A 144179-nucleotide genomic window follows, 5' to 3' on the forward strand; every position below is an offset into this window, starting at 1 on the left:
CCTAAATTTTTTTTCCTCCAAATATCCTAAATCATCTCTCTCAAGTTCAAAGCTCCACAGATCTGTAGGGCAGAGGCAAAATGCTGCCAGTCTCTTTGCTAAAGCATAGCAAGAATCACCTTTCCTTCAGTTCCTCAAAACTTCCTCATCTCCATCTGAGACTACTTCACTATCAGCATTTTGGCCAAAACCATTCAACAGGTCTCTAGGAAGCTCCAAACTTTTCTACATCTTCCTGACTTGTTCTGAGCCCTCTACACTGCTCCAGCCTCTTCCTGTCACCCAGTTCCAAAGTAAGTTCCACATTTTTGGGTATCTTAATAGCAGAACCCCATTCCTGGTACCAATTTACTGTATTAGTTTGTTCTCACACTGCTAATAAAGAGATACCCAAGACTGAGTAATTTATAAAGTAAAAAGGTTTAATTGACTTACAGTTCAGCACGGCTGGAGAGGCCTCAGGCAACTTACAATCATGGTGGAAGGCGAAGCAAACATGTCCTTCACGTGGTGGGAGCAAGAAGTGCCAAGCAAGAGGGAGGAAAAGAACCTTATAAAACCATCAGATCTTGTGAGAACTCACTCAGTATCATGAGAACAGCATGAGGGTAGCAGCCCCCATGATTAAATTACCTCTCACTGGGTCCCTCCCACAACACGTGGGGATTATGGGAGCTACAATTCAAGATGAGATTTGGGTGGAGGCACAGCCAAACCATCTCAGCTACTATAACAAGAATACCATAAACTTGATGGCTTAAACAATATAAATTTGTTCTTCATAGTTCTGGAGACGGAGATGTCTGAGATCAAGTCCCAGCATGGTCTGCTTCTGGTAAGACCCCTCTTCCTAGTTTGCAGATGGTTGCCTTGTTCCTGTATCCTTACACGGTAGAGAGAGAGAAAGTAAGTTCTCTTTTTACAAAAGCACTCACCCCATCATGGGAGCTCCATCCTTATGACTTCATTTAACTCTAATTACCTCCTAAAACACACCTCCAAATACAGTTACTGGATAGAGTTGTCCAGGTTCTTGGCCTGTTAAACAAAGAATTGAACAAAACACACAAAGTAAAAAAAGAACAAAGCAACAAAAAACAAAGCAAAAAAAGACAAAGCAACAGAAGAATGGGGTAACAAAAGCACAGATTTATTGAAGACAATTCACAGAGTAGGAGTGGGTGGCTCCAGAGCAAGCAAGTGGCTCAAAAGCCTCTTCAATTAGAGTTTTTATTACGCTAAAAAGAACCCAGCAACACCCTTCAGTGCCTCTCAGAAGCCTACAATTGGTCACACTCCATGATGGACTTGCCTGAGACCAATCAGTGGAGATCTGGCACAATCAGAGGCTGAAGTGCCTTGCTATCATGGGAGCAAGGATGTGGCCTACATGCCGCACCTGAGGCTCTCTTGCCATATACAAAATGGCTGCACCTACTGTTCTCCTACCCATGCCTCAACCCTCGTTCACCCCAGTTCCCTATATTCTCCTACCTCAATAACATCCCATTGAAGACTTAGGCTTCAACACATGAATTTTAGGGGGATGGAAACATTCAGCCCATAGCATGATCTGAATCAGTTAGAAATCAGTACTGCCTTTAATCCCTGACAAGAGTAACTGCTATTACTCAAATTTAACAAGATGTTTGGAATTCCTAATATATCTCTTAACGTTCACTCCTAAACTATATCAAGTATATCCCATTTTTAAAACCACACTGATTGGCTGATTAGTTCATCCATTCATTCATTTATTCACTGAACAACTATTTATTGAGTGGTGAAAACCAAAATGGTGGAGTCAAGACCTCACTTTAAATCAAGGTTCTACCATACACCAGTTATGTGATCTGAGGCAGGACTCTCTAGCTAAAGGAACAGGGTCTTTGGAATCAGGCAGACGTCAGTTTTTAATTAATTGCATGGCCTTGAATAAATTACTTATCTGACCCCCAGTTTCTCAATCTGGAAAAAACACAGGATTATTAAGAGGAGATTCACTACAAGCAGAGTACCTAGCACTCAGCTGAACAGAGTGCACACATTAAATTGCACCAATTATTAATATATAACCTTTCAGGGAGAAAAGATCTCTTGTGTCAAGGTAGATGTAAAGAGATTCTCTGGGAAAGGCAGAAACAAGGCAACCAGAATTCCACGATCCACCCCACACCCTGGTTCACAGTGCACTTCTGCTGCAGGGAGCCATTCCATTTTCAAGGCCCAGAGAGGTATTCCTACATCACCCCATGGTTCAGGCTGGAGTGAACAAACACTGGGAAGCTGAATTATAAGGAAATTGCCCAAAACTTCTCCTGACCCACCTGGATTTTCATATCTTTTCAACTTTAAAGAAAATATCACATATTTATTCCCTCTAAGCAGGTTCATAGGGTGTTTATGGATCATGCAATCCCACATGAGGTATAAAGTAGGCCTTGCAATCCGCAGAGAACATTCACATGGATTCAACTGATTATGATGATGATCACTCATATCACAGATATCAAAATGATTGGTGCTTCTTACTTGAAGAGAGCCAGGTGTCTGAAAAGCCAGCCACAGATACTTATATATAGAAAGATAGAATTAGACGTTTTAAGTCTTTTTTTCCTTTGTTACTAGTCTCTACTTTAGAAAGCATTTAATTGATCAAAAAGAAGGCTTAATTTCTCTTTCACTTTAGAAATATGTACTGTATTGTTGTGTGTATGTACATTAGACATCAGTAGCTTCTTCTTAGTATTCAATATTTTCTGGGTGCTCTATAAGGGATGCTTTTCATTCCATTGTTTTCTTCTGGACCTCAAGTATAGAGGGTTTATGACTTTCATCACTAATTAACTGTCCATTGTCTCCTTTTCCAACACCCTTTTGTTGCCCTCTACCCACAGGCTCCCATTCTAATACGATGAATATAAATTATTTTATTTAGATGTAGTCTTATAAAGCATAGCCATGTATTTTAATGTAAATTAATGGAATTAAAAAAATTTTAATGTAAATTAATTCCTTCACTTATTTTTATTATCTTCTATGATGCATGATAGAGTTAGTTTTACATGATATAAATTACATGATAGAGCTTTCTGTAGTCCTTATTAGGTTATTTTTAGATAGTTTGCATCCTTATATTTTCTATCTAGGAACATAGTTTTTGGTTGCTATTGTGGTGAGAATCCCATTTTTAATTATATTTTCAATTTGTTATTACTGGCCATCTTAATTAGCTACTACCATAATAATACTAAGCAGTAAAAAATCTCAAGCTCAGCGACTCAGTAAAACAAACATTTTGGTTTTATTCTTGGTTATGCTTCAACTTATATATCACTCATTTTATTTCTTAGCTATTGCCACAGTAATGCAGTATAACAAACCAGTCTAAAATCCAGTGGCTTACAAAGCTAAGCATGTCTATTTTCCTCAAGGGTCTACAGGAGGGTTAGGGCTCTGCAGGACTTGGCTAAAATCACCTGGGCTTGGCTCTAAGCTACAATTATATGCAGGTTTGCTCTACATATCTCTTCATTCTCCTTGGAACACTGGCTACCCAAGGAATATTCTTCTCTTGATAACTAGCAGGAATGCAAGAGGACAAAACCAAACCATTCAAGCAGGTTTAAAGCTTCTGTTCTCATTCAGTCCACTAGCAGGCCATTGGTCAAAGCAAGTCAGATAGCCAAGGTCAATATCACTTTGGAAGGAAGTATACTCTGCGTAAAGTAGAGCCTGGAGGATAGCACTGCCAAGCTATATAATAGAGGGTGTGGATGTATAATCCTGTTATATAATCTCTAGTGAGATAGATAAATTCTATTGATTTGTGTAAGTTGAGTTGTGTTTTGTTTTTAATTCTTGATGAACTCTCTTAACCACTTCAATAATTGTTGAAACTTTTGGGGTTTTAAGGCAGATCATTATGTAGTTTGTATATAATGAAAGTTTAATGTCCCCCTTTTTGATGCTTATATCTATTATTTCTTACTTCTTTTCTTAACAGCATTGCCCAAGACCTACTTTGCTGAAGATTAGTGGTGATAGTGGGCAACTTTGTCTCGTTTCACATCTTGAAGGAAATAAGTCTGATGCTTCATCATTAAGTACAATGTCTACTGTAGGTTCTTTGTATCTTATCAAGTTAAGGAAGTCCTTTTTTATTCTTGGTTTTTGAAAAGTTGTAATAATTAAATTTTGTCAATATTTTCAATGCATTAATTGAGATAATTATGCAATTTTTTTCTTAGTTGTTAATGTGTTGAGTAATGTTAATAGAATTTATGTTGCTATTTAATTTCTACTTGCTTTATTAAGTTTTCAATACTGAAAGATTCAGTTATTATAATTTAAAGGATTTTTTCATCTGTGTTCACTAGTAAAATTAACCTGTATTTTTTTTGTTATTTTTATTGTTTTATCTCATTGTACAAGTTTATAATAGCTTGATAAAATGAGCTAGATAGCTTTTACTCTTGCTTTTATTCTGAAATGACTTTTACAAAATAGAACTACATCTTCCTTAAAAGTTTGATCAAAATTACCTGCAAAATCATCTGGGACAGAATCTTTTTTGGAAGTTGAGATTTTTTATTGCTGTTTCAATGTCTTTACTGTCTTTGCTCTTTTCACATTTGCTCTTTGTTTTCTCCTCCTCCTCCTTCTTGCCTTTCTCTTTCTCCTTCGTTTGCTATAAACTCACATCAGCTTTACTTATGTTGTAAAGACCAATTATTCTTTTATTCTAAATGGCTAATAAAACTTCCTAGAAAATTATTATGGCTAAGTCATGACTTTGCTGATTTTAATGAACATATAGTTATTCATAATCCTCTTACCATTTTTAATTTCTACCATGGCTAGTTGTTTCTCCCTTTTCACTCTGTATTTTGTTAGTTTATCTGTTTTTAAATTGGTTTTACCAGAGGTCTACCTTATTAAACTTTGCAAAGAACTAGCATTCAGTTGAATTAATCTTCTCTATTTTTATTTTTCTCCTCATTTTATTTATTTTGGCCCATATTTTTATTATTTTCTTTATGTTTGCACGGCTACTTTATAACTTCTTGTGCTGAATGATTTGCTTATTTATTTTTAACTTTATTTCCTGATAAATATGCTTAAATGAAATAATGTATTTAAATGTAGACGAAGCTTTAATTTGAAGCCAGCAAACTTAGAAATGATTAGGAGTATTTTCATTGAATTTTACACATTTTGTCCTTTTCCTTATATTTTCATTGCTAAATTCAGGAGTTATTAGTATTGTTAAATAATTTTGTATACTATGTGGTTTTATCTATTCTTCATTTCTTTGAGATGTAAGCTTGTTAAGTAGGGAAATGAGGGCATAAGAACATACAGAGCAGTTAAAGGTGGTAGAAAAATGGATTGTAGTTCCCTGTACAGTGATGAATCATTGGAACTTGGAAATTAGACTGAGCTGGAAAGAGTGAAGCCAGTGGTCTGGAAATAGGATACTTGTAATCAAGATTATGGAGTGGTTGCAGTTATCAGTAATAAAAAGATTTAGGGAATTCTCAGCATTCCCTTCTCATTTGAGGAGAAGAGATCATGGTTCTGGAAGGCCAGGTATCATAAACATCATCCACGTGCATATTGAAATCACCTAAGACTCATGACAGGTATTGATGTGGTTTGGCTGTGTCCCCACCCAAATCTCATCCTGAATTCCCACCTGTTATGGGAGGGACCCAGTGGAAGGTAATTGAATTATGTGGGCAGGACTTCCCTGTGCTATTCTCGTGATAGTGAATAAGTTTCATTAGATCTGATGGTTTCATAAGGGGGAGTTGCCCTGCGCAAGCTCTCTCTTCTCTTGTCTGCCACCATGTGAGACGTGCCTTTCATCTTCCACCATGATTGTGAGGCCTCCACAGCCATGTGGAACTGTAAGTCCATTAAATCTCTTTCTTTTGTAAATTGCCCAGTCTCAGGTTTGTCTTTATCAGCAGCATGAAAACAGACTAATACAGGTATGGTGCGGAAGAGAATGACAGGAGCCAGGAGCTAGATGTTCAGGGAATGACAGGGTTAGTAGACAACTGCAGCAAGAAGAAATAAAGGGTTGGCCTGAGAATGAAAACTGGAAGTATCTGGGGTAGAGGACAGAGACTCAACAAGAAGCAACAAAGAAATGCTAAGAAGGCATCTGCCATATCTCCGAGTTCAGGTGTAAGAGGGGCATGAGAGAGAAAAGAATCACCACTGAAGGAGACTGTGGGAAAGTTGTGTCCTCAGGGGAAATCCAGGTTTTAGTTAGAGCCTGAAAGTAAAGGAAAAGTACAGCACAAAGGTTAATGATCAGAGGGATTTGCTGATTACTGATGGGGACATCTGGAGGGCCCAGTGGAAGCGTTCAGGACTTAGGAAAGGGTGGAGATTGGTCAAAGAAGGGGATATAAGAAATGTAAGGTATGGGAAATAAGAAAGGACCTGAGAGTCCTATACTTTTTTTGTTTTTGTTTTTGTTTTTAAATACTCTTCTGCCCAGACTGGAGTGAAGTGGCGTGATCTCGGTTCACTGCAACCTCCATCCCTGGGGTTCAAGCAACTTTCCTGCCTGAGCCTCCCAAGTAGCTGAGATTACAGGCACCCACCACCCCACTGGCTAATCTTTGTACTTTTAGTCGAGATGGGGTTTCACCATGTTGGCCAGTCTGGTCTCAAACTCCTGACCTCAGGTGATCCACCCACCTTTGCCTCCCAAAGTGCTGGGATTACAGGTGTAAGCCACCAAGCCTGACCTAGACTTCTTTTAGTGACCAATGTAAGCAAGATAAAGAACAGATGAGATTAGTCCCCATGTTCTTAAGGCAGACAGGGGCGATAGGAACAGTAGGGGAAGCCTTGGAAAAGGGAAGGGAGCCTTACAAAGGCAGGAAAGTCCATAAAAAGCAGACAAATTCAAGGGCTCTCTCAGATGACTAATAGTATCTTTTTTTGTGAATATTTATTATACTAATTTTCCATTTTGTTCCATTTGCTTCAATAGTTCTGTTTCAGGGGTCACATGCTGTTTAGCTGTTGTTGTCTAAATAAGAGTTGTTCCTATCAGAAGGGCTAAAGCTCATATCTCTCCTGGTGAATTTAGGAAAGGCGCCCCAGGCAATGAGTTCCCAGGCACATCACAATTCCATTTGTGGTCTCACTCCAAGCAGAAATTTTTGAAATCCTGGATTCAGCTTTATACACTTAAATAGCAGTAGTGGCGGCATTGGGAAGACCCTCGCTTTAGGCTGTAATCCACCCGCTCTGGGGGACTCAGGAGGAAGAAGCAGAGGAATGGCTTCCGGGCTTTCTCTGGTCAAAGGGCCTTTGCTCTCATTATTACCCTTGTCTGGAATGTCCTCTCTTCCTTCATCCTTCTCCTCTCTCTTAATTCCAGCACAAGGGTCACTTTATGAGGGAAACTCTCCCACACTCCCCAGTCTCGGCCTCCTTGGTTTATGATCTCCGAGAACCTGTTCCTTTCCTTTAGAACATTTATCTCAATTTGTAATCACATACTCATTATTATGATTATTTTATTTATGACTGTGTTCCCACAAGCCTGTAAACTTCATGAGATCAGAAATGGTGTCTTTTTATATTTGTCACAGTATCTCCAGTATTCTGTGCAGTGCCTTACTTGTAGTACTCATTTAATTAATAAATAAATGAAAGAATTATTTAAAAGAATAGCAGGTGATGCTAAGGACAGTTTCCATTAGAGGCAAACATTTTTTATAAAAGTAGGAGAGCAGATTAAAGAATAGCTTATTAGAATTACCACTGTCTATGTCAGGTAGCATTCTAGGACAAAGTACCTCACACATTTTTTTCAATTGCTATTTATAGTTTTTACTTCTCTGAAATTTCTAACCTGATACTTGAAGGGTGGGAAAGGGCAAACCAATAAAAACTTAAAAGCTGTCCTATATATATTTCTTTTTCTTCTTTCAAACTTTCATGTGGAAAAATTACAGGGTTTTGATTCACCAAAAATATTTTGGAAACTGCTGAATTAACTTCATTGCTTTGATTGATTGCAGATGGTGACACAGACAAAAGTAAGGCATAGTATTTCAAGGTCAAGTACTACTGCGTTCCAATTAAATGGTGAAGAGAGAGGAACATCCTTTTTGAATTCTCTGAAGTATCAAGTCTCATCTACTTTGAACAGTTTTCACTATGAGACTGCCTTGCTGAGAAAATGCTTGCAAAAACCAAGGTGAATGGTTGATGGTGAGACAGTAATAAAAGCATGCAATACATTGACTGGTTTGTAGTGTTTAATGACTGATTTTACTAATCCAGTTCCTCAACCGTGTCAGTGGTATTCTTTGCTTTCTTTGATTTTACCTACACATCCCTACCCCCATCTCCTTCTGCTCTTCTAATCTGACATTCTGGAATGTCATCTTTATTAGCTTGTTGATAATGTTGTACTGCTAACTAAATGGCACTTTTACCCATTTCTGTCAGGGTCCAATCAGCATGGTTAGGGTGATATTTAGGGATTATAGTGATATGTTAGCAGTGAATAATTTTAACATATGAATTGTTTATTCCTCTGGTTATGAGGTCCTGAATAAACAGATGACAGTAGCCTTGGTTGATTTTACATTTCTTTTGGCTGAGATCATTAGTATACTGAAGTGTTAAAATGTCACTTCTGACATTTTTCTTTGCAATTAAAGTTGGTTCATCTTACATTTGTAGTTTTTTATTTGTAAATAAAACAATTAGAAAGTAAGCCCTCTTGTTCATTCAGTTTCCGCATCAGGGAACTCTCATGTTAATGTTATAAATACTCAATTATTGTAGTAGCACCTTCAGCAAAATCAACTGCCATATCAAATTGATATATATCATACAATATACATATTTACATAAATCATTGAAGCTATTATTCTGTTTTTCATAAGTTATTGGGGTACAGGTGGTATTTGGTTACATGAGTAAGTTATTTAGTGGATATTTGTGAGATCCTGATGCACCCATCACCCAAGCAGTATACACTGCACCATATTTGTAGTCTTTTAATCCTCACCTCCGCTTCCACTTCCACTTCCACTCTTCCCCGCAAGTCCCCAAAGTCCATTGTATCATTCTTATGCCTTTGTGTCCTCATAGCTTAGCTCCCACATATCAGTGAGAACATAAGATATCTGGTTTTCCATTCCTGAGTTATTTCACTTAGAATAATAGTCTCCAATCTCATCCAGGTCATTGCAAATGCTGTTAATTCATTCCTTTTTATAGCTGAGTAGTATTCCATCATGTTGTATATTTACCACAGATTCTTTATCCACTCATTGATTGATGGGCATTTGGGTTGGTTCCATGATTTTGCTGTTGTGAATTGTGCTGCTATAAACATGAGTGTGCAAGTATCTTTTTTGAATAATGACTTCTTTTCCTATAGATAGATACCCAGGAGTGGGATTGCTGGATCAAATGGTAGTTCTACTTTTAGTTCTGTAAGGAATGTCCACACTGTTTTCCATAGTGGCTGTACTAGTTTACATTCCCACCAGCAGTGTAGAAGTGTTCCCTGATCACCATATCCCACCAACATCTACTGTTTTTTGATTTTTTGATCATGGCCATTCTTGCAGGAGTAAGGTGGTATCGCATTGTGGTTTTGATTGGCATTTCCCTGATCATTAGTGATATTGAGCATTTTTTCATATGTTCATTGGCCATTTATATACCTTCTTTTGAGCATTATCTATTCATGTCCTTAGCCCGCTTTTTCATGGGATTGTTTTTTTCTTACTGATTTGTTTGAGTTCCTTGTAGATTCTGGATATTAGTCCTTTATCAGATGTATAGATTGTGAAGATTTTCTCCCACTCTGTGGGTTGTCTGTTTAATCTTCTGACTGTTCCTTTGGCCATGCAAAACTCTTTAGTTTAAGTAGGTTCCAGCTATTTATCTTTGTTTTTATTGCATTTGCTTTTGGGGTTTTGGTCATAAAATCCTTGCCTAAGCCAATGTCTAAAACGGTTTTTCCAATGTTGTCTTCTACAGTTTTTATAGTTTCAGGTCTTAGGTTTAAGTCCTTAATCCATCTTGAGTTGATTTTTGTGTAAGGTGAGATATTAGAATGCAGTTTCATTCTCCTACATGTGGCTAGCCAATTATCCCAGCACCATTTGTTGAAAAGGGTATCCTTTCCCCACTTTACGTTTTTGTTTGTTTGTCAAAGAGCCATTGGCTCTAAGTATTTGGGTTGATTTCTGGGTTCTCTATTCTGTTCCATTGGTCTATGTGCCTATTTTTGTTCCAGTAGCATGCTGTTTTGATGACTATGGCCTTATAGTATAGTTTGAGATCAGGTAGCGAGATATCTCCAGATTTGTTCTTTTTGCTTAGTCTTGCTTTGGCTATGAGGGCTCTTTTCTTGTTCCACACGAATTTTAGAATTGCTTTTTCTAACTCTGTGAATAATGATGATGGTATTTTGATGGGGATTGCATTGAATTTGTAGATTGCTTTTGGCAGTATGATCATTTTCACAATATTGATTCTACCCATCCATGAGCATGGAATGTGTTTCCATTTGTTTGTGTCATTTGTGATTTCTTTCAGCAGTGTTTTGTAGTTTTCCTTGTAGGTGTCTTTCAACTCCTTTGTTAGGTATATTCCTAAGTTTTATTTATTTATTTTTTTTGTTTTTTTTTGTTGTTGTTGTTTTTTTGCAGCGATTGTAAAAGGGATTGAGTTCTTGATTTGATTCTCTGCTTGGTCGCTGTTGGTGTATAGAAGAGCTACTGATTTGGGTACATTAATCTTGTATCTGGAAACTTTGCTGAATTGTTTTATTAGTTCTAGGAGCTTTCTGGAGGAGTTCTTAGGGTTTTCAAGGTAAATGATCATATCATCAGCAAACAGGGACAGTTTGACTTCCTCTTTACCGACTTGTATGCCTTTATTTATTTATTTATTTATTTATTTATTTACTTTTCTTATCTAATTCCCCTGGTTAGGACTTTCAGTAGTATGTTGAAGAAGAGTGGTGACAGTGGGCATCCTTGTCTTATTCCCGTTTTCTGAGGGAATTTTTTCAGCTTTTCCCCATTCAGTATTATATTGGCTCTAGGTTTGACATAGATAGCTTTTATTACATTAAGCTATGTCCTTTGCATGCCAGTTTTGCTGAGGATTTTAATCATAAAGGGATGCTGGGTTTTGTCAAATGTTTTTTTTTTGCATCTATTGAGATGATCATGTGAATTTTGTTTTTAATTCTGTTTATGTGATGTATCACATTTATTGACTTGTGTATTTTAAATGAAAGCTCTAGATAGTTTAATTTATAAGACACCAAAATCCTTTCAAATCATCCCATGACCTTTGGAAAGAAGTTAATCCATTTCTTGACATTCTTCAAGTCAGCAGTATATATATACATACACATGTTATACATATGTCTATGCACAAATACACATATATATTAGACCTGCAGTATACGTATGATAAAAAGGTTATTAAAGTCTTTGGAGATGGATAATGCAACACAGGCAAAGAATAAAATACAAATTAAAAAGTACAAAGTACGACTGAAAACATATATCAAAAAGCACATACATGAGGAAAATATTCACTTCAAATATAATCGACAAAGAGTTAATTTATAAATATTTTATATTAATTCATGATAAAAATACTAGAAAGCTAATAAAAAATATAGTGGGGGAGAGGACAAAGTCCTTGATCAGACAATTCACAGAAATGAAATATAAATGATTGATATATACATGAAAGATAATATTTAGCTTCACTAATAATCAAATAAATGCAAATTATAGTACCAAGTGAACATTTTCCTAGCAAGAATAAAAATGTGTAATCTTTTCAAAATGTAAGTTCAGATCAAAATGGTCTACTAAGTTTAAACTTGAAGTTACCCCCTTTGCTTTGAACACACAGCAATATCAGATTAAGTCTAAAAAGAGCAAAGCAGAAAGACATATCAGGGTTCAAAAATAAACTCATGAAAATCCAGAAACAATTTAGAATATTTTAAAGTCATAACATATTTCTATAAGATTTATGCTAATATAACTTCAAAGAGATAAACAATTTCTCAATAAAATTAAAGGGTTCAAAATCAATATAAGAAGAAATTTTTAAAAATCCCTGGAAAGTTAATTATTAAACACATTTACTGATCAATCAAAGGTTTCTCTCTAATAAAGACTCACTTATATATGTAAACTTATATGAGTGAAGAATTGGCGAGCCATTTAATAAATGGTGCTTGCTATTGGTTATCTATGTGGAAAAATGACATCCTTACCTTATTTCATACATAGAAGTCAGTTCCAGCTGGAATAAAGGTCTCAATAGCTAAAGAAAATATTAGATATTTTTATTAAAATATGGAATATGTCTTCATATACTTGTGATAGCAGATGATTTTTAAAAATTATGAACCAAAAGCATAAATTATTAAAAAAATATGAATTTGAATATTAAAATTGAAATGTCCTAGGCCCAGTCCATTGGCTTATACCTGTAATTAATCCCAGCACTTTGATAGACCAAGGTAGGAGGATCACTTGAACCCAGGAGTTTGAGACCAGCCTGGGCAGCAGAGTGAGACCTTGCCCTATAAAAGTTTCAAAAATTAGCCAGGCAGGGTGGCATGTACCTGAGATCCCAGCTATTTGGTAGACGGAGGAGGAAGGATCACTTGAGCCTAGGAGGTTGAGGCTGTAGTGAGCCATGATCATACTATTGAACTCCAGCTTGGGCAACAGACCAAAATGCTTTCTCAAAAAAAAAAAAAATTAAAACGTCCTATATCAAAAATGTTATAATCAAATCAAAGGACAAATCACAGATGTAAGTTAAACAAAATATTTATAATTGATCAATATATTACGTCTGAAATATGGAAAGTATTCTTTTATTACAGACTTCTATTACTAGCAATATGTCAAACTAGAGACTCTGAAAACCTGCTGCCAAAAACATATGAGAGTGTTTGATAAAATACATACTTTCATGTAAAAAATAAACCTGTGAGATAGTAATAAACTGTCCTCCTGCCAGAATCAAAACAATAGCAGAACTTCAGAGAGATAAGCAGGCTCTATATCTTCTGGATCTACTGTTCTCCTAGAGCAAAGCATTCTGGGACAAAGCCTTAGATGCAGCAGTGCCAGAAGCCATATTAAAAACTGTCCTGGAGATAGTTGGTACAAGAGATGCTGTATCATCAGGGAAGTGGTAAACTAAAACACAAACTAAAAGAAAATTTTCCCTCTGATCTTTGGCTCTAGGTACAGATTCCGAAGAGTTTTCATGCAATTACAGGAACCCTGGCTGGTCTCAAAAGGGTGTGATGCCTGAACCAATAATACACTTTGCATAATGTTAAATATACAAATTCTATAAATAGAATTTAAAGCCAATCCAAGTCTGTAGTGAGCTTCAGTACATAGAAAAGCAAATGCATTTTATCTCTAGAGGAAATGTCATTCAACTTATGCCTCAAAATTTCTATAACAACCAACTTTCAAAACATATTGTCTTCTGGTATTAAAATGATCAGTTATAATATACAAAATAATTGTATATTATTTTGTGCTTAATAAATTTAACAAAATACAGGATAGAAATGAAAAATATGAGCAAGGAGAGGTTATAAAAATAAGCAGAACAGTTTGCAAAGAAATCTAGAAATATCCTAGAAATAAAAAAATCAATTCAAATTAGAAACATTTAAAGGGTTAAGCATAACTGAAGAGAAATTTAGTGAGCTGTATCATCATATAATTTCATTAAAAATAATTCAGAATATACCACAAAGAAATAAGAGAACGAAGATATTAAAGAAAAGTTTATTAATATGGAAGAGGGAGATATAAGAATTCAAGAAGGAAATAAAAGAGATGAAGGAGAGAAAATATTGGAAAGCAAAATGGTAGAAATTTTATTCATAATCAATGAAAGCTATGAATCCTTAGATTAAGAAGCCCTTTGAATTTCAAACAGGGTTATAAATAAAAAATACCATCAGTAAATATTATAGTAAAACTACATTACATTAGAAACAAATAATATCACTCAAAAGAAGACAGAAAAGCAATTTCTTTAAAACAATCACCAATTAGATTGATGGCTAATTTCTCTAGCAAAGATGAAAGCTAGTAGGCAGTGGTATGATATTTTTAAAGTCTTGAAATAAAATAGAATTGAAAACCCAGAATTCAATGCTTAGAAACTCTATATTTTAGTAATGAAATAAATACAAAGATTTTTCAAATACACAAAGAAAACAGTTATCTGTGTGTAAACTATAGACTAAAGTGATTTCTTCTGACTCAGAAGAAATTTGTGAGAACTAAGGGAATAAAAAAGTTAAACATGTGGGTAAATCTAAACAAACAAAATAACATGTAGCAAATAATAATAGTATTTTATTATGGCATTATAATTAAGCAAAAATATTATATCATAATTATATATAAACCAGGAAGAACCATTATTGCAACTAAAATATTTTAAAGATCTTATATTGCTTAAAATAAGGATAAATAGATTAACTTTAGTCTTTGTGAAGTATGCATATCAACAGTTCTGTGAGAATAAAAAGAAGAGAAAAAAGGGCATGCCTTTTAAATGAGTGGGAGTTGGTGAAACAAGAAAAAAAAACAAAAAGAGAAAAATATTGTCAATCTATTAAAATAAAGAAAATGAAAGAGAGACAGAAGAAGAAGAGATAGAAGAAGGAAAAAGAGGTGAAGGTGAAAGAAAGGGAAAGGAAGAGGGTAAGGATAAAGACAACTTTAAATATCTTCATAGTTAAATATTTACTTGTCAACACATTTCTCAGTGGTTTACCCATTTGTTTTTAAAACAATCCTAAGAAATAGGTGTTATTAATTATCCTCATTTACAGTTTACAATTGAGAATCTAAACTATAATACAAACATCACATATCAACTTGAAAAAATTTTGCTAAAGTATTTGAAGGAAACATAATGGCTTAAATGCATGATTTTTTTGTGGTAAAAACACATAACACAAAATTTATCATCTCAGCCTCTTTTAGGTGTACAATTCAGTAGTGTTAAGCATATTCATATTATTGTGAAAGAGACCTCCAGAACTTTTCATCTTGTAAAACTGAAACTCTCTACCTGTTAAACAACTCCCCTTTCACCTCCTCCTTTCAGTCCTGATTATTCTACTTTCTGCTTCTATGACTTTAACTGCTTTAGATATCACATATAAGTGAAATCATACAGTGTTTGTCTTTTTGTGACTGATGTACTTCACTAAGCATAATGCCCTCAAGGTTCATCCATCTTGTGGCATGTAACAGGATTTTCTAATCTTTTTAAGGCTAAATAATATTCCATTCTTTGTATAGACCACATTTTGTTGATCCATTCATCTGTGGATGGACATTTGAGTTGCTTCCACCTCTTGACTATTGTGAACATGAGCGTGCAAATATTTCTTTAAGCTCCTGTTTTCAGTTCTTTTGGACATATACCCAGAAATGGGATTTCTGTATCATATGATAGTTCTATTTTTAATTTTTTGAGAAATAGTCATACTGATTTACATAGTAATTGCACTATTTTACAATTCCATCAACAGCGTGTAAAGATTTCAATTTCTCCATGTTCTTGTCAACACTTGTTATTATCTATATTTTTTTTAGTAGCCATCCTAATGGGTATAAGATGATATATCATTGTGGTTTTGATTTACATTACTCTGATTATTAGTGATATTGAACATCTTGTAATATGTTTGTTAGCATTTGTATATCATTTGTGAAGAAAGCCTATTCAAGTCTTTTGCCTACTTTTTAATCAGGTGGTTTAATTTTTTGTTTTTGAGTTATGAGAGTTTTGTATATATTTTTGATATTAACCTCTTATCAGATATATGACTTGCAAACATTGCACCCCATTCTGTAGGTTGCTTTTTGACTCTGTTGATTGTGCCCTTTGATACACAGAAGTGTTTAAGATTGATGTGGCCTTATTTGCCAATTTTTACTTTTATTGCTTGTGTTTTTGGTGTCTCATCCAAGAAATAATTGTCAAGTCACATGCTTGGTTTTTTTCCAAAAGGCAGAGTGTTGAGGATCTAAGACATTAGAGAAAGAAAAACAGAGAAAACCCAGATGAAGTAGTACAAAGAAAACTAAAAAGACAACAGAAACAATTAAACAGAAAACAAAATATTATGTGGAAGATTAACAAATACAAAAATGTATCATTTGAAAAGACTAATAAAATGTAGAAGCCTCTTATTTACATTCTAGCAAGTGTGACTAAGGAAAAGAGAAAGAGAAAAGAAATTAACAACACTAATAATTGAAAAGTAACATAACAAATACATTAAAAACCCTAGATCATAATGATTTAAGGAAAAGAGTGTTTCACATTGTAACTCTATTTGATCTAACTGAGAACCAAATCCCTGAGAAATAGTTAACTGATTCAAAGTAGAGTGACCAATGGTTAAAAGCAACTATTTTTAAACTTGTTTTGAATCCCAGCCCTGCCACTTACTATCTTTGTGTAAATTACTTAATCTGCCTCTACCTCGTTTACTTATGTCTAAATGGAGATAATAGTAGTACCTTCCTCAAAGGGTTGTTGAGTTATTAAATTAAATTCGTGAACATATTTTACCTCTCTTGCACATAGTATGTGATAAACAAATGTTTGCTGCATCTATGACTAGAGCAGTAATGTGGAAGAACTATAGTGGAGCAATATTCTTTCCACTGTTTCTGCTGTTGCACTTTCTGAGCTTTTCAACGCTTATTAACATGTTCTATCTAGTAAGGCAGAATGAAAGGGAGAGCAGATGAAATAAAAATTAAAAGTTACATTTCAGCAATCCTTGTTAGAGTTTGGAGAAGGAAGTGGAACTTAGCAACTCAAGTCAAAAAAATATTTTAAAAATTTATGCCTCTATTTTGCCTATTCATTGACAGTTGGCTATACTCAGGCCAAATTCATACAGCAACCGTAAGCAGTTCTTCAGTTTAAATCAATTGGTTTAAATGAAGTTCCAGTTTAAAAACTCAAAATCAAGTCACTAAATCATATTAAGTTCTTTTGGTGTAACCCATCTTATATTTTATTTTAATAACCATTTAATTGTGTCATTTTCCTGCAAGTAAGGCTTTTAAGAGTGTTATTGTGTTTTGTCCAATGTTATATTGCTATCTCTAGCATAAAGCATGACACACACTAGCCTCTAATCATTATTTGATCAATGAATAAAATAAGTAGCAACTTATTTCCTTGTAGCATCTTCATGAATCTCCAGGAACTTACTTGATGTACTTATTTTGATTATGTTTCTGCTTTGCTTCTAATTTTTATCTATATCTCACATCTACCATTTTATCTCTGCCCATGGAACTTGGACTGGGAGACAAGATATCATACAAGTTGCTCACGCCTGTAATCCTAGCATTTTGGGAGGCCGAGGCGGGCGGATCACGAGGTCAGGAGATCAAGACCATCCTACACGGGTGAAACCCCGGCTCTACTAAAAATACAAAAATTAGTCAAGGTGGGTAGCAGGCGCCTGTAGTCCTAGCTACTAGGGAGGCTGAGGCAGGAGAATGGCGTAAACCCAGGAGGCGGAGCTTGCAGTGAGCCAAGATAGAGCCACTGCACTCCAGCCTGGGTGACAGAGCAAGACTCCATCTCAAAAAAAAAAAAAAAAAAAAAAAAAAAGAAACACCAGCTTTGAATTCTGACTTTGCTGACTTTGGCACTTACCTTCTGCATCATTTTGGGTAACTCAGTTACCCTTTGAAGTTCCTTTTCGTCATCTATAAAATTAGTATGGAACTTTAGAAAAAAGACTGAGCTGGATTTCAATCCCAGTCCCAATACATCCTAGCCTGGGTAAAGTCAATAATGTAATCTTGAATTAACGTCAGTTTCAGGTATATACTAGAGGTGTCTTTATGTAAAACTTATACAATCCTATGAGACAGCTATTACTATTATTTCCATTTTACAGATGAAGAAGCTAAAGCCAAGATACCTTCAGGTTGCTGCCCAAAGATCTATTCTGTCCTGTCAGACTTTCTTAAAGGTTAGAATCTGAACTTTGCCCCATAAACCGTTGGCTTGATTTCAGGGATACATCTTGCTACAGCAGAGTGGACAAAAAGACAATGGTATTCTAGTTCTTGTACTGAGAAAATAGATGGTGGAGCGAGGAGAATTCTGGTCCTTGTGAGTTGACCCACCTTCATGGGCATGATATTTGCCTTGTCTCTGGGGCTAAGTTCTTTGTGAAGTCCTTACATTAACTTCTGAAATTTCCCAATTTTCCCATGTAATTATGAGCATTCATAAAATCCATATGATGTCATTATGTGGGATAATTTGAAATGATGGCATATTGAGGGACAGTTTACCTATCACAGTAGCTGAAACTATATACAGTCCCACATAAACTACTTGGAAATATCTCCAGGCAGTTGCTTCAGGATTCCAACTGTACTTCAAGCCATACCTCATAGACCAGCTTAAACTTATGGTGCTAACTTTCAATTTCAATTAAGATGTGGAAAGTCACAAGAGACCATTATCCCCACCCTAACAAAAACAAGTCAGATAAGTAATATTACCATAATTTTGTGAAACTTATCAGAGAGCTGAGAAAGGAATGGGTTCTTTGTAGGAGAGAAGAGATATTTCAATGGTTTGGTAGTGCAAGGACCAAACCTGTCACAGATTGAGAGAAAAAGAAATCAGGAAAATTTTAAACAAAGTTTTCATGGTCATATATGTATTGACATGATGGACTGGAATCCCAAGGTGCAAGAATCACAGAGTGAATTCGCACTCATCTTTCAATATTTTCCTGTGGTGCCTTCACATAGTGCACAACGGCAGCATATCAAAGGCTGGGGGCAAGGGAAAAGGACTGAGAAAATAACCTCCAAGGTGCATGAACCCTTCATCAAGTGACAGACAGTAGTCTGAAAAGGGCTGGGATCAGGGCAGCAGAGCTTACAGGACGACTCTCCCAAAACACTCAGAGCTTTTACAGATTGTTTCCCAGTAGCCCATCAAAGGATGAGGGTAGGGCAGGAAAGCCAAGACAGATCTCTCAGGGGTACAAAAGGCTTCACTAAGTACATGGTAGTGGCCCAGTGAAGACAAGGTCAGGGCAGGAAAACTGCGATAGATCCCATCTTCATGCCCAGAGGGCACCAGGCCTTCACCAGATGGAACACAGCAAAGAGCAGATAGATATAGGGAGATCTCTTGAAGTGCAGAAAGTAAGTGGACGAGGGGAGGGCAGAGGTGCAAAGAAAGCTTCCTAGAAACTGCAAAGCTATCTGCTGGATTATAAAGCAGAAAGAGATATCGTGCAGGTAAGAATGATGATAGCTAGGGTTGGGCACAGTGGCTCACGCCTGCAATCCCAGCACTTTGGGAGGCCGAGGCATTGGCCTGAGCTTGAGCTCAGAAATTTGAGACTAGCCTGGGCAACATGGTGAAACCCTGCCTCTACCCCAAAAGACACAAAAACTAGCCAGGGATGGTGGCACATGCCTGTAGTCCCAGCTACCTGGGAGGCTGAGATGGGAGAGTCACTTGAGCCTGGGAGGTGGAAGTTGCAGTGAGCCAACATGGTGTCACTGCACTCCAGCCTGGGCAACAGAGTGAGACCCCGTATCAAAATAAATAAATAAATAAATAAAAATTAAAAGAATGATGATCGCTAGGCTAAGTATAGAGAGATCTTTAGAGTCTTGCTGGTGCACAGATCTCAAGACCTGCAGATCTTATCTTCAAGACTTTTAAACCCGGAGATAATCTGAATCTAATTAAAGCCATAACAAAACCCAGACCAACTGAATTAATGATTAAATTGTCTCAACCTCTCACCATCACAGCCTGATAATGGAAGGAATACTATTTTCTAGCAATAAATAGCATGCACTTCAGTGTCCAGAGTACGTTTTCACACAAAGTCTGGGATACAATGAAAAATTATGAGACATAAAGCAGGACAATGTTACCCAATGGAAAAAACATTCAACAGACATAAACCACAGTTGACCCAGATGTTGCAGTGAACAGATAGGAGCTTTAACATAGCTACAATGAATATGTGAAAAGGTCTACTAGAAAAGATAGGCAACATGTGGAAATACACTGAGAATTTCACCAGAAAAAAATGGAATCTATAAAAAGATAGCCAAATGGAAATTCTAGCACTGAAAATGTACAATACTGGAATCGAAGAATTCACTGAATGTGCTTAGCAGAGACTGGACACAGCAAAAAAAAAAAAAAAAAAAAAAAAAAAAAAAAAAAAAAAAAAATTGATTAGTAAACTTAAAATGGGTCAATGGAAATGTTTTAAATTAAAACTAAAAGAGAAAAAAATAGGGAAAACAACTTGAAATTTTCATCTGAGTTTTCTGGGGCCATATCAAGTTGTCTAACCTTGTATAATTGGTGACCAAGAAGGAAAGAAGAGAATGGATGGTTTAGAATATTTGAAGAGAAAAGGCTTAAGAATTTCCAAAATTGAAACAAATCAACCTGGAGATTCATAAAGCTCAGCCAAATTCAAAACAGTAAAAATACAAGCAAAATCACATTTAGACACTCCTCATACTTCTGATAATGATAGGCAAGGAGAAAAATCTTAAAAGCATCCAGAGAAGAAAAATACATTACATTTAGGGGAATAAGAATAAGAATTGTGGCTAGTTTTTCGTTAAATACAATGAAGGCCAGACAACAACAGAATGAAATTTTTAAATTGCTTAACAAAAATCTGTTAACTTACAATTCTATACCCAGTAAAAAGTAAGCTGAGTCTGTCTCTAGCAGTCCTACACTAAAATAAAGGCTTTAGGCAGTAGGTGAATGATAGCAGATGGATGAGTGGATCTGCAGGAAGGAATGAAGAACATTGTAAAGTGTAAATATGTGGCTAAATATAAAAGATCATTTTTATTATCTACATTATGTGTGTGTGTGTGTGTGCAGTTAATTGCTTTTTAAAACTATTAACTCTTTTAAGAAAAAAGAATATATTTTTAGGTTGATAACATATGTAGATGTAGAATAAATAACCAAATAGAACAAAGGTCCAGAGGTGGAGGTAAATGAAATTATACCATTATAAAATTCTTACGTTGTTCAAAAAACAGGACATTCTTAGAAGGTAAACTGTGACATACATGCATATTTAGTATATAAAATACTGGTAAAAAATACAAAGAGATATAGCTAGAAAGTCAATAGAGAAGATAAATGGAATGAAACATGTTTAATTGATCAACAGTAAAGCAGAAAAATAAAGAAGAGACAAATAGAAACAAATAACAAATTGCTAGTCTTAAACTCAATCATAGCAATAATTACATTACATAAAACAACCCCCACCATCCATTTAAAAGACAGAAATTAGACTGCATATGAAAAGCCCAACTCAACCATATACTGTCTAAAAGTAGTGCACTTTAATTATGTAGACTTAGACATGATGAAAATAAAATGACGGGAAGTGACATACTATGCAAACAAAAAACATATATAGCTATATCATATATATACATATTATGTATATGTATAGCTACATTTATATCTGACAAAATGAAATTCAAATCAAGATGTATTATCAGATATTATATTTGATTACTTCTTAAATGGAAACACTTCATGATTATAGAAAGTTAATTCCCTTAAGAATGTTTTCTCCAATTGTTCTCTAACAATTTTAAATATGTGTGCACCTAAGAAGAGATCAAATATTTGATTTGAAAATAACAAAAATAAAGGAAGATACATGTGAAACCATAATCATAGGAGAGGGTTTTGACACTCAGTTTCAAAAATTGATAGAACAGATAGACAATAAATATGGATATAGCATATTGGAACAACACTATTAACTAACATGACTAATTGACTTTTACAGAGTACTACATACAGTAACCACAGAATACAGTTCTTTTCAAGAGCACAGAACATTCACCAAGATAGACCACATGTTAGGCCATTCAACAAGTCACAATATATACCAAAATGTATTGTGAAAGTAGGAAAAGAGAAAACTACCATTCAATCCAGCAATCCCACTACTGGGTATATACCCAAAGAAAAATAAATCATTCCATCAAAAAGATACCTCCACTAGTATGTTTATAGCAGCACTATTCACAATAGCAAAGAGATGAAATCAACCTAACAGTCCATCAATAGATGAGTGCATAAAGAATTGTGGTGTTTATAATAGTATTCCATCGTGTATGTGTGTGTATGTGTGTGTATAACCCCTTTATATATACATACACCATGAAATACTATTTAGCCATAAGAAAGAATGAAATCATGTCTTTTGCAACAACATGGATGGAACTGGAGGCCATTATCTTAAGTGAAACAAGCCAGACACAGAAAGGCAAATACCACATGTTCTCACTCATAAGTGGGAGCTAAGTAGAGTGTAAACATGGAAAATGATTTTTAAAAACAAATAACTAGAAAATTTTGGAAACAAAATAAAAATGCTACTTGCCATGACACGGATGAATCTCAAAACCATTAAGATGCTAGACAAAAAAGAATACAAACTATGATTTCATTTACATTATGCCCAAGAGCAGGCAAAAGTAATCTTTGCTGATAAAATCAGAAAGTGGTAGTGGCAGTTGTGCAATGCAGTGACTGCAAAGGAACATGCTGGAATTTTCTTGGGTGATATAAAATAGCCTGTGTTTTTATTTACTGGTAGTTTTGTGGGGCTATATAGTTACCAAAACTGATCAACCTGTAAGTTTAAGGTTTGCGCATTTTATATATTACTTATGCTGCAACAGTACATGAATAAACAAATAGATAACAAAAAATTGTGGCTATTGACTCATCTTGGAACAAGTTCACCTTTAGGGTGTAATTCCTAAGCAGTATTTCTCCCATTCAGTAATACAGACCACCTACACAGAAATAACCCAAGGGCTGTGCTACATATCAGATTCCAGTGCCTTGCTCACATCATATCAATCAAAATAAAATGCACTCATGCTAAATATATTAAAATGTGTAAACATACACAGATATATTTATGTATATCTATATGTAGGGAGATGTAAATATTGGAGGAATTTGAAACATTTTCATGGTTAAATGATAATATATATTTAATTAATATTAAATATTAATCATTAAATTTTAGTAATGAAAATGGGAGAAAAACAAGCTTATCTGGCTTGTATATCCAACCTATCATTTACTAATGAAGCTTTTGAAAGAAATCCTACTGCATGCAGAAAGGTAAGACATGAGGGAAGAAAGAATATAATGTATCTGGCCATATTCTTATATGCGTGTTTGTAAGTTAGCTTTCATTTAAATATCGTGGATATAATTTAAATAGCAAATGGTTCTTGAAGGCACTACTGTTTCTGTCTCCCTAGTTTATCACTTGATTATTATTTAACAGGGTTTCCCCAGGGACTAAAATAAATAGTTTCAATCTGCCACGCTAAACTAGAAATCATGTCATATTTTCTAGCTCAGATAAAATGGTCACCATTCTTATGCTGTGTGTGTTATGTTACCCAAGCCTGGTTTCTTTCTCCCATTGTACCATGTAGTTCTAGCATTCACTTCCTCTCCGAATGCTGTATGATTGTTGTTTTGTGTGTATCTTTCATAAGAATAGAGGCGTTCTCTAGGCCCTAATATTTTGGTGGAAAGATCACCCTCCATATCAAAATCAGTACTCCATTGGTTGGCAATGGCCAATACATGCTATTATTAAGTACCTGGTTGGAGTCACCCTTTCAGTGCAAACCATCAGGGCATTGGGAGAATGCTGGGTCTGCTCCGTCATGGAAATTACTTCTTCCAGTTCTACTTTACTGCATTCAATAGTTCAATTTAAATCACTGCCAAAACTATATTGAGCAGGCTTCTCATCAGAGAGCAAAATCCTTGAGGGCAAGGATTCTTTCTTCAAAACCATTTTAATTGCAGGTCTAGTACATGTTAGGTGCTTAGTAAATCATTGTTGATTTAATGTACAAATTTATAGAGCTAAAATCTATCCTGTTTCATATTTCATATTTGCCTCTCCATCTTTGGACAGAGGTTTCCTACAGTTACTAATCCATTCTATTTTCCTCACTTGTCACCATATGTCTTCCCATCTTGATTTCAGAACATTATGAAAGAAGTAAGCTCTTTCCTGTCCCCCAGACCTGTCATACCGTGTGGGAGCTGTGCAATCCAGGAACACGAAATTGCTTGTAGTTCATATGCATACACCAGAACGCGTCCTGTCTCCTTGCGTTTTGCTCATGCCCTCTCCTCTGGCTGGAATACCCTCTCCCCATCAACATCAATCCTCTGATAAACTTATACTCTCTTTAGGCATCCTCTTTACCAGAAAGTCTTCCCTGATCTCTTGGCCCCAGCAGTGTAAGCTGTTCCTCTCCTGGGAACCTGCAACATCACCTGCCCATTCTTAACTGTTCTTATTACATTATATTCATCTGTGCCATATTACACATTATGTAGCTGCCTCTTTCATTAGACTATGAGCGTATTAAGCATGAAGAATGTACCGTATTTATATCTCTATATCCCCCAAATACACAGTAGATGTTTAAGTCATGTGGTTTGAGAGAATGACTCCTGCCAAATGCTGAGTTCACACATGGTACCCACAGCATTTCACGCACGGCCGGCCCTGTAATGTTAGGAAGTAAATGAGATCATATCTCCTTTTAAGTGGTGACTCACTAATTTTCAAATAATAAATGCTAAAAACTATGGGGCAGAATTGCAATAAAATAAAGTCACCAAACTACTTTTTCTGAACCTTTCTACTTACCTGGAGGACACTTGCCTATCTCTGGTCCTCTGGAGTCTCTCCCATTCTCTATACAAAGGAACAAGAGCTGGGACTCAGATGGCGATTATGAAAAAAAAAAGGAAGGAATGGCTGTGAACAATTTTCAAATGAGCAACGAGCAACAGCACTGCTTATGCATGAGGATGGAGAAGAGTCAAGAAGGAGTCATGCATGGTTGCAAAGCATTGAGCCTGAAAACTTACTGAGGAGACTGACCGACAGTAACCTGCCAGTGGCATTGGCCCATGGAGACAAAGAGATGTTATTTCAAGCTGAGGCCAGAGGAGCAGCATGAACATCAGAGAATGACTTAGCTCTGAAGGAACTGCCCAGAAAACACTAAGGACTGTGAACCAAAGTTGGTCCCCTTCCCTCTCTTTCATGTGCTGCCTGGCTTTCTCTCCTCTCCATCTCCAAAGCTTTCATCTAGCTGACCAGTACTCACCCTTTGAGGGTCAACCAAATATTTGTATAGAACTTTAAAGTTCACAAAGCCATTACACACAGGTCTCATCAACCCTGTGAGATAGATATGCACTCTTATTTTAAAGGAATACTCAAAGAACCTGAATAGTAGCAAGGGGCAGAATCAGGGATTGAGCATGAGGTATTCTGATTTTGTATTTATTCAATTTCTACTATTCAACATTATATCACATTCTCTAAGAGAAAGAAGTATAAGCAATGGCCTTTTGACCTCAGGGATCTATCATCTTATTGGGGAAACAAACATAAAACATATCAATTGATGAGAGAAAAAGTGTGTGCATTCAAAGATTATATATTAATAAGCATATAGCAATATGTTAACATATAAAATTATGTAACAACTGCCACATTAAATCCAATATTCCATCTGGGAGAAGAATCCTTTAAATATTTATGCAGGCTCAGTGGCCAAAGGCACAGAACACTAGAATTGGAGCATTTGTAGAGATTTTATAGGACCACTAGACTTTATTTATTTGATTATATAGAAACTGTGTCTTGAGAAACTGAATTTCTTTACTTATAAAAATGTAAGTAATATTTTCTTATCTGATGCCAAATAGAATAAAGCATACACATAAAAAAAGAAAAGCTCCATAAAGTCAGCATGGTTGTTAAAAAAAAAAAAAAGGAAAACTATGGACATTTTTAAAATAATATATCTGTTTTAGGCATTTTAAACTGAAATGGGAAGATGGAGCTCCTGGCGCACATAGTAGAAATATAACTTTAATATATAAGCTTTACATTTATTGACTTTTTTATATTAAAAATTCACTCTTTGATAATGGCAGAAGAAAATAAAAATTGATTTCAAAAAGGAGTCATTTAGTTCTCCAGGACGAAATCACTTTGACCCTAATTTAAAATAATTTACACAACATAAATCCTCTCTAAAGATCATGTTATACTTTTGAAGGTTGGTCTTTTTCAAGCGGGAGACAATTAGAATTTTTAGAGACTAGTGTTTGTGGCAAAATTTTAAAAAGGCAGTTTTGGGATTCTTTTCAAATCAGCACTCCATCCCCACCCCAGTACCTCAGTTCTCAATGAGGCTGCGTAAAAACAGATTTCAGTCTTCATGTTAAATGCATTTGACCAAATTCCACGGTTTTCACAAACAAAATCATTTTTTTCTTATTCTTCCCTCAATAAAAATGAAAAACAGCTTTGAATTACTCTTCCTAGGTTACTCAGGCAAAATCTTCCTTCATTTTTTTGCCACCCAGGAGATGAGTTATTTATTTCATTTAATATAAGATTTTTAATTAGAAGAGCTCTACTACAAACAAGAACAAAGAAGGTAGGGAAGGTTCTGTTGAAAAAAAAAAAAGGCTTGATTTAGAGAGGGAGCAGACAATTCATTTGATTTTATTTGTTAAAGTAAGCTATTCTTTTGTTCTTCCAGAGATGCTGTAACACAGAGACTGGGAAATGCACAAATGTCTGGAGACCTATTTCTAAGAGGAGAAGAGTGAGTCATTAAAGACACCCAGTTATGTGTGGGAGTCATCACTGAGGGTCAAATTATCAGGCCAAAAACAACTGGGCATAGCTCAGTTTCTGGAGCTGTTTCATGTCAGGGTTAACTCCCACTTCAAAGAAACCCGACAGACAGGAAATGAAAGTTCAGAACTTCATCTTTTGAATCTGTTTGCAAAATGGCTCACGTAGTTTGCTGTCTGCTATCTTTGAAAGGCAAACTTCAAGGCTTATCATCACTATTTGCCTTTTATCGAGAGCCAATAATATGCCCTGAAGATATGCATGTACATATAAATTATTATTCCACACTTTTGGGGTTGGGGTGATAACATTGCTCTCCTTTGAGGAGATTATGGCTGGAAAACTTGAGGGATTCCCACACATCTGCAATAAGAAAACCATGTCCAAATCAAGTAGTTGCAAAAGTGACTCACAAGATGAGATCACTTTCCAAGAAGGATACAACACCAGGATTTGGATGCAAGTTTCATGGAAGGGAGCAAATGAAGAGCATTTGAAAGAAAAAGGAAAACAAGACCCCCTCACATACACACACTCCTTGTTTGGTCAAATAGAAATAAGCAGATTGCCCCAACTGAATCATCTCTGCCTTCCTGGTAAAGAAATCTTCATTGCACAAAGAAAATGAAAATCTCTTTGAGAAGCTTCAGACTTTGCTTCTGGACTTTTTCTGATCCTGAGACCTATTAAGGTCTGTGATTAATTTGTTCTCTCCTCTGTGCTGCCACAGATCACGTTAGTAACTGGTGACCCAGATTTAACTAGGCTTTGAGCATGAAAATAAATACAGGGGTCACCATCATTGTAAATGAATCGGTTTCATCTAGTTCCATCCTAAACTAACTGGTTTAGAAGTTTCTAAGAGGTATCACAGAGCTTAGTAAAACAAAACAAACACACAAAACAGCTCTGCTTTCTATTTTGTGGAGCAGAGACTCTTATTTTTAGAGGCCTCAATCCTGGGACACTTCTTTCTCCACCTAGGATGGCCTGGCTTCGTTCGCATCCTCCATCTCCTTTCTGGGCTCTAACAGCCACTCCACCAAGGTGGGGAAAACATGGTCAAGAAGATTCTAGCACTAACAAAGTCCCAGGCAAGCTCCTTCAGGAAACCACTCTGACTCATCCAAAGACTCTTGCTGTTATTATTATTTACAACTGAATTAAAACTTTCTTTCCTTAACACATTCTCTCCTTTGCATTGCATATTGTACAATATCAATGAATTTTTCATCTATTTTTTGAATAGTTAATACATGTACATGGTTCAATCATAAACACATACTATAAAGTCTATCGTAAAACTTCTCGATCCTGCCCAAGACTCACAATTCTGCCTAGTTTCTATCCCTGTATGAAGAGAGGTAAAACAAACATGGCCTAATATAAGGATATTTCCCTATAAGGATTTCCTGAGGTTTGTAAAAGTTTGTTTATTGGGCACTTTTGTTTTACTTCTCTTCATTAGAAACACAGATGACTGAAAACCTTGCAAATTTAATTTTTGAAAATCTTTTTAAAAGAGAAAAAAATCATTGAAAATACAGGGGGGAAAGACAAATAAAGTTTCCAGCTGTTCATAGTCTTATTATTAATTAACATTTATAAACCAAAATTAACGTTAAGTATTTCCTTTTTAAATATGTAATACTGTTTTCGAATATGTCTCATGCTTTTGTGTCTTCAGGCATCTGTTTCCAGCTGTTCATATTTCTATTATTAATTGAATATATTTACAGCAAAGCTCATTTTGTGCCCTTTTGTAATCACTGCCAGTATTGTGTGTGCTCATGCTAATGGCTTCACCTAGAAAAATGCCCTCTTTTCTCACCATCCTCTTATCCTGCCATCACCATCACCACTCCCATGCCCCATTACAACATAAATTGTGTGACATATTTTTAAATGACATCAACATTATAGCTGATGCCTAGGAGGAGGAGAAATGTGTCTTATGTCTACAGTGTATGTGATTGATCTTGGCATATGTTTTTGTGGAGGAAACTTAAAGTTTTGCATAATGTAAACCTCAGCAGTGAAGAAAAGTTGTAAAAACCTCCAAAATGACTTAGCAAATACAGAAAGAGACAGAGAGAATTATCTTTAAAGAAAAAGCTGCTAAACACCAGAGTCAAAACAGTCACTAAAGGATAAATGTGCTCCCAGGAGAAACAAAGATCTCCTCAACATGAATCATATAATGAAAAACTAATAATTCCAAAGAAAGGAAAAGTAGAATCCATACAAAATCAGAATAATTAAAATACATATGACTAAGGAAGTCAGAAAAGAAGAAATGGTGAGTTAAGGTTATACAATTTCGAATTCCTACTCTCATTTGTAATAGTCTAATGCATTTATAAAGAGAGGCTTATTTTTCTTGGCTATTATATCAGCTCTGTCACATTTCTTTCTTTCGATTTCCTATGGTTTTCTTTATCTTATAGAATTTAAACTGAATAAGAGCCCAAGAACATTTTCTCTTTTCCACAATAGTTTAAAATCATTTTTAAAGAACAGTTTTCTAGAATCACAAATGCTTGGAAGGCGCCTCTAAAAAGAAGCTCAAGCAACTCAAGTACTTTAGCATAAAAAAAAATGTCAAATGTATAAGAGCATAAGCTAATCTTTTACCAGGGAGGAAAATATGACATACAGGATAAAGAATACAACCAGACAAAAGCAAAAAACTAAAGTGAAGTCAGATTGGAAGTTAATATTTCCCTTTTCTTTATTTGTCAGATCAAGTCAATTCTCTGTCTGATTCCAGAAATTTAATAAAATTCAGAACAACTAAGAATAGTTTCCTTTGGGAGAGAAAGGCTTCTAGCAAGAACATAGCTAGCAAAGGACATATTATTTAATTCCAAGGTTTGGCACTTCCAATATACACACAATATACACAGTTCTAACCACATAATGCTAATGATAAGGAAGGAGTTCAATCACTCTATTTCCTAACAGTGGCACTATCAGTTATTTATTGATTCCTGGTGAAATAGCCTACAATATTTTCCTTTCACACCATTGGAAAGAACTTTAATTACATGGAAATCTGTGATAATGTATTAAGGATCTCATGTCGCTACTCTACAGAGCACTTAGAATGGAGTAACATTACTCCATACGTGGCAATTAGAGTGCAACTAATTAGTGTCACTTACTGTGAGAAGCAACTGATTAATTATGTTTAGACATTGCTGCTGAGAGAAAACTCAGAGTCTCCAGCTTCTAAATTGCACGCTCTGCCATTCAGCTAATAGAACACCTCTGCTAGCTTGATAGTTATTAGATATTTAATGCAGCCTCATTCTCTGGCTTATACAGGCACCCCTGAAGTTCTGCACTAATGCTACATTCACGAAACTACTGTATATCAAAATTACAGTGTACTTTTCCCTCTGTCACATTAGGAACATAATTAGTGAGGCAGCTGTGCAGCTACAAACTTCTAGGCTCAACGCAGTGGGCAGTAATGTATTTCATTGTCAAAGAAACAATATCCTGGCACCTCCAGCACTTGGGCAACTTTCTTCAATTTGGAAAATGATAATTGCTCAAGGATTCAAAGGAAAAGAGGGGGGTACCTTTGTCACCCTCTGCAAGCTATTGTGTGCAGAAGGCATTTTTAAAAGGACCCAACACGACATACCAAATTTAGCCAAATTCTTATTTATCCTCAATTCTCCAGTCCTTCTTTCCTGAGATTAATCTGATGATTACACCCCCTCTGTCGTCATCTCCATGTTTATGCCACATCAGGGTGGGAAGTGAGGCCAGATGGTTATTTGAAAGTGTGTCAGCCTGCTTTGCAGCTGTTCTGAAATTCGCTCCTAAGACTGCTAGGGAGAGAACCTATACTCCATGTCTGCTCCATTCAGGGTCAGCAGAGGGAGAATCCAAGGCAAGCATTTACTCCTTCTTACAAATCTACCAGTTCCTGCCCAGGAAGCATGGGTGCGTCCCAGAGGTGTTATGGAAAACAACCTATAATGATGAACAGAGCCTGGCCCGCTGGACTTATGGAGAGTGGGGCCTCCTTGACCTGAATTTCTGGGTTGGTAGCTAGTCAACTAGTATAAACTCTCTCTTTTAATCCTCTCTCTTTTCATTCTTCCTTTTTCTCCCTCCACCACTGCCCAATTCCAGGCTTTTATTAGCTTCCATCTGTACTACCCAATTTTTTAGGTCAGTCATCTCATACTTTAATATATTAATGAATAAGCTGTGCATTTTGTTAAAAGGCAGATTCCAATTCAGTAGGTTTTATGTTTGACTCAAGATTCTGTATTTCTACTGAGCATTCAGGTCCCCTCTATGCTGCTGTTGACCAACCACATTTTGAGTAGCAGATATGTAAGTGATCGCCTTGTGCTCAGTTTCTCCCCTTCTAAAACACCCTTTCATATTGCATTTAGACTAACTTCTCTAAAGTGACATGTCATGAAGTGCGCCCCTAGGACTTCATGTCATGATAGGAATCATCTGGATCTCCTATCAGACCTGATTCATCATTACTTCTCATGCTAAGGTCCCCCTATCTGCATTTTTAACAATCACCCCTCTGGTTCTTATGGGAATTACTATTGTAAAGCTAAGTTGAAAAATCAGGTTGATTTTTCTACCTCAAACATTTTTAATATTCTCTTACTGACTTTTAAATAAAATTCCAAATTGGTTACCCTGGGATTTAACTTCCTGCATTATCCTTTCCTCATGCCTTCCTCTATGGTTTCACATATCGAAGAGAGAAAACAGACATAATCAAGATGATAATGACAAGTGCTGCCATTACTAAAGCCCTATTTATATCTCACTTAACCTATTGAAATCTCACTATTCATGTGTAATAAACATAATTGAATTCATTTTATATATTAACCCTTTGAAGTAAGTAATAATTTTTGCATTTTATAGATGGCAAATATGAACATCGGAGATGGAGCTAGGTTTATAAGTGTGATGAACTCAAAAGTTCATGTGATTTTTAGTCTTCCACGTTGCCAAGCCTTGAATGTCACTCCAATTTGCTTTATAAATGTTCCATTTTCAAATAATTGTTTACACAGCAATTGATTGTCATGGGGCCTCTCCATTTTCTTCTGTTACCAAAAATATATGATTATTTCTAGTGCATGAGCTGAACATTGAAATTATGTGCTAGACAAAAGTCCCAAAGTTTTTTGCTGTGCTGATGAAATGAAATGTTTCTACTTCACTTTTTTACTTTTTAAAGTTCTATTAAATTTTAGTCACACTATTCTGTATCTCCGAATAGCTCTCCAAGACTAGTTGCAATAAATCATTCTACAAAAATATGCAGTCCATATATTCATCATAAAAATTTAAAACCATCTGTACATTGTCTAACACAGAATGTATTTATTTGTACATTTCATGTACATTCTGTTGTCTGAGAATATCAACTAATCATAAAGAGCTGTTGATGAACTAGAAGTAGTATTTAGTGTTGTTTACAAAATACATTACTGGAAAAATGTAAAAACTATTAAGGGAGACATGAGACTGAATTTGGCCATCTTTTACATTAACACCTTGTAAATGGAGTGTATAAATCAATCATCAAATAGCATGTATTAAGAATCCACAAGCATATGGTGCTATCTGAGGCACTGCATAAATAAAACAGACACATCTCCATGATCGCCATTCCTAAAATGGAAACTGTGATATGGTAGAGACTGCACAAGAATGGTTGTGTATCTCTTAATGTAATTGTTCCATTTATCATGTGAAAGATTAAGAAAACCATTAATTTACGTGTGATGGGGGATTGGGAGATTCAAATAAATTATTTTCTACTTCTGAAGTACTCTTGGAAAATACGAATGACCTAATATTAATTGAATATCATCAGCATCAAGCTAAGGATTTTGAATAGTCAGTTAGTGCTCTGTTCTGATTTTCAGCATAGATTAAGCAAAGCAAATCAGTCAATAAGAACATCTTAATTGACTTATTTAACATCACATGAGTAAAACCAAAGCATTTTTTTTAAAATCAAGAGGACATTGTTCTCTCAAGCATTTTAATGAAAAGTATGATCAAAGAAGACAGAGCCCGTATGTGAATGTCTGTACAGCAAAAATTATAAGTAACATATAACATCATATACCACATGGGGAACAGATGTAAATTAAAAGTAACAACAGCAAGAAGAAGAAGAATGACAATAACCAGAAGGGCAGTTAGTATACTACTGTTATGATTTCTGGTTTAAATTATTTTCCATTCTTTTATTAGCCACGTGGTATAGCACAATAAGTGCTTAGAGGTAATATGCTCATTTCCTAAATATTATGCTGCTCCTTACAGCTCTAATATTCCATATTTTTCCATAGGATCCTCCAATCTATCACTGTAGGGGGGAAAAAAAAAACGGTGGGTTTAAGCTGCTTTAAACTTTCCAGGTAAATTTTTTTTTAGACACTAGACCAATGCTTTAGACTCAAAAGTTTTCTTATTCAGAAACATACAGAATGGTCTTGTGTGGCTTTTTGCTCTATAATAGAGTGTATTTTCCCTAGGAATTGAAAAAATGATTAGCTTCAAAATGTTCAATTATTACACTCAAAAGTTCAAATATGTTGGTTGAAATGGCATTAAATATTATGGATTCAAGCCCCTTAAGAATCTCTGACATCCAAGAATAAGCTATGGGAACAGGTTACCTAGGCATGCACAGTTACCTTCTTTGGAGAATACCTACTCCCTCTCCTTTGGTTCCAGATCTAGCTATTTTTGTAACTCATTCCTGATCATTAGGAATGTGTCTATCGTGTCACTGGCAGAGGTGACCTAGCCCTGTCATTTCTTCTTATTCAAAGTGGTGGATTTCCTCTGGACAAAGCTATTAAATTTCATAAACCAATGAAAAATATTGATGTATTCAAAACAATATTACCAATTTCTGTTACTCTAACCGTGTGTGCTCTGTTGAAGCCAGGTACTCCCTCTCCTCTGCCCCCTAAACACCCAATTTATAGAAGGACATTTATCAATTCACCTCTAAATCTTCAATTTTTATCTTCCCTCTCTTCCTCACTTCCTTCCTGTCTTGCTTCTTTCCTTTCTCCTTTGTATCAGTTCATATTTCCTTTAGGTTCTAAATACCTTAAGACATCTTTCTGTGAAAACTGTCCACCACTAATAATTTAATAGCTAATTTTAATCATCTCCTTATTGTGCATGGACCCACTAGAAATCTCTCATATTAAAGAGCAGATTCCTAACAAATTGACTTTTCATCCTGAAGGCTATGTGTCGTCAAAACTTATTTTAGGTCTCAGGCATCATTCTTAAGAGAGAGATCATTCAGAGATTTGCCATTTAAGAAAATAAAAATAGAATCAGGAAGTCATGCTAACATGGGATCCTTTGTCATTCTTTCCACTTGCCAAAAATGTATGTGTATATATCCATGAATATAATAAGTTGAACGGTCTACATGACACTAGACATGAAGTGAACAGTAAATCTAAGATATAGTAACCACTGTGGCCATGTAACAGTGTCTAAAAGGAAGTATAATGCTATACACACATTTACGTGGTCATTGGTCAGTGTCGACACAATTGGAAGTTATTCTTTCCATACAAAATTAATTGAATATTGTTGTAGCAGCTTGCAAAGCACACAACCATGGCTGACAGAGAGACAGAGATAATGAAGGTCGCAGGACACAGAAGTTAGCAAGAAAGGCCATTCCTGTTGCACGAGTAACTTGCAGCAGTCATCTTGCAGTATGAATAACCTTAGGAGTGGCATTGATAAAGTCTGAAAAATTTGCAATAAGAAATAAGGGCCTTGATACAAAGCAGTGACTCTCCTGTTATACAACAGGGTAGGACACAAATAAATAGATATGTGATTGGGAAAATAGAAGACAAAAAAATTGCACTGAACCAGCAAAGCGACTACAACTTTATATCACAAACCTACTATATAAGTATTTATAGGGTTTTTTTTTTCATTTATTCTTCTAATGGGAGCATGGACTCTAGCAGAGAATGGCTTTGATTTAAATCATCCCTTCACCACTTCTAGATCTATGACCTTGTGCAAGTTACTTAACTTCTTTGAGCCTCAGTTTCCTCATCTTTAAAATGGAGATAATACACAATAGCTATAAAATCCAGAAGCAGATGCTACTATACTATCATAGTCTATTTTTTTACATTTTGAACCCCTGATTTAGTTCTCCTGGGGTTTCCTAAAAGCACATAGTTATTTAGTGGAAAAGCAGAAATATAAATCATCTGAGGCAACACATCACAGAGGCATGTACAGAGATTGATAGGAATGCTGAATTAATGCAGCGTGTTCATTGCAATTTTGCACAGCACATTGGACATGTCATACACTGTAATGCAAGATCTGGAAACAATTTATAATATAGTGTCCATTGTCTGTGTGTCCCAACTTTAAGGCCACCCTCTCTGTATCATAGGCTCAGGTATCAAAAGTGCTTAGACACCTATGCCATTGTAAGCACCATGTAAATGTTAGATGTTATTATTGTTATTTACATAGCAAGGTGAACATAGATTTATCTTTTATTATGGTTTTAATAATTGTTGTGTAATCCTTTTTATTTCTACATAAAGTCTTATATTAAAAGATTCCTGCAAAATTTCTTACATGGGGATGTTTGGACTGTTGTAGCTACCTGGAATTTGCAGTCATCATTCTAGGACCCAGAAGGGGAAGGTCTTATGAGCTGTCTAGCTTATAGAATGAAACTTTGATCAAGCATATTTTTCTCCGTATATACAACATGTGCCATTATATAAAACACTACTTTCCATTAAGATTATAACAAATGCAAAGCTCTGTTCCTTTCAGCAGTACTCTTTACAAGAAGGCTTTAATTGTTTATTCAAGGGAAGCATCTCTTAAGCCCCAAACCAGAGGATCAGAGTTATTACCCATCATTTGTGGACTCTGTATATTAATGGTAAATAGTGTTATTAAAGAACCTGGTTGTGTGCAGCTTAATCCATGAGTCTAGGATTGCTCTAAGTCACATTTTCAGCAGGTTCCTGAAGCAATAAAATAGGTAAAGAATGACCAGACCTCTAACAAGTGTCCTTTATAACTGCAAAAGCAACTTCTCCCAGAATCGCTGAAGGTAAAGAGGGCTAACTGGAAGGCAGCATGGACAAAAGTGTGGTTGAATGGCAGGGCAATCTGGCATATGTAAGGCTCCACTTTAACTAAACGACCTGTAATCATCAGGGTGGGTAGTTTGTGGTGGATTTTATAGTGACTGGAGAATAATTTTTTGCTTACTTTACTTTGTGTCTCCAGAGACCTGTCAGAAAATAGAGAGGAAAATATTAAGGCTAGATAGATCTAGAGACGCTTTCCTTCCAAAGCATGATCTGTGGATTATCTCCTTAGCCCTTCTAAGGAAATATCTGTCTATGTTCAAAATGGTTTGAAAACCCTGCAATCTAAACATCCTTCCTGAAGATTTACACAGCATATTGATTTAGCAAACGGTCTGGGAAAATGTGTTGTGAGGATTTTGTTTTGTTGTGCATAAATTTTGTTTCATGCAGCAGTTTCCAAACATATTTGACAATGGAACTTTTTTGTTTATTTAACAGAGAGTTTTATTCACTTGTCAATGTGTCATGGAACAGGTTTAGGAAATGCTGCTCTGGAAATGAACTTCCAGCATTCTCTTTAATCATTTATGGAGCACCAGTGTTCACAGTGGGAGGAATTAATTGAAGAAAATCTGCTTATCTGCCTACTCTTCAGTTCAGCCATGACTCCAGGCTCCTTGACCACCTCAAATCTTCTGTCCTTTCAACTACTATCCATGGTGCCTGGCTCTCCTGGAAATGTGCCTGGGCCCCAATACTTTTTGCTCAATGCTTTTGGGATTAGGAACTTGGCTTCAGACTACTTTTTGAGATATATTCTGACTGATGAGAAATCTGCTATCAGTCCAGTTGTCAACCCTTTAGAGGCCACCTGTCTTTTCTCTCTGGTAGCTTTCAAAATACTTTTTTGTGTTTGATTTCTGCAATTTCAAAGTGATATATCTGAGTATAGATCTTATTCATTCTATTCTGCTCTCAAGATACTATTTCATTGATATGCGAATGTTGAACCAGCTTTGCATCCCAGGGATGAAGCCCACTTGATCATGGTGGATAAGCTTTTGTGCTGCTGAACTGGGTTTGCCAGTATTTCATTGAGGATTTTGCATCAATGTTCATCAGAGATATTGGTCTAAAATTCTCTTTTGTTGTGTCTCTGCTAGGCTTTGGTATCAGGATGATGTTGGCCCATAAAAATGAGTTAGGAGGATTCTTTTCTATTGATTGGAATAGTTTCAGAAGGAATGGTACCAGTTCCTCCTTGTACCCTCTGGTAGAATTAGCCATGAATCCATCTGGTCCTGGACATTTATTGGTTGGTAGGCTACACTATTGCCTCAATTTCAGAGCCTGCTATTGGTCTATTAAACATAATCCAGCATATATAAACAGAACTAAAGACAAGAACCATGATTATCTCAATAGATGCAGAAAAGGCTTTTGACAAAATTCAACAGCCCTTTCATAAAACGCCAATAAATTCGCATTACGAACCTACCAAAATAATAAGAGCTATTTATGACAAACCCACAGCCAATATCATACTGAATGGGCAAAACTGGAAAAATTCCTTTGAAAACTGGCAATAAGACAGGGATGCCTCTCACCACCTCCTATTCAACATATGTTGGAAGTTCTATTAGGGCAATCAGGCAAGAGAAAGAAATCAAGGGTATCTAGTTAGAAAGAAGAAGTCAACCTGTCCTCTTTGCAGATGACATGATTGTATATTTAGAAAATCCCATTGTCTTCAGCCCAAAATCTCCTTAAGCTGATAAGCAGCTTCAGCAAAGTCTCAGGATACAAAATTAATAAAATCACAAGCATTCATATACACCAGTAACAGACAAACAGAGAGCCAAATCATGAATGAACTTCCATTCACAATTGTTTCAAAGAGAATCAACACTTAGAACTAACCATAAGGGATGTAAAGGACCTCTTCAAGGAGAACTACAAACCGCTCCAAAGTGAAATAAAAGAGGACACAAACAAATGGAAGAATATACCATGCTCATGGATAGGAAGAATCAATATCGTGAAAATGGCCATACTGCCCAAGGTAATTATAGATTCAATGCCATCCCCATCAAGTTACCAATGAGTTTCTTCACAGAATTGAAAAAACTGCTTTTAAAGTTCATATGGAACCAAAAAGAGCCCGCGATCTCCAAGACAATCCTAAGTCCTAAGAAAAAAATCCAATCCTAAGAACAAAGTTGAGGCATCACGCTTACCTGACTTCAAACTATACTACAAGGCTACAGTAACCAAAAACAGCATGGCAATTGGTACCAAAAACAGATGTAGACCAATGGAACAGAACATATTCTCAGAATAATACCACACATCTACAGGCATCTGATCTTTGACAAACCTGAGAGAAACAAGCACAAGAAATGGGAAAGGATTCCTATTTAATAAATGGTGCTGGAAATTGGCTAGCCACAAGTAGAAAGCTGAAACTGGATCCTTTTCCTTACTCCTTATACAAAATACCAATTCAAGATGGATTAGAGACTTAAATGTTACACCTAATACCATAAAACCCTAGAGGAAAACCTAGTACCATTCAGGACATAGGCATGGGCAAAGACTTCATGTCTAAAACACCAAAAGCAAAGGCAGCAAAAGCCAAAATTGACAAGTGGGATCTCATTAAACTAAAGAGCTTCTGCACAGCCAAAGAAACTACCATCAGAGTGAACAGGCAACCTACAGAATGGGAGAAAATTTTGCAATCTACTCATCTGACAAAGGGCTAATATCCAGAACCTACAAAGAACTCAAACAAATTTTGCCAAGAAAAAAACAAACAGCCCCATCAAAAGTGGGCAAAGGATAAGGAACAGATATTTCTCAAAAGAATACATTCATACAGCCAACAGACACATGAAAAAATGCTCATCATCACTGGCCATCAGAGAAATGCAAATCAAAAACCACAGTGAGATACCATCTCACACCAGTTAGAATGACATCATTCAAAGTCAGGAAACAACAGGTGCTGGAGAGGATGTGGAGAACAGGAACACTTTTACACCGTTGGTGGGATTGTAAACTAGTCTTCAACCATTATGGAAAACAGTATGGCGACATTTCTCAAGGATCTAGAACTAGATGTACCATATGACCCAGCCATCCCATTACTGGGTATACCCAAAGGATTATAAATCATGCTGCTATGAAGACACATGCACACGATGTTTATTGCGGCACTATTTACAATAGCAAAGACTTGAATCAACCCAAATGTCCATCAGTGACAGACTGGATGAAGAAAATGTGCACATATACACCATGGAATACTCTGCAGCCATAAAAAGGATGAGTTTGTGTCCTTTGTAGGACATGGATGCAGCTGGAAACCATCATTCTTAGCAAACTATCACAAGAACAGAAAACCAAACACCGCATGTTCTCACTCATAGGTGGGAACTGAACAATGAGATCACTTGGACTCGGGAAGGGGAACATCACACTGGGGCCTATCATGGGGAGGGGGTGGGGGGAGGGATTGCATTGGGAGTTATTATACCTGATGTAAATGACGAGTTGATGGGTGCTGACGAGTTGATGGGTGCAGCACAGCAACATGGCACAAGTATACATATGTAAAAACCTGCACGTTATGCACATGTACCCTAGAACTTAAAGTATAATAATAATTAAAAAAAAATACTATTTCAGTCTGATAACTTGCGTGTGTATGTGTGTTTCCAAATTCTGCAAATTCTTAACCATGATCTCTTGGATAGTTTCTTCTTCACAATTTCCTTTATTCTCTACTTCTGAAATTTTATTAGAACTATACTAGAGGCTTTCCATCTAAACACCATTTCTCCAACTTTCTGAGTTTCTGAGTTTTTATCTTGTTACCTGTCTGTGCTTCACTTTGGTTGAATTTTAAGTATTATCTAATTTCTTATGATTAGATCTAGAATTATTCTATTTATTGAGCTCTTTAATGCAATGGCTGTATTTTTTATTTGAAAGATTACTAGCTGGTGTTTATCATTTTCATTTGACCTTAATTTATAGCTATCTGCCAGTACTTTATAATTTCTTATGGATATTTTCCTTTCTTTTCCTGCTTAAGGCTTAGTAACAGACCTTCAAGTCATTTTAAGATGCTATGTTATTTGCATTTTGTCCAGTGAATGTAACTTTGTTTTATTGATTTTATTGCTTCTCTTTAATGTTAAGGTTTCTGTATGTACACGGAAGATTTACTTTCAGTTTTCTCCTGGGTAGAAATTACTTGCCAACCCCTTCCTCCAAAATCTGCCCCTGTGCCCACTGGTGGGCTTTCTATCCGTGGCGACCCTGGGGACATTGCAGAGGCAGCTGCTGGATCAGCAGGTGCTGCTTGTTTGGCAGCTTCTGACCTCCCCAGCAGCTTTCAAAAGCCACAGGCACAACCAGCAGTCACAGCTTTCTCCTATCTCTTTTCAAGGGTGGAAAACTCCTAGACCAGCCCCAGGTTTCCTACCATGAACTTGGATCCAGGATCCCAACCTGCATATGGTGATTTTTGCCCTTGTCACCCCGTAGGAATTCAACTTCCTAGGGTCCAGCAGTCCGTGGCTTAAGCCTCTATCCAGGTTGTTTCTGTTCTGTTTCTGGTTCACAGTGAGTTTAAAGTACAGCTATATCTCTTTGGTTTGGCATTTAATATTTTATTTATCATTGTTATATATGTGGATTGGGATGGTGAGATTTTATTTTATTTTATTTTATTTTATTTTATTTTATTTTATTTTTGAGACGGAGTCTTTGCTCTGTCACCCAGGCTGGAGTGCAGTGGCGCGATCTAGGCTCACTACAAGCTCCGCCTCCCGGGTTCACGCCATTCTCCTGCCTCAGCCTCCCGAGTAGCTGGGACTACAGGCGCCCGCCACCTCGCCCGGCTAGTTTTTTTGTATTTTTAGTAGAGACGGGGTTTCACCGTGTTGGCCAGGATGGTCTTGATCTCCTGACCTTGTGATCCACCCGTCTCGGCCTCCCAAAGTGCTGGGATTACAGGCTTGAGCCACCGCGCCCGGCCAGGGATGGTGAGATTTTAAAGCATAAGTTTATAGCACCAGCACAACCAGAAATCTTTGAAGAATTCTTTAAGCTCAATTTAAGTAAATGAAAACCTATTGTTAAAAAATAGTGTTATCTGACAATCCATGTGTTGTAAGTAATTTGTATGAACCTGTGGTCATTGCTGCTGTTAGATTTCCAATGAACGTTGGAAGGTCTCTAAGAATAAAAAATGTTCCTTTGGAACAATCCAGGGAAAATCAAAGTGGTTGGTCAATATTTCTTTATTCAGGGTCTGGGTGTGGCATAGGCTGCACATATCTACATTATTCTTAATATTAGAATCTATTCTATGTTACCAGATTTAATTTTTAATCTGTTTTAATGCAAAGTGTTTCTAATGTGTTATCTGAATATTTCCCAGCTAATATAAAACTTACCTTCTATAATAACACTGTAACTCCTCATGAAATAGAATCAATTATGAACAGAAAAATCAAATTGAAATATTGTAATGTGCTTGAATTCCTTGGGTAGCTGTTCTAGTGGTCATTTAATCAGCATGAAATGATATGAAGAGATGATCTTCTACCATATGAAGGCAGAGGGATAACATGACCTGAAGCCAAGAACCAAAAGCTTATAGTCTTCTAAGCTTGGAGATGAGTGGCAAAAGAGTTCATCTATGGCTACATAATTAAGGGAGTATGATTATCCTTAGAGAGGAATCCCCAGAGAATACTCAAAGGGTTCTGTAATTCATTAACTGAAAAAGCCCGACAAAGGTGGCTAAAGGAGTTTTTGGCTCCTTGATAACTGCTGGAGCTTTGTCGGCTTATGTGTAATGTATATGCCATTGTTCTTGCATAGTGAGCAATTGGTTTCTCGATGCCATCTGGCATTTTTTGGCTAAACACAGATGCAACACCATAAGGTGAAATACCAGTTTTAAGTTAATAAAAATTTATATTTGTCATAATATACTAGCCAAGAACCAGAAGCCAGTAACTACCTAAAAATATGTCTCAATGTTGTTTTTATTGTGCTTGTGTTGTATTTTCTTTTTGATAGCAGTAGGCAATGAAATAGTTCAGCAACAATTGGATTTTGAGGTGGGAAAAGATGATAGAATTTTAGTGAGCCTTTGTTTTTTGAATTGGCACACTGTTTTGAATAGGGTCAATGCATGGATGCAGTAGTCTAAGAAACGTGTTTGGAAACTTTTAGTTTACTTTTCGATTAGATAGCCAAGAACAGATTATTGGCATGAGATGTGCAATGATGAGCAACATGTCCATACAAACCATCATGTGTGGTATTCAGTCAAACACACTAAAGCCTTTCTGGGAGGTAAACTCTTAGTTGACAGCATGATCAAGCCATTCAAAAAAATATGGCATCATTATTGTAAGCTTAGAGAAACAGGGACTAATTTTCATTTTGCAGAGTCAATTGAAATTCTTTACTTACGGAATTTAGATTATTCCTTTCTTGGGGAAGATAATGAATATATGAAATCATATATTGAAAATCAATTTTAAATATACGTGGCCATATGACATTTATTTTTCCCTTGAAGTAATGACAATATATTGATCGGTGGTAGACAGTAGGAGATGAAGCTGCCTGGGTGTCTGATTCACTGGGAAGTTGTGTTCCTAGTCACACCTTTCCAGGCGGCTGTTGTGTCTACAGCAGTGGCACAGCCCTCCAGAAGTGTGGAAATGCTTAGACGCATATTTTAAAATTAAAAGCTGAAGTTTCTCACAAAGGTTTTATTACAGCAAAAGGTAAATTTATAATATTGAAGTGATTGGAGCTAGATGAAACAACAGTTGTAATCTTTAGTTCCCAAAAGAATAACTTAAAAAATTTATTTTGAAAACTCCTTATATATATCATACTCTATATAAATATATTTTCAATTTTTAAATTGATACATAATAACTGTATGTGTTTATGGGATACCTATAATATTTTTACACCAGCATACAATATAAGTAGAATACAAATCAGGGTAAGTAGAATATCCATCACCTCAAACATTTATCATTTCTTGGTGTTGGGAATATTCCAAATTTTGTTTTCTATTTTGAAATACACAATACATTATTTTTAACTATAGTCACTCTACTGTGCAATCAAAACCTAGAACATACTCTTTCTATCTAACTGTATTTTTGTACTTGTTAACCAATCTTTCTTCACCACTGTCCTTCCCAGCCTCTGGTAACCATCATTCTACTCTCCACCTTATTGAGATCAACTGTTTGAGCTCCCAAAAGAGTGAGAACATGTGATATTTGTCTTTCTGTGCCTAACTTATTTCACTTAACATAATATCCTCCAGTTCCATCCACGTTGTTGTGAATGACAAGATTTTATTCTGTTTTCCGGCTGAATAGTATTCTATTGTGTATAGATACCACATTTTCTTTATCTGTTCATCTGTTAATAAACTTAGTTTGATTCCAATCTTAGCTATTGTGAATAGTTCTGTAATAAACGTGGAAGCGCAGATATGTCCTCAATAATTATCTTGAAGATAACTTATGCAGGTGTAAATAAACTCATTTTTCAATATTCCTCTAAAAGACCATGGGACATACCTGATTATTCAAATTTCCTCCCTTTCTTCAGGTCATCAAATTCTTTGATATCAGGTTCACAGTCTTCTAGTGTGACACCTAAGTTCCATCAAGATTCTAGGAGATTTTAGCAACTATGTAGTGACCACATCTTCTCTCCAACTTCATCATCCCCTGACTTCTTTATTTCTAGACCAGCTTTGTCCAATGTGGTAGCCATGAGTCACATATGATATAGAGCATTAGATACAAAGCTGTCTCTAATTGAGATGTGCTATGTGTGAAACACAGCCTAATTGCAAAGACAGTATGAAATATGAATGCAAAATGCCTCATTATTGTTATATATTATTACTTAATGATTGTATGTTAAAATGATAATATTTTGGATGCATTGGGTTAAATAAAATATATTAATAAATTTCATCGGTTTCTTCCTACTTTTTAAATGTGACTACTAGAAAATTTAATATTAGATATGTGGCTCACACTATATTTCTGATGGTGCTGCTATTCTAGAGAGTTTCACTTCCATTGTTCTCTATAGGTCACCCTCTGGATCTTGTCATATAGTTTAGGGTAATGGTTTCTCTAGAGAAATGTCAAATTCCTGTGATTTATGTTGTGGCTAAGAACTACTATATGATTAAGAATGTGTGTGTGTGTGTGAGAGAGAGAGTGTGTGTGTGTGTGTGTGTGTGTATCACCTAATTATGCAAATTGAAACTTCTACAGATTCAAAGCACCAACATGGGCTGGATGTTCATTGCTTTCTGACAATCCTGTAACTGATGTTTGATCAGCAAACTTTTTCATTCCTCTCAATAACAACGAACTCTCTTTAGTCTTAAAATTCCTACTCTCTTTACCCCAGCTCTCAGCAAATAGACTTGCCTCGTATTTATTGCAAAGATTGAGTTCATAAGGTATAAACTCTCTCAACACCTTTACACCTCACCAGTAAAATTTTCTGAGTCCTCATTCACATCTTTCTCCCTATTTCCAGTTTCAGAGTGAAACATTTTCCTTCTGTTCAACGTCTTCCTTTCCACCTGAACCCATGATCCTATCTGCTTTCAATTTTCTCTGCAACCCTACTTATTAATTATCAGACTTGTACTTCAGTGCCTTATACAAGCTCTTTTCTGTAAGTCTGTAAAAATGGTCAGATCTTCTTTATCCTAGGCACGATAATGAATCGACACACACACACCGAAAGCCTTATGCTTTTGACTGTTCTTTCTCTTCCTAGTCTAAAAAAAAAAAAGTTGATGCTCGCTTTCCCTTAATTCTAAATTTTTAAATTTACTCCTCAACCCATTTAAATATGATTTCTGTACCTACCCAAAAAAACTATTCATACTAAAATTAGCAATGATCTCCTAATTGACAAATTAGTGGTCAATTTTCAGATCTATGTTCCTTCCTACCAAAACTAACTGACAGAGTTGATCACTCCCTCCAGCAACAGTACATTTATTTATTTGTTTATTTTTTCTATCACTCTCAGGAATTTATTTTCCTTTCTATCTCATGGGTATCTTTGCCTCTGCTACTGCCATAAATATTGGTGCTCTGTCGATTTTTCTTCTCAGTCTGTATATTTCCTTTTTCCATGTACTCTTATTTTGTGGTCTCATGACAACAAAAAAGGCTCAAGAACAAAGGCAGAATTTCACAACACTGAGTACATAATTAAGTAACTTTGAATAATTAAAAAATTTTAATGCCCAGGCCCCAGCACAATAAAAATTAAATTAGAACTGCTATATTTTTTTAAAGCTTCCCAGATGAATCTATTAAGCAACTGAGTTTAGAACCATTGACTTTTGTTATAATCTATATGCTAAAGTCAAACAATAGCACAAAGGCATTTGATTATTTTGCAAGTCATTTAGTTACATGTAAGGTATTTGGTAGACCAGGTCAGGAAACAGAAATGGATATGGGATCTATATGCTTAAAAAGTACAACTGGACTATTTAAAATCTTTACTGTATTATTTTGATAAGACATAAGAAGGGAGATTGTTTTTATAAGACCTATTTTTATAAGACCTAATTTCTTATAAGACCTAAGAAATGTTTTTAATGTCTCACAAGTTCTCTACAAATATACATATATTTATATAAAGATATACATATATTTATATTTATACACACACTGTCTCGCTTTCTTCTCTCACCCTGGTCTCTTTTGCCTAGACACAGTTCCTCCCCCAATATACTATCCCAGACTCTCTGGCTTTGTAAATTTTTCCATCTCTTATTATTATCATTTGTATAATAAAGTCCTAAGAGTTAAAGCAAATAAAGAGCATTCTCCTTACATACTGGGAAAGGGAAGGATTGAGACTTTCACTTTTAACTGTAATGTATGCTTATATCTTTCTCTCCCACAAAAGTTATTTCAATGAAACTTTGGGTTCCTTGAGGGAAGGGATTATTTAAAATTGGGTTTTTTCCTTCCACGTGGTGTAGTATGCTTGTCTATAGGAGTGACTTAAATTACATATGAATAAATAAATAAGTCACATTGTGCTTTCCCTATCAACTATAGTTACGCTCATTTCATTTATTTTTTCTTTTATGGATTCATTAATTCCTTCTATTTCTCACCAAGCATTTATTGAACATCCCTTGCATGCTAACAGCCAGAGATGAAGAGATTAAGAAACATATCCTTTGTTTCAATGAATACACAATCTTATACAGAATTTTTAAGTATTTGGATTACTGTTAGGCACATAGTAGGAATAATAAAAGTATTTGTTAAGTTAAAATAAAGTAGTGCATACGATGTAAGCATTACTATAATTCAGAAGAAGGAGAATGAGAGCAATAATGAAGCTAGTTTGGGCCTGATTGGAGTGTGTAAGGACTGTAAAGTTTCCAGGTTGGAAGGGGCTGTTTCTAGACAGAAAAATTGTTCTGGAGCTCAGAGCTTCAGGATAGAGGGTTGGATTTAAGATGAAAATCCAGGAATCTTCAGGGTTTAAGTCATGGTTAAATCTTTGATAAAATCCAAAAGTGTAAAGAAGAATAGGATCAAGGGAAAAGCCCTGGGGAGATTAACAAGTCAGTGCAAAGAGAGGTCTTCCAAAGGAGAGAAAAAAAGACTAGCCAAAGACTGCCGGAAAGGTGAAGAAGAGCTTTTCAGGACTGGCTCCTTCTCATTGCTGAAGGCTTAGGTCAAATGTCCCCTCTTCAATTAGGTCTTGCCTTATCACATCATCAAAAATAATACACACACCTCCCAAATCATGTTGTACCCCATTCCCGACTTTCAATATGAAGGGAGGGAAGGAGGGGAAGAGAGACAAAAGAAGGGAGAAAAGGAAATCAAATGAAGCAGCCACTACTTGACAGCAGCTTTTTTTGACAGGTTGTATTCTCAATCCTCGTGTGACCAAATCTTTCAATTTGCTGAAAGAAGCCAGAAATTCAGATATTTACCATATTTTATTATTTCAAAAAGATATTATTTTTCATATTTTAACAACTCTGAAATCAGAGTGTGCCTTATAAATGGTGACATCTTAGATTAAATGAAATTAAGGATGCAAAATTTTCTGTTTTAAAATCACAAAACATTACTTGGTTCAAGCAATACACTCTTGTTGTCTTGATTAATAATTTCCCAACTGAGACCTTTAACCTGGGCATTTTCTCACAACACCTTCCTTATATAAGCTCCATCCTACACTGTTTTTCTATTATATTCTACTCAACAATTAAAATGCTAAAAGATGAATACTGTGAAGAATGGCCCAGTCATTATCTGTAGTTTACTTAAGAAAAGTATTAAGTAGAAGACAAAACAACATCTCATTATTCTTAATTTTTGGACAGCACACAGTGTGTGTCAAATGCTATATATTGCACATATACAGATGCCTAGTCTTTGATTTTAGTTTTAACTATAAGAAACAAAAAAGACAAAAAGAAATTAAAAGAAAACAAGAAGGAAGGGAAAATATCATCAAGGTGCCTTTGTCTGGCATTCACATCTTTGACTGGTGAATACAGTCCTAGTTTATTCTCAGTCTATTTTCCTTTGAGGATTATGTAAACTGTCCCTTTATAGGCTTTACCAGATGTTAAGAAATTACATAAATGAAACTATATATAAATAAATTCCTCTATGCTAGGAAAGTGAGTAATTGGGAGAAGTTGAAGTGTATTTTAGCTATTCCAAGATTTAAGGGGAAGAATCCAAAACCTACATAATGTTCATTCTACTTAGGACAAAGAAGCCCAAGAAATGCAATTTTCTATAAGGGGAAAGAACTGTTGCTTCTTCTTTGTCTCTCTCTCCTTTTCATCTTGAGGTCTATTTTATTATTATTATTATTATTATTATTATTATTATTATTATTATACTTTATGTTCTAGGCAGGAAATACTATTGAGTTCTAGCCGATGTGTTGTGCTTAGAAAAGAAATGCAAATACCTGTTATTACCTTCTTAAACACAGGCAACAGCTTCATAGTTCTACTTATATGAAAGAATAAACTGTTCTAACTGCCATTTTGATCTCGTGATGTGTTTAATAAAAAACACAGAGCAGTAAATGGCTGTGTTTGGTTCGTGTGTTGACATAAATCAATTTATAAACTCTAGATTGCATTTAATGTGTATTTCACATTTTGCAAATAGCGCTGCGAGAACACTTCAAACATTACAGCTTTTATTTCACACATTAATGTCAACAATGAGCTTTGATGTTTTATGATGTTAAATCACCTCTAAGGCCTTAATTTATCAGAGCGCCATCTAGAAACTCATTTATTATAAAGTTGCAGAAACATATCTGAGAATGATTTATTGACCAGCAACTTCTACTTTCTAAATTTAAAATGTGGAAGAATATAAAAAGTAAAGATTAAAATGTTCTATTTAGTATACACATTTTAAACATAAATATATTTCTTTAGAAACCAGAATTTTAAGGAATGATATTTTAAGTTTTAAGAAAGTGCAACTGGTAAAATGGTTACATTTTAAGCAATATTTTTAATGTAAATATGAAGGATGACATAGGATTAAGTATTTCAGTTCATGAATTTAAGTATACTCTTCAAACATGGTGTCTATAGACCATGAAAGAAGAATTTCAGGGATAATGGAAACTCTATTGTTGTACAGCAAAGAGAAAATTAGACAAGACTAGGACTTTAGTTAACAGAATTGAAACATAGAGCCTATGTTTAATATCGCATGGAGTTTAAATTCTAGAATTTGGAGTGTGTGATATGTCTAAATTCAAAGCTTACCTTTGTTATTCAGTTGATATGTAACCTTCAATAGTCCTTACCTGTCTCAGAGTCATTTTTCTCATCTAGAAAAGGAAGGAAATACTATTTAATTCACAGAGTTATTGTGAAATTGAATAAAATAACAGCTATGATCTGTTAGTACCTGGTTATCACATAGTAACTCATCAACAGTTATGGTTCAGTTATTAATTCAACAAATAAGTACGTAGCATTTGCTTTGTGGAAGATAAACAGAAGGTAGTCTTTTATTTTGAGAGGCTCAGGGTCTGGAAGAGGAAAAGATATAAATACATAATTAGAATAAAATGTACAGAAGTATGGACAAAGTATAAAGGCCACAGAGGACTCCACTTGACCCTCAAACTTCAAAGCTACTTGAGGCAGCCGGGGTCAATACCAGGGTCTTAAAGGCAACTGAGAGTCCGTCTCAGGAGAATCTGTAGATACTCATGGGGATCCAAGGGAGTTAGAAGAGGAAATTGCCAATGAGACAATATGTGTGAGGTCTTAAACTCATGGGCCTTATATAAAAGTGAGTGGTTCAAAAAGATGGAAGCCACCCCAGGTTAATCACTCCAAGATCCTATTATTAAATGGTATGTTTCTTAAACAAAGTGGTAGTACAGGAATTATTGTTTCATTTGTGTCAAGTCAGCAGGTATTTATTGAGTACCTATTATGTGCTAGGCTAGGATCTCAGAATACAATGGTAGACAAAATGCATAATTCCTGCCCTTGGGAACCTTAAAATATAGTGAGACAGATCAACATTAATTTGATTTGAACCATTTTAATATATTCAAAGGAGAAACAATTGACACCATGAGGATTTGACCTAATTAGATTGATTTGACCTAGTTGGAATCCTGTAGAAGGGGCAGTGGAACTGAGATCTAAAAGATGAGTCATGTTTAACTCAGGATGAAGGGGAAGGAAGAGACTTCCACACAGAGAGACTAGGGTAAAAAGGCCCTATCAAAGAAAGAGCTGAGACTTTAAGAATCAGCTGCAGTGGAAATTGTAACAATACATGTGGAAATAAACAAAGACCAACCAAATGAGAACAATCCAAGGCTATTTGTTCCAAGATTGCTGTAGCAAGGGAGACAGCCACCATCACTTGCATCTTGGCAGAGACTCAAGGGCAGGAAGAGGTGTGGGAAAACATTAGAGTGGAAAAAAAAAAAAAAAAAAGAAGAAGAAGGCTTGAAGTATGCCCTGATTGGAGAATGTTGGTTTGGAGAAGCTGTAGGTGGACATGGAACATTTTATGTGATTGCTTAAGACTTTCTCTAGCTGTAAGTGTGGACAAAAATGAGGGAAGCCGTCAGTTATGAATGAAGTTATGCCCAAGTTATGTCAAGTTATGCATCAAGTTATGCCCATTTTTGGCCTATTGTTACAAGGGTTATTACTGGCTTCCTGGAATGGTAACTACAGATAGAAATTGGACCTCCTACAATTCTGACTGATAGTTGGGCTGGTTACTATAGATAATGGGTTGATTTCCTAGGCTGTGTGCTGCAATTTGTGGGTCAGAGTCTTATTGTTACATATGCTTTGGCCATTATCTGTTTGTGTATTCAGTCTCTCATACCTATTCCTTGTCAAAAAAATAAGCCAAATCAAAATGAATTTCATATCAATAGAGATCTATGAATCAGCAGAAGTACAGGAAGGAATAATTAATCAACTTTAAGGAAAGAATAATTTAATCAACTACTTCTATGTTGATAAGGTGAAACAAAAACATAAGAACGTATGGTACTTTGTACCTGGGGAGAAAAAAATTTCATTTTTTTCTTCTGTCTACTTTGTTTTTCATGAATTAGTTTATTAATGAAAAATTGAGGGAAAACTATTTTTAAAATAACACCATATATTAGGTACTAAAAGCAACTTATAACTGCTGCATCCTGCCTTAAATTTAATTCAATCATGAAATTCTTTTCTATACAGGATTTTTTTTTGTTCTACACAGTGATGATTGCTGGAATATTTTGCACATAATTTTAAAGCGTACAGCTTTCTTCCACACTCATCCCCCAAACCTACCAGCACACAGATTTTCAACTTGTTGCTGAGTTCTGTTTTAACATTTCTGGAATGAAAAAAAAAATTCAACACAGGATAATTTTAGACATTTCTTTTGGATGGATTTATTCTTTGAAGTATCCGTTTCCCTGGGGCTAGACTTTTTTAGACATCCCTTTTTTAGCCTTCCCTCTGCACTTTCTCATGAAGGTTTTTCCATATGGTTCCCAGGTTGGGCCTGGGGTCTCTAATCTCTCAGCTGTGGAGTTACATCCATGAGAAACTACCTATCCTATACATGTCTTTTTTCAGTACATTCTTTTCTAAGAAAAGTTCAAGAAATTTCATAAACAGAATCATTTGCCTTTTTTTTTTTTTTTTTTACTTTTTTAAGAATTGAATGACTATGTTTGAATGATTGTGTTCTTAACAAAGACATTCCTTGGATCTTAGCCAGCTAAAATCTCAATTCCATCTAAAAGTATTGAAATGATTAGCAGGGAAAAATCATTATGACGATAAAATCTTTCAATTTTAAAACTCATTCAAACATATCATTAAAGATAAAAATAAAATTTCTAACATTCATTATGAGTTTTGTCTTGTTGGGTGGTAAGTGGAGAAATAGTTTCCCGAGCCTGAACTACTATTTGAGGTACACAATTTATAACCATGTTCTTGCTGCTTCTGTATAGTATATGGGAAGAATAAATTCCACACCAACTCTAGGTTGGCACAAACAGAATTAGGTTTGAGCTCCCCAAGGAACAAATTCTCAATGCTAGGGAGATGAATTAACTCATGCACTATCCTTTCCTTGACTCTAGAAAATGATTCTTTATTTTCTCCCATTGGAAATATTTGATCCTTAAAGAAAAATGGCGTATTCGTCTGTTCTCACACTGCTAATAAAGACATACCCAAGACTGAGTAATTTATAAAGGAAAGAGTTTTAATTGATTCACAGTTCTACAGGGCTGGGGAGGCCTCACAATCATGGCAGAAGGTGAATGAGAAGCAAAGTCACGTCTTACATGGCAGCAGGCAAGACAGTGTGTTCAGGGGAACTCCCATTTATAAAACCATCAGATCTTGTGAGACTTATTCACTACCATGAGAACAGTATGAAGGAAACCACCACTATCATTCAATTATCTTCATCTGGTCCTGCCCTTGACATGTGGGTATTATTACAATTCGAGGTGAGATTTGGGTGGGATACAGCCAAACCATATCAAATGGTGGTGTTCTTTCTGCAGCAATCTACAAAATTTACTGAAGGGCCACAATTAGGGATCAAATATAAGCTCTACCATGTAAATTTTGTAAGAATATTCTCCAGACACAATTGACTCTTCATGAACCAACTTTTCTCCTTCCTCACGCTGTCCTTCATCCTTGCACGTAAAATATTTATAAACCCATATGTATCTGCACACTGTGTTCTTCTAATATATTTTTAAAAATGTCCCTCTTCAAGTCAAAGGCCAGATCTCTTCCATGTGAATGAGGCCCCACTCCCTCTATATTCTCAAGGACCTCAGTCCATTGCTGATTTCTTATAGCTTGTGCTTCTTCAACTTTTCCCACTCTAGAGGATCCTTCCCATGAGATTTCAACAAGAATTAGTGTTCCCATGTTTACTTTTTAAAAATCAATCCTGGTCCTACATCATTCTGTTACTAACCCTATTCTACCTCACAACTACATTTTTAACAGGCACTTCTTCATGCACTCAAAAAAGAAAAATTCATTGAGTCTCTGCTATGTACCAGGTACTATTTAAGACACTCAGTGAAAAAAGCTAAAAGAAATCCCTGCCATAGAAAGAAAAATAAAAAGAAAAGAAAATGAAAAAATGGACGAAGGTGAGTAGAGGACAGTGGTTGATGGAGAATTTAAAGTGCAGTTTAAATAAACTGATAAAATAAGGGCTCGCTGAAAGGAAAATTTCTCATTCCTTTCTATTTTCCTTTGAATTTTCTGTTTCCTTATGTTTTCCTGAATTGCCAGGACCAAGGGTTAAATTGTACATATTCCCCACTTTATGACACAATATAATTGGTGGTCTTTGCTTCTATTGCTCTTGGTTTATTTCATTTTGTTTTTTTTCTTTTTGTTCCTGATCCTCTATTCCTCCCAAAATAGACTCACTATGGTGTTTTTGGGATGGATCCTTGGATGTGTATGTGTGTATGTAAGAGAAAGAGAGAGAGATAGGGAGGAATGGGATAAGGGAGACTATATCTATAATAATTGCTTTGTGTACTTGTTTTAAATTATCATCCATGATTTTCTGCTATGGAGCGCTTTCTGTTTATAAAATTTGTTGTAAGATGTTGCATACAATATATAAACATATGTATAATTTAAATAATAATGATATATTAAACATCCATGAACCCACCTTTAGATTTAAGACACAGAGAATTAGCAGGAATTAGAAGTGCATGTACTCCTTCTCAAATTCATGCCATTTTCTCCTCAACAGAGGGAACCACTATTCTGAAGTTAATATTAATAATTTCCTAATTTTCTTTGCAGACCTGAGTAAACCTGTGAATATACAAAATATATTGTTTAGTCTTGCCTGCTTTTGAAATTTATATAAATGGACACAAAGCATATATATTCTTGTGTCACATTTTACCCCAAGGTTAAAAAATGATAATATCCTATATTGTCTTCATGAAGCTTTATATTATTAGATTCTACTAATAATCTATGTCTATAACCTATCTTCAATTAAGTTTTATATACAGTGAAAGATAAGGGTAGACATTTATTATTTTCTCAGATGGAAATCCAGATATTCTAGCACCTTTGTGGAAAGCATTCCAGTCAGAAGATATTAAGGAGAGATATAACAACATGAATTGACCTTAAAAATTTATGAGTAACTTAAAAAAGAACCAGGATCATACTTTTAGGTCTTAGCATATGACAGAATAAGTTCTCTGAATAAATTTACCAATGGAAAAAAATATGCTGGATAAAATATCTTTTAAAATGTTTTACGTTAAATGCTTTGCTGAATTAGCAGGCAGAGAAAACTTCAGACACCAAAAATAAAGTAAAAGCAGACCCATGTAAGATAATTAAATACCAAAGATTGCTCTTGCCCTAAGGGTTTCAGCTGAGCTCAGGAAATCTTAAGCTTCTACATTGCTAGCTGGAAAGGTAAAAGGACTAAAGTGATAAGGATGATGACCCTTTCAGGGTTTGGATTCTAACTGGCAGCCGCCACATAAAACTGGGGCCCAAAAGAACAATTTACTCAGTATCAGAAATAAACCAACTGTCCATAAGATATAGTGAGGAAAATTACAATTTTAGACTTAAATACTGTCAAGAGGATAATAAAAATTCTCCTTTAGAATTCATAGCCAGAAGGCAGCCTTCAAATGAGTTTATGACCTACCTGTGTGGTCTGTGAAAGCTTAGAATTAAAATTTAGTTTAGAGTCATTTCAGTTTGGTTTAAAGCCAAGTTGCTGAAGCAAAAGTGAATTATATTTAGAGGAAACAAAATTTCTAATGTTTAAGAAGTGCTACAAAAATGAACAGTTTACACCCCAAAATGACAAAACACACAAGGAAATAAGTCACCGAGAGTGACAGACAATAGAAAAGAGCAAAGGGTATCTGACTCTCAAATATTAAATATAGAAATTATAAGACACAAATGTATGTAATATGCTGAAAAATCAAGGGAAAAGTTTGCAAATATGAGCAATAACAAAGGCTCTAAAATTAAAAGGTCAACAAAATATGGAAGTAAGTTATTATACAGAATTTTCAGCCATTTATAGAGATAATTTTGCTGAGATTATTTCTTTACTGATTGAGTAAGCAGACTATTTGTCCAAACGGAAGAGTGTGACATTTCTTATATGAACACATAGTTCCTTTGTAGAAATAGTTAATGATTTGGGCACTTTTGCAAATACTCACTGTAATTTTGTGTTAGGCATCTGCTTGTTGGAGTTTATAAAAAATGTACCCCCTTTGTCTAGGACAGGATCCACTACAAGAAGTGTCTATCATAGCTCAATTTAATAATGATTGATTGGACACCTACTATGTTCTGGCAGTATGAATTTGTCTAGACAACAATGAAAGACAATAAAAGGTTACTAAAAGTCCTATCTCAAATATCTAAATTTTAAAAAATTGCTGTATTGGCACCTAAATTACCTTAAAAATTGCCTATAGTGGCCAGGTGCGGTGGCTCACACCTGTAATCCCAGCACTTTGGGAGGTCAAGGAGGGTGGATCACCTGAGGTCAGGAGTTCGAGACCAGCCTGACCAACATGGAGAAACCTCATCTCTATTAAAGATACAAAATTAGCCAGGCGTGGTGGCACATGCCTATAATCCCAGCTACTCAGGAGGCTGAGGCAGGAGAGTTGCTTGAACCCAGGAGGTTGCAGTGAGCAGAGATCACACCATTGCACTCCAGCCTGGGCAACAAGAGCAAAACTTTCCAAAAAAAATTGCCTATAGTTTCTACATTGTTCATAGGCATAGATCATATATAACATCTAATATTAGAATATACAATATTAATAAAGTTTCAATGGTTATAAAGATAGTTATATTTGTATCTTGTCAATAAAAATATTCAATAGTTTTGTTAGATTATTATACTACAGTTTTCCAAAGGTTTATTATTTTTAGTTAAGAATGCTAAAATCTGCTAAAAGGTACATATCAGATTGAAACATACAATTTTATCCAAAGCTTAGTATGTGATTCCTAAAACATTCTTAAAAAGAGAGCTTTATGTTAACCTCTTTCTCCCTAAACTGATAAGCATTTTTTAATGGTTGTTTGAGTAGTACATATTGTATATGTTCATATTTAATATAATTAGAGATATCCAAAGCATTATTATATACCAACTTGTATTCAAAGAATTCTTAAAATTTACAATACTCAACTAGGTAGAAGCAATAATTGGATATGGCAAGTAGAATGGCAATGAAATAAATATATCCAAGAATTTTATAGATGAATGGGATATTAGAAATCAGAGTTAACATTTTTTCTCATCTAAATAATAACCCAAGTCGGAATCTCTAGGCATGTAGCCTTAGGAAACTACTTTTGTTTTGTTGTTATTGTTAGCGTTTTGCTTGGTTGGATCTTTAATTTCCTCAGAAGTTTCTGATAAATTTCCAGGTTACAATTATTGACTTATTTTACAGAAAGAAATAAAGGCTGAGAGAAGAGGAGAGAGGCAAGGCAAATTCAGAGTTATTGAGCACCTACATTGAACTAACTGCGGTCAGTCTTACAGTTCTCTTTACATACCATTTTTCAACCATGTGACGTAAATTCTTTTTGCCTTTGCTTTCTTTTTCACTTTCCTTTTTCTTTTGAAAATGACACTAAATTTGTAATATAATGCATGCTGTTTTTAAGATTTTAATCTTTCAAAATAATGTAATTAGAATAGTATTGATTATCTTGCATTCCCCACCCTGAATAAACACTTAACATTTCAACAAACCACCTTTTGGCCATCTATTCATGTATATAGTCACATATAGATAAATTTATAGAATTATTTTTACGTCAGATCAAACCATAAATGCAATTCTCTAACATAAAATTTTTAGTCAAAAATGTGTCAGATATGTCAAAAATCGATTATTGAATTGAATATATGTGCCATGTATGACTATGCCAGTCCAGCTGAATGGAAATTTCAAATTTTTTTATTTTATTTTATTTTATTTTATTTTATTTTATTTTATTTTATTTTGTTTTTGAGATGGAGTCTCACTCTGTCACCCAGGCTGGAGTGTAGTGGTGCTATCTCCGCTCACTGCAAGCTCCGCCTCCCGGGTTCACACTATTCTCCTGCCTCAGCCTCCCAAGTAGCTGGGACTACAGACACCCACCACCACGCCCAGCTAATTTTTTTCTGTTGTTGTTGTTGTTGTTTGTATTTTTAGTAGAGTCAGGGTTTAAACTTTTTTAAGTCTAAAAAAATATATATGATTACCACCCTTTGTGCATACTCTATAATGAAAGGTCAAGGGTCAACTTTTTTAAGTCTAAAAAAATATATATGATTACCACCCTTTGTGCATACTCTATAATGAAAGGTCAAGGGTCAACCTTCATCTTAAGATCTAGAGATCTGACATATTTTTGACTGAAAAAATTATGTTAGAGAACTGCATTTATGGTTTGATCTGATGTAAAAATAATTCATAAATTTATCTATACTTGACTATATACATGAATAGATGGCCAAAAGGTGGTTTGTTGAAATTTCTATTGCCCAAATTATGGGAAGTTCAATGCCTCTCCAAAGATTTCTATGTATTGATAGGAAGTATTTATTTTCATCATTAGAGTGGGTTGAGTCCCTGTTCCCAGTGACTTGGTTTAATGATCATGTTCATCATTCTGTTTGTATCGTCTCGCTTTTGTTTGGTCAGGACTCAAGTCTTCCTGAATATCCTCCCCCAAACTCCTCCATATGAAAGACATTTGTGTAAGACTGAAGATGTGGGGAGATGATGGGAATTGTATTACAGCAAGGCAAACAAGTCTACTTTTTATATTATGTGTCCATTTTGCTAGAAAATTCTTGGTCATTTCTTAAATTCCGGTTCCAGCTTTCTATCATGCTCCTCTTTCAATTCTTCTGTGCCTGCCCTCTCATCCCCAAATTACTGCTTGATTCCCAATATGTGACAGATGGCTTTCCCCTTGTGACTGTGGTCTTCCTTCTCTCCCACCCCACCAACTCGAATGGGTTATTATGATATTCTCTATCCAATTGTTCCCTTTCTTAAAGGATAGAAGATTACTTTCAAACTTAGTATGATTATGTCCTTTGGATTAATAAATTTTCACACTGATATCCATTTTTTTAGCCCTTGTATGCTTAACTTCTTAGGGAGTTAATTTTTTAAAGTCAGATTGCTGTATAAATGGAAACTCAAATTTTATATTTGGCCATATGTTATCAAACTACTATTCTGAAAATTTGAACTAATATTTATATTTTTTACAGTTCTTTTTCAGATGAGCTTTGAAGTACTCTCTATTGGGAAGAACAACTTCCTCCCCTAAGCCATAAAGCCAGTGACCCACAGTGACCTACTAGATTGAACATTCAAGATCAAGTTTTTCTCTTGCCATTGCATCTATAAACACCGTTGATAGATACACCCATCTTAAATGTTTGTAAGGATTAACTGCAACATTATACAAAAGTAGGAAGTCCTCAGTAAATACTAAATCTAATGCTAGATTAAAATTTATACATTTTCAATATCACTGCTACAATTTTTGTGTCTGCACAAGGGTATTCTTATTTCTCTACTTTGGCCTTGTAACACTTTAGCATTCTCATACCACTTATCACATTGGAATAAAACAAATTTAGACACACAGATAAAATATATCACATATCCTATGAGCTTGTTATGACCTTTTCCTGAAATCTGAACATTTCCTTAAAACCTTGAAAACTGAAGAAATTATTCCAGTCCCCTACTCATTGGTTCTGTACCAGTTCTGTGCAAAATTATCCTTCCTTCCTGCTTTTAGAAAATTAATGAAAACAGCATCACTTAGTGGAAAGATCCCAGTCTTTATAAAGTACACAAGGTTCAAATTGTAAGTCTTCTACTAATTAGCTGTATAATCATGTGAAAATAACTTAAACTCTCAGTTTCAGATTCAGTTTCTCCATTTACAAAATAAGGTAACAGTATTTATCTCCAAGTTTTTTTGTGACGTTTAAATTGAACAGGCCAGACAATAATCTGTCAGAACAGATGTGAATGCCCTTGACATTCAATACATAACAATTTCCTCTTTTACCTTAGTTTTTATGTTTACTATTAACAGTGCTTTTTAAAATTTTTTAATTTAACAATGATTAAGTCCATGAAATGTGGAATAAAAATATTTCTGGGAGACAATATGATAGAATGATAGGGTAGAAATATTATATATTTGTAGTCAAATATGCCTAGATTTGATTATTGACTCTGCCATTTCTTAGCCCTGTGACTTCGGATAAATTATTTAATCCCTTAGATGTCTGTTTCTGGTGTAGCCAATAATACCTTCCTCCTAAGTTTGTTGTCAGAATTTAATTTCAAAATGGCTTGGAGAAAGTTGTGCATAGTCGCCTGCTTACTCCCAGTATTAGCACCCCTACCTACCTGGATGATGTAGGTTTCCCCTCTGTTGTGTTTAAAATGGTTGCCAATTAAACCCTAGAAATAGAAAATTCATCTAGTCTATTAAAATATCAAGTCTGTAAAATATTTACTTCTAATCTTTATTTGATTACATACTTATCTCAGGAACAGAAAACTGAAATCCCACAAAGGGTTTATTTTAAAGTAAAGACATTCATGCACAATTACAGAAAAATCAATGAAGGAGAAACTACATAGTGACATTAACTTTTTATTTCAGGGCCCCGTCCTCTAACATATTTATCAAGATACTGTGTAATCCTTTATATATCTACTTGACATACTGATGGAGTCAAAACAACTGATTAGGAACCTGATTAAACACAGGGAAAAAGAGAGTATGAAATATATGAAAAGCAAGTTGGTGGTATGAAAATGTTTCTCATTCGTTTACTTGTTGAAGTAAAGCAAAATTTTTCCAGCAGTGCCACATACAGATGCCTGTTCATTTAGGGGTCATATTCTTATGGGACCAACAGAATTTTGCTTTTTGTTTTTGTAATAGGAGGTATAACCTATTAAATGAGTAACACTAAAAATGATTATTATATAGAGAGCATTCATTCATTGTTGAGCTGTTTTAAGAGGGTGTGTGTGTGTTTGTGTGTGTGTGTGTGTGTGTGTGTGTGTGTGTGTGTCAGTTTCATCTTTCTCCTGAACATCAACTATCAGATACCATCCACTGTGAGAAATAATCATGTCTTCATTCTTCCCTTATCCTTTGGGACTCTATCTTGAATCCCCAAAGAGCCTGTAAAGAGTGCCTGCTGTCTGGATGAATGGCGAGCAGGTGTGCAAGTGTTACTCTCATGGGCACTTTATCCTCCAGCTGAAAAGGGCTCAATCTGTTCTTGTGTCACTGGTACAAACCCATAAAATTTGAGAGTGGTGGTTCTACATGTTCATGGAAAATGATTTAAACCACGCAATTGTGTTTAAAATGACGACCATGGCCTGGATCTCAAAATTGGTGTACTTTCAGGAGGTCTTCACAAAGTTGATAGTCATTAATATCAGAGATGGGTTTATGTTGACAACTTCCTCCCTTGCAATAACAACAAATTAGGGCCTCAGTTAAAACACATAAGTGACCCTGGAAACAAGAGCATTAGAGCAGATGACAGGAAGAGCTACTATTTGTTTCCAAGCAGTAGTCAAAGAAAAACTCTGCCAGGAATTTTCAGAAATGAGAAATGTTTTGCTTAATCTCAGACCACCTACTGAAACAATGCATTTTTTAAAAATTTCCAAATTGTGGAATTAATTTATTTTTGCTTATTTTTTATTTTTCTTTTAATGAAGAATCTAGACTTCCAGAAACCAGAAAAAAGGTGATTAGAGATACAAAATTTGCCAAATATAACTTAATAGCACTGTTACTTCGAGTGGATTTATGTTTCATCAGATATACTCAGTAGGTTGTTTGACTTCAAAATGTATGTTTCTCATTTATGATATGAGGAAGCTAATTTGAACTACATAAATCCCTCCTTCTTTTAGGAATTTTTAGTGTGAGACAAAATGGAGCTTTTGAGTAAAGCTAAATGTTACATAGAGTAGACCAGTACAGTGAGGTAGAAAATAAAAATCTGTACTAGAAAACTGGGAAACAACCAAAATATATTCTTGTCATTTCAGTCTGATGACAATAACATTTGGCAAAAAAACATTTTGAATAAAGAGTTGTGATGCTCGACAGGGTCCTAAGACAATTATAAATTCATTGAGGCCTATTTAAGCATAAAAAACAATTTATTAAAAAGATTTGAAAGATACCCAGAATCATGTGGAAGTCTGGAGAACTAAACCCCAAATCAAACAGAAGCTGGGTAGTTAGAATCTCAGCCAAATCAAGGCACACACCTAGGCCAGGAGGACAACAAGGTTGTGGCTGCAGAGCCCTAGATGCCAGCTCACATCCCTGGAGCAGCAGATGCTGATTCTTAGACATCACCCTTGTAGCTCTGGACACTCCTGTCACCCAGTCCCTAGAAACCGAAGGCCTCTGTCACCACCACTGCTACTGAAGGAATTCTTCATGGTCTTTGCACAGGAGTATGTAGCTCCTTTAGGCCCTATAATAGGAGACAATTAACTCCTCTCTCCCCACAAAAAGCCAACAAATTTTTATGTCAGTCCATCCTAGCATGATATTAAGATCATTCTTTTGCTCATAATTTAAATTTAAAAAATTATTCCTTTGTAACAAAATATAGTCATTGCTCATACAAATCCAAACATTCCATCACTCTCTTAACAAATGGAGCACCTCAATTTCTCATTAAGGGGTGCACTAAATTCCATCTTCAGAATTTGGGGATGATATATATTCCTCTTCAATATAGTCAATCACTATTCAGTCAAGATACTGATGCAGTATCATATTCAATATCTTACTAGCTATAAAAAATTATAAATCTAATGACCACTCTTGGATAAATTGTGAGATTTATATATATATATATATGTATATGTGTGTGTGTGTATATATATGTGTATATGTATATATACACCATGGACTACTACTCAGCCATAAAAAGGAGCAAAATAATGGCATTTGCAGCAACTTGGATGGAATTGGAGACCATTATTCTAAATGAAGTAGCTCAGGAATGGAAAAACAAACATCGTATGTTCTCATTCATAAATGGGAACGAAGCTATGAGGATACAAAGGCGTAAGAATAATACAATGGACTTCAGGAACTCAGGGGAAAGGGTGGGAGGGAGGTGAGGGATAAAAGACTACACATTGAGTACAGTGTACACTGTTCAGGTGATGGCTGTACCAGAATCTCAGAAATCACCACTAAAGAACTTATTCATGTAACCAAACACCACCTGTTCCCCAAAAACCTATTGAAATAAATAAATAAATAAATAAATGAAAGTTAATGACCACTCTAATATATACCCTATATACAATAATGGTATAGAGAAAAAAAATTGTAAAGATATGTGTATGCACACACACACTATATATACACACACACTATACACACACTAATATGTTGTATATGTAAACTTAGGTACACACACATAAAAGCACATGAGCATATAAATACATCTACGTATGTCTAGCTACATATATAATGCATATATACATATAAATACACACACGCATATATAAAAGCATATAAGAAGTGACTACAATAATCATTTCCACAGTTTCTTGTGGGTCTTAGCTACATATTTGACTTCCCTTTTCTACTTTATATTTCAGGTTCCTTTAACCTTGACATGCATTTCAGTTGGATGAAGAGCTAACCCTCTTATATTCTTCAACTATTAGTATCAGACATAACAATAAAAGGAATTATCTCAGAGATTACCTGTGTTCCATCCATAATCCTCCCAGCCCTCCTTAAATAGTAGCAATCCCAACTCCTCTTGATAATAAGGATCAATGACCCTAAACAACATCATAAATCTGGTTTTGTCTATTCATTCAATGGTGTGAAAAAAATCCCCAAATGATAAGTTGGCAGTTTTCTAATTCAATATAATCATTATTGTGTCATTTGGTGAAATATAAAAAAACAGAGCCAAGAACCTTGGGAATAGAAAGCAAAAACATCTTGTGAGTGGGTTGTTTGGTATCACAGTGAGAAATTCCTTATGTCTACCTTTTCATTCTCAGATTCTTAAATTATGCCTACAGATGAAATAGTACTATTATATTGGTCCTCGGTTTAGAACATTTACCATTTCCTGAAGGACAGCATCGCAACCTTACAAGGCATTGTTTCCAGATGGTGGGCTAAATAAATCTTTTACAAAGCACTCAACCATTTTGCAAGGCCAGCTACTTATGGGAAATGGAGTCTTCATAAGAATAGTAAATTTATGGGCATTAGCTCTAGGCCTTGATTCTTTACTTGTACAGTGAGAAGACATGTGGTGAGGGATGTGATGATGGCATATAAAGCATTCGTGAAATTTACTGATAATGATGCTGGAAGAAGTACGATGGGAAAAACAAACTCATGTTTAGAATAAACACCTTCCAATGAGAACAAATTGGAATAGGTACTTCCACCCATGAAAAAATCAGTTCATTATAATAAACCAACCATTAGGTAACTAGTTGTCCTGAGATAACGGGAACTCAGGATAGGTTGTTGTTACTTGAAAACTTAAAGGTCAGTGACAGCAGTAGTTGAGTCAACCTTGGTGAAAGCAACTCTATTTTGTTGAGTTCTTGAAAACCATGTATACATGAGAATATGACCCTTTTCATCAAGTCACTCTGCTACTAAGAGACATAATAATAGATGGGCTTCTTTGCATTTTGCAGAAAATGTGTATTACATGGAGGTATAAATGAATAGCACTTTACCTTTGACCTAAAAGCTTGCCCCTTTTGATTGGGTCCAGAGCAAAAGGAGCTCCATTCAGTCCAGACCACAGTGCATGCAGTTTCGCCACTCATCTGCCACATTGCCTTGAACCTATCAGGCACATACTGGCAATGACTACAAAATGAGGCACAAAGGTATCTACAGAACTTGTCGACATGTGTGGGCTTTTTGGTGGGCATTCTTGTGTGATGCATTCTAAGACTATTCCATGAGTTTTATTTCCCTATCTGTTTCTCAAAATTCATTCATTACAGACTTAAGATTTTTGTATGTCCTTGATTTGGACCATCATCTCTCCTTCCACTCTAAGAGAAAAATAAGATATTTCTATTGGCTTTTAAAATGCTGGGCAAATATCATTTCTTCACTATGGACACACTTTAATGGGGCTCCAATGCATCCACAGACCATTTTAAGCTGCAGTGCCAGAATATCATGAAAATGTATTTGTAAAATAAGTGAAATTATTTTTTCTTAATTAATTAACTTTATCAGTCATCTCATCATGGAAAATGTATCAGGAACCATAGTGTTTGAATATGGGTTGGCAAAACAGCAGATATAGGAAAGCAAGAAGTGTAAGCAACTGGTTTATGCAACTGATTTACTTCTAAAAAACAGTTTAGATCTAGTCTCATTTTTTTTTTCACTTCCGCTTGTTGCTGGAGTACTGCTTGCAATGACTTTATGTAGATTAGAGAGCATCTAGTTCATATTGGGCACCTTGGATTGCATGGTCACCTAGTTTTCAATGTCTCCCAAGTTAAAGAGTTTTAAAAGTAAATAGTCGCCAAAAAAATTAAGGCTGTGCTCTGAAATCATGGGACTCTCCACCCCCATTCTTCTACTGGCTCACTTTCTTTTTCTTTTTCTTTTTTTTTTTCTTAACTTGCTCCAATGCTCACACTTGAGCACATTGACTTTTATTCTGCTAAAAACACTCTGAGAAACCTTGAAATCACTGTGTCAAGTCAGTTGCAGAACTGCATTCATTCAGCTTGAACCAACTGGAACACTTTCTCATTCTATGAACCCAATCAACACTGGCAGCCTTTCAAGCCATGGATCAAAATGTTATATTTAACACTTTGATGTAATATATCTTGACTCTAAAACGCAAAGAAATTACCAATTGCTATGTCTCTGTCTTAGTAAGGTAAGACACAGAAACAACTTCCTAGTTTTGATGGGGATGTCCTTATACACTTCGGTGATATAGACTAACGGTTGGAAAACTGTAGCCTGCAGGTCAAATCTAGCCTGCCACCTGCTTTTTAACAGCCTGCGAGCACTACTTGAAGGACTCACTGTTAAGCTGAGAGGTGACAATATGCTAGCAGCCCTCACTCTCAGCGCCTCCTCGGCCTCAGCATCCACTCTGGCGGCTCTTGAAGAGCCCTTCAGCCTGCCACTGCACTGTAGGGCTGGCCGAAGCCGAAGCCGGCTCCCTCTGCTTGCAGGGAGGTGTGGAGGGAGAGGCCCCGGCAGGAACCGGGGCTGCCTGGGTGCTCACAGGCCAGCCCGCGAGTTCCAGCGTCGCAGGCGTGGGCTTGGCGGGCCGCACTCAGAGCGGCCTGCTAATGCCGCAGGCCCGGGGCAGTGAGGGACTTAGCACCCAGGCCAGCAGCTGCAGAGGGTGTGCTGATCCCGAGCAGTGCTGGCCCGTGTGTGCTGCGCACGAATTCTCGAGGGGCCTAGCTGCCTCCCAGGGGGACAAGGCTCGGGACCTGCAGCCCGCCATGTCCGAGCCCCTCCTCTGCCGTGGGCTCCCATGCCACCACCTGCTCTGTGGCACCTGGTCCCATCAACAGCCCAAGGACTGAGGAGCGCAGGCTCTGCTACAGACTGGCGGGCAACTCTGCCTGCAGTCCCTGCGCGGCATCCACTAGGTGAAGCCAGCTGGGCTCCTGAGTCTAGTGGGGACTTGGAGAACCTTTATGTCTAGCTAAGGGATCGTAAAGGCACCAATCAACACTCTGCATCTAGCTCAGGGTTTGTAAATACACCAATCAGTACTCTGTGTCTAGCTCAAGGTCTGTAAATACACCAATCAGTACTCTGTATCTAGCTAACCTAGTGGGGACTTGGAGAACTTTCCTGTCTGGCACTCTGTGTCTAGCTCAGGGATTGTAAATGCACCAATCAGCACTCTGTCAAAATGGACCAATCAGCTCTCTGTAAAATGGACCAATCAGCAGGATGTGGGTGGGGCCAAATGAGGGAATAAAAGCAGGCTGGCAGACCCAGCCAGCCACCAAGGGTTGGGGTTCCTTTCTACACTGTGGAGGGTTTGTTCTTTTGTTCTTTACAATAAATCTTGCTGCTGCGCACTCTTCGGGTCCATACGGCCTTTATGAGTTGTAACACTCACTGCAAAGGTCTGCAGCTTCACACCTGAAGCTAGCAAGACTAGGAACCCACAGGGAAGAACGAACAACTCCAGTCGCGCCGCCTTTAAGAGCTGCAACACTCACTGTGAAGGTCTGTGGCTTCACTCCTGAAGTCAGTGAGACCACGAACCCACCAGAAGGAAGAAACTGCGGACACATCTGAACATCTGAAGGAACAAACTCTGGACTACCATCTTTAAGAGCTATAACACTCACTGGAAGGGTCCATGGCTTCATTCTTGAAGTCAGTGAGACTAAGAATCCACCAATTCTGGACACAAAGCTATGGGTACCTATGTAATGTCTTTGATATTGACTTTTCACCTCAAAGCCTAAAATACGTACCGTCTGGCCCTGATCTATACCCCAAGAAACATCACTGGGTAAATAATCTGTATTTTCCTCCTACTCTCTGGCATATATATATGTGTATATATATAACTAAGGCATTTAGAATTTTTCTCTGAAAATCCTATCAGTATAGATAATCTATGATGATATTCTGTAGTATAGGAGAGAAAGATACTGAAGAGTAAATTATGCTACAGAGCTGATATAACCTTGAGCAAGATGATAAAAGTATACTGCTGTCTCTGCCAAGTAAAAGCATGCTAATTTAGGAAAAAAAAAAAAGGTTGGCCATCTCAGCTGTATGTCATTTGCCAGAGATATATTGATTTTCTCAAAAATCATGACCTGATTAGCCTTTTGGTAACCCATTGTTATTCTCCTGATTAAATTTGTGTTTCGTATCATATAAACTCAAGAGTTAAAAGAGGATACTGTAGAGATTGACACACTTGCATCTTTTTTTTTTTTTTTTTTTTGAGACGGAGTCTCACTCTGTTGCCCAGGCTGGAGTGCACTGGCATGATCTCAGCTGACTGTAAGCTCCGCCTCCTGGGTTCACACCATTCTCCTGCCTCAGCCTCCTGAGTAGCTGGGACTACAGGCTCCCGCCACCACACCCGGCTAATTTTGTGTGTATGTGTGTGTGTATTTTTAGTAGAGACGGGGTTTCACCATGTTAGCCAGGATGGTCTGGATCTCTTGACCTCATGATCTGCCCACCTCAGCCTCCCAAAGTGCTGGGATTACAGAGGTGAGCCACCATGCCCAGCTGACACCCTTGTATCTTTTCAGCTGTCTTTGATAGTAGCTTTAAGCTTCATAATTCCATCAGGGATACAATATTGGTTTTTTACTTCCTCTTTTGCTAAGGCAGAGAAGCTCAAAGGACTTCCACTTGGTCCTTCTTTTCAATGAAGTTCTTACCACACACACAGTCAAATGAGACTTACAGATACTGGAAATATCATTGCCAGACATACCTTCAAGAATTCAATGAAGAACCATAGTATTGGTTCAGAGTGAAACTGGGTATGATGAACTGTGTAGTGTATATTTTGCTCAGTTCAAAATTCTATTTAATTTTCTGAATATCCTAAATCCTAGTTTGGTGGTGACTAGCTCACCCCTTTACTTCAGGAACTTTATGCATTTGAACTAAGTCAGGCATGAAAACTGGTTAAGTGTAAAACATTCTTTTTTTTTTTTAATACTTTAAGTTCTAGGGTACATGTGCACAACGTGCAGGTTTGTTACATATGTATACATGTGCCATGTTGGTGTGCTGCACCCATTAAATCGTCATTTACATTAGGACATTAGGTATATATCCTAATGCTATCCCTCCCCACTCCACCCACCCCACGACAGGCCCCGGTGTGTGATGTTCCCCTTCCTGTGTCCAAGTGTTTTCATTGTTCAACTCCCATCTGTGAGTGAGAACATGTGGTGTTTGGTTTCTTTTCCTTGCAATAGTTCACTGAGAATGATGGTTTCCAGCTTCATCCATGTCCCTACAAAGGACATGAACTCAACCTTTTTTATGGCTGCATAGTATTCTGTGGTGTATATGTGCCACATTTTCTTAATCCAATCCATCACTGATGGACATTTGGGTTGGTTGCAAGTCTTTGCTATTGTGAATAGTGCCTCAAAAAAAAAAAAAAAAAATACGTGTGCATGTGTCTTTATAGCAGCATGATTTATAATCCTTTGGGTATATACCCAGTAACGGGATGGCTGGGTCATATGGTATTTCTAGTTCTAGATCCTTGAGGAATTTCCACACTGCCTTCCACAGTGGTTGAACTAGTTTACAGTCCTATGAACAGTGTAAAAGTGTTCCCATTTCTCCACATCCTCTCCAACACCTGTTGTGTCCTGACTTTTTAAAGATTGCCATTCTAACTGGTGTGAGATGGTGTCTCCTTGTGGTTTTGATTTGCATTTCTCTGATGGCCAGTGATGATGAGCATTTTTTCATGTGTCTGTTGGCTGCATAAATGTCTTATTTTGAGAAGTGTCTGTTCATATCCTTTGCCCACTTTTTGATGGGGTTGTTTGTTTTTTTTTCTTGTAAATTTGATTGAGTTCTTTGTAGATTCTGGATATTAGCCATTTGTCAGATGAGTACATTGCAAAAATTTTCTCCCATTCTGTAGGTTGCCTGTTCACTCTGATGGTAGTTTCATTTGCTGTGCAGAAACTCTTTAGTTTAATTAGATTCCATTTGTCAATTTTGGTTTTTGTTGCCATTGCTTTTGGTGTTTTAGACAGGAAGTCCTTGCCCATGCCTATGTCCTGAATGGTATTGCCTAGGTTTTCTTCTAGGGTTTTTATGGTTTTAGGTCTAACATTTAAGTCTTTAATCCATTTTGAATTAATTTTTGTATAAGGTGTAAGGAAGGGATCGAGTTTCAGCTTTCTACATATGGCTAGCCAGTTTTCCCAGCACCATTTATTAAATAGGGAATCCTTTCCCCATTTCTTGTTTCTCTCAGGTTTGTCAAAGATCAGATGACTGTAGATGTGTGGTATTATTTCTGAGGGCTCTGTTCTGTTCCATTGGTCTATATCTTTGTTTTGGTACCAGTATCATGCTGTTTTGGTTACTGTAGCCTTGTAGTAGAGTTTGAAGTCAGGTAGCATGATGCCTCCAGCTTTGTTCATCTTGCTTAGGATTGTCTTGGCAATGTGGGCTCTTTTTTGGTTTCATATGAACTTTAAAGTAGTTTTATCCAATTCAGTGAAGAAAGTCATTGGTAGCTTGATGGGGATAGCATTGAATTTTCACGATACTGATTCTTCTTATCCACGAGCATGGAATGTTCTTCCATTTGTTTGTATCCTCTTTTATTTCGTTGAGCAGTGGTTTGTAGTTCTCCTTGAAGAGGTTCTTCACATCCCTTGTATGTTGGATTCCTTGGTATTTATTCTCTTTGAAGCAATTGTGAATGGGAGTTCACTCATGATTTGGCTGTCTGTTACTGGTGTATAAGAATGCTTGTGATTTTTGCACATTGATTTTGTATCCTGAGAGTTTGCTGAAGTTGCTTATCAGCTGAAGGAGATTTGGGGCTGAGACGATGGGGTTTTCTAAATATACAATCATGTCATCTGCAACCAGGGACAATTTGACTTCCTCTTTTCCTAATTGAATCCCCTTTATTTCTTTCTCCTGCCTGACTGCCATGGCCAGAACTTCCAACAATATGTTGAATAGGAATGGTGAGAGACGGCATCCCTGTCTTGTGCCAGTTTTCAAAGGGAATGCTTCCAGTTTTTCCCATTCAGTATGATATTGGCTTGGATTTGTCATAAATAGCTCTTATGATTTTGAGATACATTCCATCAATACCAAATTTATTGAGAGTTTTTAACATGAAGGGCTGTTGAATTTTGTCAAAGGTCTTTTCTGCATCTATTGAGATAATCATGTGGTTTTTGTCTTTGGTTCTGTTTATATGACTGGATTATGTTTATTGATTTGCATAAGTTGAACCAGCCTTGCATCCCAGGGATGAAGCCCACTTGATCATGGTGGATAAGCTTTTTGATGTGCTGCTGGATTCAGTTTGCCAGTATTTTATTGAGGATTTTTGCATTAATGTTCATCAGGGATATTGGCCTAAAATTCTCTTTTTTTGTTGTGTCTCTGCCAGGCTTTGGTATCAGGATGATGCTGGCCTCATGAAATGAGTTAGGGAGGATTCCACTTTTTCTGTTGATTGGAATAGTTTCAGAAGGAATGTTACCAGATCCTCCTTGTACCTCTGGTAGAATTCGGCTGTGAATCTGTCTGGTCCTGGACTTTTTTTTGGTTGGTAGGCTATTAATTATTGCCTCAATTTCAGAGCCTGTTATTGGTCTCTTCAGGGATTCAACTTCTTCCTGGTTTAGTCTTGGGAGGGGGTATGTGTCCAGGAATTTGTCCATTTCTTCTAGGTTTTCTAGTTTATTTGCGTAGAGGTGTTTATAGTATTCTCTGATGGTAGTTTGTATTTCTGTGGTATCAGTGGTGATATTCCCTTTATCAATTTTATTGTGTCTATTTGATTCTTCTCTCTTCTTTATTAGTCTTGCTAGTGGTCTATCAAATTTTGTTGATCTTTTCAAAAAACCATCTCCTGGATTCATTTATTTTTTGAAGGGCTTTTTGTGTCTCTATTTCCTTCAGTTCTGCTCTGATCTTAGTTATTTATTGCCTTCTGCTAGCTTTTGAATGTGTTTGCTCTTGCTTCTCTAGTTCTTTTAATTGTGATGTTAGGGTGTCAATTTTAGATCTTTTCTGCTTTCTCTTGTGGGCATTTAGTGCTATAAATTTCCCTCTACACACCGCTTTAAGTGTGACACAGAGATTCTGGTATGTTGTGTCTTTGTTCTCATTGGTTTCAAAGAACATCTTTATTTCTGCCTTCATTTTCTTATGTACCCAGTAGTCTCTCAGGAGCAGGTTGTTCAGTTTCCACGTAGTTGACCGGTTTTGAGTGAGTTTCTTAATCCTGAGTTCTAGTTTGATTGCACTGTGGTCTGAGAGACAGTTTGTTTTAATTTCTGTTCTTTTACATTTCCTGAGGAGTGCTTTACTTCCAACTATGTGGTCAATTTTGGAATAAGTGCCATGTGGTGCTGAGAAGAATGTATATTCTGTTGATTTGGGGTGGAGAGTCTGTAGATGTCTATTGGGTCCGCTTGGTGCAGAGTTGAGTTCAATTCCTGGATATCCTTGTTAACTTTCTGTCTCGTTGATCTGTCTAATGTTGACAGTGGGGTGTTAAAGTCTCCGATTATTATTGTTTGGAAGTCTAAGTCTCTTTGTAGGTCTCTAAGGACTTGCTTTATGAATGTGGGTGCTCCTGTATCGAGTGCGTATATATTTAGGAGAGTTAGCTCTCTTTACTGTGCTGGTTAGACCTCTCTTTGTTTGAAGTGGAAGTATTTAGGTTTTACATGTCAAGAATGACTTTAGTGGTTGTAATAGGCAGAATAATGAATCCCATAATCCCAGTCCTAGGAACTCTGAATATGGTAGGTTATATGACAAAGGGGAATAATGTTTATTGATGGAATTAAGTTTAACTTAAATGTAATCATTTAAGTCACATTTGTAAGTTACATGATATAATCAGCTTAACTTAAAATTGAAAGATTATTCTGGACTATATCCAGGCATGTCCAATGTAATCGGAAGGGTCCTTACATGTGAAAGAGGTTGGCACAAGAGGTGGTTAGGGTGATGGGATGTGATGCAATAACAATTAATCAACCCACTGTTGCTGGCTTTGAAAAGGCAGGAAAAGACCATGAGCCAAAGAATATAGTTGTCCTCTTGAATTTGGAAAGGGCAAAAAAATTATTATTCCCTTAGAGTCTCTAGAAAGAAATGCAACTTGGGCAATATCTTGATTTAACCCAGTGACACTCATTTTGAACTTCTGAACTAACAGAGCAATAAGATGGTGAATGTTGTTTTCAGCCAATAAGTTTGTGGTACTTTGTTGTAACAACCATGAAAAATTAATACGGTGGTCTAGCCGTCTATTTTATTTCTATGGAACCTGTAATCTATTAGCCATGGCAAATATTCCTTCGGGTCAAACCCTTTTGATTTACCATGCTGGCTACGCTATTTTCTCTACTAATTACATCCTCTGTTCTTTCCTTTATTTGCCTCTAGGCCTCTACCATCCAGGGATCCTGCTACCTTCATTAAAATCAGGGAGCCAATTTCAAATGCAACATCTACTAACATCTCTGAAAACAAAACTCCACTAAAGTGCTTTTCAAAAATGCTGGTGTTTCCCTCACCAGTGGTTTTCTCAAAACCTTGAAAAGAGAGTGTCTTATAAATCCTCAGGGAACAACCTTTGTTGGAGGGACGGGTGGGTCATTCCTTATCTCTCTAAATCTTTGCATTTTTTTCCTATGTATTTTACCAATAAATTTCTGCCATTCCAACTAGCTTCAGCTAGTACCAGTTTTGAATCTACGTTTTAGTAAGCCAACTAATTATCATTAAAAGTATATCTGAGGAAGTCAGATTTCTTTGATTCTTAATGACTAAAAATGCAAATGAAGACTTTTTCTGATATATACATTGTTAGTACCTCAGTAAACCTCTCTCTTTAGATCCTGAAGATAGAAGTTGGTTTAAAAATCATCTATTCTACCATAACAATATTTTCTTACTTCAGGTAAGACATATATTTTAAACTCATAAAGGCAGATCACTATGTAAAATAAGCAAACAATTAGTCTTTTGTTGAAGCAAAACTCTTGAAAAGCTAATGGTATCCACCTTATTACTTTTAAAGCTTAGAATTTTGCTTTCTTCATTTTCTAACAACCATAAATGGGACAAATACCTAGTATACTATTTTCCACACTGAAGAGAAGAAAAAGAATTATATTCTTGTAACTATTATTCCATCTTCCTGTAAGGAGTTTATTAACACCTTATGTTAATTACCTTTGCACTTAGACTAATACTCATCATCACCATCTACCTTCTGTTTCTCTTTCAAATTCATAATCTATTTAAGTTTTTTGTGGCAATGTACAAATCAGAGGTATAGGTTCCATTCAGCTGTTGAATTCAAATCACATATTTCAGACTATTTAAACCAGGTGTAAAATTCTCATCTTTTTCAAAAGATCTTTTTAATCTTATAAGAAAAAATATATCATTTCAATCTAGAGGAGTTTCAAGATTAATTTCTAGTCCAATCCTCCTTAAAAATTTTATTTCCTCAAACAAATAAAGACAGAGTTTAAAATAAAAATGTGATGCTCTTTGGGGAAGCTTAGTGGTGAAAATGTGCTAATGGATTAATGGTTGCTCCAGGGGAAGGTGTAATTCACATTCTGAGAGGAGCAGCTGTTCCATGATGAATGGATTGGGGGCTGTGCTTTTGGTATTTGATACTAAACAGAACATCTGATGGACATCTAGCAAGAGTTGATCACATCATGATTTTGTTTTGTTTTGCTGTTTTTGTTGTTTGTTTCTTATTATGCCCTAGAATATGGATAGCTATATTACACTGAAGAGCCTGATCATTGTCTTTCACATAGCAGTGGTATTTTGGCTGGTATTAATTTTGTTGTCAAAGATACAGCTGTTGTAGGAAATATTTTGAATTTTTAGTACCATCTGGTGTGCTAAAGGAAGAAGTAGTGCTCTGAGCATTGGCATCAATTCACTTTCTAAGTGGCTAATACTGGTGCTTTGAAAAAGGGGCTGTCAAAATGGGCAATGAAAGAGTCATTAATCTGAACTGTTTTCATCCTTGTATCGTACCACAAATACTGAATACACCAATTCAAACAAACATCTTTAGTATGTGTGCATGTTAAAAAATGTTTCAGAATAGTTGATTATTTATATGTAACATTGGCATTATTAATAGTTCATGACCAGAAACGTATCTACCACAGTGTATAATAAAACTGAAATGAGGAGATGTACCAAGCTTGGTCTATACCTTGTTAAGGAAGGTGATAAATTGGCACTCATCAAAGTTAAATTGGTTTTCTCTTCCATCACTCTTTATCATTGGATATCTTATTCACATGTTTACTAAACTCATCTTCTTTTTTCCAGAATAGGTATTTATTAAGTTGGTAGAAATGAAAATCATGTAATTACTTATGACATAATGTATTTTGCTTCAAAACCCTTTGCAATGATTGTTTTCAGGACCTGAGAGTTCTCCAAAGGTCAAAATGTAGTAGAAGTAAGACAGCCAGGCACTTGTCCAGGACACACATCTATACAGAGTATTAAAATATAATTGGTGCACAATAGCATCACAATTACAATACATGTAATAAAACAAAGAAAATGTGTTTATTGTAAATCCTTATACAAAAGAGTATAAGTGGTAGGAGGAACCATTTTGATAGGACAGTTGAGGTTTAGGGTGATGGAATTCAGGATCCCAAAATATGGCATCTTGATACTTGAGAAAACAGCAGATGTGGAATGGTCTCTCTCCCATTCCCCTCACCTTTTCTTTCTGTGGCAGGTCATGAAGCAATTCTCTAACCATCTTCTGAAGTAAATCATAAGACCTTCATGTGAGAGGTGTCCACCCCATATCTCAAGGAAAAGAACTTCCTTGTCTCTGAAGTCGCAGAGACACACAGAAGAATCCAAACAAACAGGCCTTGCTAACTTCTCCCCAGCTTATTACCATTAGATCATATCACCTTTTGTCCAAGCATACTTCTCCACAACTTCCACTTCTTTATCATGAAAATGTAAATATATGGGTTTCTCTGATTCTTTGGGTCTTCATCCCCTTATGAAGTATCCTATGTCACATAAATCATATTACATAAATTTGTATGCTTTTCTCTTATTAATCTGTATTTTATTATGGGTGTCTTAGCCATGAACCTAATGATGAATAAGAAAAAGAAAATTTTCCTCCTCTATAACAATGAGAAGTACCCCAAGGGAAGATGCTTAAACAATAATAGATTACTGTTAAAATAATGTTTAAGATAAGTGTGTTGTCTCTTGTTTATAAAATGAGATATAATTTTGGGGTCTGGGTCTGAATTTCTAGAGAGAACAGTTTGAATAATGATAGGTTACCTCTGTCCATTCCCCATGCAACACTTGTGCTCTTTTCCAAATAAATGGAACTTTAGGTAAGTTCCAAAACTTACCTAAAGGATATTTATTTTTTGAAGAGGCACAAAATGATTAACTTTTTAGGGTAATTGCAGGTTTCATAATAATCCTGGGTTGGTGAGATATTACATAAATTGTAAAGGTATAGTGGAAATTCCTCTATGTGAGGGGGTATATTTGAAGTCTAAAGTGCTGTGGAGGTTCACAGGAAGACAGGATTTTATTGTTATTCATGTGGGATGAACTAAGAAAAAATTGCCATAAAGGAACTGGCATTTCAGCTAACCTTAAGTGAGGATTTGGATTTCAGTCAGTGATTTTCATGACATGAGATGTCTAACAGAAGGAAAATATGAGCTAAGACTCAAGTAGATACAAATTCAGGGTGTTTGTGAAGCAGCTGGTAGTCTGGTGTCATAGAACTGTGATGTCTTTGTAGGAGGATAATGGGAAAATAGACTGTAAGGATTGAATGTAAGCAGAACATGAAAGGGCTTAAATGATGAGTTTGACTGTTTATTGGAAACCCTTGAAGGTTTTGAGATATATATGGGAAACATGGCCACAGGTGGAAAAAATGATGCTGGTAGGGAATAATGAGAATATACAAGTGGGAAACTCATTGAGTGTCTACTACAGTTATTTAAAGTTGCTGGTGACTTGAATTAAAATAAATGAAAATGGAAATGCAGAGACAAATATAAGCAATATTTTGGAGATCTAAGCACTAAAACTTAGCAACAGAGCAGATGTTGGAATTTTAGTAAGGTGAAGGACATCGAAGAATGATGGAAATTTTACAACAATTATTAGAATAAAGCAATCCAAAAATGAAATTACCATAGAAAAATGTGAGGTGATGATGAGTAGAGTTTGATATATATTAACTTAATTTTAATATTACAATATTATTTATAATATATGATGCAAAAATGTTTGCATCATATATTGGTGGAGGAGTATCTTGGGTGAAATAACTGCCATTTATTGAACAGCTATAATGCATCAGTTATATAACAGTTATCTAATATAAGGTATACGTGTATTCCTCCCTAACACCAAAACAACCCCTAGGTATTCACCCATCCCTGCTATAAAATAATGAAACTGATGTTCTGATAGATGAAGTTATCTTGTCAAGATGATATAAATAATAAGGAGTAAATGTGGAATGTAAATATACTTCTGTCTGACTTCACTAAACGGAATAATTGAAATATGATAGGAAGAAGATAAGGTTAGACTAACAGATGAGCATTTGACTTCAGACAGGGCATCTTATCTTTCTCAGCTATAAAGGGAAATAGGCAAGTAAAGGCTGAGTAATCTCCCTCAAAGACAGATTTGTTCTACTCAGTTAATATAGCATATATGATAATCTTCTAATTGATGGATAGTAAGTTAATTTTCCAGTGATTGTAGGGCACACTTGATTTCAGAAACACTAAATACTGACATAATAGGCATTTGATAATTAAAACTATATTGCATGATATGAAATTAGCTATTCTTTTAAGCTTGATATTTTCCATCAGCTTGCTTCTATTCCTTGCTCAATGAAAGGGATACTGGGTTGGATTAAATAATTTTCTTGTAGCATTTATATAAGAATATGTTTATTTTCTTCTTTCACTTCTCTTATTCTGCCACTCCTTAGTTAATTGATCTTCAAGTGTTCTCCATTTTACCAACTCATAGATAAATCTCTCTATTCATCACAGTCTCCATTATGGTCATCCTCCCAATCTATTACTGGTCCTGAACACATTCTTTCTGTTTTATGAAACTAACTTTCTATAATGCAGTCCTTGTGAAGATTTCAAAGAGTAAATCACTCTCTTGCTCAAAACCCTTCAATAGATTCTCCATGTACTTTACATAAAGACGAAAATCCACAAGATGGCCCAAATTGAAGACTGCGTGAATTCGGCTCTGCCACTCTTTTCAGAGTCAGATATAGAAACTGGGTATATGGGAGTCCTGAGGACTTTTGGCGCTATCTTTTTTATTCCGGATCATTGAGGTTGGACACATTACTGTGCTGCAAAAACTACAATTACTGTCCATTTCACGTGAATTTTTTATGCATTTTTTTATCTTTACTTCATAGAGTTGTACCAGCTTTGGTCTTTTTATGTGTACATTCATGGATATCATAACTGGAAGTCAAGGGAAAATTGCTGTGATTGGGAGCTGGGGTCATGAACCAGCATTTCTGATTTGCCATACTAAACTAGAAATCCTCATTGTTTCAAAACCCTGTAGTACATTTCAGTCTTTGGAGGTCATGTATTAGATAGCACTTAAAGCAAGGTCATTAAGGTAATGGTTCCAGAGAAGTTAACTTTCTTCTGCTACCATATTTCTCTTTTGGGGGTTTATTTGAGAGTCAGATTCAGGCCCTCAAAATACACAGACAGCAGGGGATTATATTCCTGAAACAAACCAAAATAAAGGCTTTGCTCAGCTAAGACCTGTTTCTGTATATATCAAACTTTAGAGCTCAGTTGTATAAACAAGGATGTTATATGTTCAAATTATTATATTTTATTGTACAGCTTACATCTAACTTGAACTCAAAATATGAAAGCATCTCATTTTTATGTGGAAATATTTACAATCTGTACAACCAAAGACATTTACTTTGTTCCATGTTCAAACTATTTTCTGAGGTTTAAAATCACCAGAACATAAAGATAAACTATGTTAGAGAACAAAACTGAGAAACTAAAGGAAAAGCAGCAGGAGGAGAAGGGGACTAGGAGAACAAGTTCACCAAACTTTAGACTTATTTTGAGAGAAACACATCGCTGAATTGAATTCATCAGAAGGAGGCTAGCAAAATATTGAATTAATTAATTAGGCACTACTCTCTCAAGCCACCATCCCTTGCTTTCAGGGCTCATCAGGAATTCTTGCAACACTTTTTCTGATAATACACAATTTCCCAAACTCCCTTCTTCGCCTCTTAAACATATTTATTTTGTGCCCCATTTACTCTAGATGACTGTAAGCTAATTTTTAAAAACTAAATAATCAAAGTATTTCAACTGGTTTTAATAGGTTATTGTTATTCTTCCCATTAAGATTGAACTGCATTCTCAAAGAAATTACTCTAATGATGCTTATTGCAGGCACCATGGCAGCCCAGAGAGGTGCCTGGGACCCTCAGTCTTCATCATTGTCCCATAAGTTGTACACATAAGCAATCACTTAAGCAGACTACAGAATGTCACCCAGACCTACTTGTTCAAAAACCTCTGCCCTAGGTGTACACACCCTTGGGCAAGCGAACCTAGTGGAGATAGAGAGGAGTGTTCTAGAAGATCAACTAATCTAAAGTATTTCTCTACCCAGGTCTAGAAGAATTAATTACTACTAATATTGCATAATTTGAGGGAAATTATGGGAAACTTCCCCTTATGCTGGCTCCAAATATATCAGTTCAACTCTCCTTCCCCAATTTGTCTGTGAGTGAATCTCAAATTCTAGAACTGAAGTTTCATTAAGTATGCCTTTCTTGCAATGCCAATTCAAATCCAGATTTTAAATTTATGAACACCTGGGAAAGATGACACATCAGATTACTAACAACAGAGTAGCATTGTGAGAAAAACAGGAGCCTGGAAAAGGGTTTGAAATATGTGGATAAGTTACAAATTAAGATGGAAAAAATGCAGAATGAGATATGTCTCTATTTCTCTCTCTCAAGTATTTCTCCTCATCCAAAACTTTGAGCTCAATATAAAGTGAAATGTCCTTAGATGTGTAGAGTCATTGGAGACCCTCAGAGAACAAAGAAGGGGTGTGGGGGGGGAGGGGGGAGAGGGGCATATACAAGGAGGAGGAGGAAGGATGGCAGTGTCTGTATTTCATAAAGCTACACGTATTTGAAATTCTGCTATCCAACAAATCACTGTCTCTTAATGCCAGAGAAGAGACACCTCCAGACACTCCACATAGTAGATTATTGTAACTACATCTTAAGAAGCCCCAGACAGGGCCCAGAGACAGAAAAATAAATATAGGAGTTTAAGTGCAGTTGGTTTCATCCAGGAACATCAGCTCAGCAGGGACAAGACATGAAACAGACCTATGCTTCAAACATACCACTGAGTATCTAGACTATTTCCTGATATAAGCTTCTTGAATATAAATATCATAGTAATACAAATACACATACTTTTTACTAATGTCACTTTAACCGTTTCTGAGCTGTTTTCATAACTCTGAAAACACAGTGCACTTGGTTAAGGAGAGTTACTTTTTGAGTCTCAATAAGTATTATGGCTAATGGAATTGTGCTCATAATTCCATTTAGGAATAAAATAATATTCTAAGAAAATGTGTTTTTAATTGATGATCCCTTCTGTTTTAATTTTCAATGTATACGTAGACAAATCCTTCACAAATCAATGTAGTAGAAAACAGACAGCAAAAATTAAGTAACAACTTGGTCCTCATTCTTAGCTGGATTAAACTGATCTTATTTAAATGTGTCATTATTTAATGACGATAATGAATGACTGCAATGATCTTTTGTATATTAGGAAATTTTAGGAGTGTTTAGGTGTCATAAAGAGATAATTTTAAAAGCTCGAATAATATTGTTAGCATTTTGATATATTTCCTTCTAAAATATTTCCTGTGATTCTGAGTATATAGTTTTCTGCTTGTACGTGTTACTTTCTTTTAAATTTGCAATCATCCTGATTTGAACAAATACATTTTTTAAATCTTATGAGTCAACTGGAAGCATTTAATCACTAAGAAGATATTTGATCATATTTAGTAATAACAGTTAATTTTTAAATGTATTAGTGTTATTGAAATTATGTTTTAGAGATAAAGAGTGAATATTAGTAGTTGGAATGATATAATGCCGTGGGTTTGCTTTAAAATAATCCAGAGAGGAATAAAATGACATAGATTATGAATTAATAGCTATTGAAGATGAGTGACAAATACATGGAGGTTCATTACACTATTCCTTTAAAAAAGTTTAAAAATATCTTAAGTAAGTTATAGGTTATAATTAGTGGTATTATGTATACATATGTGAGTATAGATATACACACATTTGTAAATACTTTAACTTAATTTTCAGTTAACTTAAATTTTCTATACCTTTATTTCTTTTTATGTCAGTTTAACCTATTAAAAGCTGAGATAGGAGTGTAATGTCACTCAAAACAATTGTGTTTGGTTAATTTTTTTCTAAGGATTTTTACCCTCTCAGTCTTTTTTGGCCTTAAGGTCTTTTTCTTTTCTCTCTTTATTTTATTTATTTATTTATTTGTTTGTTTGTTTGTTTATTTATTTATTTATTTATTTTGAGATAGAGTCTCGCTGTGTCACCCAGGCTGTGAGTGGCACGGTCTCAACTTTCTGGCAATCTCTGCCTCCCGGGTTCAAGGGATTCTCCTGCCTCAGCCTCCCGAGTAGCTAGGACTACAGGGGCGTGCCACTACAACTGGCTAATTTTTGTATTTTTTGTAGAGACTGGGTTTCCCCATGTTGTCCAGACTGGTCTCAAATTCCTGGGCTCAAGCCATCCCCCCATCTTGGCCTCCAAAGTGCTAGGATTCCAGGCTTCAGCCACCTTGCCCGGCTTGCCTTAAGTTCTAACTTCCACATGTGGTTTTTTTCTTTTTGTTTGTCCCTGCTTGATAATTCCTGAACATCCCTTTGTTGTGGTGGTTGTTGCTGTTAACATTCTCTGACATTTTGTGTTTGAACTTAAAAAGTATTTAGTGTTTTCATAAATGTTACTTGTTTCCCTTTAATTGAGGGTTAAAATTGATTAATTTTGTTCATAACTTTGTGTTTAAAATTGAAGTTCTCATCCTGGGTTTTATTTGTTTTGCTCACTAGTATGTATGTGTGGATGGATTCACAAACACACACATGTACATACAACATATGGACCATTTTTATTTTATTTTAAACTCCGCAATAATTTGGTAGTTGTATAAACCACTTTTAGTTCTACGAGTTATAAAAAGTAGGCACTGTAAAAGCTGAGGTGAGGGTTACCCCATTTACTTTGATGTGATTTTAACGTATTGTATTCCTATATCAAAATATCTCATGTACCCCATAAATAAATACTTATATACCCATAAAAATTAACAATTAAAAAAATTAAGCATTGTAAAAACATTGTAATCTTATTTCTATGAGTTTGAAAGCCAGGAATGAAAATGTTTTACTGAACTATATATGAGAAATTCAGCATATCTTTACTTCCCTGTCCATACTCTGCCTATTAGCCATTATTTGTTGATATGATATAGGCTTGGTTTCAAAATATTATTAAATTGTTTATGTAAAAGAGCTTCCCTTTCAGGTTGTTTCGATTCAGAATTCGTTTTTGTAAAATGCATAACAAAAATATCTGGACAACATGTTTTATTGATTTTAATGTTCAACTGTAATTTCATATTGTGACATATATATCTTTTATATGAAACATTCTAAAGTGTATTTTGTAAAGCATATTATAAAACACAGAACTCCAGTCTCATTTTATAGTGCTTATTCTTAAATTTATAGTACTTGTGGAATTTGCTTTTTCAAATGATGCTATGAGAAACTGAGAGGAGAGGACACTTTCCTACTTATTCCAAGAGGCCAGAATTATGCAAACACCAAAACCACTCAAAGACATGACAAGAAAAGAAAGCTATAGACCGATATACTTTGTGGATTTAAACACAAAATTCTTCAGAACATTTTAGCAAATAGAATTCAGAAATCAATTTCAAAGGATGATCAATTTTAAAGGATGATGTTAAGTAGGGTTCATCCCAAGGATATCAGGAAATTTTATAATTTGATATTCAATCATCACAATTCACCATATTAACAAACTAAAGAAAAAATATGATCTTCTCAGCAGATACAGTAAACCATCTGACACAATTCAACCATCATTCATGATAAAGATGCTCAATAAACTAGGAATATAAAGAAAATTCCTCTACCTGATAAAAACCATTTACCACAAACATACAACATAATATATAATGGTTTTCTTCTATAATCAGTAGCAAATCAAGGAAGTTGGCGCTCATCTCTTTTATTCAACAGTCTACTGGAAGTTCTAGATGAATTAGAAAGATGGAAGTAACATTCTTTTTATTCATAAATAATATGATTAGCTCTGTTGAAAATCCTAATTCTCAAAAAGCTACTAGAAATAATAAGAGAATTTAGCAAGTGCTAAATTGTTTCGAATTTAAAATCTATATAGAAACCTTATTACTATGTACTGGCAAAAACTGGAAATTAAAAATATTTAAATATGATTTGGAATAGTATCAATAATGTGTATGCATAATTTAATAAAATATATGCAAGATCTTGTAAATGACTTCATTAGACAAATTTAAAGAGAACTAAATATATAGGAAGTTAGATCATGTATGTGATTTGAAAGACTCAATATTGTTATGATGTCACTTACCTTTATTTTGATCTATAGATTTCAGTGCAATTCTAACTAAACTCCCAGCAAGCTATATTTTGGAGTCTGACATTGTATCTAAAATAAGTAAGTATGGAAATCATCCAGTAGCCCAAACAATTGTAAAAAAAAAAAGAAAACAAAGTTGGAGAATCTATCTTTCCTGATTTTGACACTGGAAAGCTGGTAATCGAGACGATATGTAATTGGCATGAGAATAAACATGTGGATGAAAAAAAACAGAGATATCAGAAATAGATCCGCAAGTGTACATAAACTCATTTTCAGCAAATGTTTCAAGGTAATTCGATGAAGAAAAGATAGTCCTTTCAACAAATGATGCTAAAACAATTGATATCCGTATGGAGAGAGAGAGAGAGAAACTTTGGTCTTTATATCACAAAATACTCAGATGTTAACTAAAAATAGATCATAGACAAACATAAAAGCTAAAATTATTAAAGTTCTAGGAAAAAACAGAAGAACATCTTTTGATCTTAGGGTAGCAAATATTTCTTAGTGCATAAGAAAGCATAAACCTTAAATAAAAAGAAAACTGATGATTTGGACTTCATTAAAATAAAAAACTTTTGCTCTTTTTCAAATGACACTTAAAATAATGAAAGGCAAACTACTGATTGAAAGAAACTTATTTTCAAAGTATATATCTGATAAAATATATATTCCAGAATGTATACAGAATCTTACAATTCAGTAATATGAAGATACGGCAATGGGCAAAAGATTTGAACAGACACTTTCCCAAAGATATATGAATGGCAAATAAGCATATGAAAGGATGCTTCATATTCTTAGCCATTAGAAAAATCCAGATTAAACCCAAAGTGAGATAACATTTCACACACACTGGAATGGCTACAGTGAAAAAGACTGACAATACCAAATGTTGACAAGGATGAGGAGCACCTGGAACTCTCATACATTGCTGGTAGAAATGCAAAATTGTATAGTCACTTTGGAAAACAGACTGGTAACTCCTGATAACATTGAATATTCACTTACCATATGACCTAGTGATCCAACTCCTAGGTGTCTATCAAAGAGAAATAAAAACTTAAGCTTAGATGAAGATCTACTGCAATGTTTGTAGAAGCTTTATTATGATAGCCAAAATAATAAATGTCTATCAACTTTGAAATGAATAAATACATTATAATAATATATCCATGAAACAAAATACTCAGCAATAAAAAGGAACAAACTACCGATACGAACAACAACAAAGATAGATCTCAAAAGCATTATGCTAACTAAAAGTACATACTGTATGATTTTGCTTATATGACACTTGGGTGACAGAAGCAGATGAGTGGTTTCCAGAGGCCAGAGCTGGAAGAGAGAATTAACTACAAAAGGGCATAAGGAAACTTTATGCAGTGATGGAAATGTTCTATATATGACTGTTAGTCCATTTTTATACTGCCATAAAGAACTGCCTGAGATTGGGTAATTTATAAAGGAAAGAGGTTTAATTGACTCACAATTCTGCATGGCTGGAGAGGCCTCAGGAAACTTACAATCATGGCGGAAGGCAAAGGAGAAGCAAGGCACCTTCTTCACAAGGCAGCAGGAAGGAGGATGAACGCAGGAGGAACTACCAAACACTTATAAAACCATCAGATCTCATGAGAACTCACTATCATGAGAACAGCATGGGGGAAACCACCTCCATGATCCAATTACCTCCACCTGGTCTCTCCCTTGACATGTGGGGATTGTGGGGAGTATAATTCAAGATGAGATTTTGGTGGGGAAACAAAGCCTAACCATATAAGTTGTGGCAGAGGTTACATGACTAAATGAGTTCATCAAAACCTATTCAAATGTACATTTTAAAGTGTTGGATTTTATTGTATGTAAACTATAACTGAAAAAAGCTGATATTTTTAAAGTAGAAAGAAGACAAAATAAAGATGTTTGAGCCAAAAAAAAAAAAAACTCCTGTGAAGTCAGTGTTATTCTAAATAGAGCATGAAGAGCTTGAGCAACTTTACACAGAACCACAGCAATGAAGGCAAGCCTAGGAAATAAGGACAATAAAATAATACATGTATTAATTTTTAATAAATTCACAAAATAGTAGCTACTATGTACAGCATTGAGCAAACAAATTGAGATATAATAATTATTTAATCATGGCATTTATCCTCCTGCACCTCAAATTGTAGTTAAAAGATAGACCCATAAACAAGTAATTATTGTAGCATGAGGGTGGAAGTTGAAAATATTTCGAAAGTGCTGTGTGAGTATAGTGGACAGAGCTAGGATTTGACTTTAGCCTAAGCCCCATCTTAGTAGGTAACTCAATAAATATTTAGTGATCTGTAGAGTGAATTTGAATGCTCTTGATTGAGTATATGCCCTATATCTAGCACTGTCCATGTAGTTGCTTAAAGGAATTTGCCCCCTTGAAGCACTAATTTTTTTGTAAATATTTTATTTTCTCTGAAATTATTTGGAACTCCTGTTATTAAAAATGTTACCCTTATCTCTCACTTAGTAAGACAGAATTAGCAGGAAGTGAAAATGGAAATAAGATGGAAGATAATCGTTTTACTCTTGAATGTAAATATCTCAGTTTGCCTTGGCCTTTTGCAACTAGCAGTTAGCCACTGTGATAACATTCTGTTTGGCTGGCATTATCGCTCAGTTTCCTTCCTTGGAGAGAACATTATGCGGATTGGCTGCAGCTGTGCTCCATCAGATTCTTTTCCTCTAGACTCCAGGGCCCTTTGACCACTGCTCCTAATTCGCCTCCCTTCCTGCTCAAGTGTATTTCATCTATAATGCATTTAATGTGGAGTTTGACAACTTCTTTATTCCTGAAAGAAGTATAAGTGCTTTTCTCTTTATGAAATATTTTTCATAGATTAATTGCTTCCTCTTTTATTACAAAATTTCTTGGAATGCCAAATGTATTGAAGAGCACAAGGTCTTTAACTCCCTTTGTCCCGGAGAAGTAAGATTCCTAGCAGACTGCAGATTCTTCCCAAAGTACTCTGGAGGCTTTGGCAAAAAAATGAACATTTCTCAAGTAGTTAAGTGATCACTCAGCAATATTCATAGAAAATAAGAGTTCAGTATTTTTAAAATCTATATTTTAACCATGAAATGTGTTCACCTTCCTCACAAAGATGGTATAGAAAGACACTTTGGAAACTAGCTATCTTTCTTCTCTTCAGGTGAAATTATAATGAGCCGTGTAAGTAAAGTTTATTTGTATATTTCTGACTATTGGTAAATAAAATTAAATGCACACACACATTTATCTTTCAAAGGAATAGTTTCATAGCTTTAGTTACAAATACGATTGCAGCCCTTTTAAAATTAATTTCTTTGTTTTTTTCCTGCACTATTAGCAGGAAGTCCAGTATGCTACCCATGCCCTGATGCTCTAAACTCTCTAGGTATTGTTATAAAGGGCTCTTGCTCCATTTTACTCACAGCAGGAGAAGATAATACCGATTTGATCAAGCCACAGTTTTATTGTTTCTCACTGCCATGTGCTGTTTTATTCTCCCAAACATCCTGACAGATGGTACCTGTGCTCTGCTGTAAGGGGTGATTCCATTTCCTTACAGTCTAAGTGGTAAAGAGTGCCCCACACATGATCTCCTAAGGGTACAGCTTTAAGCACCCATCACTTTCAGTTCAAATTTCTAGCAGCTACTTCCCCATAAACCTAGAATCCACGTGCATTCTGCTAGAGCTATTTATACTCAGAACTATTAGAACTCCCTTTCAAAGGGACACTCCCCTCAGCACTCCCAGAATGATTTCCTGTCCTCACCTGCATCTTGATATTGCTGGCAACTTTTCCTGTTAAAACAGAGAAATGCACTTTGGGAGGCCGAGGTGGGTGGATCGCCTGAGGTTAGGAGTTCGAGACCAGCCTGGCCAACATAGCGAAACCCCGTCTTTACTAAAAATACAAAAAATTATCCAGACATGGTGGTGGGTGCCTGTAATCCCAGCTACTCGGGAGGCTGAGGCAGGAGAACTGCTTGAAACCAGGAGGCAGAGGTTGCAGTGAGCCGAGATCACGCCATTGCACTCCAGCCTGGTTGACCAAGTGAGACTCCGTCTCAAAAAAGAAAAAAAAAAAAAAGAGAAACACACACACACACAGAAATTTAATCTCTGGTAGAGTAATGTCTTTGATGGGCTATCTCATTATTTGTAAATGTGGTGGCATTATATATGTATGTATATGTATCTGTGTACAGTCAGCTCTCGTATCCACAGGTTCAACCATGGATTTAATTGAATCACAAATTGAATACATTCAACAAATAATAATCAAATAACAATACAATAACAAATAATAAAAGTTTAAAAACAGTACAGTATGGCTATTTACATAGCATTTACATTGTATTAGGTATTGATGATTTAAAGCGTATGGGAGGATGTCCATAGGCTACATGCAAATATTACACCATTTTATAGAAGGGACTTGAGCATCTGGGAATTTGGTGTGGGGGTTCTAGAACCAATGCCCCGTGGAAACCAAGAAAAAACTATGTGCATATGTATAGTATAATGTAGTTGCATATAATGTATATTATATGTGTGTGCATTAGTCTGAGCTTATCAATAGACTAAAAAATACCCATTAGTTGAATTCCTATTATGTACCAGCCACTGAATGCAAAGGTTAATAAGCTATAATCTGCCTCTTCAAGAAATTAAAAATTCAAACAATAAATAAGGTTATTGTAATATTGTACAGTAAATACTGTTTCAGAGTATTCTACACGCATAGAATATAGATATTAGGGGCAACACTCAATAACAAATTTTATAAGAATGAATTTTACTCAGGGAGGAGCAAATTCAATAGAATCATGTAGTTATCAACAGATTTTACTCCATAATTAGGCCATGAATGCGTCACCTGATATCCTTCTTTTGTCTTGGATTCCTGACATGAGTAGAGTTGTTTGGGGGTTTTTGTTTTGTTTAAGTTTTATTTCTAACAGCACAAATTATATTCCAGTTAAGTTTAATATTTGGCTTTTTCATTTCTGATATGGAGAAAAGCATGCAGTATAATCGCAATAGATATGTTTTTATAAGTTTGATGAATGGACAAATTGCATTATTGGCAGTATGTGGAACCTGTGTATTGTTTGTAGGGTTTTTTTTAATCTAAGCATATTCAATTTAATTAAAGCTTCTGACACAATCAATTTGTTACATTCAACAAGATCATTTTCCAATGAATGGGTTGACCTCCATTTAAAAATACAAAGCGGGCCAGATGTGATGGCTCATACCTGTAATCCCAGCACTTTGGGAGGCCGATGTGGGAGGACTGCTTGAACCCAAGAGTTCCAATATAGAGAGAGCCCCATCTCTACAAAAAATTTAAAACTTAGCTGAGTGTGGTGGTATGTACCTGTAATTGCAGCTACTGGGGAGGCTGAGGTGGGAGGATGCCTTGAGCCCATGAGGTTGAGGCTGCGGTGAGCTGTTTTCATGCCACTGAACTCCAACCTTGATGACGGAGCGAGTCGCTATCCCAAAAAAAAAAAAAGTTTCATGTGTGGCTTTATAATAATAAACATTAAGAAAGAAGTAAGCCTATCTCACTCTTTTTTGTTTCACTACAGCATAGATTATTCTTTATAACACACCTAGAGTGGCAACGACAGCAGAAGAGTCCAGTGGTATCAACTCTATTCATGAGAATCTCACAACAAATTTTTCTATCATTATTAGGTTATTTTGACACATGAAATTATGATAAAAATTTGAAACTTTGCTATGTTTTCATTAATATTTTAGTAACAAAGGGATTATTGATTTTAAATGTTTATTCTCTTTTGGATTCTTATTATGAGTATTTCGATCAAAAGGGAAGAATGAAGAAGTAGTAGAAAATGCATTTTATAATTTATTAGTACATAGGAATTTTAACCTATTTTTTGGAACCAAAAATTACTAGCCTTGTCTATTAGGCAGTTGTAGGAGATTTCACTTCATCAGATACTGAGCAAGACCAGAAATACGGTGGAAGCTGCTTATCACCACTCTGTCTGTGTGCAGCTGTATAGTGAGTGAGCCTTCAACCACTACACAGATCTCTACATATGAAACTTAAAAGACTATTAATTTAGCAGAACTTGAAAACAATTTTGAACAAAATAAATAAGCTAATGAACTTCCGTGATGACATGACATCATCTGGGATGAGGTTAGGGAGGAGTTTAGGGAGACAGCAGGTTAAATTTGACCTCTACAATCTTTTACCTAATACTTCGTGTTTAATAACTTTATTCAAAATATTGGAATAAGATTTTGTATTATGCTTAATGCAGTACCACTTGAAAACCTCAATTTGATGGGTACCTATTTTACAAAGAAGAGCATTTTTAGGGAAGCAAGAAGTGTTCTAGTCTAAGCACTAATAAGGTGATTAAATCACAATGGACATGTGTAGGCAGCCTTGGGGGCACATGTACACTCCTAGCTAGAAGAGACTTTGGCAAGGGGAGCAAGTATTGGGCAATATGTTTATAGAACTTGTGATAGAGCCTCCAGGAAAATACCAACAACAATATTTTGCCCAACATTACTGTTAATCCTTTTAATTTTTCTTTCTTCTAAGAACAGGTTTAAAAGGGCATTTGGCATTTATTTTGTTTTGTTTTCAAGTGATAGCTACCTCATTAAACCTCAGGTTTGACAGTGTGAGCTCGTACGCCAGGTTGTGTTAGTTCAGTTTTGCCCTGTTAAATGGGAATAATTCAGAGAAACTCCCCAAAGTAAAACTCAAAGTGAAACTGACTTCCCAAAGCACTAAGAAATATCGTTCAGAAAAAATAAAACTTCAACATTTGGTACAATTTATTTTGCCCATCTTCGTGAAGCACATTTGTTTTATTAGCATTAAAAATTATAGTTGTGTCAGTTCTGCAGCTGACAGTGGTTTGGTTCAAACCAGAGTCAGTGGCAGCTGCAAAAATAAGGAAACATCTTGTCTGTTGCCATGAGAGGATTACAGTATAACTCACGGGAAGCCAGCTTTATGCAAACTATCTCAGGTTTGTCATGTAAAAATCAAAGTCACATGTCTCTACATGAGCAGCGTTAGCTGAAAAACTTCCAGCCTACTAAGCAGAGATAGGTAACCACAAAGCCACGAGGCTTTCTGCATTTAAAGGACAAACTAGTAGGGCATTCTCTTCTTGTAGAGCAGTTTCCATCCCAAAAGCCGTTCCCATTCCTGCAGCTCTAATTGACTCCTCACCCCACATCAAAGACACTCCAAGGAGAAACTAGTTGGAGAATCACTTCCAGCAATGTGAGGCTCTCCCCTAACAACAGTGCAGTCTGCTCTTCTCAGGCCCCTACTGTTAATTCCTAACCCCTAAAAGAGTGATTTTGTTTTTGTTTTGTTTTGTTTTTGAGATGTAGTCTTGCTCTGTTGCCGGGCTGGAGTACAGCGGCATGATCTCGGCTTACTGCAACCTCCACCTCCGGGGTTCAAGCGATTCTCCTGCCTCAGCCTCCCAAGCAGCTGGTACTACAGGCACCTGCCACCACACCCGGCTGATTTTTGTATTTTTCGTAGAGACAGGGTTTCACTGTGTTGGCCAGGCTGGTCTTGAACCCCTGATCTCAAGTGATCCGCCCATCTTGGTCTCCCAAAGTGCTGGGATTACTGGTGTGAGCTACCGCGCCCAGCCTAAATGATTTTCACCCATAATCACAGCAAGGAATCCATTTTCATTCAGATCCTATATGGACATATGTGCATGTTATGTGTATAAACATATATATATATACATATATATACATATTTAACAGAAGCAAAAGCTTCATGAAAAATATTCACCCTTAGTATTCATTTGGTGCAAAAGTAACCATGGTTTTTGTGATTAAAAGTAACTGCCGCTTTTGCAGTTAAAAGTAATTACAATCACTTTTGAACCAACCTAATATGTGCAATGTACTCTGATAGTTTCTATTTTATTCTATTTTGTTTAGTTTTATACAGTTGTTGCAACCCACCAAATTAACTTCATGACACACAAATTTGTCATGATGCAGTTTGTAAAATACTGCCAAACTTCAGTCCTTCTCATGTCCGTTTGTGCCTCAAAATCACCGGGGGATTATTCTCAAAAGAAGTCAGAAATGGGGAGAAGGAAACTGGAAGTGACTGCATTAAAGGCAGGCAGATATTTTCTGCCAAGTATTTGCTATATGACCTTTGATAAGTGACATAACCTTTTTGAGGCTCTTTCCTCACCTATTGAATGATGATAATGGCAGTCTTCCACATATAGTCCTGGTGTGTGTGAAATGACATAATACCAGCAAAAACACTTTGCTTTAAGTCTGAAACATGGTAAGAAGGCATTAATACTATCCTTAAGTCTTAAAATCATATACTTCTGCATTTGGGTTGCATTACTGATGTCTAAAGGGGATTTCTCAAACATGCCCTAATCTGCCTGAAACACTATGCCTTCGCCAGAGCCAAAAGTAGATTAAAACTCAGTCACTCATTAATACTTTGCCTAGCTACTAAATTGGAGGTGCCTAAACAAGATACTAATGAGGTGACCGAGTCTTAACCTGGTTTTGGCCTCCACTAAAGGTATTAATGAGGTGACCAGGTTTTAACCTGTTCTTGGCCTCATGTATGTGTTGATTTTTCAAAGCAGGTGAGAATCTGTTTTAAAAGGCTATTAAAATATCAAATCATAAGCCTAGTTCTGTTTTTTTTTAAAGAAACATGAACTATAAATATAAAGGGAAGAACTGAACAGAGGAACATAGGAACCCCTAATAATAATCTTTCACATAATCCTAGCCCAATTTTCCTGAAGAACTATAGTAGATTGAATCCACATTGTTTAAGTGAAGATTGAGATTTTTCCAGTGAATAATTTTCAATTTAACATATAATATCCTAAATCCATAGGTCCTAAATGGAATCAAGTAGCGAGTATTTATTGAATAACTAATGCCAACTATACTTAAGCAGTTCTGGGATACTAGGAAATATTGAAGTGCAATCCCTTCCTTCAAAGTACTTACAGTATGCTTGGGGAAAAAAACTGTTTTAAAAATAGTGTATTTATAGAAGATCTGAGATATAGGAGGGCAACAGATCAGGAAATGATTTTCATTAAAAGATAGTTACTCACAGTTTCCAAGAAAAGGGGTGCACCCAAGACAAGGAACCTATCTCACCACTCCTATTCAGCATAGTACTGGAAGTTCTGGCCAGGGTAATCAGGCAAGAGAAAGTAATAAAAGGTATTCAAATAGGAAGAGAGGAAGTCAAATTGTCTCTGCAGATGACATGACCCTATATCTAGAAAACACCATTGTCTCAGCCCAAAAACTCCTTTAGCTGTTAAGCAACTTCAGCAAAGTCTCAGGATACAAAATCAATGGCAAAAATCACAAGCATTTCTATACACCAACAACAGACAGAGAGCCAAATCATGAATAAATTCCCATTTGTAAATACTACAAAGAGAATAAAATACCCGAGTTTCTGAGTTTCAGTTTCATACTGAAATTTCACACTGAATACTGCTAACAAGGGATGTGAAGGACCTCTTTGAAGAGAAGAGTTCTTCAAAGGGAACTACAAACCACTGCCCAAGGGAATAAGAGAAGACACAAACAAATGGAAGAACATTCCATGCTCATGGATAGGAAGAACCAATATTGTGAAAATGGCCACACTGCCCAAAGAAATTTATAGATTCAATGCTATTCCCATCAAACTACCACTGACATTCTTCACAGAATTAGAAAAAAAACTATTTTAAATTTCATATGGAACCAAAAAAGAGCCCATATAGCCAAGACAATCCTAAGCAGAAAGAACAAACCCGGAGGCATGAGGCAATCTGACTTCAAACTATACTACAAGGCTACAGAAACCAAAGCAGCATGGTACTGGTACCAAAACAGACATACAGATCAACGGAACAGAACAGAGAACTCAGAAATAACACCACACATGTACAACCATCTTATTCTTCAACAAACCTGACAAAAACAAGCAATGGAAAAAGGATTTCCTATTTAATAAATGGTGCTGGGAAAACTGGCTAACCATTTGCAGAAAACTGAAACTGGGCCCTTTGCTTGCACTTTACACAAAAATTAACTCAAGATGGATTAAAGACATAAATGTAAAACCCAAAACCATATAAACTCTAGAAGAAAATCTAGGCAACAAATCAGGACATGGGCATAGGCAAAGATTTCATGAAAAAAACACCAAAAGCAATTGCAACAAAAGCTAAAATTGACAAATGGGATCTAATTACACTCTAGAGCCTTTGCACAGCAAAAGAAACTATCATCGGCATGAACAGGCAACCTACAGAATGAGAGAACATTTTTGCAATCTAACTATCTGACAAAATTTTAATATCCAGAATCTACAAGGAACTTAAACAAATTTACAAGAATAAAACAACCCCATCAAAAAGTGGGCAAAGGATATGAACAGACACTTCTCAAAATAAGACATTTATGCAGTCAAAAAACATATGGAAAAAAAGCTCATCATTAGAGAAATGCAAATCGAAACCACAACGAGATACTATCTTACACCAGTCATGATGATTATTATTAAAAAGTCAAGAGACAACAGATGTTGGTGAGGCTGTGGAGAAATAGGAACGCTTTTACATTGGTGGTGGGAAGGTAAATTAGTTCAACCATTGAGGAAGACAGTGCAGTGATTCCTCGCGGAACTAGAACCGGAAATACCATTTGAGCATGTTCTCACTCATAAGTGGGAATTGAACATTGAGAACACATGGACACATGGAGGGGAACAACACACACCAGGGCCTGTTGGAGGGCTAGTGAGGAGGGAAGGGAGAGCATCACGGCAAAGAGCTAATGCATGTGGGGCTTAACACCTAGATGACAGGTTGATAGGTGCAGCAAACCACCATGGCATGCGTATGCCTGTGTAACAAACCTGCACGTTCTGCACATGTATCCCAGAACTTAAAGTAAAATAAAAATTTAAAAAGACTTTAAAAAAAAGAAAAAGAGGCTGCACCATGTTATGAGAGGGCCACACGGGGAAATACCTCCATCATTCAGGAGGCAGAGAAAGGGGAGACTGTGGGCAAGAGCAATTATTGAGGTTTCCTGGGAAGGAACAAGCGAAGAGGTTAAGCAGGTTTAGAACTGGATCATTTGAATAAGTTTAGCATATTTAGGACATAGTGGCTATAGGGCACAGTGGCTGTCAGCTGTCCTTGGTTTTCTGGTACCTGGTCTTGGGTGATTAGGGCAGATGGATAGTGTCTTGGAGTGTAAGAGTCGGATAAAAGAGTTGGTGGTTGGGACGTGGGCTCTGAGTTGGTTGGTTGGTATTTGAAAAGAGCTCAAGAGCAAATTGTTTACCATCTCCTGGAACTGATGAACCTTGGCAGGGGCAGTCCTTCCAGAGTCAACAACGGCCCAGATGTCAAAGCATCAGAACCCAGAAAATAGAAGACATGCTTGATACAGAAACAAGCCCAAACCCGGTAAGAATAAATAACATAGTTTACAACTAATACATGTATTGTATACCAAAGGAATGAAAGAATTTACAGAAATGATTCTCAACTTTGGGTATACATTAGGACCACCTGTGGATTTATAAAATCACGTTGAATCCCTATCCCAGACACTGACTTAAGTTGTCTAGGGTGAGGCCTGGGCATCCCCTGATGGGAGCTCCTTTTAAGAGCTCCCCCAACTGATTTTAATTTGTAGCCCAAGTTAAAAACTACTGATCTCTAGATCTGAAACTGAAGCTCAGAAAGGGTAAATAATTCGCCTATGATCCACAGCTAATCTGTTGGTAAATACACATCTCTCTTCCCAGTTGGAATTTAGTTACTTTTAAAAGAGGAAATACTATATTCTCCTCCAATTAACCAATATTTTTCACATATGAATAACCCAAATATATAAGTTTTCTTTTGTATCCAACTTTACATATTCCTTGCATTAACCAAGTACCTATTTAATATTATTGCAGAGAAATCTGTGAACCCAGGCATAGTTGATACCTAAAATCTTTTTCTGTCCAGCACATCAACTTCTGTCAGGCTTTAACCAACACCACCCCACCCATCTCATATGGTTATGGCTAGCCTGTGAATGACAGTGGTGCATACAGGGCTGGGAGCTATCCCATCATGGTATTCCAGTATTTCATCTTTAGTGATTGGTCCAAATGATGATCACTTGAACTAAGCTGGACCAGTTAGAATGCTTCCACCAAGATGTAAAATTTGGATGCTGGAGAGACAATGTGTCTCCGCCTTGCGGATTGTAGGCTGTAAGCACCAAGCACTGAGTAAGCTTATTTGAGATCCTGTCTAAGGCATGAGAGAATGATGCCATCAGGAAGAGAAACACAAATACAAGCAGAACCACAAGATGGATAAGCTGATACCATTGTTTGAGCTTCTGGAGTTAGTCAGGCCTAAATACAAACATCTCCACCCATGGACTTCACCATTATATGAGCCAATAAATTTCCTTTTTAAGTTATTTTAAATTTTGTTTCTGTCACTTTTAACGATTCCTTACTAATTCAGATGTTTTCAAAAAGTATGTATTATTTGGTGTCACAGTACTGTACAATATAACCAGGGAGTGCCCAAGAAGACTTTGAACTGGATGTACTTTTCTTCTTATATGTACAATTGCCTCATTGTGTATGCAGGCTCTCCAGATCCAAGTTTAAAGACAGGCTGTACTGCAAATTAAAAAATCACCAATAAAATACTTTGTAACAGTCCTTTAGAGAAGACTGAGATCCCAATGACAAAAAACAAAAAAAGCCAATAAATAAAAATCAATTACTAAACATCTGCTGTGTATCAAGAAAATGTGAAATGTATGGGGAGGCTCCAAAAGTAAAGAGGACATGGTCATTACTCTTTACTCAGAACTTGTGGGGAAAACATGGACCCAAAATAGCCAGCAATCCAAGGTAAAGAATACATGGCAAGTTGCCAAATGAGCAGTATAAAAATACTTTAGGGCTACATATGTTTAAAAGAATGAGCAATACTTGTTAGACAGAGGTGATCAGAAACACTTACTGTTGTTTTAGAGGAGGTGAAACCTGAATTTTCCCTTGAAGAATGGAAAGATTTAGCAGAAAGATTATTTTTGCCTACAAAGATAAAATTCCACATAACATGCTTGAGTTACTTCAATAGTGCAAATATAGACTGATAAAAATCGAATTTAATGCAGTAGAAACCCATCTCATTACCTGCAGTTCCATATCATTATTTTGAAATATTTGTTACAATGAAAAAAAACTTATTAAGAATATAGTATATGTCAAATACTGTTTGAGATGGTTATGGTTCTTGTCCCTAAGGGTTTTAATCTACTTAGAAATTTCAAATAAATAAGTTATCAATTTGAGTAATATCTAAGACAAGACACCTAACCCAAATTAAGAAAAGTCAGAGTAGGATTCTTGGGAAAAGGAGCATCTAAACTAAAGCTTTATTAGAAGTCGAGTAGAAGTAGCAAAGTTTCTGAAATGAGAAATACCTGTATATGGCAAATCAAAAGAAGGTCAAAGTGGTGATATGAAGGTACTTGTGAGAGTGGAAGGGGCAATAGAGAGTTTAAATAGTGTTTATTAAGTAGTGTCAAGAAAAAAGGCCATGATGATGCCATAGAGCAGCTGCTGTCTAGTTGCATGGGTCCCTGTGGGTCTCTGAGACACTTTCAAAGAGTCTGTGAGTCAAACAATTTTGGAATAATGCTAGTACATTATTTGTGTGTAAAAGCTCATTCTCTCATGAGTGTACAGTGGCATTTCTCACTGTACATTTGGAAGAACCATGCAAAAGTGAACCAATATGTTCCAAATAACAAATCATGATGTTACAAAAATCATGCATAGATAAAAATCCACTAAAGGTGCAAGATAGGCCAATGTATAGAACTAGAGAGACTATAAAGCAGTAGTTCCCAAACTTTTTGGCACCAGGGATCAGTTTCATAGAAGACAATTTCTCCATGGACCAGTGGGTAGGGGGAGATGGCTTTGGGATGAAACTGTTCCACCTCATATCATCAGGCATTAGATTCTCATAATAAGCACGAAACCTAGATGCCTCACATGTACAGTTCACAACAGGGTTTGTGCTCCAATGAGAATCTAATGCTGCTCTTATCTGACAGGAGGCAGAGCTCAGGCAGTAATGCAAGCAATGGGGGAGTGGCTGTAAATACAGATGAAGCTTTCAGTGGTTCATGCCTGTAATCCCAACGCTTTGGGAAGCTGAGGCAGGCGGATCACCTGAGGTCAGGAGTTCGAGACCAGCCTGGGCAACATGGTGAAACCCCCTCTCTACTAAAAATACAAAAATTAGCCTGGCGTGGTGGCAGGCACCTGTAATCCCAGCTACTTGGGAGGCTGAGGCAGGAGAATTACTTGAACCCAGGAGGCAGAGGTTGCAGTGAGCCGAGACCACGCCGTTGCACTCCAGCCTGGGCACGAAGAACGGAACTCTGTCTCAAATAAATAAATATAATAAATACAGATGAAGTTTCACCCACTCACCTGCTGCTCACCTCTTGCTGTGCAGCCTGGTTCCTAACAGACCATGGACCAGTCACAGAGGTTGAGGACCCCTGCTATAAAGCATTCGTGAATATGACTTTAGATTTCATATTGCAACTAATCTTTAAGAAACTATCACTTTTTGAATTTTGATGTGACATAAAAGATGAATATTCACAACTACTAAAATGGCTATTCAAATACTCTTCCCTTTTGCAACTATATATGTGTATGAGACCAGATTTTTTCATACACTTCAACTGAAGCAGCAAATCACAACAGATTTGCCAATCTAGCTAACTTCCGTGAAGCCAGACCTTTAAAAGATGTTCAAAACTGTCAAACAATTCTACTTTTATAACTAACTTTTGGAAGATGGTAGCTATTTTTCATAAGAAAATGGTTATTAGTGTTATTTTTAAATGAATTAATTTATATATTTCAGTTTTAAATTTTAATATAACTGTAAATAAATATAACTCACATAAACTCTTTCGGGTCCATAATTTTTAAGGGTATAAAGGGGTTCTGAGACCAAAAATTTGAGACTATCTACCACAGACAGTGCCCTGGAGATTCTGCTTTTAATCTGTTTGAGATCTCTTTTTGTCTTGACTCTGTGTGATTGGTGAACACTTGGAAGTAGAAGTAACTCAACATTTATTGAGAGAGCTTACTAAGTGTTCGTTCATTCAATCCCTTTTTCCAACTGCCTATTTTTATAAACCTGCATGAATAAATGAATCCTGCTTTCACTTCACTACCCAACAATAGGACAAGCTCCTTTTTGTTCTGAATCCTCATTTCCCATTGATAAGGTGTCAGAGTAATAGCGGTTATTACAACAATTTAAGAGAATTGTGTAAGGATCGATAAACAACAAGATCAAATTCACAAATGTATCTACTTCTGCAGAGCATTCTGTCTTGATAAAAACTGAAATTGACTGGGGTGACAGTTCTGCTCTGCAAGTGACTACCCAGTGGGCTTTGAGTTTTCCCGTTATAAGACACAAAGCTTTAAGAGCATAAAAACTTTAAAACATTTGAAACAGCAAAAGTTAGAACTTGTTCTCCATCTCTGAATACTTGTGAAGAAGATTATAATGAACAATCCCTTATCTTAAAAAAAAAAAAAAAAAAAAAAAAAGGCTGATTTCTTCCTTTGCTTTGAAGCTTCTGATTATTTCTGGCTGTTTGCCTCACATTTTGATCTTTGGATAAAGATGCTGTCCCCAGGGCTCCTTTCCTTCTGAGGTCCACTAGGAAAATCTTTCTGAAGGCTTTTACTGTGATTTTATATTTAACACCTGGCTGCTGAAAAATTTCAGGAAATTCAGTTGCAAAGCTCTAGGGTCGTCTGCAGGAAAATGTTTGAGACATGCAATGGAGTGGCACTGGGGGCAAAAAGTGACAGCAGTGGCAAGGACTCAGGGCAGGCCCTGTCCCTTGGCTCCCTCCTGGCCTGTGGCATCACAGTGCTTGCAGGCTCAGCCTCCCCTACAAACAGACAGTTCAGTGGGCTGGTTCATGGGAGGTCACTAGGAGGTACTTTGGGACGGGAACAGGCTTCTCACTGGAACTGAGTTGAGACCCATTCCCTTCTTTTCTGTTATAAATTTTGTCAATTTTGATTATATATTATAGGTCAGAGGACATCATTCTTTTCAAGACAAAATTTAGTTTCTGTGAAATTTTGATTGTAAAATAGTTTTTCTCCTTTTCTTTTCAAATAGTATTATTTTTAAATGGTTGTTTATTTTAGATTGAATTAAATCAAGCCTAGTAGAAAAGGATTTTTATGTCTGCTTATTTTAATGTGGTTGCTCAAATACCTTTAAAGCAATTTATATAGTAATCTTCCAAAAGTTTCCTTTTCCTGCTTGCTTTTACTTATAAAAAAATAGTATGTGCGTGTCAATGTTTTATATTAATTTTACATTTTTTGCAATCCTTTGGAAAAATCATTTTCCTCTAATCAATCCTTCAGCAGCTGAAAAATGTATGCACAATTAGATATGAAATACATGAGTGCCCTCTTTTGTCCACCTCAAAGTAAAACAGTTTTAGTAATCAAATTCTTTCTTTAGTGGTAGGATATAAAATTAGCCATATTTAATAATATAAGCTACATTATTTGTCTTCTCTTTTTGACAATATGATGTGTAAATACATGATACATTTCATTAAGAAGAGGAAAATTTGCTGGAAGAAAATCATTTTAAAGTGAATACTATTTCCTTCATAGTCTTTGTAACACAACACTGCTACAAGCTTCAATTTTGAAGAGGAGCAGATCTCAGGGGATACATCGAATTCAAGTAAGCCTAGCTCTTAAAATAAGTTTCATTTTCCTCTTGAAAAGGTAACTGAAGTGACTACAGTGGAAGGAAGTTCTATGCTCCCACAGTTAAATCTGTCCACAGTAATATTCTGATTTTCATTGTTCTTGCACAAGTTGAGAAAAAGCAACACAAACATGCCCGTTGGTTGGAGCCAGTAATTCCTCATATTGCTGCTCTATAATGGAGATGCACAAAAGAGCATACTATGGTATTATTAATACATTTTCCATTTCTATAGCACTAGGTATCTTCCTCCAGAGGTTACTGAATCAGACAACATGTACATAAGTCTTTGTGCTTGATACGAAAGGCCAACTATGAATGGAAATTTCAGGATAAAAAGATCTTAGATCAGAAGAAACTCAATGAACAGGGCTAACATTCATGCCATATTCATGAGGATAATGAGGAATGCCCTGCCATGATTTTAGGAATCATATGCCACTTCAATTGCATTTCTTTGAGAATTCCAAGTAAGAAAGCATTAGGCCCTGTGAAGATGCTTCCTAGAATCTCCAGTGAGGCAGTTTCCACCCTAACTCCTTCACATCCTATGAAAAATGTTTCCCCAAAGCATGAAGGGAAGTTATATTTATTAGAAGGATTTTACAAAAGAGCAGCTACAGGTTTAAATCTAAGAATACACACGCCCCCCTCTGCTCCCATCCCCCACCCCACCAGTGTTTCACATTCTTGTCAAGTGTGCTGGTTGCCAAGTGAGAAATCTAAGTGCTACTAGCACTGCACATGTGGTGATGACTTGCACCAAGTCCTAGAAGTACTACTAGGGATCGAGTCTGTCCACACAGGACAGAGTGAGTCCCTCAGTAGTTGGCTGCGGCTGTTTGCAGAGTCTAGAGCCACATGTTCAAAGATGGCCTAATGTTCTGAGATTCACTGTTAGTAATGTTATTTGAATGCTTTCAATATTATATTTCACTGGAGAAGTTCTACCAGGTTAAGTGTTAACCAGATTTTCTGTTACTAGAGGTGCCACTCACCTGCTATTGTGCTTTTATCAGGAAAATTCGTAGAGTAGCTAGCATCCTCTTCACAACCACCCTATCAGGTAGAAAATGTTACCATCTTCGTTTCACACAGAGTAGTTAAGTAATTTCAGCAGTGTACATGGCTAAATTCACTAGCTGAGGTTATAATTTGAACTCAGGCTGTCCATCTCCAGACACTGCTGGACAATGTTTTACTCCACTCTTTTTTTAATCACAAAAACATCTAGCTATTCTTCAAGGCACTATCATTAACTACCTTTTCTAAGACGCTTTCTTGATTCTTTCAGCTAATCATTCCCTGTCTCATTTCTTAACTCTCATAACACAATTCTTAACCTTTTTCTAACACCAACATTCTGATGGTGGTTTTACTATTTATCCATTTATGTTTTTTTCTCTCCAACTAAACTGAAGGTTATCAGGCAGTATCTAGATGTAATTCATTTTCATAGAAGAAGGCATTTACAGATTTGCTGGTAAGATACGAAATAGCATTTTAAATAAAGTTATTAGGCTTATAGGCTTTCATCAATGTATTTGTTCATTCTACTAATATTTATTAAGTTTTAATGATATGGCAGGCTTGCTTTTAGGTGCTGTGGTTACAGTGGTAGATACCTAAGTCAAACTGCAGGCTTAGTTTTATGATATAGCTAATGATCAAATGTGATGAGATTTCTAGTCAAGAGTCTTTCATTAATGCGCGACCTTATTGTTAGTGGTTGGTTTTTAGTAGAAAAGTAACTTGCGGATCTACTTTACATCATTGTTGACAGAGTAGCTTAGAGAATATCTACTGTATGTAAGGAGCTTTCTGAAGAGCATCATAATATATAAAACTTAGAAGCATTGCGACAGAAAAAGGAAACAAACCATTTTTACTATAGCAATGAAGAAATGGAATATAGAATTGTCTCATGTTTGAATATGGACGACCACTTGGAATGAGTTTCAGCTGATATTGCAAAATCTTTGGCAGAAAGCATGTGGAGTTCTTAACGAGTAAAAATGAACCAAGATCCAGTTCTGTTTCATTCATCCAGTAGATCAAATATCCTCCCCCATGGGTTCAACTTGATTGGGAAAATTGCAACTCCTTTAACATTCTTGCTTTCTGGGCTAAGATTTCCCAAAGAATTCTCTGTAAGGTGCTGTCCAGACCTGACCCTGTTTATCAGATAAAATTAAACCAAATAACTTCAGGTTGTTTTGACTACTGATGGATGAGATTTGGAAAATGACAGTCTGGAATCAGTCCATGAGGAACTGCATTCACTTTGAGTTGACTGTGATTGTGTGTGGTATACCACTTTGATTGCTTCTATTTGGCCCCTCTCTGTGGATAATTTCTAGCAAATTCAAATTTACAAAACAAATAAAATAATCTGACAGCTTGTAAGGGTGGGAAAGGATGTTGGCTCATTTCCCTAAAGACTTATCTCATAGAAAGGCCATATTTTATATGAAAAAGAAATATAATTCAATGTTTCTCTGCCAGAAAATGCTGCCAAAATTTTTATATTGTTCTGGGAAGAAAATGACCTTTTGCAGTTTCCATTTACTCTTCCTTACCAAACCTAGGACTTTATTCTTTTGGAGATGGAAACAGTATTGCAACATTTTCATGAAGTGAATCTTCAAATAAAGTACAAAGAAGTTTCATTCCGCAAACCCCCAACCTCCTTCTTGTTTCTCAGTTCAGGCTTATTGTTGTCTTTAGCTCCTCTGCTCTCGGTTTTGGCTTCCTGATCACCTACATCATTTGTTTCTCTGTCCTTTCTGACCCTTCACCACAACATTGTGGTATTCACTATCAAAACATGTGGGCCAAAATGAGTTCATACTGACTACCAGAGTATGTAATTCCATAGGAATTTTATGATCATTGAACAATAATTCTTGTATATCTATCTATTTTACAAAATTATCTAGGAAGCAAATTATAATAGAGTATTTCCTCAGGGCTCTTAATAACGTGATCTATTTTGGAGAATTGTCTCTCTATGCTGGTGCTTGAAATTTATTACCTCAATAGTCTTGACGGGCAAAAGGATGAAAGAGGTAGAACTGTTTAAAGTTATTTTTAGCCTAAATCTAGGTTTATTACTAACAATAGTTTCCCATTGTGCCACCCTAGAGCATCCAAAATAATCAGAGTAGAATAGAGAGGCAATTAAATTGAAAGTCAGCAATCTGCTGAATACATATTTTGGTATTATTTCACCCTACCCTAACCTTCTTTATATGTTCAGGCATCGGTAAGCGTAGTTCTCCTGTTCAGTAACTTACTGTGAATTTTTTTTCATTTGTTTTGTCCCGAGTCGGTTGCAGAAGGAGGTGGCTATTCAAGGTAGGTCTCAGGGTGGTGAAAAATGAGTTAATATTTATTTATTCGTATATAGATATTAAAGCATGCTGGACCAGGCACAGTTGCTCATGTCTGTAATCCCAGCACTTTGGGAGGCTGCAGTGGGAGGATCATTTGAGGCTAGGAGTTTGAGACCTTCCTGGGCAACATAGCAAGACCCCCATTTCTACAAAAAAAGAAGAAGAAAAATTATTCAACCTGGGAAATCTGATTGAACAACAACAACAACAACAAAAAATAGCTAGACCTGGTGGCACATGACTATAGTCCTAGATATTTGGGAGGCTGAGGCAGGAGGATTATTTGAGCCCAAGAGTCCAAGGCTGCAGTGAGCTATGATCATGCCACTCCAGCCTGGGTGACCAGAACAAAACTCTGTCTTTAAAAAATAAATAAATACATAAATACATATAAAACATGCTTTATACACATCGTCTTTTTCAATGCTCAAAAATAACCCATGAGGAGGTTCACACTGCCTCTTATAAAGGAGCAAACTACATCTTCAAGAGGATAGCATATCCTAATCCATCACTAATAAATTTTACCTCTTTAAATGCTACAATTCCAACCAATGATTTGTGCAACAAAAACTTTTCTCCACTCTAACTTCTCCTCAAATCATTCCTTTGCAAACATACAAAAAAAAAATGACATACACATGGACAGGCGCGGTGGCTCACGCCTGTAATCCTAACACTTTAGGAGGCCAAGGCGGGTGGATCATGACGTCAAGAGTTCGACAGACCATCCTGGCCAACATGGTGAATCCCCATCTCTACTAAAATTACAAAAATTAGCTGGGTGTGGTGGCATGCGCCTGTAGTCCCATCTACTTGGGATGCTGAGGCAGGAGAATTGCTTGAACCCGGGAGGCAGAGGTTGCAGTCATCCAAGATCATGCCACTGCACCCCAGCCTGGCAACAGAGCAAGACTCCATCTCAGAAAAAAAAAAAAAAGACATACACATGCACATGTGCACACACTTAGAATATTGTATACCTACACCACAAGGCTCAAAGGAAGCCTTCCATCCTGAAGTGCAAATGCAATTAAGCATCTCAATTAATTCGTAACCCTTAATAGCATAGTTTAAACATCAATGTGATTAACCAATAACTGCAGCCCCTACATGGTGTTTCTTCACTTGCTAAGGTTGGGTGTGGTCGCTATTGTTTCTCCCCATGCCTTTCCCTTCCCACATCACCAGCTTCTTGATTGAGTTGTCTTGGCTACACTTGGTTATTTTTCCTATGGATTCTAATAATAAGTCAATTATAGAGGCCTGGCAGTTGGGGAAATGACTTTGGTAACTCCCGTCTGCACAGTATGAGTCCAACTAATGACAGAACAGAACATTTACTTTCTTTCCTTTGTTCATTTTGTTATTTTTCCTGCAATCCAATGAACCCTTTCTTTCCTAATTAGTTTTCTGCTCAGCAGCTTATCAAGTTTGTCTCTTCCAAACTAAATACATCAAACAACTCTAGATCGTTGTCAAGCGACAAAGTTAAATCATTTGGGGAGGGGGTAAAAATAGCTCTAACTCGATCTCCACTGCGCTTTGGGGAAATCTAAAACATGTTCATTTTTCTTTCAAATTGGCTGCCTGGTTTCATTCTTCACTTTCTAGCATGACAGTAAAGTGGATTATTATTTTTTTTAATCAACAGTATGGCAGCATTTAGACAGGGTGGGGGCAATCCTATTTTCCTATTTCACTGGATGAAGACAAACAAAACAATATGCTTTGTCAGTATGGATATTTCTCTACCAAGATAGTCCCCAGCACGGTTCTACATGAATGTTATTAAACTCCGCATTAAACAGCCTGTGTGTGTGCGTACTGAGCCCAGAAGTGCCTGACAGCTAATGAATAAACATACACTTTATTTCTAGCAAGGCTTTTTTAAAGGATATAGTGCCTGAAAACTTTTGGCAAAAAGATTCACTTACTTTTTATTTTAAAAACGCATATGCTCACATGGAAACACAAGTAAACCAAGCAGAGTATCACTCCAATTCTTGAGTTTATAAATAGGTAAATCTCTTATGATTTTGCCTGAAGAAAGTCAAAGAGATGCCACCTTCTTCAGTTCAGAGAAAATGCTGCTGCGGCATGTCTTACTCCAGCCCCACATTGGAGAGAGAGCTGCGTGTCCTTTACTCAGCTGGGCGCTCTCCAGAGGGGGCTTATCTCTTTTTCAAACACATGGGCTTGTGAATACAAAGTTCAAAGGGCTTCCTAAAGCACAGCCATTTTAGTCCTTATTTGGAAAGAGAAATGTAGATGTACATATAGATCTAAAACAAAGACAGCAGGTTTACCCAATATAGTTTGGAGCTGGAATTTTCATTCCGTGTGTGTGTGTATGTGTGTGTGTGTGTGTGTGTGTGCGCGCGCGTGCGCACGCTTACATTGTTTTACTGCCTTATCATATATATGCCCAGATTAAACAGCTTACCTTCTTTTAGCATCACGGTGGAATAAAGGAATTCTTACAACTTTTTCGTCTCACTACAATGAATTTGTTATAGACTTCTCCATAATTTATCTGTGAGATCTCAGTGCATCCACAGTCAATGATAGCACAGACGGCTCCTTATTCTAAATGTATAGCACAAAGTTTACACAAGCAAATAGTATATACTGAAAAAAATAAAACTAGAAAGGCAAATATGATGTAAATATATACTACATGAAATTTTCAAGGATGAAGGCTACTTCTAACCACACCAAGGTGTCTCTGGTTTACCAGATGAGAAATATTACGAATGGCCGAAGCTTACGTCACCCCCCAAGTACAACAAGGCTTTTGAGGGCTCAATCCCTGTAACAATTCAGACATGCTGAGAAGGAAGTTTAGGGCAGTCAGGTTTGGTGACTGTCCCATGGACAATGTCCTGGGCTCATCTTTACGTCATCACCTACCCCTGGAACTGTGATTAACAACCGCTAAGCCTGGGACTTTGCGCCTCTTGATGAACTCTGCTTTAGAACAAAGCCATCATTCTAAGGAGCAGTTTAGTGTGCTGTAATGAACTGGAAGAAGGCAGAATGGCAGAACATAAAGGCAGGGAGATACGGGCACTCTGCAGGAAAGCAGGGTCATTAAAAATAATGAGCAGTCTTCACTTCCTTCTTTTTATTAACTTTCTGCAAAGGACAACCCGACGCTTTATTTTGTAACACAGTCTCCACTTTTACTAATATCCGTTAGCAGATGGCTAAACATTTTTCCACAACATGTTCCATAATACATGGGACCACGCTGCAAAACACTTAGGGTCTTCCCCTTTTTTGCTTTGTACATCTTAGAACTGGCTTCTCTAATAACTGCCTCTAAGCTAAACAAGAATTTGTCATCCCTTCCACCTCTGAAATATACAAAAGTAACATTTTAGGGAAGAGCTGAAACCGCAGAACAAGGGCAAACAAAAAGACTTTAAGTGCCCATCCTAAAGTTCCATTCATTCCAAATCTCTCCCTCAAACTGGCCCTGCAGTACTAATTCATGTCTAGGAATCTCTAGGAATGGTTTCAGACACTTAATTGTTGGCACAGTTTTGCTTTCAGAATTCTGATAGGAAAAGAGAAGGCTGAATGAACCGGACGGTTGGTAAAAGGCCAGAATTTCAGTCTTGAAGAGATTTCTAGTATGAATTATGAACCTAGTTGTTCTGAGTTAGTACTTTGTTCCCTTGGAGAATGGCTGCCTTAGTGCCAAATAACAGAACTGAACTCTTTTTTTCCCCTTGTAGTTAATAACTTAAGCCAAGCTTTTGATCAAAGGGAAGGAAGCATAACTGCTAAGACTTAGAGAAATTGTCAGCTTGACCAAAAGTCTCTCTGACCTATGGATCGAAGTGACCCAAGTTCCTATTAATCAAAGGGTGGGAGAGGAAGTAATATTGGAACACCTCTTACACACCAGGCACATGTCAAATACTTCATTTACACTGTTCCATATAATCCTCACAGTAACCCCAAGAAGTTGGCATTTTTATCCATGAGTGATATTTAGAAAGTTAAGATTTATTAATTCATTCATTAAATAAATATATATTGCACAATAAATATATTGTAGGTATGGTACCAGATGCTGAGGCTATAATGATAACCTAGACAGACGCAGTGTCAGTTGCAGTGAAGTCTTACAGTTTAGTGGGGATGATAGCTATTGCATAAGTATTTACAAGCCTGATGAGCATTTTAGAAGGGGAAGCATAATGTTCTAAACAAGTATTGCAAATAGACTGAATTTTTCTCCATTCTTCAACACATAATTATTGGAAGCCCCAAGATATCACTAGTTTTGAAGTCTACTGCAAACTTTTGGCTTAGGAAACTAAACAGTGCTCTTATCAAGCAATGATTTTCCCTCTCCTGAATGTATCCTTGATTAATAATAGTATCACTAATGGTGAAACATGAGTGGAAGATGCGTGATTGTTAACATTACCACAAATGTGTTTGCTTACTTAAGTAGAGCAAAGCTAAAATTCAACAAACAAGTGGTATCTATGATTATAGATTAGTACATCCTAATAGAACTTTCTGTATTGATGGAAATGCTTTATATCCGTGCTATATATGGACCTTGGCTATTGAACATGTGAAAAGTTGGTCCATGGAACTAGGGGATGCAATTTTTTATTTGATTTGATTTTAATGAATTTTAATGTTAAAAGCTATATGTAGTTAGTAGCTACCATATTTGACAAGACAATTATAGATAATTTTCATGGGGCAGAAAGTATCCTGAAACTTGCTCTCTCCATCACGGCATTTGGAGAGGTTTGGGTCTAAGTCAGTCGGAAACCAAAAGGAATCTCTTTCTTTTGGAGTCATACTGAGACTCCTCTCATCTAGAGGAACCTTATATTTTGGGATGGCTTCAAGAAAGATTTAGGCAGTAACAAGAAACCGACTTCAGTCTAGACTCTAAGAAGATGCAACTACAAACAGATCTGGATTAGTTCTTAAACCAAACTATCCTACCAGTGTTAGTCAATTTGGAGATAATTCAACATTGGCCCATTTCAGACAATAGTAAACTCCCACGTTCCTCTGCAAACCCTCAAATATTGTGGATTTGGAGGCTAGATAGGGCCAGAGATAAAAGGGCAGATTAATCTCTAGTTATCTCAGTTACCCGTAAGGGAGGAGGATTCAAATTCCCCCAGGGTCAGAGCATGTCTGAAGGAAACATCACACACACACACACACACACACACACTTATACACATTAGCATATACACACACATGCCTTTGGGTGTTAGTGGATCAGACTTAATAACCATATGTGCCTGAGACAGTTTGCTAAGAGTTCTAATCAGGGAATGAAATAAAAGAGAGGTGATTTAAACCTAAAAAGAAATGAACTGAAATTGCTTTAGATCATTTTGCCAAAGCACACAACTCATTATCTGAGCTTGTTTTAAATAAGCAAATGCTATCTACCAAGCAATAAGTAAAATTTGTCCTGTCAGATATTCAATTATTCAGTGATACAATTTACTACACTGCTACTTATTTGGGCTCCCATGCTTGGTGGGTCTCATGGCCTAAAAGACTTGGTGTTTTTGTTTGTTTGTTTGTTTTTTGCTTTTTGTTTTTTAAATAACACATAGTCAGATAGGTTGGTGCTAAAGTAATAGTGGACTTTGCCAATACTTTCAATGGCAAAAACCACTATTACTTTTGCATCAATCTAATACTTCTAATTTGCTCCTGGATGGCAATGACTTTTTTTCTTCGTGCTTTGGGTCTGCTGGCTGCTACCTCCTTAGCCAGCTACTTGACCTCACACCCCAGCTATGAGTTGATCACAACATCTCTAACATAACTGCAACTTATTAGTTACTCAGACATTCCTGGCAGTCTACTGCCTCCAGGGCTGCCGTAGGATGTGGCAGCCATATCCGGAAGCAGCAGGAATCAGTCACAATTATCTCTTGCTTTATTCTTAAGGAAAGAAAAGGAATCAGACCTTTAAAACTATGATACCTGTATATTAGTATGCTTGTTAGTTGCCAATTATCCTCTTGAAAATTGGTCTTATGCAAGCACTATTCATTTTCAGTGAAAAATGGGTTTGAGCCATGACTGATAACAGATCAGTTTACGAGATAGTATTAGGTTCGTGCAAAAATAATTGCACTTGTTGCCATTAAAAGTAATGGTGAAACAGCAGTTACTTTTGCACCAACCTCATAGTAATAAAAGCTTCTTTTCATTGGAAGCCAATAATGTACTAAACGTATTTAGTATATACCTTCATTATTATATCCCATTTTTGAAACAATTATTTCTATTTTTCAGGTGAAGAAACAACATCTATGAGCATTAACAACTTGTTGAAGGTCATATATGATACATTTGGAAGTCACAAACTCATTTAACCCATATAGCCTGAGCTGTTTCCATTTTGCTGTTCCATGTTTTATGAGTAAGGTCCCTGAGAGGAGAAAGAGTTGGGAATGGGGTGGTAGAGGGGAGAAAGAATGCCAAGTTGTCCAATTTCATTGGGTTAATAGAATTGATAACTGTTTTTCAATATAAGCCCTTTAACTTTGTCTAGCACAATCCTAGACATGAATAAGTTATTTGCTGAATGAAATAAAAATGTTAAAATCTGTTCTCAAAATATTCATTTGAAATATATTTTTGAGCCAGTATTATGTAAAAACGTTGTATTTTAGCACTGGAATACAGGAAAAAAAAAACACAGAAAGAAAAGTTTCTCCCTTTGTGGGCTTATATTCAGGTAGTTGAGACCCAAAAAAGCACAGCAATGAATAAAATCATTCTGGATGGTGGTGAGGCATATGAAGAAAGTAGAACAGAGCAAGGTGGCTCCGGGCTCTGGAGTGACTGTGAAAGGGCTGGGGGCACTAATTTAGACTGACTGATGAGGCAGTGCTTAACGGGGAGCTGTCCTTTGGTTAAGAGCTGAGTACCAACAGGAAACCATCAAGATGTGTGAGGGGAGTATGCCAACAAGAGAAAACATCTCACTGAATGGACAACAGGGAAGAGAAGAATCAAAGATGTTTCCTGGAGTTTGCTTTCAGCAACTGGTTAGAACACTAGTCATTTACTGAGAAGGGAAGACTTGGAGGAAGCAGATTGTGTGGGAGGGAAATCAAGAGTTCTATTTTATTTTCAGAAGGTATTTCTATAATGCTTACTTTTACAACACAGGCTCAAAATAAAGTGTCTTAACTCTGGTCATTTTAGATAAAGATTTTATACATTTAGTGAATACATCAAATATTTTCATTTTGTATCAAAAACTATAAGAAATACTTATAATTATTCTTTTAAAATTAGTTTTATTTTTTCAATCTTAATAAAAGAAAATGGAAATCTTTAGAAACATCATTTCTATTTTTTCAGACTTTCTAGAATATTAACTACTAAATTGTATTCCTGAACATATTTTTAAAAGAAATGTCATGCTCAGTCAAATTCAGATTGTATCTATTCAAAAAAGTCCATAAAAGCTTACAACAAAATTCTCATTTTTTCATGCTCCTATTTTCCTTGGACTTGAATAAGATTGTGAATTAGTAAAATCTTCCATTTAAAAAACAATGATTTTATGGTGAGTTCTGGAGGAAACAATGTCATAGTTAACATCATTACAATGCAGCAAAGGTGGTCAGAAGAAAGACAATCCTCTGCCCTCTGTGGGGAAGGGAGTTAAATCTCAGCCCAGTATTGGAAGAAAAAGCATTTCCTTAGCAGGCAAGTATTTAGGCCGTGGGAAGGGTGTTCTGGGCCAATGCAGGCACAAATGCATGAACTCGTTTGAAAACATAATCTCCCAGCTGACTGGAAAATTTAGTATTCTTCGGGTATAAGCACCTTAAAAGAAAAGAAATTATTTGAAACCCTCGGGATCTGATACATCTTGATGTTTTGTTGAATTTTATAAAAGTGCTTTACTCTCTCTGTTTTAGGATTATTTCAGAACATCAGAAATGATCATGGAATTTTAAATATTGATTGACTTTCAAAGTCATTATTTGTTACCTTAAAACTATTTCAAAGAAATTATTTGAAAATTGTAAACTTAATTATCTATATATTTGGAGAGATATTTAATTATCTACATATTTGGAGAGATATTCATTTGTCAGAGTTCTATATTTTTGTAGACGGAATAACTGGGCAATACGAAGCTTTATTCTTTAATTAACATTTTAAATATGCAGCAACGTTATATTCCTTATAAATATTCTTTTTGTTTTTGTTTTTGTGTGTGTTTAAATTATTTTTATTATTATAATTTAAGTTCTAGGGTACACGTGCATAACGTGCAGGTTTATGATATGTATATTTTCTTGTGCCATGCTGTTGCTGCACCGGCCAACCTTCGCCAGCACCCATCAACTCGTCATTTACATCAGGTATAATTCCCAATGCAACTTTCCCCTCCCCCTCCCCATGATAGGCCCCGGTGTGTGATGTTCCCCTCCCAAGTCCAAGTGATTCATTGTCTGTTCCCACTCATGAGGAGAACATGCGGTGCTTGGTTTTCAATTTTGTGATAGTTTGCTAAGAATGATGGTTTGAAGCTGCATCCATGTTCCTACAAAGCGACAGACTCATCCTTTTTGTGAAGGCAGAGTATTCCATGGGTGTATATAAAAGCACATTTTCTAACGAAATTGTCAAATGATGGATTATTTGGGTTGGATTCCAAGTCTTTACATAGGAATAAAAAGCCGCAATAAACATATGCATGTGTCTTTATAAAGGCATGATTTATAATCCTTGGGTATATACCAGTATTGGGATGGCTGGGCCTGACTTTGGTACATCTAGTTCTTAGATCCGAGGAATCGCCATAATTGTTTTCCATAATGGTTGAACTAGTTTACAATCCTACTCAACAGTGCAAAAGTGTTCTTATTTCTCCACATCCTCCAGCACCTTGTTGTTTCCTGACTTTTAATGATCACCATTCTTAAATTGCAGATGGTATCCATTGTATTTGATTTGCATTTCTCTGATGGCCAGTGATGATGAGCATTTTTCATGTGTCTGTTGGCGAAGTGAATGTCTTCTTTGAGAAATGTCTGTTCATATCCTTGCCCACTTTTTGATGGGGCTGTTGTTTTTCTGTAACCCCTGATTGAGTTCTTTTGTAGGTTCTGGATATTAGCCCCTTTGTCAGAGGGATGAGTGAGGGGATTGCAAAACTTTTCTCCTATTCTCAGGCTGCCTGTTCACCTGATGGTAGTTTCTTTGGCTGTGCAGTAGCTCTTAGTTTAATGAGATCCCATTTTGTCGGTTTTGCCTACTGCCGTTGCTTGGTGCTTTAGATACGAAGTCTTTGCCCATGCCTATGTCCCGAATGGTACTACTCTAGGTTTTCCTAGGCTTTTATGGTATTAGGTGTAACATTTAAGTCTTCTAATCCATCTTGAATTAATTTTCACATATGAGTAAGGAAAGTATCCAGTTTCAGCTTTCACTTATGGCTACCCAATTGTCCCAGCACCATTTATTAAATAGGGAATCCTTTCCCCTCATTTTTGTTTCTTCTCTCAGGTTTGTCAAAGATCAGATAGTTGCAGATGTGTGGTATTATTTCTGAGACTCTGTTCTGTTCCATTGTCTATATATTCTGTTTTTGGTACCAGTACCATGCTGTTTTACATTGTAGCCATGTAGGATAGTTTGAAGTCAGGTATGTGTGATGCCTCCAGCTTTGTTCTTTTGACTTAGGATTGTCTTGGAGATGCGGCTCTTTTTGGGTTCCATGAACTTTAAAGCAGTTTTTCCCAATCTCAGAAGAAACTCATTGGTAGCTTCATGGGGATGGCATTGAATCTATAAATAAATCTTTGGGCAGTATGGCCATTTCTCAATGATATTGATTCTTCCTATCCGTGAGCATGGTATGTGTCTCTTTCCATTTGTTTGTGTCCTCTTTATTTTCACTGAGCAGTGGTTTGTGGTTAGGTTCTCCTTGAAGAGGTCCTTTTGGTATCCCTTGTAAGTTGGATTCCTAGGTATTTTATTCTTTGAAGCAATTGTGAATGGAAGTTCATTCATGATTTGGCTTCTGTTTGTCTGTTACTGGTGTATAAGAATGCTTGTGATTTTGCACATTAATTTTATCCTGAGACTTTTAAGGAAGCTGTTTATCAGCTTAAGGAGATTTTGGGCCGAGATGATGGAGTTTTCTGAATATACAATCATGTCATCTCAAACAGGACAATTTGTCTCTTCTTTCCTAACTGATTCTTGATTTTTCTCTTGCCGATTGTCCTAGCCAGAACTTCCAACACTATGTTGAATAGGGAGTGGTGAGAGAGTGGCATCCCTGTCTTGTGTCAGTCAGCGAATTTTTCCAGTTTTTGCCCATTCAGTATGATATTGGCTGTGTATACTATTGGTAAATGCATGTTATTATTTTGAGGTAATGTCTCCATCAATACCAAATTTGTTGGAGCGTTTTTAGCATGAAGGCTGTTGAATTTTTACAAAAGCCTTTCTGCATCTATTGAGATAATTCATGTGTTCTTGTCTTTGGTTCTGTTTATATGCTGGATTATGTTTATTGATTTGCAAATGCTGAACTGTGCCTTGGACTTGTGTGGGATGAAGCCCACTTGATCATGGTAGATAAACTTTTTGATGTGCTGCTGAATCCGTTTGCCAAGTATTTATTGAGGATTTTTGCACGATGTTCATCAGGATATTGGTCTATAATTATCTTTTTGTTGTGTTCCTCTGCCAGGCTTTGGTATCAGATGATGTTGGCCTCTTATAAATGAGTTAGAGGATTCTCTTTTTCTATTGATTGAATAGTTTTGTAGCTGAATGGTACCAGCTCCCTCTCCTTGTACCTCTGGTAGAATTCAGCTGTGAATGCATCTTGTCCTGGACTTTGGTTGGTAGGCTAATTATTGCCTCAATTTCAGAGCTCAAGAGTTGGTCTATTCAGGATTCAACTTTCCCTGGTTTGGTCTTAGAGAGTGTAAGTGTCCAGAAATTATCCATTTCTTTCTAGATTTTCCAGCTATTTGCGAAGGTGCTTATAGTATTCTCACGGTAGTTTGTATTTCTGTGGGGTCAGTATATATCCCTTTTATCATTTTTATTAAGTGCCTATTTCCATTTCCTTTTCTTTTCTTCTTTTATTAGTCTTTTCTAGCGTGTCTGTCAATTTTGTTGATTTTCCAAAAACCAACTCTGATTCATTGATTTTTGAGTGGTTTTTGTGTCTATCTCCTTCAGTTCTGGTTTCGATCTTAGTTATTTTCTTGGGTTTCCTTCTGCTAGCTTTCTTTTTGAATGTGTTTGCTCTTTTGCTTCTTCTAGTTCTTTAATTGTGACGTTAGAGTGTCAATTTTAGATGTTTCCTGCTTTTCTCTTGTGGGCATTTATGCTATAAATTTCACACACTGCTTTAAATGTGTCCCAGGAGATTTCTGGTATGTTGTATCTTTGTTCTCATTACTCAAAGAACATCTTTATTTTTGCCTTCATTTCGTTATGTACCCAGTAGCTTGTCTGTAGAGCAGGTTATTCAGTTTCCATGAAGCTGAGTGTGTGTGGTTTTGATTGAGTTTAGTCCTGAGTTCTCAGTTTGATTTCTGCACCGTGGTCTTTGATAGGACAGTTTGTTATAATTTCTGTTCTTACATTTGCTGAGGAGTGCTTTACTCCAATTATGTGGTCAATTTTGGAATGGGGCGGCGATGGTGCTGAGAAGAATGTATATTCTGCTGATTTGGGTGAGTCTGAGTGATGTTCATTAGGTCTGCTTAAGCGCAGAGATGAGTTCACCTGGATATCCTTGTTAACTTTCTGTCTCATTGATCTGTTCAATGCTGACAGTGGAGTGTTGAAGTCTCCCATTATTGGTTGTATGGAGCTCCAAGCTCCTTGGTAAGTCTCTCATGACCTGCTTTTATGAATCTTGGGTGCTCCTGTATTGGGTATATATATTTAGATAGAAGTAGCTCTCCGTTGAATTGATCCCTTACTCATTATGTAATGGCCTTTGTTCTTTTGATCTTTGATGGTTTAAAGTCTGTTTTATCAGAGACTAGTATTGCAACCTCGCTTTTTGTTCTCCATTTGTTTGGTAGAGATCTTCCTCTCATCCTTTATTTGATCCTATGTATGTCTCTAGTGTGTGAGATGGGTCTCTTTGAATACAGCAGACTGGATGGGGTCTTGACTTTTATCCAGTTTAAGCCAGTTCATGTCTTTTTAATTGGAGCATTAGTCCATTTACATTAAGGTTAATATTGCTATGTGTGAACTTGATCCTGCCATTATGATATTAACTGGTTATTTTGCTCTTGTTAGTTGATGCAGTTTCTTCCTAGCTCTTTCGATGGTCTTTACATTTGGCATGGTTTTGCAAATGGCTGGTACTGTTGTCTTTCATGTTTAGTGCTTCCTTCAGGGTCTCTTTTTGTAAGGCAGGCCTAGTGGAGACAGGTGCCCCAAGCATTATCTGCTTATCTGTAAAGGATTTTATTTCTCCTTCAATTTATGAAACTTAGTTTGGCTGATATGAAATTGGGTTGAAAATTTTTCTTTTAAGAATATTGAATATTGGCCCCCACTCTCTTCTTAACTTGTAGAGTTTCTGCCAAGAGATCTGTTGTTAGTCTGATGGGCTTTCTTTCTGGGGTAACCCAACTTTTCTCTCTGGCTGCCCTTAAGATTTTTCCTTCATTTCAATTTTGGTGAATCTGGCAATTATGTGTCTTGAGCTGGTCTTCCTGAGTAGTATCTTTGTATGCTCTCTATATTTCCTGAATTTGAATGCTATTCGCACCTACTAGGTTGGGGAAGTTTCTCCTGGATGATATCCTGAAGAGTGCTTTCCAACTGCTCCATTTTCCGCCTCACTTTCAGGCACCCCAATCAGACGTGATTTGGTCTTTTACATAATCCCATACTTCTGCAGGGCTTTCTTTCATTTCTTTTTCTTTTTCTTTGGTTTTCTTCTCGTTTACTGTTCATTTGATCTCACACCGCTGATATTCTTTCTTCTTCCAGTTGATCGAAATGGTTACTGAAGTTGTGCATTTGTCGATATTTCTCGTGTCATGGTTTTCTACTTCTTTCATTTGCTTATGACCTTCTTTTTCGCATTAATTACTTAGTCATCAATTTTCCAGTTTTTAAGATTTTAGTTTTTGTGCTGGGTACGTAATTCTCCTTAGTCGAGAAGTTTGATGGACTGGAAGTTTTCTTCTTCATCTTCGTCAAGTTATTCTCCGTCATTGCCAAGCTTTGATCCGTTGTTGGCGTATGAGCTGTACTTTGTCGGGGAGATGTGCTCTATTTTTGAATTTCCAGCTTTTCTGCCTCTGCTTTTTCCCCATCTTTGTGGTTTTATCTGCCTGCCCGATGATGATGGTGATGTACTGATGGGGTTTTAGGTGGTGTCCTTCCTGTTTGATAGTTTTCCTTTCTAACAGTCAGGACCCCGGCTGCAGGTCTGTTGGAGATAGCTTTGAGGTCCACTCCAGACCCTGTTTCTGTGCTCAGTGCCAGGCAGCAGAGGCTGCAGAAGATAGGTATTGCGAGTGTACCTGTCTGATCTCACAGCTCCTCTCAGGGGTGTACTCCACCCCTCAGAGGTGTGGGGTGTCAGACTGCCCCAGTGGGGATGTTCCCTCCCAGTTACCACACCAGGGGTCAGGGACCCACTTGAGCAGGCAGTCTGCCCCTTCTCAGATCCCCCTCAACTCCATGTTGGGAGATCCACTGCTCCTTCAAAGCTGTCAGACAGAGTCGTTTCCAGCCTGCAGAGGTTTCTGCTGCTTTGGCTTTTGTTGTTATTTCACTGTGCCCTGTCCCCAGAGGTGGAGTCTACAGAGACAGGCAGGTTTCCTTGAGCTGCTGTGAGCTCCACCCAGTTGGAGCTTCCCAGAGGCTTTGTTTACCTACTTAAGCCTCAGCAATGGCGGGCACCCCTCCCCCAGCCTCGCTACTGCCTTCTGGTTAGATCACAGACTGCTGTGCTAGCAATGAGGGAGGCTCCATGAGCATGGGACCCTCCCGGCCAGGTTTGGGATATAATCTCCTGGTGTGCCCGTTTGCTTAAAGCGCAGTATTGGGGTGGGAGTTACCCGATTTTCCAGGTGTTGTGTGTCTCAGTTCCCCTGGCTAGGAAAAGGGATTCCTTTTCCCCTTGAGCTTCCCAGGTGAGGCGATGCCTCGCCCTGCTTCAGCTCTCACTGGTCGGGCTGCAGCAGCTGACCAGCACCGATTCTCCGGCACTCCCTAGTGAGAGGAACCCAGTACCTCAGTTGAAAATGCAGAAATCACTGGTCTTCTGTGTCACTCGCGCTGGGAGTTGGAGACTGGAGCTGTTCCTATTCGGCCATCTTGGGACAGGTCAAATATATTCTTTTTACATAAATGCCTTTTAATTGTAACCTCGTAAGTGAAAAAGCACATGTTCATACAAACCGAATTTGAATATAAAGTATATCCTAACTAGTTCCTTGACCTAGTGATTTATTGTCTATAAGTTTCTAGGAATACTGATTTCATTTAAAGATAGTTTTAAAATCTAAATACGTTAAAACATGCAGCCTCTATAACTTGGCCAATTTCTGCTGACTAGTAATTATATATTTTTTAAAAACTTGTTAATGATGGTGCTCGAGATAAATTCTAATTTCCCTTCTCTACTAGATTTAGCTGATAGCCATTGTTTATAGAGTTTGATGATTTCTCTTCATTATTCTAGTTGTGAAAGCAGTAGAGTGTGCAAATTAGTAGAAAAATTTCCTACTGATAAACTATGCAAATGAAACACCAAGTGAATGGATATATTCTTTTGTGTCATTAGTCAGTTGATTAAACTCTCCTAAAATGCAAGCTGGTATGACTGAGCCCACCGTTCAAGACTCCAGAGAATTTTTATACAGCCAAGCCAAGACAGCAAATGCATATTCTCCGCACATAGTTTTTAAAAGCCTGAAGGCTTTCGGTTATCCATGCAAGGACCCAAGATTACCGCTGATCTATATTATATCTACGTTATTCTGTACTTTCTATAATATCATTTGAATTCCAAAGCAGAACCTGGGAAGAAAGGGGTGTTGAACTGCTCAGTATGCAAAGCAATAATAAATGAGTTTTCCAGTCCAGAGTTCTAAGGAGGAAACCTGTTGGAAAAGAAAGAGGCAGGGATTTCAAGTACTTGTTTGCTTTCTTTTTTAACTTGGCTTTTCCACGCTCCTTTTTCTAAGTTACCACTTTCACATACAAATCACTTCGGTTTATTTTTAAAACCCACACAGGCAGACATTGTTTTGTTGTGGTTACATCCTATTCAGTAGATTCCCCAAACCTCCTATTGTGAGAGGAAATGAAGGCTGGTGGTATCTTTAAGGGGCCTCTCAGGACAGGTGGTTCCTTTCATTTCATGCCTGTAATTGCTGTGATTCAACCCCAAGCTTATTGCCAAATGTCCCTCACTATCCGTCCCAAGATACATTAAAGAAGATTGGTCTCACAAATGGAGCCAAGGTTGAATTTTTATTGACGAGTGATAGGACAAAATAACTTTCCCCTCTTGTCTGAAGCTCTTTCAGCTGCATCAATATGCTGCCTCGCTGAAGTAGTCCTACAAACAGGAGAGCCAGGGCACTTTATGAAACTCAACAAGACGTCAAGATGGATTAGATCCCAAGGTTTCCAAATGAATTTTTTCAGGTGCATATACCTGGAGAATGTTACATTTTCCAGCCATGTGGCAGATTCTAGTCTCAAACACTTATGTGCATTTGTGCCTGTGTTGGCCCAGAATGTTCTTCCCGCAGCCCGAATGCTTGCCTGCTAAGGAAACACGTACGCTTCTAAGACTGGGCTAAAAGTCTCCTCAGCTTCGATTCCCTTCTCCCAAAGGATAGAAGATTGTCTTTCTTCTTGCCACCTGTGTAGCTATTATTAGATTATAGTGTTAACTGCTGAACAAGCCTGCCTCCAGAAGAAATTAGACTGTGAGCTCCATGAAGATGGAGACATTCTTGTCATGTTTGCATCCCTGTACACAGCATACAGTGGAGTTGAAGATGTACTGAAGGAGCTGAAGAAGCATGGTCTGACCATGTGTCCAAATTGGGATTCAGAAAACCAGATCACTCTAATGCTAGTTCAGAGCTCTTCCTCTGATGATACATTTTCTGATGATAACATTGCTACTTAATGTTATTGAGTACAAACTAGCAGACCCTAAAACAGGGATTTAACCACTTCAAAACTGGAGGTGTTTATCAGAAACAGAAGATAAAACTAATAACTAAAAAAGTGATCTGGGAAAGAGGGAATAATATTATCAGAAAAAAGATAGAAATATGAAAATTTTAAAATAAACTTGCTATCAGTTCTACACTGTCATTTTCAGAATATTTTTCAAGGCTAACAGATTTCCCACCTTCCTTCATTCACTTTTGAGCAGTATGTCTGCAACTTCCCTAGAAAATGATTAAAGTTGTGGGTTATGTGGGAGAGATCAGTCCATTCTTCTTTGAAGTATTGTAGCTTAATAACCAGTATGAGATACTGCTACCCTTGCACTCTGGTCTCTCTAAGGCCTAGAGTTAGGTATGATCTTAAAAATTTAACAACTGGAAATCAAAATTTACTATAGAATCAATTGACAAATAATTTTTAAAAATACTTCCTTTTATTCTCCAATAAACTAAGATATAGATAAGATAGAGCTGTTTAGCAGGTGATATGTTGTAATGCCAGTAGTTCATAAAATCATTCTAATGAATTTCAAACTATTTGTTGAATTTTGGGAATTATTAGTGTCCTCTCTTTTTGATGCTCCTGTCATTAGTTTAAAAGGGGCCCCTATCTGAACATGATAAGACACAGGAAACCTGACTTTTTTCCCACTGGATTAATAGTCATTAGGTTCATGCTGGTAGTTGTGCATCACAAAATGACTTTTCCATCAATGATGGACCACATATAGGACAGTGGTCCCATAAAATTAGTTCAACCATTGTGGAAAACAATGTGGTGATTCCTCAAAGACCTAAAAACAGAACTGCCATTCAACCCAACATCTCATTACTGGGCATATACTCAGAGGAATACAAATCATTCTATCATAAATATATATTCATGTGTGTGTTCATTGCAGCACTATTCATAATAGCAAAGACATGGAATCAACCTAAATGCCCATCAATGGTAGACTGGGTAAGGAAAATGTGATATATATACACGATGGAATACTATGCAGCTGTAAAAAAGACCAAGATCATGTCCTTTATAGGAACATGGATGGAGCTGCAGGCCATTATCCTCAGCAAACTAACGCAAGAACAGAAAGCCAAATACCACATGTTCTCACTTATAAGTGGGAGATAAATGATGAGAACACATGGACATGTTGAGGGAAACAACACAATGGGGCCTATCAGAGCATGGAGGTTGAGAGGAGGGAGAGGATCAGGAAAAATAACTAATGGGTACTCGGCTTAATACCTGGGTAATTAATCTGTACAACAAACCCCATGACACAAGTTTATTATATAACAAACCTGCACATGTACCCCTGAACTTAAAATAAGTTAAAAAGACTATAACAGCATATTTTTACTGTACTTTTTCTATGTTCAGGTATGTTTAGATACACAGGTACTTACCGTTGTGTTAACAATTGCCTGTGGTGTTCAGTACAGTAACATGCTATATAGGTTTGTAACCTAGGAGCACCAGGCTAGACCACACAGCCTAGGTGTGCCGTAGGCTACACAATATAGGTTTATGTAAGGACATTCTATGATGTTTGCACAATAAAGAAATCATCTAATAATGCATTTTTTAGAATGTATCCCTGTTGTTAGGTGCCAAATGGCTATATTTTGTTGTCGTCAGCGAGAGGCAGGGCGTGCTGAGTGTAGATCCAGACAGCTTACTCCTTGACTACATCAGCATTACTGTTTTTCTGTTTGTTTTGTTTCGTTTTGTTTTGTTTTTTTGAGACAGTCTCGGTCTGTCGCCAGGCTGGATTGCAGTGGCGCGATCTTGGCTCACTGCAACCTCCGCCTCCCAGATTCAAGTGATTACACTGCCTCAGCCTCCTAAGTAGCTGGGATTACAGGCGCCCACCATCATGTCCAGCTAATTTTTGTATTTTTAGTGGAGATGAGGTTTCACATGTTGGCCAGATTGGTCTGGAACTCCTGACCTCAGGTGATCCACCAGCCTCGGCCTCCCAAAGTGCTGGGATTACAGGTGTGAGCCACCGTGCCCGGCCAGTATTACTGTTATTACTACCATCAACTCTGTCACATGCCTATTAATCCTGAGCACCTCTGGATCTAGAGAGGAGCACTAGAGATGCCTATGCCACTCCTCTCTCAGACAAGTCTGCAGCTTCCAAGGGCCCCCCTCACCTGCAGGCAACACTACCAGGGCTCATTATGCATTTCATTAGGTGACAAGTGGGCTCAATGTCTTAAACCATTTACCATCTGGTGCAGAGGCTCTGCATTTCAGTATTTCTAATGAGTGATGTTTGTTTGTAGCAGTGGCTCTTACGAACTGAATATCAATCCTACCTAGAATGCTGTGGTCATTATCTACAAAATAAAGAATGAAAGTCAATTTCTCTTCAATCAGCTGAATAATCATCTAGAGCCTGTATCATAATTTCTAGAAACTTAGTTTTGACACTTAGGAACATGAAGTCAGAGAGAGAAACAGAAAAGTATTCATACTGTCCAAATTTCACGAATTTTTTTAAACATGAGCACTTAGTAAAAATCAAGCACTGGGTATATTTTATCTCATTCCATCCTCATATTAACTCTGTATTGAGATGTTATCATCAGGTCATAGGTGTGAAAGGTGAAGCACAGAGAAATTAAGTAAATTGTCCAAAGTCTAGCACTTGAAGTAGTGAAGACAGAATTCAAATCCTCACCATATGTCTTCAGAATCTATTCTTTCAATCACCATGCTATCTGTCTTCCTAATAAATCAATGACTGATGTATTTTCTCTAAATGACCAGCCTCAGGTAGTGACATAAATACTAATTTGGTTTGGATTCTGGTTTCTTTACTTATTAACTGAACTTTCAGCAAAATTATTTTATCACTATAACCCTTCTTATTTTTTTTTTACCTCTAAATTGAAAACAGTATAACCTTCCTTGATATAGTTAAGAGTTAAATAACACAATAAATATAAAATTATTACTATTGTACTTGGAACATAATAATCCTTTGATGAATATCAATTTTGCCCTAAACAATACCTGTCATTAGCATTATGAGGGCAACTACCACACCAAGTTTATCCTCATAAGTGAAGTGATAGTGTTATTAGCTATCTACTACATACATAATCCTCATCATGTGGCAGATGCTGTTCTAACTCTTTTACTTACATGAATTCATTCAATTCTCTGAACCACCTTCAATATACATTAGATTAGGGTTATTGCTATTCCTGTTTTTCAGGTGAAGAAACAAGGGCAAGAAAATCAGGTAACTTGCTCAAGGTCATTCGTAAACACACAAGTGGTGGAACCTGGATTTTAACCCAGGCCAGAGTTTGTGATCTCAACCACTGTTCACTCTTAGCATACTAAAGTTTCAATAAATATTTGTAGAAAGAATGTGTAATTCCTGAAATTCCACAATTATTGTTCTTTTTGTTACCCTTAATTTTATCAGCCCCTGAAAATCTAATACTTACTATTAGGGCTGAGATATAATCATCCTAATTTTAAAAATCATTTTTTTCTAGGATTGGAAGAAAAGGTCACAATGATATTTCTTTCTAGAACATTTATAAAGGTTTTCAACAGATGGACAAAATAAAATCCAGAGCAAAATACTTCAATCACAATTTATCTTTTGGGTTGGATTGTCTCAAAAATGCATAAAACAACAATAGTTTAAAAAACCTTATGTGCAACTTAGAAAAAGATAATTCTCTTCGATAAAAGATATTTTTGAATACTTTATTTAGATTGCCTTTCAATCTACTCTCAGTTTAGAATTTGTTCATAAATCATCATTTAAGTAGATCATCTGAAAACTGTTAGCGATACAAATACTAATAATTTGCATCTTAATGATAAAAGCATATTATTTAATCTATTATAGATTTTGAGGGTTCACAGAAAAGTATAAGTCTAAAACAAACTTCTAAATAAGTTAGATGATTTTTAAGAGATACAACTTTCTTTCTTAGGTGTTGTTTTTTTTTTTTTTAAACTTTATTGATGCCATCATGAAATAACCCCGTGCAATAAGTTTGCCACTAAGTTTTCTCACATTTACTGTGTTGGGAAACCATGAACCTGACAAATTGGAAACAGGTTTAACTATATCATTCTCTCCAGTGGTAAGAATTCCTTTCAGACTTGAGAAATGGCCTAATTGGCCAAAATTACATAAGTAAGAATTTCTGAAGCTAGTTAGCTCTTGTACCCAAGGCCATCTCAATTTGATGCCTGTGATATTAACCACTACACATACAACCAAGTATCAGACTATCCAAAAGGCATTTTGTGGAAAAGGGAAGGACTTGAAGACTATCAAGCCTTGACATACCAATCCCTTGAAAGCTGGCACACATCAGTTTTGATGCTAAAATTCTTCAGGACACAGTACGACGTGCTCATTTTTTAGTTCTAATCTTGCAGTCTTGATTGAAGGATAACCACTATGGACTTGTTTGAGAGTTAACAATTAGAAACCAAGTGATATGGTTTGGTTGTGTCCCCAGCCAAACCTTGATTTGTACCTCCCATAATTCCCACATGTCATGGGAGGCACCTGGTGGGAGGTAACTGAATCGTGAGGGCAGGTCTTTCCCATGCAGTTCTTGTGATGGTGAATAAGTCTCATGAGATCTGATGGCTTTATAAAAGGGAGTTTCCCTGCACATGCTCTCTCTCTTGCCTGCCACCACATAAGATGTGACTTTGCTCCTCCCCATGATTGTAAGGCCTCCCCAGGCACTTGGAATTGTTAGCCCGTTAAACCTCTTTTTCTCTGGTATGTCTTTATTGGTAGTATGAGAACAGACTAATACACCAGGATACAACCAATGTTAAGCTTAAACATTCTCAAGTGGGAAATTCAGAAGTCATTTAGAAAGACAATAAACTATATATTGGTAAGACTACGAACTCTGGAGTCAGGCAGCCTGGGATGACTCCTGCCTCTGTCTTTATTTAACTCCCTCTTAAATTTCCCTATCATTAAAGGACTGTTGTAAAGATAAAATGCAGTAATGTAAAGTGTTTAGTGCAGTGCCTAGCAAAACATAATCTCCCCTTGAAATCTCCCATTTTTCAGCTGTTTGACATTGGGCAATTAACTTACTTCTATGTGCCTTAATTTTAATTCTGATATAAAAACATGAAAAATAATACAAATTTTGAAGAGTTGTTAACAGAATTAGAAAACTCATGTAAAATTTCTGACATTTAGAATTAATTAATGGTAATTGTGATTAATATTAAGTAAATCTCAATTCTGTAACATATTATTAAACTAAATTTGGCTTAAGGTTGCCCTCTGTACCCTCAATCCCTTTCTAATGAACTACAACCTATGTTAGTAGGTAGACAAACTAAAAGCCTAATTTAGTAGTATAGTGTATTTTTTGTAACATCTTTATCTTAGCCAACCACAGCAGCTGATCATCAGCCAATCATAGGCTGGTAAGTGTCAGATCATGCCCCAATAAGGCAAATGCAGAACTGTAACCAACGAAGCTCATTCTGTACCTGCTTTCCAATTTCTGTCTATAACTGCAGCCTGCCTATATTGCCAAGTGGTGATCTCTGAACCTCTTCTGGTTCCTGTAAAAGTATTTTCAAATTTTCACATTTTAGAAGAAACAAACACCCTTCTTCTGGGTTCTGAGCTAGTCAAGCAGAACCCTTAATTATTTGAAAAGCAATTTGTATATTTCTGTATTCTGGATGTTCCTTTTGACCCTTTCAAAATCTTTTTCTTGTTTTTTGTCCCTCTGACCTTTGGTCAATAGTGCAATGATTTGCATCTTTGTCCCAGTAAAGGAGGATTTCTTGAAGTCCCTCTTGTCTTCTGTTGGTTTTCCTTTTACTAACTACAATGCCATCTGTCAATAAACACCATCTAAGCATGAGAAACTATTTTTAAAAGCTTACTATTCTATTGTAGATTACAGAAAAAATATTTAAAAATTGACATACAGATAAAAGCTTACATACGTTCCCCCCAAATTTAAGCAAACAAAAAATGTAGGCTGCCCTCTCTAACTTCAGGTTCTACATTCATGGATTCAACCAACTGAGGACCTGAAATATTTTGGAAAAAACCCATAAAAATAACAACAATCAAATACAAATAAACAATACAATGAACAACTATTTACTATTTATAGTATTTATGTTATACAAAGTATTATAAGTAATCTACAGATGATTTAAAGAATATGGAAGGTGCATAAGTTATATGCAAATACACCACCATTTTATATCAGAACTTGAATTTCATATATGAATTTTGGTGTCCTCTGGGGTGGGGAATAAATTTCCCACAGATGCTGCACGATGACTGTAGATGCAAACAGTAAGCTGGTGTGGTTTCATATTCAGTCCCAAAGTCATCATAAGATGACCACAGCAGATCCTTTGTGTTCATGCCACAAGAGTATTTCCTACATGAAAAAGTTCTTAGATCCACTTGGGTTGGGGCTTTGTTGATTGGTTTGATTTGCATGCTCATCTATGAACCTGTGCTAGAAGAGGATAGACCTTGCTCATTGGTTTAGGCCTAGGTTACAACTCCATTTCTTAACTGCACAATGGGACCCATCAAACCTCCTGGTCAGAGAATACAAAAGAGTTGGATCCCTAAACTAAAATCTGGGGTGATGGACAGAATGAGGAATAAGGACCTCGGGATGGTCAATAATCAATGTTTGTCACTGAGCATTCATATTACTTTACCAAATTAGTTCACAGTCCTCTCTATGACTGGATGGCAAAGTTACCATCACAGCCTGTATCAGTCCATTCTCAAGCTGCTAATAAAGACATACCTGACACTGGGTAATTTATAAAGAAAAAAGAGGTTTAATGGATTCACAGTTCCACATGGCTATGGAGGTTTCACAATCATGGCAGAAGGTGAAGGAGAAGCAAAGGCACATCTTACATGGTGGCAATCAAGAGAGCTTGTGCAGGGGAACAGCCCTTTATAAAACCATCAGATCTCATGAGACTTATTCACTATCACAAGAACAGCACAGGAAAATCCTGCCCCCATGATTCAGTTACGTCCCACTGGGTCTCTACCATGACATGTGGGGATCATGGGAGCGAAAATTCAAGAAGAGATTTGGGTGGGGACACAGCCAAAGCATATCACAGCCCCTGACAGGCAATAGACATCCAAGCAGTGCACCTACAGGCTTTGTTCTCAACATAGCAGACAAAGTGATCTTGTAAGGGTTGGGCTTTGTCAATCCTAGTGTCTTTCTAGTTCATGCTAAGTAATAACCAAATGTTTTACAATAACGAAAGGGCCCTTCAGATCCTGGTCTCCCCATTACCTCTCTGTCCTTATCACCTACTACCTCTTTATCACAATCTCTGCTCCAACCATGCTGGCCTCCCCATGGATCCTCCACAACTGTGGGTGTCCCTCTGCCTGGAGCACTCCCCACTCAGACAGGCATTAGTTCCCTCGGGTCCCTGAGGTAGTTCCCTTCTCTTCCTTCAGGAAGTTACTCAAATTCACCTCAGTCAATCCTTCCCTTGCCAACCTGTCTCACTTGTATCCAGCCTTCCCAAGATATCCTATTTCTTCTTCCCTGTTTGATTTTTCTCTATAGCATTTATCATCATCTAAAATACCTACATTAAATATTATTTTTTTCTCGTCACTAGAATATAAGTGATATGAGGTCAGAGGTTTTGGCTGTATCCCCGGAATACTTCATGACTGTATCCCCAGAACCATAACAGTGGGTGCTCAATAAATTAACTGTGAAAAGAATGAATGATAGGTCGAGTGGGGTGGAGGCTGCAATCCCAGTACTTTGGGAGGCTGAGGCAGCAGATCGCCTGAGGCCAGGAATTTGAGAGCAGCCTGGGTAACATGGTGAAACCCCATCTCTATCAAAAATTACAAAAATTAGCTGGGCGTGGTGGCACACACCTGTAGTTCCAGCTACTCAGGAGGCTGAAATGGGAAGATAGTTTGAGCCCAGGAGGTCAAGGCTGCAGTGAGCCGAGATGATGCCACTGCACTCCAGCCTGGCAACAGAGCCAGATCCTGTCTCAAAAGAAGAAAAGAAAAGAAAAGAAAAGAAAAGAAAAGAAAAGAAAAGAAAAGAAAAGAAAAGAAAAGAAAGGAAAGGAAAGGAAAGGAAAGGAAAGGAAAGGAGCGAAAGGAAAGAAAGAAAGGAAGGAAAGGAAAGGAAAGGAAAGGAAAGAAAGGAAAAAGTAAAGGAAAGGAAAAGAAGAAAGAGAGAGAAAGAAAGAAGAGAGAAGGAAGGAAGGAAGGAAGGAAGGAAGGAAGGAAGGAAGGAAGAAAGAAAGAAAGAAAGAAAGAAGAAAGAAAGAGGAAGAAAGAAAGAGAGAAGGAAGGAAGAATGGAAGGAAGGAAGGAGAGAGAAAGAAGAAAGAAAGAAGGGAAGGAAGGAAGGAAGGAAAGAAAGAAAGAAAGAAAGAAAGAAAGAAAAGAAAGAAAGAAAGAAAGAAAGAAAGAAAGAAAGAAAGAAAGGAAGGAAGGAAGGAAGGAAGGAAGGAAGGAAGGAAGGAAGGAAGGAAGGAAGGAAGGGAAAGAAAGAAGAGTAAGAGAGAAAGAGAGAAGGAGAGGAAGAGAAAGAGGGGAAGGGAAGGGAAGGAGGAATAAGGAAAGGGAAGGGAACGAGGAATAAGGGGAGGGGAGGGGAGGGGAGAAGGAAGGAAGGAAGAAGGAATGACGGAAGGAAGGAAGGGAGGGAGGGAGGAAGGAAGGAAGGAAGGAAGGAAAGAAGGAAGGAAGGAAGGAAAGAAGGAAGGAAGGACCAATTCTCTTATTCATCCTCCAGGCCTTAGGTGGGCAAGTCTCCCTAGCCCTCCATACCCCAGGAAAGGGGACGTGCACTTGCTCTGTATTCCAGTAGCTCTTTCTCCATCACTCTGGGCTTCATCACGTAGGTACTACTAACCTCATTCTTATTTCCCCAATGCCCAGCACAGAGGATACACTCAGTAAAAATGTAAATAAAGTTGAGTGAATAATGAATGTCTACAGTATGGCATTAACAGTGAATTCTCAGAAAGATTTCAGGAAATCTTACATTGTATCAAATTGTCAGTTATCCCAGAGAGAAAAATAGGTTAACATAAAATGAAGCTTTTTTAATGTCAGTTTTGCAGGGCTACTATATCATCCCACTCATGAGAAGTTAAGTGTACACCCTGATGAGCCCCTGTTCTAAACCAAAGCATACCCTCAAACTTTCTTCAGTCATTTGAGTTTTCTATTTTCCTTTCAATGCCCATGACCCAATACACTCACACACCCTACCTGACACAGTTTGTCATCGAATGCAGCATATTAAAGTAATATATTCATTCACATGTGCATACAGGCATGAATTATGACACTTCTGAGACTCTGTTCTGCTCACAAAGTTTTCTATGGATTGGAATAAGAGGCAGAAGCTTGAGCTAACCCAGGAGTGGGTGGGAGGGAGGAGCCCAGAGGTGATGCAGCTCCTGGGACCCCACTCTGGCCCCAGCACACCTGGCTGTTCTGCCAGTGTGACTCACTATGAAGCCCCCTCAGAAGACTTGGCTGACATTACTTCCTGCCCCAGTCAGATTTGGCTCCACAACTGGAACAGGCCACGGCCTGCAAAAGAGACCATGAGTCAATTCAACAGTGAGGAGCTGGGGAAGAGAGAGGAAATAAGGCAAGAACTGAAACTGTCTGTTAAAGCAACATTCATTCCTCATAAATGTCATCCTTTATACTCATCCTTTAGCTCAACTGGAAGTCTTGTGAACGGTTTGAAATTCTAAAAATGATTTTCTGTTCTAGCTACTCTTCTACACCCAATGTGCGATCCAGAATAATTTTAAAGTTCTAACAATTGTGAATCTAAAGATGTTAGAGTAACAAAACTTCCAAAAAAGAGAGTTCAAAATAATCTGAAACAATTGGTCTCATCTACCAAAACTATTATATATGAGTGGTTTGAACATAATTTGTTTGATTGTTATTTGACTTAAGTTTTTATTGGGAAAAATACATTTATAAATGTCAAATGAATTGGTACAAAAGCCAGATACAAATGGAATTAAACCGAGAAACAAATAGGTAGCGCAGGACATCAGACTCTAATACTGAATTTTAGGCCTTTTAGGTAATATTGATTTTTTAAAATTTCAATACTACTGTACATCAAGTATTGTGAAACTCCCTGATTTTCACAGATACTAGTAATAATACAACTAATATTGAGTACATACTATACACCAAGCCAGATATTCTATGTTGTTGTAGATAACTCATTGAATCCTCATGACAACTCTATTATGTAGACATTATCATTATTCCCATTTATACAACTGAGCAGACTGAGACACAGAGAATTTAAGTGGCTGTCTGTAGTCACGCGGTTAACAACCTGCAGAACCAGGATTTAAATTCATGCTGCCTGACTCCACATCATTAGCCATCAACTGTAATTCTTCTCGGTGACTAAAAGTCATTCTTAGCAATCACTGAGTTCTTCTAGCCTGCAGGCTAAGTCATTCTTGGATTGATAGTAGAGGATACTGCTTAAACACTCAAGGTATAACCTCCACTTGCTGGAGGGAGCTGAAACCCAATAGATTTCTGCCAGCTGGAAGTTATGTTGGACCAACTATATTTTCTACCCCAATTCCCATTCTCCATTAACTTTTTACCTTTAAGTGGTTCTTGGTCTTGGCTCATACTCATACTACTGACTATAACTTTTATTCTATTCGGCCCTTGGATTCTCATGTCATCTCAGAAAAATGACTTTACTTCACACTTCCAATATGGCTTACCTCTCAGAATAGGTTAAGGATTTGCTTTTATGGTACAAATCTAGGATTGACCCTGATTTTTATTTCTCTCTTTTCTGCAGCTGGAATACGATAATTGCTAATATTTACATTGATTCTGGAAGACTAGAGTCAATTTAAATATTGGCAATTCCATAAACAAGTACACTACATACAACAGTGTATAATGTCTTGAAGACACATATTTTTAACTTTTATTTTAGGTTCAGGGGGTGTATGTGCAGATTTGTTATACAGGTAAATTACATGTCATGGGAGTTTAGTGTACAGATTATTTCATTACCCAGGTAATAAGCATAGTACCTGATACGTAGCTTTTCTTCTCTTTTTTTTTTTTTTTTTTGTGAGACCACTCTGTCACTCAGGCTGGAGTACAGTGGTGTGAGCTCAGCTCACTGTAACCTCCACCCCTGGGTTCAAACAAGTCTCCTGCCTCAGCCTCCTGAGTAGCTGGGATTACAGGCATGTACCACCATGCCTGGCTAATTTTTGTATTTTTAGTAGAGATGGGGTTTCACCGTGTTCACCAGGCTAGTCAGGAACTCCTGACCTCAGGTGATCTGCCCACCTCGGTTTCCCAAAGTGCTGGGATTAAGGAACGAGCCACCGTGCCTGGCCCCCAATAGGTAGTTTCTTGATCATTGCCCTCCTCCTACCCTCTGCCTTCAAGTAGGTCCCAGTCTATTGCTCCTTTCTTTGTGTCCATGTATAGTCAATGTTTAGCTCTCACTTATAAGTGAGAATATGTAGTATTTGGTTTCCTGTTCCTGCATTAGTTCACTTAGGATAAGAGCCTCCAGTAACACCCATATTGCTGAAAAGGGCATAACCCCATTCATGTTTTATGGCTGCATACTGTTCCATGGTATATATGTACCACATTTTCTTTATCCAGTATACCATTGATGGGCATTTTGGTTGATTCCGTGTCACTGCTATTGTAAACAGTGCTACCGTGAACGTATGTGTACATGTGCCTTTATGGTAGAACAATTTATATTCCTTTGGATATATACTCAATGATGGGATTTCTGGGTCTAATGGTAGCTCTGTTTTAGTGCTTTGAGAAATCATCAAACTCCTTTTCACAGTGGCTGGACTAATTTACATTCTCACCAGCAGTGTATAAGCACTCCAGTCCGGGCATGGTGGTTCACGCCTATAATCTCAGCACTTTGGGAGGCCAAGCCGGGTGGATTACCTGAGGTCAGGAGTTCGAGATCAGCGTGGCCAACATGGTGAAACCTCATCTCTATCAAAAATGCAAAAATTAGCCGGGTGTGGTGGCACACGACTGTAATCCCAGCTACACGGGAGGCTGAAGCAGGAGAATTGCTTGAACCCAGGAGGCAGAGATTGCAGCGAGCCGAGATCATGCCACTGCATTCCATCCTGGGGACAGAGCAAGACTATGTCTAAACAAACAAACAAACAAATAAATAAATAAATAAAAATAAATAAGCATTCCCTCTTCTCCCCAACCTCACCAGCATCTGTTTTTTAAATAATAGTCATTCTGACTGGTGTGAGATGATATTTCATTGTGGTTTTCATTTGCATTTCTCCAGTGATTAGCGATGTTGATCACTTTTTCATATGCTTATTGGCCACATATATGTCTTCTTTTGAAAAGTGTCTATTCGTGTCCTTTGTCCACTTTTTAATGGGATTGTTAGTTTTTTGTTGAAGACACATTTTTCCCCCCCATGGGCCATGACCAAGATTGCTTACCTTTAAGAACATTCCAAGTAAAAAGACCTTACAACATCTTCTCAAAATGACTGCATGCATCCTTAGGCTCTTCTCAAATCTTCCGTAAAAGTTACAATTCTGCACCAGATATTTGCAACATACAACTTGGCATGCTACTCTTGGCTTTTTAAGCTTAGTTGACTTGTAAGCTACAGACTTATTCAGATGTTGCTACCATACATCATCCTAAAGCAGCAGAGAATGTTGAAGAAGATTAGGTAGCCATCACTGTAACCCTTCTTTATATCCTAGCTCCAATTTCATGAGCAGTAGCACCATGAGCTACCAAACAGGGAGGGGATATCCCACTCATTGGTTTCTATCTAGGCCTACCTGAAAACTTAAAAGAAAAATAATTTGCTTTTGAAATTAATTCGACAATATTTGTTAAGGATAAATTATGCACCAGGTAGTGTGGTAGGCTGTAAGGATTAAAATAATAATAATAATGGTTAATTTTTTACCTCTTTTCATGCTAAGATCTACACTAAGCACTAAAAATGTAATTCATCCCTTCAACAACATTATGAGATAAAGCCTGTTATTATCCCCATTTTATAGATGAGAAAATTGAGGTACAATAAAGTGATTTGTCCCCGATCAGATAGCTAATATAGAGAGGAGCTGGATCCTAATTCTGACTTTAGTCTGAATCCAGAGTCCTTACTTTAAACCATTCCACGCCCACACGTATTTATAGAATACATAAGATGTGCAAATAAATAATTTTAGTATTGTTTGTGTTTATTCTTCATCCGCACATCTTTTAAGTCCCTCTTTGGTAGATACTCTTCAGCTCCATCAGTATGGTTGGGTTTTAAGGGTTCTGCTATACGCTGTGCAGAGTTCAGCCAAGCTCATGTGCTGCTCCATGCCAAACAGTACTAGAGGCATTCCTGCTAGGTCGTTACAAAGCAGCAAACTATCAGAAACATCTTGTCCATGACCGTGGGACATAAACATTTTATTATAACGTTTGATGACTAGAGGTACAAAGTGAAAGAAACCATGGCTGTTATTTGTTGATTTACCAGTGCAGATGCTGAAAGCAAGAGTCACCTGCTAGTTCCTCTCCCATTGCTGTTTCACCAGAGTGTCATCTTGATGGTTTTAAGTTTCCCTGAGACAGGTGACTACTGACTGCTAGGAAATACTGTCCTTCAGTGATAATGCTTTTATTCCTTTCAGTTCTTGGAGCTGTTGGTTAGAGAATTAAGGCCTAGATCATGGCCAGATAATGACGAGCCTCATAGGCCATGCTAAAATGTCTAGACTTTTAAATTTTATGTTATTCATTCCAAATGCTCCAAGCCCTAACATGGTTTCTTCCCAAGGTCTGGCTATCATACTTGTGCTAACTTTTGACAAAGGCTCTCTCCTCCCAAAGGACAGAAGCAGGTTCCTCTGAGTCCCCTTTTGTTTTTCACTAGGCCTGACTTTGGGCTCTGATCTTGGACTGTTAAGTCTAGTTTCAGCAATAATCCTTCTGTTTTGATTTAGTGAAAATCCACCATCTTGCTCTCTGATCAAATTCCTCTCCCTACTCTTCATATCTTCGGGCCCTAGCCTTTAGTACAAACCCGTCAGGTCTAGTTAGCTAGAAGCCCCCTGGCCTTGTTGTTTCCTGTTAGTAATTTTCCACCCCCTGACTCCCACCCTGCTCCTTGGCTATAAGTCTCCACTTGTCTTTGGCGTACTTGGAGTTGGACCTGTTTTCTTGCCCCAACTGCAAAACTCCCCTTGCAGTATTCCCTGTTGAATAAAGTCTTTGTTGAGGCTCAGAAAACAATACCCTAAAATAAAGTGCTCAGAAGCAAAAGTTTTTATCTGACCTTCTCCTATCCTCCTGTGTCTCATTGCCCCCATCTCTGAAGGCCAGCCATAGAAACTAGAATCCCTCTTCCTCAGGGTGAGTTATGGAAACCAGCATGCGTTTTCCCCAAAGCCACTGATAAAACCTTAAAATAGTACTTTAATCTATCCCTCTGCCTTTCTGTGTAAAAAACTGGCCATAAAGAAATGATCTGATCCACCTTGTTTTTACTGTAGGTCATAAGACCCTCATTTCAGAAAGGGTCCTGCCCCAAGCCCAGAGGAAGGAATGCTGCTCAGAGAGGCCAAGAAAAACCTAGACAGGCCTTGCTGGGTCTCCCACTCAGTCCGTTAGCATTTGATCATACCCTTTTCCTCCAATCATGTTTCTACAAGGCTGTCCATACTTTGTTGAACCTAAACATAAAAATAGAAAATCCTCCCTGTATCTTTGGGTCTTCATTCTGAAGGCTCTTGTGTATACACATTGAATAAATATGTGTGCCTTTTCTCAAATTAATCTGCCTTTGACAAGCTGATTTCTCAGTGACTCTTCAGGGGGCCCTTGACATCTACATCTTCCTTACCACCTTTAACAATTGTTATGAATATTTTCGCTTTAGCACTTTTTAATGCCTTTCTTCTGTGTCATTAAAAATATCTTTTGGAACCAGCTCCATTTATAAGTTGTTGATGAATCACAACAGAGATGCTGTGTGTTTTCTCAGAAATTTAAACTTTCCACCATTACTTTTTCAAGTGATTATGAAAACTGAAATAAATCAATTTTTTAAAATACTGAATTATACCAGAAAAAGGGGCTTAGAACATTTTATTAATAAGCAAAAGGAAAATAGATCTTGGGGCCCCAAAATCACTAAAGGGAAAAGTCAAACTGTGTCTGGAATTGGTTCCTTCTGGTGGGTTCTCCGTCTCACTGACATCAAGAATGAAGCTGCGGACCCTCGTGGTGAATGTTACAGTTCTTAAAGATGGTGTGTCTGGAGTTTGCTCCTTCCAATGTTCAGATGTGTCCAGAGTTTCTTCCTTCTGGTGGGTTCATGGTCTTGCTGACTTCGGGAGTGAAGCCACAGACCTTCGCAGCGAGCGTGAGCGTTACAGCTCTTAAAGGTGGGGCGTCTGGAGTTGTTCCTTCGGGTTTGCGGTCCCGCTGGCTTCAGGAGTGAAGATGCAGACCTTCGCTATGTTACAGTTCTTAAAGGTGGCACACCCAGAGCTCCCAGTGGGTTCGTGGTCTTGTTGGCTTCAGGAGTGAAGTTGCAGACCTTTGCGGTGTTACAGCTCATAAAGGTGATGCAAACCCAAACAATGAGCAGCAGCAAAATTTATTGCGAAGAGCTAAAGAACACAGCCACCACATCTTGGAATGGGACGTGAGTCTGAGGCGGTTGGCTTGGGTGGCCTGCTTTTATTCCCTTATTTGGCCCCGCCCACATCCTGCTGATTGGTCCATTTTACAGAGTGTTGATTGGTGTGTTTACAAATCTTTAGCTAGACACAGAGTGCTGATTGACGCATTTACAATCCTTTAGCTAGACAGAAAAGTTCTTCAAGTCCCCACCAGACCCAGAAGCCTAGCCAGCTTCCCCTCTCAAAACTGGGAACTTCTTAGGGCAAACCTGTCTCACATTCTACACAAAGTCACCCCTCTGCTCACTGAGATAAATATACATCTGATTGCCTCCTTTGGAGAGGCTAATCAGAAACTCAAAAGAAGGCAACCATTTATTTCTTATCTAGCTATTACCTGCAAGCCCCTCCCAGACTTCTGCTTCAAGTTGTCCCACCTTTCCAGACCTAACCAATGTTCATGTTTTCATCTTCCATATGTTGATTGATGTCTCGTGTCTCTCTAAAATGTATAAAACCAAGCTGTGCCCTGACCACCTTAGGCACATGTCACAACCTCCTGAGGCTGTGTCACAGGTTTGTGTGCTCAATCTTACAAAACAAACTTTCTGGCCGGGTGCAGTGACTCATGCCTGTAATCCCAGAATTTTGGGAGGCTGAGGCGGGAGGATCACTTGACATCAGAAGTTCAAGACCAGCCTGGTCAACATGGTGAAACCCCATCTCTACTAAAAATACAAAAATTAGCCAGGTGTGCTGGCATGTGCCTATAATCCCAGCTACTCTACTCGGGAGGCTGAGGTAGGAGAATCACTTGAATCTGGGAGGCAGATGCTGTAGTGAGCCAAGATCGCGCCGCTGCACTCCAGCCTGGTTGATAGAGTGAGACTCTGGCTAAGTAAACATAAAAATAAAAATAAAAAAATGAACTTTCTAAATTAACTGAGACCTGTCGCAGATATTCAGGTTCACAAATATATGGCCTGAAACCTGTCAAGTCTCAGAGTAAAATTTGCAAATGAACTCATAATGATTTTCACTTTTCTTTGATAGTGAAGTAATACTCAACAGTGTACAAAAAAATCTGTCCGTAACTAAACTCAAAGTAAAGTAAAAGCTAAGCAGCTTTAATTGCAAAAAGAAACAAGAAACAAGTGATCAGCAACCATCAGAGCTCAGATCAACTTGTAAGATTACTGCACTTTTCCTAAACATAATATGCTATTGAAGGAAAATAGTTTTTAAAAATATTCAATTAAAAAGAAAAGTCTCACATATTAAAGATGTTATTTTGAGAAGTGATATTTCACTCCAGAAAGTGAGATTTATTATGATTATACAAAAATAACATTTCCTGTCACTAGAGTGGATTTTCATGGTTTTTCCAACTTTCTGAAAATACATAGTATTAGGGCCTAACCAGATGAACTGAACCCCGGAACTGGATCAGACCAGTTGAATTGCTAACATTCCACCCTGCCACCTTAATCTGATAATTCCAATTCTTCATACAAGTATCCTAAACCACATTTAAATTACTACCTGGGGGAGCATTTATATCTGCTAATGACATAAACAGGATGTGTTAGCTGAAATTCTTAAAGGCTTGCATAACTCAACTGGGATTTCTGGCAAGTAGTTGACCAAGCTGTTTGTTTTTAGACATTAGGATCTTCCCCTTTTCTGCTCCCCCTCCTCTTCCTCTTTCTTCAAGGACTTCAAGGACAGGAACAAACTCATTCTATTTAGACTCTGTCTAAAGTCTACCTTTAATGCCCACATAAGTTGAACAGATCCCTCTTGGAAGGATATTATTTTTCACCATAGGGAGCTCTGAGCAGATTTTCTCCAAAGAAACAGAGGCTGAAGCAGAAAATTCCAAAAGATTTTGACGTGTGAGTTGCTGAAACTATGATTTAATTCTCTAAAATTATGAAAAAAATCAAGCATCAAATATAAAAAATAATGAAATAAACATTCCATTCATATACTGACAGCCCAATTTCATCGAATATTGGCATTTTTGACACAACTTCTTTAAAAATCTTTTTAAAATGAAATATTTCAAATTTGAAGCCCACAGTGTACCCATTCCTCAGTTCACTTTCTTTCCTTCCCAGATTTAACCACAATTTTAAATTTGTACTTATTATATTCATAAACATTTTATACTTTCATCATAATCAATATATTTATATAGAGATATATTTAAAATTAATATATTTTCATCATTCATTAACAATGTATTATTTGTTATGTATATTTCTTAAAAATTCTATTTTGTATATACAATTTTGGTCGATTTTTAAAAATTATGTGCTGTATATGTAATTTTGATTTTTTTAAGCTTTATATTGTTTGATATGCATTTTCTCCTGCTGATGGAGATCTAAGTTGTTTCCATCTTTTTCCTATTATAGTTAGGCCTTGTTTCTCTCAAGTTGAATGTAAACAATTTCATACAACATCAGCATCAAACAAGGCCATCTGTGGCTGTGATAAATCAGGACAAAAAGCAGGAGTACTATATAATCATGTTTGAAAATAGACAAAAATATGGACATTGTTTAACCAGCAAAAATTACCAATCACACCTCTATTCTGGCTGATATGTGTGTTGCTTCTTTACCAATTATACCTTTCTATTCATTCTATATTTCCTTCCTTCTAGTTAATATTTAATAAAATACCCAATCATATAATTACCCCACTTCCAAACAGCATCCAATTCAGAACAAAGTCAGTTGTACTTTTAAGACACTCACCCAAATCACTGAACATGAACCTAAATCCATAACAAGTCTCAGCTGAGATGCCTCCCAGCTTACCATAGTGAGTGTTCTCCCTCAGCACAAGTCATCAACCCAACTTGTTCAACCAGAGGTGTGTTCCTGGTGGTCCTTGGCTGCAGAGCACCAACACTACTGAGGCTGAACACCTTTTCACATGGACGTTGGGCAGAATAACCATCAGGACTACAAGCTGATTTTGTCTCCAAGATAATCAGACAGGGCCTATGCTCTCTGTGGTTTCCTTTTTCCTCTTTTTTCCTGAATTGACAACTTGTGTCCTTTTTTCTTTTTTATTATTTATGTATTTATTTTAGAGACAGAGTAGTGCAGGCTGGATTGCAGTGCCACAGTCATGGCTCTCTGCAGCCTCCAACTCCCAGGCTCAAGTGATCCTCCTGCTGCAGCCTCCCGGTCCTTAATCAAATGATAACTCTTTCTTTCTTCCCATAACTGCCCCAAACAGAGCTATTAGAAGCTCTATCAGAAAGAATGGATTCCCACTGTTTTATCCTTCAAAAAATTTAAATTTCATATCTGTTTGTCAGCTGAGATTTCTCATAGTCTCTGAGCCACTGATGGTCCTGAACTGTTGTGGCCTTATTTTCTTTAATATACCTTTTCTACAATTTAATGATGTTGAAGAGGAGGGTATGTTAAACACATGTGCCCTGTCTGCCATCTTGAGCTGGCAATAAGAATAGAAGTAATTATGAATTTTTAAGAAATATTCCAAAGTTCCCTACATATATTGCTTGGCTGGTGTTGAAATGTATAATTGATATATAAATGAATACTCCAAACAAAGCAGATTAATGTATAAGTGAATACTCCAAACAAAACAGACCCATTGGCTATAACATAACTATAAATAAAGCAATGATGAAGAACTAGGCAGCATTTGCAGGAGCTTTTCTTGGCATCTCACTTGCCACTATGTATTCTGCCACTTGCTTCCATTTGCTCATATCATTTTGAAATCACTTCTCCAAGGCAGTGTGATTTTGCTTTTCCAGATGAGGCGAAATGAAGAACAAAAAACTTTTCTAAAGATATATCAATATAGTAATATATATATTTTAAATGCTGAGCATTTACTTTTATATAGTTAGCTTAGTCTGTCAAAGTCTAGGCAAATTATGGAAAACTAATTTTTAAAAACTTTTTTTACTAATTATAAAAGCAGTTCATATTTATTAGAGAAAGTTAGGGAACACATTCAAGCACAATGAATGAAAGAAAAATAAATGTATCTCCTATCATTAGAATGGGGGAACTTCTTGAATCTCAGCTTGGCCTATGAGTTCTCAAAGTGTTTAATAATGGAACTAAGAAATGTGTCAGCCGTTTCCTTCATCTGATTGCACTACTCATCAGTTAGCAAGTTTTTTTTTCCTAAGATCATACAGAAAGGTACCCTAATGAAGACTTTAGAATTACTTTTCCTTTTCCATAGAAAAGGCATAACTTTGGCTCGAATTCGTCAAATTGTAATTTTTTTCATACATACTCTATTTATTTATTTATTTATTCAAAATAAGAATTCTTCAGCCATTCTGTACTGACTTTAAAGTCAGCAATTTCAAACCTGGTTTGGCTGTATTTTTCTTCTTTTTGTTTGTGCAAGTAAGATTTGAAAAATGCATGTGGGTTTCAAAACTCCTGCTGTGCCAGCCATGATTTCCCATAAAAGGGGGAACATTTATTTGTGTATATGAAGTCCTGGACAGCAGTACTTGGTCAGACATGAGACAGATGTATGTGTGCACAGCTGTTTGTGTTTAAGAACAGAATAGAGACATAAATAAGGTTAGATATTCTTGGTTTGCTGCTAGAATATTTTCATATAGCATATTCAAAGGAATATCTGTCATAACTCAAAACAAGGAGAAATTTATCAGAAACAGAGCACAGAGACCTTCCCCACAGCCAGGATAAACAAAACCAATATGGGCCTATCAAGCTCTCATCTTGTAAAATAAACTTCATTGTACAAAAGAAAACCATCTGATTTATTCCTGAAGATATTGTCAGATATTTTCCCAAAGTCAGATAGTACTGTCTTCTATGAAATTAAAAGATAGAGGTAGATTTTTTTCTGACTTGTCTATTGCTGTCAGAATTGCAGTTGTATTTAAAGCTAATAATGCTAGAAAATAACGTGGTATGAAGAATAAACATTGCTGTCTTTGCAATTCAGCTTCCTTCCCTAGCTATGACACACTAGCAAACTGTTTCTTTTATGAAAAAAAAAAAAACTTGTACTTAAGCAATACTGCCACTTTTCCAGTATATTTGAACAGTAAAATAATTCCTAGAAAGATTCTCTTCTCTGTGTGATACCAAAAGGCTCAGAATAAAAAATTACGAAGCTGAGGCCCAAGGTCAAAGAGATTTCTAGAGAGAGTCTCAGAATTTGTTTTATGGCTATGAGAATGCAGACGTTTAAGAACTAACTCAGGAAAGACTAACATGGAATGTTGCTAATTCTTTTATTTATTTATTATTATCCTAATGCATAAGCCCTGTCCAATTAAGAAAAGTTAATTATGCGCTACTGGATAAAACAATTTATTTGTAAATAAAAATTCATTCTAATAATTTTTTAATGGAAGGTATAATTAATACTCATTTTCACACTGTATCTGTCAGGATTTTCACATCTCAACCCCTCCTTTCTCGCTCCTCAGGTCTTTCTTTTAAGAAAAGTCCTTTAAGAACTTAGAGCAGGTCTTCAGGGTAACTACACACTTTGTTTAGAAGATACTGGTGTTTTGATGAAAATCCTAAAACAACTCCTTTAAAGGGTTTGTTTAAAAGAATCCACAACATGGAGATATCCATAAGACTGAAATGCTACACTTTATTTACATAAGTTTGGACTTTGAAGAAGCGTTTTGTTTTGTTTTGTTGTCAACCCAATAAATCATATTGAGAATCATGGGTGACTTACAATGTTCAAGACCTGAAAAAGACAGCTAGGAGTGGTCTGGCCTTTTAACCTCTACTCTGGTTACTTAGCCTTCATTAAAGTCATATGATGAAAACAGAGGATTAAAAATTAGAATTGCCGCTAGAAATAAAGTATTCCACACTATGTCTAAAAGTAAATAGACTGGCTAAGATTGTATAGGTGTCCCAAAATTGTAAAACCACTTTGATACATGTATGTAGCATTTCTTTAGTATATTTTTAGAATTACATATTTTGCATAATTATGCATGCAGTGAAATCTAATAGGAAAACAATGGAAAGAGAACAAATTATGGGAACAATGAAAAGTGCTTTTTATTCTTCCCAGAAACTTGAAATTAATACATGAAGCACTGTTATAAAGAAGTTCATGCTATAAAACAAAACATGTGTTTTATTGCCACAGATATATGGTAGCATCATAATTTAAAAGGGAGGAAGAAACCTAGAGAGTTATATTCAGTATTTTTAAGAGGAAGCATTTTAAATTAAATTATATTTGGAATAAACTTTTAGAGTGTCTATTTTCTGATCTGTATCTTTTATCCTTAATCTTTTTACTCCGAGTATTATGTCAGGAATAAAGGCTGATGACTGCTAGTAGAGAAAGAAAATTAGCAAATTTACTAATTAAAATGCTGGCACAAATCACAGGGAAAAAAATCATGCAACATAAGACAATGCAAAGGTTTTATCCTTACACCTGCTTAGTGCCACGCGTACCAGGATAACACCTACAACATAACAGGAATTTCCGTGAGGGAATTCCTCAGCGAATTCCTCAGGACCATATCTTCAGTCACTCTTGTATGGCCACATACTTGAACAATGTTACTTTTGCAGAAGGGAGTGCCAATTCTGCCTACATGAAAATAAGAATAATGTGTCATATACCATCTACCGGCAGTCTTTGTCTTTTTACTGAACCTAAATACAACTACAAACATTGTATAGAACTGACATTCCTGTTTAGCACATATAAATGATATCAGGTTTTACATTTAGTTCTGCAATTCTTTTTCACTCAAAATTAAATGGTTGAATTTTATAGGTGTTGATTTTGAGTTTTCTCTATGTTTGTACTGAGAAGTTCGTAATTTAGAATCTAAAATATGCTATTTACAATGCTTATGGATTCTAGAAAGAATATACACATTGTAAATAAGCAAAAATCTTCTCCTGAATACTGTGTAAAACTACAAAGCTCTTCAAAAGTATGTCATGTTGCAAAATTGCCTAATTGAATTTCCAACTTGCCCATTTTTCCAGTAGACAAGTGATTATTTTGCAGGAAATTTTCTCAAGAATGAATAAGTAGGTTGTCATATGAGACTGCATGGCATATGTGTTCTTCACCTGGTAAGATATCTAGATTCGGAATAACTCGCAATATTCATCAACAAAATTTAGAAAGAATCTTTCTTCAACAAAATAATTGTTTTAAGCAAACAAGAAAAGAGAAGCTTAAAATATGCATACTCATTGATACTGTTGATATTTGAAATAAAAAAACACTGACAATTTTAATAACTGAAGGGCTGGGTCTGACACTCCTACATAAATATAATTAACTTACCTCAATTTGTGAAAGGTAATGTCTGATATTACTATTTAAAAAAAAATAAGGAACAAACTAATAGGTTAGTGCAAAAGCAATTATGGTTTTTGCCATTATTTTTAGTGGCAAAAATCACAATTGGTTTTGTACCAGCCTATTACTTAAATGTCCTAAGTCCTGGCTGGTTGCAGTGGCTCATGCCTGTAATCCCAGCACTTTGGAAGGCCGAGGCGGACAGATCCCCTGAGATCAGGAGTTCGAGACCAGTCTGACCAACATGGAGAAACACTGTCTGTACTAAAAATACAAAATTAGCCGGGTGTAGTGGTGCATGCCTGTAATCCCAGCTACTCAGGAGGCTGAGGCAGGAGAATCACCTGAACCCAGGAGGCTGAGGTTGTGGTGAGCTGAGATTGTGCCATTGCACTCCAGCCTGGGCAACAAGAGAAAAACTCCATCTAAAATAAATAATAAATAAAATAAAAAGTTTCTTAAGTCAGGTTTAAAACTTACAACCACAAAGAAAGCAAGTGAAAAAAATCCATATATTCATATGCTTTGTTCCTAAATTAATGATACAGTAAAGGTAAAGAACCAAACATGAGAATGAAATGGGTGGACAGAAGGTGGGACACTGAATTAGCTACTTTATATGTTACATTAATGCACTCGGTGGAAAAAATTAATATAATACATTGTCAGTTTTTAAATGATATCAATATTTGTTAACCAGGCTTAGAAGCTCTTTTTGAAATGTATTACCCATGACAATAACAAGAACAGCTACATATCATTAAGCTTTTAATATATGCCAGATGCAACATGTAGAAAGATTATGTTATATAATAAATATAGGAGAATTTTCCTGATAACCCAGTAAAGCAGGTTTTTGTGGAGTTTTGTTTGTGTGTTTGTTGATGTTGTTGCTGCTATTTCATCTCATGGTTTGGAAAATTGAAGTTTAGAGAGGTGAAGAAAGTTTTCCAGGTCACCAACTAGTAAGTGGCAGATCCAAACCCAGATCTTTCTGATTAAAATGGACAGTTTCCAAATTTAAAAAATACAGACAGAGGACATCCAGTTGTTTGAATTTCAGATGAACAACAAATAATTGTTTAGCATAAGTATGTCCCATGCAATCCTTGGAGCACACATATACTAAGCAATTATTTTGTTGCTTACCTGAAATTTGTATTTATTTGGGTAGCCTGTGTTTTGACTGGCAATCCAACACTAAAGCTGATCCAGTTTCTTAACTCTATGCTATTCTGACTCTGAAAAACCAGCAAAGCTGACCCAGGATGAAGCAGAAAACAGCCACCACGTACTTTGCTTTCTGGACAAGTAAAGATCAGTGATCACTGTCTAGCTGCCCCTTCAGCGTCGTCCAGTAGTTCAATTGTTCTCAAACTTAAGTGAGTGTAAATATCATCAAGGGTGCTTCTTGAAAAAGCAGATTCCCTGCCAGGGTCTTTGGCTAGGCCTAGAAGTGTACATTTTTAACAAGAACCCCAGATGTTTCTATGCAGATGGTTCTTGGCCTATTCCCTGAGAAACAGTGAAACATCTGGCCTGCTGAAGAAAAATGTAATGCCATTTGAAAAAGTGCTAGAAAAACTAAAAATCATCTTAGGGATTTATGTGGGCTACCAAATGAGGTCTGACCAAAATGATTAGAAATGCAGTCTGGAAAAATATAAGCTGAGAAGAGATACAGTTGAACTTTATATTGTCATGACCCAGAGATCAGTAATATTTTTTAAAGTGGGGTACCCAATTAAATCCAAAGCATATTTGATAGTCCACTACTGTTCTTCTGGACATTAGCCAAGGGAATTAAAGGCTGATGCCCTTGAAAATGCTAGATACATTAAATTTTAATATTTCCTTTTTTCCCTGCTAGGTTATTCATTTTCAATGAAAAGCCTACTCTCTACTAATCCGGTTGGTCATTTAGGGTACAGATGATTCAATCACTATGCCCTTCTTCTAAATTATGTTACCCTACTGATCTTTAGAACCTTCGTGTAGACTAAGACTTTAAAATGAGAACCAATTTGAGTAAATTAGTGTAGCTAAATATTTTTCAC

Source organism: Papio anubis, chromosome 9 (assembly GCF_008728515.1).
Source record: "Papio anubis isolate 15944 chromosome 9, Panubis1.0, whole genome shotgun sequence".
Taxonomy (NCBI): domain Eukaryota; kingdom Metazoa; phylum Chordata; class Mammalia; order Primates; family Cercopithecidae; genus Papio; species Papio anubis.